The sequence below is a fragment of the Ranitomeya imitator genome, chromosome 7 (assembly GCF_032444005.1).
Source record: "Ranitomeya imitator isolate aRanImi1 chromosome 7, aRanImi1.pri, whole genome shotgun sequence".
Classification (NCBI taxonomy): domain Eukaryota; kingdom Metazoa; phylum Chordata; class Amphibia; order Anura; family Dendrobatidae; genus Ranitomeya; species Ranitomeya imitator.
The window spans coordinates 175397966-175542144 of record NC_091288.1 but is presented as its reverse complement, the minus strand read 5'-3'; the positions used below and the strand labels follow the sequence as shown (position 1 = coordinate 175542144).

The 144179-nt window shown below is 44.1% G+C and overlaps 1 protein-coding gene across 1 annotated transcript; it reads right to left on the bottom strand.

Annotated features, from left to right (window-relative positions):
• Window positions 1-29839: 29839 nt before the first annotated feature.
• Window positions 29840-142139, bottom strand: CPPED1 (calcineurin like phosphoesterase domain containing 1). The gene is made up of 4 exons (XM_069734081.1): window positions 141960-142139; window positions 139393-139611; window positions 98338-98760; window positions 29840-34288 (listed from the first exon to the last, which is right to left on the bottom strand). Exons 1-4 carry the CDS (start codon window positions 142021-142023, stop codon window positions 34059-34061), a joined length of 936 nt encoding a protein of 311 aa, XP_069590182.1. The 5' UTR covers window positions 142024-142139; the 3' UTR covers window positions 29840-34058.
• Between the last annotated feature and the right edge of the window lie 2040 nt (window positions 142140-144179).

Sequence of the window (144179 nt, the reverse complement as noted above, 5' to 3'; positions counted from 1 at the left end):
AAGCCAAAACCAGGAGTAATGTACCGACTAAATACTGAGGTAATATACTGACCAATACTGAGGTAATATACTGACCAATACTGAGGTAAAACACTGACCAAATACTGAGATAAAATACGGACCAAATACTGAGGTAAAATACTGACCAAATACTGAGGTAATATACTGAACAAATACTGAGGTAATATACTGAACAAATACTGAGGTAATATACTGACCAAATACTGAGGTAATATACTGACCAAATACTGAGGTAATATACTGACCAAATACTGAGGTAATATACTAACCAAATACTGAGGTAATATACTGACCAAATACTGAGGTAATATACTGAGTACTGACCAAATACTGAGGTAAAATAGTGACCAAATACTGGAGGTAATAAACTGACCAAATACTGAGGTAAAGTACTGACCAAATACTGAGGTAAAATACTGACCAAATACTGAGGTCAGTAGCGTAGCTACTGGGGGGCAGAGGGGGCCATTGCCCCAGGCTCAGTCTCATGAAGTGACCCTCTGGGAGCCATGGCCGCGTTTGAGGTGTCAGGGACAGAGCAGTACACTGCCGGCTCCCCTGTCTGGTAGACTCTGCACAGTGGCAGGTTGCAGAGCCTCAGTACCTGCAGCGTGCCATGCGGTCTCACTGAGGAGCTTCTTCAGGGCTGGCTGCAGCTGCAGTTAGCTTCTGGCTGTGCAGGCTCTAATTGTCTCAGGCACTCTGGGTCCTAGTGCCTTCCTTGCATTTAGCCGGACACTTCCTGGTCCTGTCTCACTGCCTGCAAACTTCATCGGTAAGTGGGGATGGAATTTATTAGATTAATTTGATTTAGGCATGTCATGGTCACTGTGGGGTGAATGAGAGAGGGTGGGGGTATTGTGGGGGCTGAAGTTGGGGAGGGGGACATGACACTGGGGGAAAGAATGTGAGAGAATGGAGGCTATTATGGGTGCTAGGGTGTGCGAGAGAGGACAGGGCACTGTGGGGGTGAACGAGAGGATGGTGGTATCTGTCTTGAGGGCTGGAGATGGGGAGGTCGGGGCTTTTTATACTTGTGAGCTGGGTCTTTTATAAGTATTAGTATAACAAGCATAACAATGCAGGTGAATAGCGTTAATACGATAATAATAGGTTAATATTTAAGTACCGTATATACTCGAGTATAAGCTGAGATTTTCAGCCCATTTTTTTAGGCTTATACTCGAATCAAACTGACCCTAAGAGATAGGGAGAGAAAAAAGGGGAACAAACGCCGCGCGTGATCTAAGTGTAGTAAAAACTGTTGCTTAATTGCACGCTATAATAGTTGCACTCACCAGAAACCGGCGAATTGAGGCATAAACAGGATCCCACAGGAATTCCGAGGAGGCGGACTGCAGCTTGACCAGCTGGGCTCACGGGAGGCTTCAGGCAACCGTGGTGAAAGCAATCAATAGACAGAGAACTACCAAGGTAGCTGTCGGCGCTTCCGTCACAAAATTCTCGTGGGAATGAAATAGAATCGTTTATTTAGGAGTTACAGGATAAAACAACGCGTTTCAACTCCAAACATCCAGGAGTCTTCTTCAGGTTGTTTAGAAAATCTGTATATCATATATATAAAAAAAAGTATACCACATTCGCTTTATAAACACCTTGCTTCGCAAGAAACTAAAGGAGCAGAATGTTGAGGGAGCTCTATAGCCACACCCAACCAGATGAAAGGGAGGCTAGCCCTCCATAAAAATAAATAAAAAAAAAAATCCCCCAAAATTAAAATCCTTTTTTTTTTCTTCATTTTCTTCTTTTCCCTTTTCTCCTCTAAAATTCAACAACAATGCATGATTCAGTCGGCATTATTGATCAAACTTTTTCAACCACATCATTCAGACCATTGGAAAATAAAGTCTGGAGTTGGTAAATCCAAAAGGATTCTTTCCTATTCAGCACATTTTCAGGGATGGATTCTACAGGAATGACAGTGATATTAAATTATTTTTGATGCTTAATTAATAAATGTCTAAACTGTGTTGGATAAAACCAATTTTAGTATTATGGCGATGACCATTCATTCGAGCTCTTAGCGTTTGGGTCGTACGGCTGACATATTGCAGGCCACATGAACAGATGACTACATAAATTACTAAAGTGCTTTCGCAGGTTAAATGTTGTTTTATCATGAATTTTTCACCTGTGCTATGAGATGTTATCGATTCTGCTCCATGTTGAATGATAGCACAGGTGCAACAGTTCCCTGATCTGCACTTATATGCTCCTGTGTTTTTTGTTTGTCCCTTAGGCACACGATGCGGATTTAGTGCGGATCCGCAGCGGATTTTTCCTCGCAGAAACGCTGCAGATCCGCACTGTGATCTACAGTACAGTGTAAATCAATGAAAAAAAAAAAAAAGTTGTGCAGATGGTGCGGAAAAATCCGCGCGGAAACGCTGCAGATTTAAAAGAAGTGCATCTAACTTCTATTGTGCGGATCTGCAGCGTTTCTGCACCCTTCCATTATAGAAAGTGGTAAAAACCGCAGAAAATCCGCATCAATTCCGCATAAAAACCGCACAAAATCAGCAGCAAATCTGCACCTGCGGTTTCTGCCAGGAGATGCGGATTTTGTGCAGAAAATTCTGCTTCCCATTCCGCATCGAGTGCTCATAGCCATAAGGTAAAAACCTTCTTTTTTTCTGAGAATCTTAGTGGGTGCTATTAAGTTTTTAATTGTCCGGCCCCTCTTAAAAGTTATACCAGGTTGATTAGGTAGAATGTTTTTTTAAAAAAGAATCTTTTAGTAACAAATGCCAGTGTTCATTTAAAACACTCCTTATTATATGTATTTCCTTTATTATAATCTATAATAAAATTAAACTTAAAACGACACTGGTTATTTTCAGTGTTTTTTTTTTAAAAGTTTTAAATTTTTTTGTACTTTGACTCCGCTCCTTAGATTTTTGTTCAGTATTCTGCAAATATTCCCATTGTGTTTTATTTAAGTTTTTTCAAAGGCCAAATTTATCAATTTTTATGGGTATTTTTTCTCCAAAAATCTCTTTTTTAAAATTTCCGATTGTTCAATGTAATCAGAAAATTTGCTACAATTTTTTCGTATTCGCCGGAATTGACTATGTGGAATGTTCTTCCACTTTGTGTAGTGAGCACTTCTAAAATCTAAGTAGCCATTGCTGTCTACTTTTTTTTTTTAAGTTTTAGTAACAATCCTATTCTCTTCATGAAACAAATCTAAATCTAAATATGTGATTTTATCTTTATTCACAGTTCCCACAAAAGAAATACCCCAATCATTACAATTGAGACTGTCGATCAATTTCCATGATTTTTCTGGGGTGCCTCGCCAAAATATAACTAAATCATCTATGTACCTTTTATATAACAAGATATTTTCCTTAAAAATAGGATCTGATAAAGCTGATGAGGACTCGAATCGCCCCATGAACAGATTAGCTACACTTGGTGCGACCCGAGTCCCCATCGCAACACCGAGCTTCTGGAGGTAGAATGAATCCAGAAAAGAACAAACATTATGCGTAGTATATAGCAATGTGGACATCATATCCCTGTTAAAAAAAAAAAGAATTAAAATAAAAAATAGTTATATACTCACCTTCCATTGGCCCCCGGATCTGGAAGCATTTACCGACGCTCCTCGCGCTCTCCGGTCCCAAGAGTGCATTGCGGTCTCGCGAGATGATGATGTAGCGGTCTCGCGAGACCAATACGTCATCATTTCGCGAGATCGCAATGCATGGAGCGGTTACCGGAGCGTCGCGAGTAGCGGGAAAGGCCTGTTCTGGATCCGAGGGGCCGATGGACGGTGAGTATAAAACAATTTTTTATTTTTTTAAATTATTTTTAACATTAGATCTTTTTACTATTGATGCTGCATAGGCAGCATCAATAGTAAAAAGTTGGTCACACAGGGTTAATAGCAGCGTTAATGGAGTGCGTTACACCGCGGCATAACGCGGTCTGTTATCGCTGCCATTAACTGGAGAGGAGTATGGAGCGGCACTGACTGCGGGGAGGAAGGAGCGGCCATGTTGCCGCCGGACTGTGCCCGTCGTCGATTGGTCATGGCAGTGGTCGTTTTGCCACGACCAATTAGCGACTTGGATTTCCATGAGACAGAGGCCGCGACCAATGAATATCCGTGACAGACAGACAGACAGATGGAAGTGACCCGCAGACAATTATATAGTAGATGGATAAATCTATATATCTATAGAATGATAACTATGGCTATATCTATCTATAGATATATTTATAGATAGATATAGCTATAGATACATAGATATATCTATCCATATATCTATCGGGCTACACATTAGGTTTTTTGCCATCAGGCTCAATCCGGCGAGTTTTGAAAAAAAACGGATCCGTTTTTTTCTCATAGAGTTGTATTAGCGCCGGATTGCGCTTGATGGCCTCACGTTTCATCCGTTCTTTTTGCCGGATCCGTCAGAAAAGCTGTTTCTGGCAGATGGAGAAAACGTACAGAAGAGCGTTTTTTCTGTCCGGCGATAAAACGCACAGTGACGGATCCGGCGAAAAAATGTATGAAACTGAGATGTGAAATGATGAATCCGGCCTCCGAATCCGGTTTTTCATGCATGTTTCCATTCAAATCATGCACATTTTCCGTTCTCTCTCTCAAAAAAACGGATCAGTTGCATCAGTTTTTCACTATTTGCAACAAATCCATTTTTTTTCCTTTGTGCTGCTCTAATTTTCTTTCTCTTAACCTATCCATAGATCGATCTATCTACATCTATCTATCTCATTCTATCTATCTATCTATCTATCTATCTATCTATGTGTGAAATGGAGTGTGGGTTGGACAAATGTAAAAGAGGAGGTTGGACAAGACATGACAAATCTTTTTTTTTGTTCAATAATACATCCTTATTTAGCTTTCAAAAACGCATCAAACAGGCGCAAAAAATGCATCAAAAACAAACCTGCGTTTTCTGCCAAGAGCTGCGGATTTAGTGCAGAAAAATCCACAGGCAAATCTTCAACATGTTCACATACCCTTACTGTACATAGGGGGACTCATTGTTAAATATTGAGTTGGCACTTATGAAGCATTATTATTTGTAGGGTAGCTACTGGGTGGCAGACGGTGCTGAACCGGCTATCAGTCTGTCCCAGTTACAGCCGCCACTCTCTATACACAGAGCGGTAACTGAAAACGCGCCACCCCTATGACTGGAAGAGCAAGGCTGCTGGGAGGAATAAAGTTAATTTCCTGCTGGCAGTGGGGCTCTCAGTGCAGGCGCCACACTGTGTCAAAACACTATTAACCTGCAGATTAACCCCATATCTGCAGGTTAATAGCATTACTTTACATGACAAGGTCCCTTTAAGCTCTGCCGTAGAGCAGGGTGACACAATCTCACTGCACTACTGCTCTCCATTTTGTAGACCACAGGTCGCTTTAAGCCCGTCGTCTACAGAATGGCCGGGTGATGCACTGGCTGAGTAACCAGCCCATGCCCATAATGTCAGAGTGTGAGCTGTGCATGGCCCTCATAATGTGTGGGGACTACTGTGGCAGCTATTATGAAGTGTGAGGCTACTGTATACAGTATGGGGGCTAATGTGAGGACCAATAAATTGTCGAGGCTACTGTGGGGGTGAATATACTGTGTGGGGGACATCATAAAGTGTAAGGACTACTGTGGGAGTCATTCTACTGTGTTTTGGGACAGCAGTGGGGACATAAATCTATGTATAGCGGAACTCTGGGGGACAACATACTATATGTAGGGAAGCTGTGGGCCCATCATGCTGTGTATAAGGAAGCCGTGGGGGAATTATACTGTGTATAGTTGAGCTCTGTCAGCATTATACTGTGTATAGGGGAGCTGTGGGGGCATTATACTGTGTATAGGGAAGCTTTGGGGGAATTATACTGTGTATAGTGGAGCCTGTCAGCATTATATTGTGTATAGGGGAGCTGTGGGAGCATTATACTCTGCATAAGGAAGCTGTGGGGGCATTATACTGTGTATAGGAGAGCTGTGAGGGCATCATACGGTGTATGGGGGAGCTGTGGAATCATCATGCGGTGTATGGGGGAGCTGTGGGAGCATTGTACTGTGCATAAGGAAGCTCTGGGGGCATTGTACTGTGTATAGGGGAGCTGTGGGCCCATCATACTGTGTATAGGGGAGCTGTGGGGGGCATCATATGGTGTATGGGGGAGCTGTGGGAGCATTATACTGTGCATAAGGGAGCTGTGGGGCATTATACTGTGTATAGGGGAGCTGTGGGCCCACCATACTGTGTATGAGATAGCTGTGGGAGCATTATACTGTTTATTGGGCAGTTGTAAGCCTATAATGCTGTGTATAGGAGAGCTGTGAGCCCACTACACTGTGTATAGAGGAGCTGTACATGGGGAACTCAGGGAACATTATTAAATGTTAAGTGGGCACTTAAACATTATTATAAAGAGAGGCACTCAGTAATATGACCATTAAAGTTGTACATGGTGTATTATTACTTTCTAGGGACAAAGTGTGGAGGGCACATGCACAGGAAATTAATATTTTCTAGGGTGCAATTTTACCATCTAGAGAGCACAGAACCTGCATTACTACTATGTGAAGACACAGTGGTGGCATTACTATGTGGGGCACTAAGATGAGCCATTATTGTACCACATAGTAGGTGCAGAAATAAGGACATATACCCCACTATTGAGCTTCTGCCTCCGTTTCAGCAGGATGAGGAGTTTGTGCAGGTTGGAAATAGATGGGGACAGAGCTGGAAATGTGTGAAGTCAGATGTGTCTTTGTTGTATTCTCTGCAGATGAGTACTAGCTGGAGAAGTCAACATGTCGGTCTGGGCCAGATGGAAAAGACGGGAAAGTGAATGACTCCACCAGAAAGACCATCATCTGTAAGTCACCATCTGTAACTGTACTGTGACATCTATATGTCCTGCAGGACTGGTATCTACCACTATATACGGTATGTCACCATATGGCGGTAATATCAGTGCTGGTCTTTGTATAGACATTTATTTTTAATAACAGTGTGGTCATCTCCTGAGGTTTCCTTATACCCACCATAGTTATAATCATGGTTACCTGGTTAGGGGCCACAGGCAGGCACAGACAGAAAAGAGCCCATGTGCAGGAACAATATACAAGCCCTTTGCAGCCCAAGAGCTCCTAAAAATGCAAAATTGCATCTTCTTTAGAGGTAGAAATGGGCCCACTTATCTCTTGGGCCCATGTGCTGCCGCATAGGTTGCACTAATGATATGTCTGCCTGTTAGGGGCCCACACTTACATGTTTCGCCCCCCCTGAGCTGAACCCCTAGTTACACCTCTGACTGAGGTAATATACTGACCAAATACTGGAGGTAAAATACTCACCAAATACTAAACGTGTGAACGCGGCCTAACAGAGGCTGTAAAACCAGAACGGTTTCACATATTTTAATGGAACCCGATTGCAAAAAATAGAATTAGTCTTACCGGTAATTCGGTTTCTATGAACCTTCCACGACAGTCACCTTGGAGGAGGTCTCCCCGCCCTAATGGGGGACAGGAAACACAAAGAGGTTAAATAACCCTCCCCTTCCTGCTAACTCCAGTGATTTTTCTGGACACACAAGCATGAATAGTTACCACAAAATTACAGGAATCATCCAATACGAGTATTAGATAGGGAGGGAAATTTGTGCTGCCGTGGAAGGTTCCTAGAAACTGAATTACCGGTAAGACTAATTCTATTTTCTCCAGTCACCTTCCACGACAGTCACCTTGGAGTAATACCAACACTGATTTCTTTAGGGACGGACCACAGCTTGCAGAACTCTTCTGCCGAATGTTAGATCCCTGTCGAAACTCAGTCTATTATGTCTGATGAAGGTATGCACCGAAGACCATGCAGCGGCTCTGCATATCTGCTCAGATAAAGCATTCCCTCTTGCTGCCCATGATGTAGAGACCGACCGGGTAGAGTAAGCTTTTAGTGAAGCAGGAGGAGGAAGATTTTTTATCGAATATGCTAGACAAATGGCTTGTTTGATCCAGTTTGCAATTGTGCTTTTAGCTGCCTTTTTTCCTTTATTTTGGCCTGAAAACTGGATAAAAAGATTCTGGTCAATCCTCCAAGCCTTGGATTGTTCCAGGTAATGGAGGACCACTCTGCGGACATCCAGAGTGTGGAAATTTTCTTCCTTCGCATTAGAAGGATTTAGGCAAAATGAGGGTAACACAATATCTTGACCCCTATGGAAGTCTGAGGCAACCTTGGGCATAAAGGAGGGGTCCAAATGCAAAACTATACTATCAGAGTTTATAGATAGGTAGGGTTCTTGTATTGACAGGGCTTGCAATTCTCCTATGCATCTAGCCGTGGTAATTGCCACCAGAAAAACCATCTTGAGTGTTAGGGTTTTGAAAGATATTGAGCACAAGGGTTTGAAGGGAACCTGGGTTAGACTGTTGAGTACTAAATTTAGATCCCAGGGGGGAACCCGGCTAGGGAGTCTAGGATGTATTCTGCTTGCGGAGGTCATAAATCGTTTGATCCAGCGGTGCCCGGCCAGGTCTTGGTCAAAAAAGGAACTAAGGGCAGAAATCTGAACCTTTAGAGTGCTTGGGGAAAGACCTAGCTCCAACCTTTTCTGGAGGAAGTCCAGGACCTGAGCTATGTTGGGGTGGAAGGGATCAGGGACATTAGGAAGACACTAGGAAGAAAATTTTTTCCACACTTTGCCATAGATGGCATTCGTCACTGGTTTCCTGCTCTTTTGAAGAGTCTGGATTACCCTGTCCAAGAGACCTCTGTCTTTTAGGATGCTGGCTTCAGTAGCCAAGCTGCTAGGTTCAGTCTGTTTAGGTCTGGGTAATGTAGGGGACCCTGACAAAGGAGGTCGGTCGTCTGGGGTAGAAATAAGGGACCTTCTAATGGCATGTCCCTCAACGTGCTGTGTTGTGAATTCTGTGGCAGAGCTCCCTCTTGTGGTCACAAGTGGTACTTCGGCTGATTCTCTCTGTGAGCTTCCGTTGGTGGAGGAAAGTGGTACTGCGGCTTCTGAGTTTCCTTCCTCAGGTGATATGGTGAAGTCGTTAGGTGCTGCTCTATTTGACTCCACCTAGTGCTTTGATCCTGGCCTCCAGTTAATGTTCTAGTATTGGACCTGTCTCCTCCTGGATCGTTCCTGTGGCCTGCTGCTCTGCATAGCTAAGTTATTCTTTGCTATTTGTTTGCTGTTTTTTTCTGTCCAGCTTGTCTATTTGTTTTTTCCTGCTTGCTGGAAGCTCTGGGACGCAGAGGGTGTACCTCCGTGCCGTTAGTTCGGTACGGAGGGTCTTTTTGTCCCCTTTGCGTGGTTTTTGTAGGGTTTTGTGTTGACCGCAAAGTTACCTTTCCTATCCTCGCTCTGTTCAGAAAGTTGGGCCTCGCTTTGCTAAATCTATTTCATCTCTACGTTTGTCTTTTCATCTTAACTCACAGTCATTATATGTGGGGGGCTGCCTTTTCCTTTGGGGAAATTTCTCTGAGGCAAGGTAGGCTTATTTTCTATCTTCAGGCTAGCTAGTTTCTCAGGCCGTGCCGAGTTGCATAGGAGCGTTGCGAGGAGCGTTAGGCGCAATCCACGGCTGCCTTTAGTGTGGTTGGAGAGGATTAGGGATTGCGGTCAACAGAGTTCCCACGTCTCAGAGCTCGTTCTTGTTTTTTGGGTTATTGCCAGGTCACTGTATGTGCGCTGACCTCTATGTCCATTGTGGTACTGAATTACCTTTCATAACAATACTGGAGGCCATAAGTACTAATGATTCTCAATAGAGGGAAAAAAGAAGTTCTGAGACCATTTTTTTTTCTTTGCACTGTGTTTTGCCTTTTTTTTACCCTAGACATTTGGGTAGTTCAGGACACAGGTGTGGACATGGATATTCAGGGTCTGTGCTCTTCATTGGATAATCTCGTTATAAATGTACAAAAGATTCAAGATTTGGTGGTTCAGAAGCCTATGTTAGAACCAAGAATTCCTATTCCTGATTTGTTTTATGGTGATAGAGCCAAGTTTGTGAATTTCAAAAATAATTGCAAACTGTTTCTGGCCTTGAAACCTCGCTCCTCTTGTGATCCAGTTCAACAAGTGAGAATTGTTATTTCTTTTTTGTGTGGTGATCCTCAGGACTGGGCATTTTCCCTTGCGCCAGGGGATCCTGCATTAAGTAATATTGATGCGTTTTTCCTGGCGCTCGGATTGCTGTACGATGAGCCTAATTCAGTGGATCAGGCAGAGAAGAATTTGCTGGCTCTGTGTCAGGGTCAGGATGAGATAGAGGTATATTGTCAGAAATTTAGAAAGTGGTCTGTACTCACTCAGTGGAATGAAGGTGCGCTCGCGGCTATTTTCAGAAGAGGTCTCTCTGAAGCCCTTAAGGATGTCATGGTGGGATTTCCTATGCCTGCTGGTCTGAATGAGTCTATGTCTTTGGCCATTCAGATCGGTCGACGCTTGCGCGAGCGTAAATCTGTGCACCATTTGGCGGTATTACCGGAGCTTAAACCTGAGCCTATGCAGTGCGATAGGACTTTGACCAGAGTTGAACGGCAAGAACACAGACGTCTGAATGGGCTGTGTTTCTACTGTGGTGATTCCACTCATGCTATCTCTGTTTGTCCTAAGCGCACTAAGCGGTTCGCTAGGTCTGCCACCATTGGTACGGTACAGTCAAAATTTCTTCTGTCCGTTACCTTGATCTGCTCTTTGTCATCGTATTCTGTCATGGCATTTGTGGACTCAGGCGCTGCTCTGAATTTGATGGACTTGGAGTATGCTAGGCGTTGTGGGTTTTTCTTGGAGCCCTTGCAGTGTCCTATTCCATTGAGAGGAATTGATGCTACGCCTTTGGCCAAGAATAAGCCTCAGTACTGGACCCAGCTGACCATGTGCATGGCTCCTGCACATCAGGAGGTTATTCGCTTTCTGGTGTTGCATAATCTGCATGATGTGGTCGTGTTGGGGTTGCCATGGCTACAAGTCCATAATCCAGTATTAGATTGGAAATCCATGTCTGTGTCCAGCTGGGGTTGTCAGGGGGTACATGGTGATGTCCCATTTCTGACTATTTCGTCATCCACCCCTTCTGAGGTTCCTGAGTTCTTGTCTGATTACCGGGATTTATTTGATGAGCCCAAGTCCGATACCCTACCTCCGCATAGGGATTGTGATTGTGCTATCGATTTGATTCCTGGTAGTAAATTCCCAAAAGGTCGACTGTTTAATTTATCTGTGCCTGAGCACGCCGCTATGCGGAGTTATGTGAAGGAGTCTTTGGAGAAGGGGCATATTCGCCCGTCATCGTCGCCATTAGGAGCAGGGTTCTTTTTTGTAGCCAAGAAGGATGGTTCACTGAGACCTTGTATAGATTACCGCCTTCTAAATAAGATCACGGTTAACCCCTTAGCGACCGCCGATACGCCTTTTAACGGCGGCCGCTAAGGGTACTTAAACCACAGCGCCGTTAATTAACGGCGCTGTGGAAAAAGTCCATAGCGCCCCCCAGAGGCCGATTTTCTCCGGGGTCTCGGCTGCCGAGGGTAGCCGAGACCCCAGAGAACATGATTCGGGGGGTTTTTAACCCACCCCGCATTTGCGATCGCCGATAATTAACCGTTTACCGGTGATCGCAAAAAAAAAAAAAAAAAAAACGATCTTTTTAATTTCTCTGTCCTCCGATGTGATCGCACATCGGAGGACAGAGAAAAGGGGTCCCAGGTGGCCCCCCAATACTCACCTAGCTCCCCCGATGCTCCTCGTGTCTCCCGGTGGGCGCCGCCATCTTCAAAATGGCGGGCGCATTGCGCCCACCGGCCGGCACCGGGAGAATCTTTGGGGTCTCGGCTGCCGGGGGTAGCCGAGACCCCAAAGAGCACGATCGGGGTCGGTATTACCGACCCCTGTTTTGCGATCGCCGGTAATCAACTGTTTACCGGCGACCGCAAAAAAAAAAAAAAAAAAAAGTAAAGTGTAATTCTCTGTCCTCTGATGTGATCGCACATCAGAGGACAGAGAAATAGGGGGATTCGGGGACCCTAGCATACTCACCTAGGTCCCTGGATCCTCTTGCTGCTCCTCCTGGCCGCCGGCAGCAGAACATGGCGGACGCATGCCCAGTGCGCCTGCCATCTGTCTCCATCTGCCGGCCGGCAGGAGAACAGCAGTTGGGGCTAAAATTAGGGTTAGGGGTAGGGTTAGGGGTAGGGTTAGGGGTAGGGTTAGGGGTTAGGTTAGGTTAGGGTTAAGGGTAGGGTTAGGGGTAGGGTTAGGGGTAGGGTTAGGGGTAGGGTTAGGGTTAGGGGTAGGTTAGGGTTAGGTTAGGGGTAGGGTTAGGTTAGGGTTAGGTTAGGGGTAGGGCTAGGGTTAGGGCTAGGGTTGGGGCTAAATTTAGGGTTAGGGTTGGGGCTAAATTTAGGGTTAGGGTTGGGGCTAAATTTAGGCTTAGGGTTGGGGCTAAACTTAGGGTTAGGCTTCTTTCACACTTACGTCGGTACGGGGCCGTCGCAATGCGTCGGCCCGACATACCGACGCACGTTGTGAAAATTGTGCACAACGTGGGCAGCAGCTGTAGTTTTTCAACACATCCGCTGCCCAATCTATGTCCTGGGGAGGAGGGGGCGGAGTTACGGCCACGCATGCGCGGTCAGAAATGGCGGATGCGACGTACAAAAAAAGTTTCATTGAACTTTTTTTGTGCCGACGCTCCGCCAAAACACAACTGATCCAGTGCACGACGGACGCGACGTGTGGCCATCCGTCACGATCCGTCGGCAATACAAGTCTATGGGCAAAAAACGCATCCTGCGGGCACATTTGCAGGATCCGTTTCTTGTCCAAAACGACGGATTGCGACGGAATGCCAAACGACGCAAGTGTGAAAGTAGCCCTAGGGCTAGGGTTAGGGTTGAGGCTAAAGTTAGGGCTAGGGTTGGGGCTAAAGTTAGGGTTAGAGCTGGGATTAGGGTTAGGGTTTGGATTAGGGCTCGTATTAGGGTTAGGGTTTGGATTAGGGTTGGCATTAGGGTTACGCTTGGGATTAGGGTTAGGTTTGGGATTAGGGTTAAGGTTAGGGTTGTGATTAGGGGTGTATTGGGATTAGGGTTAGGTTTGAGGTTAGGGTTGAGATTAGGATTAGGGGTGTGTTGGATTTAGGGTTTTGATGAGGGTTATGGTTAGGGTTGACATTAGGGTTGTTTTGGGGTAAGGGTTGTGATTATGGTTAGGGTTAGTGATTAGGATTATGGATGAGGTTGGGATTAGGGTTAGGGGTGTGTTGGGGTTAGGGTTGGAGCTAGAATTGGGGGGTTTCCACTGTTTAGGTACATCAGGGGGTCTCCAAATACGACAGCCAATTTTGCGCTCAAAAAGTCAAATGGTGCTCCCTCCCTTCTGAGCTCTGCCGTGCGCCCAAACAGTGGGTTACCCCCACATGTGGGGCATCAGCGTACTCGGGATAAATTGGACAACAACTTCTGGGGTCCAATTTCTCTTGTTACCCTTGTGAAAATAAAAACTTGGGGGCTACAAAATCTTTTTTGTGAAAAAAATAATATTTTTTATTTTCACGACTCTGCATTCTAAACTTCTGTGAAGCACTTAGGCATTCAAAGTTCTCACCACACATCTAGATAAGTTCCTTGGGGGGTCTAGTTTCCAAAATGGGGTCACTTGTGGGGGGTTACTACAGTTTAGGTACATCAGGGGCTCTGCAATCGCAACATAATGCCCACAGACCATTCTATCAAAGTCTGCATTCCAAAAAGGCGCTCCTTCCCTTCCGAGCTCTGCCGTGCGCCCAAACAGTGGTTTACCCCCACATATGGCGCATCAGCGTACTCGGGATAAATTGGACAACAACTATTGCAGTCCAATTTCTCCTGTTACCTGTTATGGCTGGCAATCAGGCAACACAGCGTGCAGTAATCAGCGCACATACAGAGATCTGGCAATAACCAAAAACAATAGGACGAGCTCTGAGACGTGGAATCTCTGTAGACTGCAGTACCTGATCTATCCTCACACAACTATAAGCAGCAGTGGATTGCGCCTATCACTACCTATGCAACTCGGCACCGCCTGAGGAGCTGACTAGCCTGAAGATAGAAATACAAGCCTGACTTACCTCAGAGAAATACCCCAAAGGAACAGGCAGCCCCCCACACATAATGACTGTTAGCAAGATGAAAAGACAAACGTAGGAATGAAATAGATTCAGCAAAGTGAGGCCCGATATTCTAGACAGAGCGAGGATAGCAAAGAGAACTATGCAGTCTACAAAAAACCCTAAAACGAAAACCACGCAAAGGGGCAAAAAGACCCACCGTGCCGAACTAACAGCACGGCGGAGCACCCCTTTGCTTCTCAGAGCTTCCAGCAAAAGTTAATAGCAAGCTGGACAGAAAAAACAGAAAACAAACTAGAAGCACTTATCTAGCAGAGCAGCAGGCCCAAGGAAAGATGCAGTAGCTCAGATCCAACACTGGAACATTGACAAGGAGCAAGGAAGACAGACTCAGGTGGAGCTAAATAGCAAGGCAGCCAACGAGCTCACCAAAACACCTGAGGGAGGAAGCCCAGAGACTGCAATACCACTTGTGACCACAGAAGTGAATTCAGCCACAGAATTCACAACAGTACCCCCCCCTTGAGGAGGGGTCACCGAACCCTCACCAGAACCCCCAGGCCGACCAGGATGAGCCACATGAAAGGCACGAACAAGATCTGGGGCATGGACATCAGAGGCAAAAACCCAGGAATTATCTTCCTGAGCATAACCCTTCCATTTGACCAGATACTGGAGTTTCCGTCTAGAGACACGAGAATCCAAAATCTTCTCCACAATATACTCCAATTCCCCCTCCACCAAAACAGGGGCAGGAGGCTCCACAGATGGAACCATAGGTGCCACGTATCTCCTCAACAACGACCTATGGAATACATTATGTATGGAAAAGGAGTCTGGGAGGATCAGACGAAAAGACACCGGATTGAGAATCTCAGAAATCCTATACGGACCAATAAAACGAGGTTTAAATTTAGGAGAGGGAACCTTCATAGGAATATGACGAGAAGATAACCAAACCAGATCCCCAACACGAAGTCGGGGTCCCACACGGCGTCTGCGATTAGCGAAAAGCTGAGCCTTCTCCTGGGACAAGGTCAAATTGTCCACTACCTGAGTCCAGATCTGCTGCAACCTGTCCACCACAGAATCCACACCAGGACAGTCCGAAGACTCAACCTGTCCTGAAGAGAAACGAGGATGGAACCCAGAATTGCAGAAAAATGGAGAGACCAAGGTAGCCGAGCTGGCCCGATTATTAAGGGCGAACTCAGCCAACGGCAAAAATGACACCCAATCATCCTGGTCAGCGGAAACAAAACATCTCAGATATGTTTCCAAGGTCTGATTGGTTCGTTCGGTCTGGCCATTAGTCTGAGGATGGAAGGCCGAGGAGAAAGATAGGTCAATGCCCATCCTACCACAAAAAGCTCGCCAGAACCTCGAGACAAACTGGGAACCTCTGTCAGAAACAATATTCTCAGGAATGCCATGTAAACGAACCACATGCTGGAAGAACAAAGGCACCAAATCAGAGGAGGAAGGCAATTTAACCAAGGGCACCAGATGGACCATTTTAGAAAAGCGATCACAGACCACCCAAATGACCGACATTTTTTGAGAAACGGGAAGGTCAGAAATGAAATCCATCGAAATATGTGTCCAAGGCCTCTTCGGGACCGGCAAGGGCAAAAGCAACCCACTGGCACGTGAACAGCAGGGCTTAGCCCTAGCACAAATTCCACAGGACTGCACAAAAGTACGCACATCCCGCGACAGAGATGGCCACCAGAAGGATCTAGCAACCAACTCCCTGGTACCAAAGATTCCTGGATGACCGGCCAGCACCGAACAATGAAGTTCAGAGATAACTTTACTAGTCCACCTATCAGGGACGAACAGTTTCTCGGCCGGACAACGATCAGGTTTATTAGCCTGAAATTTCTGCAACACTCTCCGCAAATCAGGGGAGATGGCAGACACAATGACTCCTTCCTTGAGGATACTCGCCGGCTCAGATAACCCCGGAGAGTCGGGCACAAAACTCCTAGACAGAGCATCCGCCTTCACATTTTTAGAGCCCGGAAGGTATGAAATCACAAAATCAAAACGAGCAAAAAATAACGACCAACGGGCCTGTCTAGGATTCAAGCGCTTGGCAGACTCAAGATAAGTAAGGTTCTTATGATCAGTCAAAATCACCACGCGATGCTTAGCACCCTCAAGCCAATGACGCCACTCCTCGAATGCCCACTTCATGGCCAGCAACTCTCGGTTGCCCACATCATAATTACGCTCAGCTGCAGAAAATTTCCTGGAAAAGAAAGCACATGGTTTGAACACTGAGCAACCAGAACCTCTCTGTGACAAAACCGCCCCTGCACCAATCTCAGAAGCATCAACCTCGACCTGGAACGGAAGAGAAACATCAGGTTGACACAACACAGGGGCACAGCAAAAACGACGCTTCAACTCCTGAAAAGCTTCCACGGCAGCAGAAGACCAATTAACCAAATCAGCACCCTTCTTGGTCAAATCGGTCAATGGTCTGGCAATGCTAGAAAAATTACAGATGAAGCGACGATAAAAATTAGCAAAGCCCAGGAATTTCTGCAGACTTTTTAGAGATGTCGGCTGAGTCCAATCCTGGATGGCCTGAACCTTAACCGGATCCATCTCGATAGTAGATGGGGAAAAGATGAACCCCAAAAATGAAACTTTCTGCACACCGAAGAGACACTTTGATCCCTTCACGAACAAGGAATTAGCACGCAGTACCTGGAAAACTATTCTGACTTGCTTCACATGAGACTCCCAATCATCTGAGAAGATCAAAATGTCATCCAAGTAAACAATCAAGAATTTATCCAGATACTCACGGAAAATGTCATGCATAAAAGACTGAAAAACAGATGGAGCATTGGCAAGTCCGAACGGCATCACCAGATACTCAAAATGACCCTCGGGCGTATTAAATGCCGTTTTCCATTCATCTCCCTGCCTGATTCTCACCAGATTATACGCACCACGAAGATCAATCTTAGTAAACCAACTAGCCCCCTTAATCCGAGCAAACAAGTCAGATATCAATGGCAAGGGATACTGAAACTTAACAGTGATCTTATTAAGAAGGCGGTAATCAATACACGGTCTTAGCGAACCATCCTTCTTGGCTACAAAAAAGAACCCTGCTCCCAATGGTGACGACGATGAGCGAATATGTCCCTTCTCCAGGGACTCTGTTATGGCTGGCAATCAGGCAACACAGCGTGCAGTAATCAGCGCACATACAGAGATCTGGCAATAACCCAAAACAATAGGACGAGCTCTGAGACGTGGAATCTCTGTAGACTGCAGTACCTGATCTATCCTCACACAACTGGAAGCAGCAGTGGATTGCGCCTATCAACTACCTATGCAACTCGGCACTGCCTGAGGAGCTGACTAGCCTGAAGATAGAAATACAAGCCTGACTTACCTCAGAGAAATACCCCAAAGGAATAGGCAGCCCCCACATATAATGACTGTTAGCAAGATGAAAAGACAAACGTAGGAATGAAATAGATTCAGCAAAGTGAGGCCCGATATTCTAGACAGAGCGAGGATAGCAAAGAGAACTATGCAGTCTACAAAAAACCCTAAAACGAAAACCACGCAAAGGGGCAAAAAGACCCACCGTGCCGAACTAACAGCACGGCGGTGCACCCCTTTGCTTCTCAGAGCTTCCAGCAAAAGATAATAACAAGCTGGACAGAAAAAACAGAAAACAAACTAGAAGCACTTATCTAGCAGAGCAGCAGGCCCAAGGAAAGATGCAGTAGCTCAGATCCAACACTGGAACATTGACAAGGAGCAAGGAAGACAGACTCAGGTGGAGCTAAATAGCAAGGCAGCCAACGAGCTCACCAAAACACCTGAGGGAGGAAGCCCAGAGACTGCAATACCACTTGTGACCACAGAAGTGAACTCAGCCACAGAATTCACAACAGGACTCCTTCACATAACTGCGCATAGCGGTGTGTTCAGGTACGGACAAATTAAATAAACGACCCTTAGGGAATTTACTACCAGGAATCAAATCGATAGCACAATCACAATTCCTATGCGGAGGTAGGGCATCAGACTTGGACTCTTCAAATACATCCTGAAAGTCCGACAAGAACTCTGGGATGTCAGAAGGAATGGATGACGAAATAGACAAAAATGGAACATCACCATGTTCTCCCTGACAACCCCAGCTGGTTACCGACAGAGTTCCAATCCAATACTGGATTATGGGTTTGTAGCCATGGCAACCCCAACACGACCACATCATGCAAATTATGCAGTACCAGAAAGCGAATAACTTCCTGATGTGCAGGAGCAATGCACATGGTCAGCTGGGCCCAGTACTGAGGCTTATTCTTGGCCAAAGGTGTAGCATCAATTCCTCTCAACGGAATAGGACACCGCAAAGGCTCCAAGAAAAATCCACAACGTTTAGCATAATCCAAATCCATCAGATTCAGGGCAGCGCCTGAATCCACAAACGCCATGACAGAATACGATGACAAAGAGCACATTAAGGTAATGGACAAAAGGAATTTGGACTGTACAGTACCAATAACGGCAGAGCTATCGAACCGCCTAGTGCGTTTAGGACAATTAGAAATAGCATGAGTAGAATCACCACAATAGAAACACAGTCTGTTCAGACGTCTGTGTTCTTGCCGTTCTACTTTAGTCATAGTCCTGTCGCACTGCATAGGCTCAGGTTTACTCTCAGACAATACCGCCAGATGGTGCACAGATTTACGCTCGCGCAAGCGACGACCGATCTGAATGGCCAAGGACATAGACTCATTCAAACCAGCAGGCATAGGAAATCCCACCATTACATCCTTAAGAGCTTCAGAGAGACCCTTTCTAAACAAAGCCGCTAGTGCAGATTCATTCCACAGAGTGAGTACTGACCATTTCCTAAATTTCTGACAATATACTTCTACATCATCCTGACCCTGGCATAAAGCCAGCAGATTTTTCTCAGCCTGATCCACTGAATTAGGCTCATCGTAAAGCAATCCCAGCGCCTGGAAAAACGCATCAACATTACTCAATGCAGAATCTCCTGGTGCAAGAGAAAACGCCCAGTCCTGTGGGTCGCCGCGCAAAAAAGAAATAATAATCAAAACCTGTTGAATAGGATTACCAGAAGAATGAGGTTTCAAGGCCAAAAATAGCTTACAATTATTTCTGAAGCTCAGGAACTTAGTTCTGTCACCAAAAAACAAATCAGGAATCGGAATTCTTGGTTCTAGCATCGATTTCTGATCAATAGTATCTTGAATCTTTTGTACATTTACAACGAGATTATCCATTGAGGAGCACAGAGCCTGAATATCCATGTCCACAGCTGTGTCCTGAAGCACTCTAATGTCTAGGGGAAAAAAAAGACTGAAGACAGAGCTAAGAAAAAAAAATGCTGTCAGGATTTCTTTTTTCCCTCTATTGGGAATCATTGGTTTGGCTCCTTGTACTGTTATGGCTGGCAATCAGGCAACACAGCGTGCAGTAATCAGCGCACATACAGAGATCTGGCAATAACCAAAAACAATAGGACGAGCTCTGAGACGTGGAATCTCTGTAGACTGCAGTACCTGATCTATCCTCACACAACTATAAGCAGCAGTGGATTGCGCCTATCACTACCTATGCAACTCGGCACCGCCTGAGGAGCTGACTAGCCTGAAGATAGAAATACAAGCCTGACTTACCTCAGAGAAATACCCCAAAGGAACAGGCAGCCCCCCACACATAATGACTGTTAGCAAGATGAAAAGACAAACGTAGGAATGAAATAGATTCAGCAAAGTGAGGCCCGATATTCTAGACAGAGCGAGGATAGCAAAGAGAACTATGCAGTCTACAAAAAACCCTAAAACGAAAACCACGCAAAGGGGCAAAAAGACCCACCGTGCCGAACTAACAGCACGGCGGAGCACCCCTTTGCTTCTCAGAGCTTCCAGCAAAAGTTAATAGCAAGCTGGACAGAAAAACAGAAAACAAACTAGAAGCACTTATCTAGCAGAGCAGCAGGCCCAAGGAAAGATGCAGTAGCTCAGATCCAACACTGGAACATTGACAAGGAGCAAGGAAGACAGACTCAGGTGGAGCTAAATAGCAAGGCAGCCAACGAGCTCACCAAAACACCTGAGGGAGGAAGCCCAGAGACTGCAATACCACTTGTGACCACAGAAGTGAATTCAGCCACAGAATTCACAACAGTTACCCTTGTGAAAATAAAAATTTGGTGGCTAAAAAATCTTTTTTGTGGAAAAAAAAAATATTTTTTATTTTCACGGCTCTGCATTATAAACTTCTGTGAAGCACTTGGGCATTCAAGGTTCTCACCACACATCTAGATAAGTTCCATGGGGGGTCTAGTTTCCAAAATGGGGTCACTTGTGGGGGATTTCTACTGTTTAGGCACATCAGGGGCTCTCCAAACACGACATGGCGTCCGATCTCAATTCCAGCCAATTCTACATTGAAAAAGTAAAACGGCACTCTTTCTCTTCCAAGCTCTGCGGTGCGCCCAAACAGTGGTTTACCCCCACATATTGGGTATCGACGTACTCAGGAGAAATTGCACAACAACTTTAGTGGTCTAATTTCTCCTGTTACCCTTGTGAAAATAAAAATTTGTGGGCAAAAAGATCATTTTTGTAGAAAAAATGCTATTTTTTTTTTTCACGGCTCTACGTTATAAACTTCTGTGAAGCACATGGGGGTTCAAAGTGCTCGCCACACATCTAGATAAGTTCCTTAAGGGGTCTAGTTTCCAAAATGGTGTCACTTGTGGGGGGTTTCCACCTGTTTAGGCACATCAGGGGCTCTCCAAACGCGACATGGCGTCCAATCTCAATTCCAGCCAATTCTACATTGAAAAAGTAAAACGGCGCTCCTTCACTTCTAAGTTCTGCGGTGCGCCCTAACAGTTGTTTACCCCCACATATTGGGTATCAGCGTACTCAGGAGAAATTGCTCAACAACTTTTGTGGTCTAATTTCTCCTGTTACCCTTGTGAAAATAAGAATTTGTGGGCGAAAAGATCATTATTGTGTAAACAAAAGCGATTTTTTATTTTCACGGCTCTACGTTATAAACTTCTGTGAAGCACTTGGGGGTTCAAAGTACTCACCACACATCTAGATAAGTTCCTTAAGGGGTCTAGTTTCCAAAATGGTGTCACTTGTGGGGAGTTTCCACTGTTTAGGTACATCAGGGGCTCTCTAAATGTGACATGGTGTCCGATCTCAATTCCAGCCAATTCTGCATTGAAAAAGTCAAACGGCGCTCCTTCACTTCTAAGTTCTGCGGTGCGCCCTAACAGTGGTTTACCCCCACATATGGGGTATTGGCGTATTCAGGAGAAATTGCATAACAAAATTTATGGTTACATTTCTGTTTTTACACTTGTGAAAATAAAAAAAATGGTTCTGAATTAAGATGTTTGCAAAAAAAAGTTAAATGTTCATTTTTTCCTTCCACATTGTTTCAGTTCCTGTGAAGCACGTAAAGGGTTAATAAACTTCTTGAATGTGGTTTTGAGAACCTTGAGGGGTGTAGTTTTTAGAATGGTGTCACACTTCATTATTTTCTATCATATAGACCCCTCAAAATGACTTCAAATGTGATGTGGTCCCTAAAAAAAATGGTGTTGTAAAAATGAGAAATTGCTGGTCAACTTTTAACCCTTATAACTCCCTAACAAAAAAATTTTTTATTTCCAAAATTGTGCTGATGTAAAGTAGACATGTGGGAAATGTTATTTATTAACTATTTTTGATGACATATCTCTCTGATTTAAGGGCATAAAAATACAAAGTTTGAAAATTGCAAAATTTTAAAAATTTTCGCCATATTTCCGTTTTTTTCATAAATAATCGCAAGTAATATCGAAGAAATGTTACCACTAACATGAAGTACAATATGTCACGAAAAAACAATCTCAGAATCAGCGGGATCCGTTGAAGCGTTCCAGAGTTATAACCTCATAAAGTGACAGTGGTCAGAATTGCAAAAATTGGCTCGGTCATTAAGTACCAAATTGGCTCTGTCACTAAGGGGTTAAATTTCAGTACCCTTTGCCATTATTATCTGATTTGTTTGCTCGCATTAAGGGGGCTAGTTGGTTCACCAAGATAGATCTTCGTGGTGCGTATAATCTTGTGCGTATTAAGCGAGGCGATGAGTGGAAAACTGCATTTAATACGCCCGAGGGCCATTTTGAGTATCTAGTAATGCCATTCGGACTTGCCAATGCTCCATCAGTGTTTCAGTCCTTTATGCATGACATATTCCGAGAGTACCTGGATAAATTCCTGATTGTGTACTTGGATGACATTTTGATCTTCTCGGATGATTGGGAGTCTCATGTGAAGCAGGTCAGAACGGTGTTTCAGGTCCTGCGTGCTAATTCTTTGTTTGTGAAGGGATCAAAGTGTCTCTTTGGTGTCCAGAAGGTTTCATTTTTGGGGTTCATCTTTTCCCCTTCTACTATTGAGATGGACCCTGTTAAGGTCCAAGCCATCCATAATTGGACTCAGCCGACATCTCTGAAAAGTCTGCAAAAGTTCCTGGGCTTTGCTAATTTTTATCGTCGCTTCATCTGCAATTTTTCTAGTATTGCTAAACCATTGACCGATTTGACCAAGAAAGGTGCTGATGTGGTCAATTGATCTTCTGCTGCTGTGGAAGCTTTTCAAGAGTTGAAGCATCATTTTTCTTCTGCCCCTGTGTTGTGTCAACCAGATGTTTCGCTTCCGTTCCAGGTCGAGGTTGATGCTTCTGAGATTGGAGCAGGGGCTGTTTTGTCGCAGAGAAGTTCTGATTGCTCGGTGATGAAACCATGCGCCTTCTTTTCCAGGAAGTTTTTGCCTGCTGAGCGAAATTATGATGTGGGCAATCGAGAGTTGCTGGCCATGAAGTGGGCATTCGAGGAGTGGCGTCATTGGCATGAAGGAGCTAAGCATCGCGTGGTTGTCTTGACTGATCATAAGAACTTGACTTATCTCGAGTCCGCCAAGCGGTTGAATCCTAGACAAGCTCGTTGGTCGTTGTTTTTTGCCCATTTTGACTTTGCGATTTCATATCTTCCGGGCTCTAAAAATGTGAAGGCGGATGCTCTGTCTAGGAGTTTTGTGCCCGACTCTCCGGGTGTATCTGAGCCGGCGGGTATCCTCAAAGAGGGAGTAATTGTGTCTGCCATCTCCCCTGATTTGCGGCGGGTGCTGCAAAAATTTCAGGCTGATAAAACTGATCGTTGCCCAGCGGAGAAACTGTTTGTCCCTGATAGGTGGACGAATAGAGTTATCTCTGAGGTTCATTGTTCGGTGTTGGCTGGTCATCCTGGAATCTTTGGTACAAGAGAGGTAGTGGCTAGATGCTTTTGGTGGCCATCTCTGTCGCGGGATGTGCGTACTTTTGTGCAGTCCTGTGGGATTTGTGCTCGGGCTAAGCCCTGCTGTTCTCGTGCCAGTGGGTTGCTTTTGCCCTTGCCGGTCCCGAAGAGGCCTTGGACACATATCTCTATGGATTTTATTTCAGATCTTCCTGTCTCTCAAAAGATGTCAGTCATTTGGGTGGTCTGTGATCGCTTCTCTAAGATGGTCCATTTGGTACCCTTGTCTAAATTGCCTTCTTCCTCTGATTTGGTGCCATTGTTTTTCCAGCATGTGGTTCGTTTACATGGCATTCCAGAGAATATCGTTTCTGACAGAGGTTCCCAGTTTGTTTCGAGGTTTTGGCGAGCCTTTTGTGGTAGGATGGGCATTGACTTGTCTTTTTCCTCGGCTTTCCATCCTCAGACTAATGGCCAGACCGAACGAACCAATCAGACCTTGGAAACATATCTGAGATGCTTTGTTTCTGCTGATCAGGATGACTGGGTGTCCTTTTTGCCTTTGGCTGAGTTCGCCCTTAATAATCGGGCCAGCTCGGCTACCTTGGTTTCACCGTTTTTCTGCAACTCTGGGTTCCATCCTCGTTTCTCTTCAGGGCAGGTTGAGTCTTCGGACTGTCCTGGTGTGGATACTGTGGTGGACAGGTTGCAGCAGATTTGGACTCATGTAGTGGACAATTTGACCTTGTCCCAGGAGAAGGCTCAACGTTTCGCTAATCGCAGACGCTGTGTGGGTCCCCGACTTCGGGTTGGGGACTTGGTTTGGTTATCTTCTCGTCATATTCCTATGAAGGTTTCCTCTCCTAAGTTTAAACCTCGTTTTATTGGTCCGTATAGGATTTCTGAGGTTCTTAATCCTGTGTCTTTTCGTCTGACCCTTCCAGATTCTTTTTCCATACATAACGTATTCTATAGGTCATTGTTGCGGAGATACGTGGCACCCGTGGTTCCATCTGTTGATCCTCCTGCCCAGGTTTTGGTGGAGGGGGAGTTGGAGTATATTGTGGAGAAGATTTTGGATTCTCGTGTTTCTAGACGGAAACTCCAGTATCTGGTTAAGTGGAAGGGTTATGCTCAGGAAGATAATTCCTGGGTTTTTGCCTCTGATGTCCATGCTCCCGATCTTGTTCGTGCCTTTCATATGGCTCATCCTGGTCATCCTGGGAGCTCTGGTGAGGGTTCGGTGACCCCTCCTCAAGGGGGGGTACTGTTGTGAATTCTGTGGCAGAGCTCCCTCTTGTGGTCACAAGTGGTACTTCGGCTGATTCTCTCTGTGAGCTTCCGTTGGTGGAGGAAAGTGGTACTGCGGCTTCTGAGTTTCCTTCCTCAGGTGATGTGGTGAAGTCGTTAGGTGCTGCTCTATTTAACTCCACCTAGTGCTTTGATCCTGGCCTCCAGTCAATGTTCTAGTATTGGACCTGTCTCCTCCTGGATCGTTCCTGTGGCCTGCTGCTCTGCATAGCTAAGTTATTCTTTGCTATTTGTTTGCTGTTTTTTTCTGTCCAGCTTGTCTATTTGTTTTTTCCTGCTTGCTGGAAGCTCTGGGACGCAGAGGGTGTACCTCCGTGCCGTTAGTTCGGTACGGAGGGTCTTTTTGCCCCCTTTGCGTGGTTTTTGTAGGGTTTTGTGTTGACCGCAAAGTTATCTTTCCTATCCTCGCTCTGTTCAGAAAGTTGGGCCTCGGTTTGCTAAATCTATTTCATCTCTACGTTTGTCTTTTCATCTTAACTCACAGTCATTATATGTGGGGGGCTGCCTTTTCCTTTGGGGATATTTCTCTGAGGCAAGGTAGGCTTATTTTCTATCTTCAGGCTAGCTAGTTTCTCAGGCCGTGCCGAGTTGCATAGGGAGCGTTAGGCGCAATCCACGGCTGCCTTTAGTGTGGTTGGAAAGGATTAGGGATTGCGGTCAACAGAGTTCCCACGTCTCAGAGCTCGTTCTTGTTTTTTGGGGTTATTGCCAGGTCACTGTATGTGCGCTGACCTCTATGTCCATTGTGGTACTGAATTACCTTTCATAACAGTGCTGCACCAGCTGCGCCCTGGCCACATTCGAGTAATTAGGATCGTTGTAACCTGGTCCAACCGGATTTTCTGCAGTGTTTTCACCAACATAGGGATAGGTGGGAAGGCGTAGGCCAAATTCCATGGATGGGCGAAAGCATCTACCCCCGAGCTCCATAAGCAGGACTGAGGGAGAAAAAGGTTTTTGTTTTTGCATTCTGAGCATTTGCAAACAAATCGACCTATGGGCACCCCCATCTCGCGGTCAGGGATAAGAAGACCGCTTGGTTCAGGCAACATTCTCCTGGATGGACATCCCTTCTGCTTAGGAAGTCCACCTGAGCATTGTCTGAACCCTTGAGATGTATTGCCGAGATGGACAACAGGCATTTCTCTGCCCAGAAAAATATCCTTTCCGCAATTAGTTTTAAGCTGGCATACTTCGTGGCCCCTTGGTGTCGAAGGTAGGCTACCATTGTTACATTGTTGGAGTAGACCCGAAAATTATGTTTTTGGATTAGAGGTAAAGCGGCTATCAGAGCTTCCTCTACTGCCTATAGTTCTCTCCGGTTCGAAGATCTGGACCTTATATCCGGGGACCATAGTCCCTGAAAATATGTTTCCTCCACCACAGCTCCCCAACCTCTTCGGCTGGCATCTGTGCAAAGTATTTTTAGGGGGAGCTGATCCCAGCTCACCCCCGCTGTAGGTTTTGGCAATTCAACCACCAGGAGAGCAGACTTCACATGTCCGGGAAGCTGAATTTTCCTGGACAGAACATTGTGATACCTTCGCGAGTATAGAAGGACGTGGGATTGGAGGGTTCGAGTGTGCACCTGAGCCTAGGATACTGCCTGAATACATGATGTCAGGGACATGGACTCTCTCAAGGTTGGTGACCTCAGTTGTTTGAATTTGGAGATCTTCTGGCGAAGGTCGTGCTGACGATCCTTGGGAAGGAAGGATGTCCTTTTTTCCCGAGTCTAGGAGAATCCCCAGAAATTTCTTCCTTGGGGAAGGGTGGAGGTCTGATTTCTGAAGATTTGGGATCCAGCCTGGGGATTCGAGGATCTCCAGAGTTTTTGACACGTCCTGATTCAGCCGAAATGTCGATATATGTCCAAATATGGAATGACACATATTCCCTAGAGACAGATAAAGAATACTGCTTCCCTCATGATCTTTGAAAACACTCTCGGTGCTCAGGAGACGCCGAATGGAAGTGTGTTGAATTGCAATGGGTGATCCCTTGGTTGTGGGAGACTGCGAACCTGAGGAACTTCCTGTGATCCGGATGGATCGGAACATGGTAGTAAGCGTCCCTCAGGTCTATCGTAGCCATCACCCAGTTTTGTCCAATCAGAGGAATTACCGTCTTGATCGACTGCATCTTGAACCTCTGGTATTTGATGAATTGGTTTAGGGGTTTTAAATTTATGATGACCCTGCATTTTCTGGAGGGTTTTCTTATGAGGAATAGGCGAGAGTAATGGCCTCTGCCTATCTCCTGATGGGGTACCTGAGAAATTACTTTTTCTCGCAAGATATCTTGTATTTATAGGAGGAAGGAATTTTGGACGTCTGGAGTCTGTAACGGGGTAATCCTCAGAAATTGGGGGGGACTCTGGAACTCCAACTTTAGCCCCAATTTTTTGGTGTGAAGGATCTACTGGTTTGTGGATATGGACTGCCATTGGGCAAGGAAATCCGAGAGTCGGCCCCCCACCGGAGAGTCACTGTTTGTCTGGGGTCTGTTGTTGAGGGACAAGAATGTTCCTGCTTCTACCCCCCTTCGAGTAGCTCCACCGTCCGGTTTTACCCTTTCCCCTGAATTCCTTCTGGGAGGACTGTTCACGAGGGGGACGAAAAAATGCTTCCTAGTAAATTTCTGCTCTGGAAGCAATTTCTTCTTATCCAAAGCTTTTTCAAGGATATCATCCAAGACTGGACCAAACACGTGGTGTCCCTGGAAAGGAATGCCACAGAGTTTAGTCTTAGAGGTGATGCCCCCCCCCCAAGATTTTAGCCAAAGGGCAGGCCTAGCAGAATTAGAGAGAGGTCTGCCACCCAGACAGACTCTCCTGAGGCATCAGCTAAGAAGCCCGTCACCTTTTGGAGAAGGGGAAGGGAGTGAAGGATCTCTTCTCTAGAGGTCCCTTGAGAGAGTGTTCTTCCAATTTGCGAAGCCAGAGATAAAAGGGATCTGGCAACGCAAGTAGAAGCTATATATATTTTGATCAGGTTCGCAGAGGACTCCCAGGATTTTTTCAGGTGGCTTTCTATTTTGCGATCCATAGGATCTTTTAATTGGGAAGAATCCTCAAAGGGGAGGGACGTTTTCTTGGTTATTTTAGAGACCTGGATGTCCACTCTAGGGATTTCCCAAATAGAATTATCGCCTTCAAGGGGAAAGCGATTTCTTAATTCCTAGGGTACGCTAAGTCCCTTCCCTGGGGAAGACTATTCATGAAATATAAGGTTCTGGACATTTTCATGAACCGGAAAACCCTTTTTTACCCCTTGGTTTCAGCCCCCCAAACATTTCATCCTGAATTGAGTGTTTCACCTCTACTTCCTCCACCCCCATGGTGTTTCTCACTATGGAAACCGGCCCTTCCATATCCTCAGAAGAGAAATAGTATTTCTTATTATCAGACGTAGGGGTGAATGTGGAGCCCTTATTTTCCCAAATATCTTCTGACCCTGAGGTATGAATTTCACCCGAGTCAGAGTCAGTCTCAGCCGGTGCCAATTTCCTCTTTTTAGGGGGAGGGGGATGCGGCACTGGGGGCAGGGAAAGGGCTGCCATGGAGGTTTGCACCTCCTGCTTGATGAGAGTTTTAATACTGTCCAGGAGAGAGGGCTGCTCGGCACGTAAAATGTCATCTGTGCAGGGTTGGCATAAGGTCTTCTTGTAAGCTGACGGGAGCCTGGAACCACAAACACCACATTTGCGGCTGGGTTTGTTCTTTGGGGCAGGGACCTTTTCTCCCTAAAAGAGAGAAGGTATACTAAATGACCCATAGGTATCAAGCCCGGACAGTGAAGGACCAGCCCTGCTACTCACAGGAGGGTGAACGCTGGGATCTGCAGATGCAGCTGTAGGTTTGTCGCCATCCATGGTCAGTGTGTCACCAGTCACACAAGGCAGAGACTCTGTGTCTTACCTGGAGGCTCCCGACCAGGATATGAAGATATCGAGGTCCAGCGTCAGTTGTGTGCTCCTCCTCCCAAGGTCCACAGGGAGGATCCCAGGAATGACCCTAGTTGTGGTGAAGGTATCTGGGCCCTGGCCGCAAGCAGCACATGCGTTTCAGTATGGGCGCCACCGAGATGCGAAACTGGAAGTGTACGCCGCCATCACTTCTGGTGCGCGCACTGACGTCACTTCCGGTGTGTGCGGGCTCCGGCCCCACCACACGAGAGAATGCCGGGGGGCTCAGGGAGGACCCCTGCCGCACATCAACGCCCTGCTTTACCTCCCGAAGAGGCGCGGGAGAGGTGGGAAGGGGGTCCCGAGTCACATGAACATGGAGACGCGAGCAGCCACCTGGAAGAGAGGAGCAAACCCCCCGACCTCGGACTGCCTGGCTTCTAAGGTAACGCTCTTCTAGGGCTCTGCTCACCAGCCGCGGCTGCACCTGAGACGGACCTCTTCATGCCAGTGGGACAGGAAAAACACTGGAGTTAGCAGGAAGGGGAGGGTTATTTAACCTCTTTGTGTTTCCTGTCCCCCATTAGGGCGGGGGAGACAACCTCCAAGGTGACTGTCGTGGAAGGTGACTGGAGAAATTAATTATTAATACATGCTTTTAAGTAAAAATAAATGCTCCCAAAAGTATCCATATCCCCTAACAATTATCCTCTTCACGACATGCACAGTCTATAAAAGGAGGATGTCGGAGGCGGGTGTATGGAGTGGCCTCACGCAGCGAGCTCGCCCAATACCCGGTAGGCGATGTGGACATGTTTGGTATCGCCATAATCGTATTGATGAGGAGAATTATACTGCATGGTCATTTTCACCACAAAATGCATACTGTAAATCAGTTCCCAAAAAGCAATGTCAGAATTGCATTTTTCTCACAATTTCAGTTTCTCTCTTGGAATTTTTGCCCCTGTTTTCCAGTACACTATGTAGTAAAAAAAAAAAAGGTGTCATTCAAAAGTACAACTTATCCCACAAAAAAACAAGCCCTCATATGTCTATGTGGACAGAAAACAAAAATATGGGTTTAACAAAAGAATATGGAATAACAAAAGAAATAAAGAGAAACACGACTCAAAAATATAATTAAATTCTTTATTTTGTAGATTGTAATTCATTGAAATTATTTTTTGAATAATGTGATAAAGGAAGAATACAGCAGACACAAGTGGGATAATGTAGGTAGTAACAGCAGACAGATGCTCACTCCAGGAATCATGAAAAGCGTGGACAGGAGGCATAAAAAGTTATTTAGTTCTATTGTAAGCAGACATTTGACTTACAAAAAGTCTAAAAAAAAAAAAAAAAATATCGGCACAAAACTCCAGTTCTGCATTTGTTTCTACAAAAACGGAGCGCTCACCTTCAATCTCTGTGATGGTGACTTATATGGAGGGGGTTGGCTATCAGCCTCAGTTCGTTAGCAAAGTCAGCGCCGTACTTTATTTCTGTATTAGGCTACGTTCAGATTAGCGTTGCGCGCCGCTGCGTCGGCGACACAACGCACGACGCACGAAAAAACGCGTGCAAACGCACGCAAAAACGCTGCATTTGCGACGCGTGCGTCGTTTTTTGACGAAAATCGGACGCAAGAAAAATGCAACTTGTTGCGTTTTCTTGCGTCCGACACTAGCGTCAAAAACGACGCACGTGTCGGAAAACGCAACAAGAAAAACGCATGCGTCCCCCATGTTAAACATAGGGGCGCATGACGCGTGCGTCGCCGCTGCGTCTCCCGACGCAGCGTCGGGAAACGCTAATCTGAACGTAGCCTTAGCTGTGATGAAGAAGGGGGCTGGTTTAGCTAAGAACCTGAGACAATCAAACAGTCAGTCCCATTTAGCACATACTGACAACCAGTGAAAGAACTGACTATAATGAAAAAAAGAGGAGTTGCTGGGACTACAAACAGGGGTCAGAAATAAGTACACCTGTGCCAATTTCATAACTGCAAATTGGTTCTTCACTGAGGAAGACGACTTGAACTCTACTGCCACCTACTGGAAGTAGCCATCCTAAAAGTTGATACTGACCCTTTAATGAGCCGTGCCATGACTTTTGGATTTTATCCTAAGTCATGTGACAAGGCTCGTTAAACGGTCAGTGTTGACTTTTAGGATGGCTACTTTTACAGTTCTAGTCTAGTATTGTGTGGCCTATAAGTCTCCTTACACTGGCATGTCACTCTCCATAATAGGAATTGCTACCCCTTTTATATCCGAATTTCATAACTAAAGTAAATTTTTTGTATTTTTATGTCCCCGGAGAAACTCTTTAAAGGGGTGTTAAACAAAAAAATAAAAACTTAGATTAATCAGTGATGATTCTATGATGTGCATGAAATGAGGGCGTCATCTGCCTGTACCAGGTTGAGCCCAGTTTATGACTGGTATCACAGCCTTTATATGTAATTTCTTACATGATGATATCTTGTATAAAAGACATAATCAATTCTTTTTTAGCAAGAATGAGTCATGGCCTTTCTCTACTCTACTGAATAACAGCATCTACCCCTTATGTATCACAGCTTGTATAGCATGTATTAAACTGAATCTAGTCATACACAATGCACATACAGCAAAAACCAAGATCATTGCAAAAATAATGTGAAAATAATCATCTGTTATAATAGTCATCACACATAGAAGCGAGAAGAACTTTAGTAAATCAAAATGTCTGATACAAGAACTTGCATAACAATGGCAATAAAGTTTACTTTGAATTTACTAGTCATTTACCTTTTATACCCCCCTCACTGTTGTACCTAAAAGCTGCAGATTTGAAGGTGGACGATAACCTATATGGTTCCGATTACAGCTTCCATAGAGATTATCCCGAGTATATGACTCAGTTATCTCCATAGTCCCAACAGTTGGTTGGCCACCGATCAATTAACAGATGAAGACTTTTTTATTTATTAGACCTTTAAAGAAAGGCACCTTGGGGTGGGGCCATCTCCTTGAGGCCTTGGAGGTAACTTCCAGAGGTGGGGAAATGTAGTGTTACAGGTGAGATGAATGGTTTTTCTTCTAATACATAGGCAGGCTAGGTAAGTCCAGGTTCTGCTCATAGTTTCCCGTTCTAGGTTCTGGCTGGTTGGTCCTAAGTGGTGTACCCTTCTAAAACACCCATATACCATATAAGAAGGCATACGTATAGTGGTCACCGTTCTACAAATCTAGAGTATCTAACCACTAGTGATGAGTGAACGTGCTCAGATAAGGCGTTATCCAACCAAGCTCGGGTACTAACAGTGTCTTCAACGTGCTCGAATACTATGTTCGAGTCCCCGTGGCTGCATGGCTCTCCGGGATTTCCTAACCATGTATATAATAATTTGAATTATTATCAAGACCCACAGACTAATATGAGTAATGCAAAGTCAGAATTATTAGAGGCAGAGGCTAAGACATGCCATTACTTCTTACAGGATGAACCAACACGTCGCGGTTTAATGAGTCTGTGAAGTCATTACTACCCAGTACAACTCTAATTTAGAGTTTAACAAAATATGAAATCAATTTGCATTTTTAAAGCATAATTATGGCCATAATCATGTGCATTAGAGAATGGAAACTGTGACCTGTGCAAAACAAGATTTACTTAGCAAGTTAGAGGAATCTGCTACATCGGTAAAATTAACGTAGAGTCCAAGACAGATGACAACTAGGATTGAGCGAAATTATTCTTGTGTTTCAAAATCTATCGAAATAACTAACCAGCTACAGACTACATATACAAATGGAATAGGATAGAAAGGAACCTTGTATATCCTATATAAACCTTTGTATATGTCCTTAAACCTTTGTATATGTCCATTCTACCAATGACCCAAGTCTAACATCTTCCATAATCCGACCCTTGTTCCAGTCTTCAAATGTTGCCTTGCCCTGCACCAGTTATCTGGAATCCGTAACCTCAATCAGATTTATTTCCGACATCCACAATTCACGAATGTCACACAAAAAACCCCCAATAGTTTTAGGCGGACCTATCTTAATCACTAGTCTAACTTCTCAATTTACCCTTTTCGACATTCACAGTATTCCCCACTCAATAGCACATACTACCTGTGCTTACCCAGGTACCGGCTGATGAATAGTTTGTGCTGGATTATGTGTTACTACCTTTTTTCCCCAATATTTTTATGATGGCTGGGCTATTATTCACTTTTTGCGTAATCCCTCATAGATTGTAAGGCCCTCATTCCAATTGTTAGGACTATTACAGTAATATGTTATTCTGTAATGTCTGATTTTTCATATGCGTTGAGGGGGAGAAGCTAAAAAGAAATGTTAACGATTAACAGTCACTTTAATTTTTTTTTTTTCAGAAATCAATAGTACAACTTAAAATAAGAAACACTGTAATATATCCCATTAGGGAAATCTGCTTATTTCTCTTACTGGACTGATTATGTAATTCTCAAAATTCCCACATCATGGATAAAATCTGTCTTCAGTGACTAGAGATTTTCCTCTTACTAAGATAATACAGATTTTACCCATACCGAGATAGGGAGATGACATTTGGTGCTCATAAAAAGTCTATGGAAAATTGTAGGGGAACTTGCAGCTGGATGTCTAGGCCGGACTCTAGCTCCTCCCCTTTGTGCTTTTAAAATAATATGTAGAGTAAGGGGGAGGAGCTAGAGGCCGGCCTAGACATCCAGCTGCATGTTCCCCTACAATTTTCCATAGACCTTTTATGAGCACCAACTGCCATCTCCTGTCTGGAGAAATCAGTCTTCACTGAATACAGATTTTACCTAAGAAATGAGAGTGAAACATCAGTCCAAGAGGAGAAAGATTCATCAAATAAGATACATAACATTTTTTTTCTGTGTATTACTGATTTATGAAAAAAATTAAAATCACTGTTACTCATTAAGCATGTAGTAGAAATCTGTATGATAAGGACTGGTGGGGGAAGGAGGAGAGAGCAGAGCCACACACCGAAAAGAGGGTGGATCCTAAAACTACTGCCTTGGACACCAATTCATTATCCTGCCCATGGGCCTTCAGGATCTGTTAGGATCTATACACTAAATATATAGGGAATCCATCTCTACACTAACCGTCACCGAGCTTTGCCTGAAAAGCATAAAAAGCTAAACCGATAATTAATTTAACTTCACAGAAGCAGAATTTTTTAATATTTCAGAATGAAAATTTTCTAGTGTCATTTTCTAAAGCGTTAAAGTACCAGCAGATAAAATTGTAACAAGATCAAAGTGTAATCATCAAATCAATCAAATAAGCAGACATTTTGGAATACATGGAATATCGCCATTTCTCACTCTATTCCTTCCTCATTAAGTCCATGAGGTCTTCATCGAGACCTTGGTTTTTGAGTTGGTCTAGGCTATAATATCTATGCACAATCTGATCTTCAGTGACCACCACCACACGAAAGCCATGTTGGTCTTCGCCAAGCTGGCACCCGATGGCCGATGTCACTACCATGTCAATATCTTTGTACGTTCCTCCAGCATTCCTATGGTAGTGTCCCGAGAATATGGCTTTTACTCCTGCGGGAGGAAAAAAAACAAAAACACAAAATGTCAATTCTGCGTCAGATTCACCACGGCTCAGGAGAGAAGTGATGCTAGTTTGATAAAGCAGAAATGTCTACGAATTATTGTGTTACATTTTTCCAACAAGTATTTGTAACCACTAGTGATGAGTGAACGTGCTTGGATATGGTGTTATCTGAGCATGCTTGGGTGCTATTAGTGTCTTCGGTGTGCTCAAAAAATATATTTGAGTCCCCGCGGCTACATGTCTGGCAGCTGTTAGCCACAACACATGCAGGGATTGACAGACAATATCTGCATGTGTTGCGCCTGTCGAACAGCCGCAAGAGATGCAGCCGTGGGGACTCAAACATATTATGCGAGCATGCCGAGGACACTCTGTTAGCCCCTGAGCATGCTCAGATAACACCTTATCCGAACACGTTCACTCATCACTAGTAACCACCTTCTTATAATCTGTATTTCATGCACTAAGAGGATCAAACTCGTCTCCATAAATCACATATGTACTGCTGCGGAAACCTGGAGCTACATAAGACGCTAATACTACCTTTGAAGAACTGAAATGCTTTGATTTGTCATCGATAATGACATACAGGAGTCAAGCTGATTTTACTTGCTCATCAATAAGATTTCAGTAGTGAACAGTGCTGAAAGATACATAGCAATAGCAACTGGCTGCCTGGATTTGATATTTGATGAGATTGTAAATCAGCTTAGAAGACAGTTCAAAAAAAGAAAGATAAGGCTTATAGACCCTGTGGTCAGATTGAGCTCACTGAAACATTCACAGCCAACTCATTTTGCAGTCCGCATGTACTGTTATATGTACTGCTATGTAAGAATCTAAACAGATAAACGTTTTAATTGCAACCTTAATGCAAAATTTATTTTTAGCTGAAAAAAATTCATTCATTTAACCCCACAAACAAAGTTATTTTTTATCAACAGATCTTGGAATAATAAGAACTTCCACAATTGGATGTGTTTAAAAAAAAAACGTTCCTGTGCCGAGATAATCTTAGAAATGTGTCCCTGCTGTGTGCTGTGTAATGTCTGTGTCTGACCGTACAGGAACATGGTCAGATCACACCACAGCTCCTGGCAAATTACTAGAAGGAAAGGTCCATGGCTACTTTGACTTTGTCCTTCCCTTATCGAACATAATATAATCCCAATGGGCGTGGGTGGTAGATGGACCCACCTTGGCATACATGCGATATTTTAGAATTAAAAAAAGAAATGTCTAAATTCCCCAGTTGCTTTTTCTTATTGGTCCTCCCCTGATAAGCAGATTGGCCACTCGTATCGATCACTTCTACAATTAAGTATTTGCAAAATACCTAGCCGAGATATACATTTAAGGCTATGTTCACACGTTGCGTTTTTTTGCTGCGTTTTTTTAATGCAAATTTTAAGCTGCGTTTTACAGTACCAGCAAAAGCTATGGCATTTCAGAAATCTCATGCACGCACAAAATTTTTTTTTTCCAGACCGATTTGGAAAACTGTTGCATTTTTTTGCAAACTGCAGCGTGTCACTTCTTTGAGCGTTTTTTTCACCCATAGAAAGCAGTGAGTAAGTGCAAAAACGCAGAAAAAAAGTGCAGATATCAGGTTTTGCTGCCAAAACCTTAAGGAAGTTGCATAATCTTTCTTTTGGGGGGGGAGGGGGGGGGAGCATTAAACTTTATCAGCATGCACAAGAGACGATAAAAAGCACAGCAAAATCTGCTTTGTTGCAGCAAAAACACAAAAAATGCAGCAAAAATGCAACATGTGAACACAGCCTAACCATCTGCCAGCAGATCTATGTGTTAATAAGTTACTGCTATCCTATGGATTTACAGCTCTTAAAAATAGTTTGGGGAATTTTCCTCTTTACAACAAAGTAAACAATGTCATTCTTCTTGACGTTAATATAAGCCTTGTTGAAGTCTACGGTGAACAGACATTTTCACTTACAACCAGCAGTTTAGCACATAAACTACTACTCCATCATGGTGAACACTTGGGCTTTAATACACGGTGAAGGAATGAGCAATGAAAGTCGAAAGTTTGTTTAATTTCAAGGAAACGGCTACAGTCGCCTCGTCTGAGAAATCCGTGGTGTAATACAATGCGTAAAATATAGACTTGATCGGTTCAAAAAGCAATTCCTCCGTCAGTTGGATGTTATACACTACTTTTATTTGCTGATCAAGTTTTCTTTATTCTGTACAAGGCATGAATATCCACCTAGGGTACCAGTTTCATCTATAATTCAGTGCATTAAACTTCAAAAGTCTTTTTTCTTTTCTGGCACAGCTGTAGCCTTGCAACAAAGTAATTGAATAAAAAAAAAAAAAAAAAATTAAAATAAAGTCTCCGTAAAACTTTTTCATGTTGCCAGAACGAAAGAAACTGAGCTGAGAAAGGTGATGGCCATAGTATATAGAAAGCGTGAAGATAGCATTAGTATTCTCCTATCAGCACCTGATGGGCTTGAGAAAAGGAGAATGTGTATTCATAGGTTATGATATGTAATTCTAATTATTATGACACCCTTCATAAATATGACAAAGTGGAAGATGCAATGGATACGGACGCACTTTCGCACACAGGGAATGTCAAATAAGATTTCAAATACACACTGTCGAAAAGCATCTTTATTGAACTAAACCCAGACCTGGCCAGATATTAATTTTAAGTATACCTGCAAGTACCTGGTATTCTGCCATTCAGACCAAATGGGCTCTGTAGGTGTCATGATCCGTTCTAGGTTTTGTCCTGTCTGCCCTTTTTCTGGGTGGATCATGTCAAGAGTTAACTTTGCTCTGCCTCATTCTGGGTTCCGGTTTGCTATTTAGCTCCGATGCATCCTGCTGGCGGTGTCAGCTATAGTTCTGCCTTTGGCGTGTGAACCCGACTCTGGTAGATCTTGATTTGTCCTGCTGTGATCCCTGACTTGCCCCATGTCTGTTGACTCCCTCTGTCTGCCCTTTCCCAGTGTTTCCCTGTAAGTTGGTTTGATTGCCTGGTTTTGACTTTGGCTTGTATTTGGACTCGCTTCTGCCTTCTGTCTTTGTCTTATCCGCTTCCGACCGTTGTTGAACCCCCTGGCTTGTTCCTGACCACCTGTACTGCTGCTCCCTCTGGTACTTCTGCTTCTGACTGTTTTTTGACTCTGCTTGCCTGACCACTCTTTCGCCACTTGGTGGCGCCTGTGCTGCTGCTCTGTGGTGCTACTCTGTGTGTGCAGCCTCACTTTCCTCACAAGCTCCCCCTGATGGAGGTTGCACTGCAGCAGCATAACAGTAGGCTTCATAAATCACCAGTACAAGCAAAGGTAACACATTTTTTTTTATATATATATTAGCCAAAATTTGCCTCTTTCTCTGCGTCTAAGTCACTTGTATACTGCACGAATCTCAAAGACTGCTCAAATCTGTCTACAGATCTGTCTTCAGTGAGAAATCAAATTACACCTTTTGGCTATAGAAGTTTAAAGGGAAGAAGCTGGAGTGTAAGGCCATGTTCGCATGTTGCATTTTGCTATGTTTTTCTGCAAAACATGCTCTCTTGATAGTAAAGCAGCTGCTTATGCGCAGGTTTTGCTCTTTTTGGGTCCAGATTATATATGTCAATTGCCTACAATACATGTTTAATAAAGTGTGTTTTATTATTAACATCAAAAAAGCTTGGTTGCATTTTTACAGAGTTTTTACACTCAACACATGCAGGGATTGCCCAACAAACAGCCAATCCCTACATGTGTTGTGGCTGTCTAACATGCAGCCGCGGGGACTCGAACATATTATTCGAGAATGCCGAATGTGTATGCAAAAGTGCGCAGCTCTTAATCCTTACTGTTATTTGTCCAGTGTTGTTGTATTATACCCAGTGTGTTCGCCTACTCCAGAATACAATGTGCATTACGCCATTTCCTATTCTGCAGGATGTATTCTATTTACATTGAAAGGTCTCCGGTGAGTAGAAATGCAGATAATAGGAAACACCGTCGCCACCAGACGAAAATCAATTTGTGGATAAATCTTTCAGTAATGATTTCTTTAAATGCTTTTGCAGCCAACACAGATTATTACACTGGAACACAGCAATGTTTTCACAACATTTAGTATTTACTTTTTTCATATTAAGCTTTTATTTTTAAATAATAGTTTTGTGATAGATCGATAGATACACACACTGTGTGCAGAATTATTAAGCAATTTGTATTCTTGATGATTCATTTTATTATTGAACAATTGCTGTGCTGTCCATGAATCCAAAAGGTTAACAAACCTGAATATTTAAGAAAGTAAAACTGAAGGTTTGTCTTTTTTAGGTGAATATCTGTGTTCAGAATTATTGGGCAATAGTGAGGAGCACATTCACTCACCACTATTGGGCAGCAATTAGTGTGCAAAATTATTACGCAACTAAATGCGAAAAGCATACATTTTCCCGTCTCAATTGTTTATTTTCCTCTTTTAAGTGAGAATAACAAAAAACTGAAAATGTACAAAAAATACATTTTCTGATAATTCCAAAAACCTATCAGTGACCAATATTGCTGCTCCTCTTTACAGTAACAGTCATAAACTCCATTCATGGAGTCTGTCAGTGCCTTAATCTGTTGGCGATCACCTCTTTGGGCAGCACCAACCACAGCCCAAGACACTGATCAGAGAGGCGACTGTTCTTCACCGTAAATCTTCTGTTTATAAAGGGCCTAGAAGTTCTCTGTAGGGTTTATGTCAGGTGATGAAAGGACCATGTCATTATTCTTCCATCTTTAAGGCTTTAAAAAGCCAAGCAGTGGAGACCTCCATGCAGCGATGGAGCAATGTCCTGCATTAAAATCATGCTTAATTACTTCCTGGTTGCTACACATTTGATTATTTTCAAATCTTTGGCAGATTGCAACTCTGTTGGCTATTTGCAAAACGTTTGATGGTTCAGTGATCACGTTCCAATATCGCTGTTATCAGCAGCCATTTTCCTGAAGCCCACCACTGAGAGATAAATGGCTCCTGCCTCGCACCGACGGACACCCCCTCCTCCCAGCCCAGGGCTCAAACCATCGCACCACTCCTGCCGAGGCAGTGGTGAGTGGTGACCCTTTCTCCTATGACCCCGCTCCACTGCCCCTCTCCTGCTAAGCTACATTTGAACTATAAGACGCACCCCCATTTTCCTTCCATATTTGACAAGAAAAAAAGTGCGCCTTACAGTCTGATAAATACGGTATATATTACACACACTCAAATAAATAGCTATATATACACTGCTCAAAAAAATAAAGGGAACACAAATACTACATCTTAGGTATCTCTGCATATTCCAGTTGCAAATCTTTATTCAATACACAGTGGAATGCATTGAGAACATTAAAATTATCAATGTGAATAAAAATTAATATCCCATATAGGTCTGGATTTGGAATGATACTCAAAATAAAAGAGGAAAATCAAATTACAGTCTGAATCAACGTCAGTGGAAATGCCTCAAGACAAGGAAATGATGCTCAGTAGTGAGTATGGCCTCTACGTGACTGTATGACCTCCCTACAATGCCTGGGCATGCTACTGATGAGGCGGCGGATGTTCTCCTGAGGGATCTCCTCCCAGACCTGGACTAAAGCATCAGTCAACTCCTGGACAGCCTGTGGTGCAACGTAGTGTTGGTGGATGGAACGAGACATGATGTCCCAGATGTGCTCGATTGGATTACGGTCTGGGGATCGGGCCGGCCAGTCCATAGCGTCAATGCCTTCATTAAGTTGGAACTGCTGACACACTCAAGCCACATGATGCCTAGCATTGTCATGCATCAAAAGGAACCCAGGGCCAGTGCACCTGCATACGGTCTCACAATACGTCTGACAATTTCATCTCTGTACCTAATGGCAGTCAGGGTACCTATGGCTAACACATGGAGGGCTGTGCAGCCCTCCAAAGTCATGCCTTCCCACACCACTACTGACCCACTGCCAAACCGGTCATGCTGGAGGATGTTGGTTGTAGGCAGCAGAACGTTCTCCATGGCATCTCCAGACCCTGTCATGTCTATCACTTGTTCAGGTTGAACCGGCTCTCATGTGTGAAGAACACAGGGTGCCAATATCGAATGTGCCAATCTTGGTGTTCTCTGGCAAATGCCATTCACCCTGCACGGTGTTGGGCTGTAAGCTCAACATGCACTTGTGGACGTCGGGCCCTCATACCACTCTAATGGAGTGTTTCTGACAGTTTGAGCAGACATGGATGTTAGTGGCATGCTGGAGGTCATTTTGCAGGGCTCTGGCACTGATCCTCCTAGCACAAAAGAGGAAGTAGTGGTCCTGCTGCTGTGTTGTTGCCATCCTATAGCCTCCTTCATGTCTCCTGGTGTACTGGCCTGTCTACTGGATGAGTTCTACTACCTGAGCAACTTCTGTGGGTTGTAGACACCACTTCATGCTACTGTTCCTTTAAGGTTGAGACGCAATGACAAAATGCAAGTGTGACCAAAAGAACAACCAAAAAGGATGAGAACAGAGAAATGGTTTGTGGTCACCCCCTGCAGAACCACACCTTTATAGGGGTTGTCTTGCTAATTGCTGATCATTTCTACCCGTTGTCTGTTCCATTTGCACAACAGCAGGTGAAATTAATTCACAATCAGTGTTGCTTCATAATTGGACAGGTTGATTTCACAGAACTGTGATGGACTTGGAGTTACAATGTGTTTTAGTGTTCCAGATTTTTTTTTTTAGCAGTGTATACACGTATGTATATATATATATATATATATACATATATATATACATACACATATACACATACATATACACATATATACATACATACATATATACATATACACACATACACACATATATATATATATATATATATATATATATACATACACATATATACATACATACACATATATACATACATACACATACATATACATACACATACATATACATACACATACATATATACACACATATATATACACATATATATACACACATATATATATATATATATATATACACACACACACATATATATACATACATATATATATACCTATATATATATATATATATATATATATATACACACACACATACACACATACTATGTACACATACACACAGAGGGTGAAATAAGAATTAAACACATCACCAATTGTCAAAGCAAATATAAAAGGTGCTATTGACATGAAATTCTCACCAGATATCGGTAACAACCCATCCAATCCACATAAGACAAATAAATCAAACCATAGATGTCCATAAATTGTGTAATAATGGTAATGAGAGGATTTATTGGGTTGTTACTGACATCTGGTAAGAAATATACGCATATATACACACACAATCTTTTGTGACATCCTTTTCAAAATTCATATGCATTAATATGGGGTTGGTCCGTTGCAGTTATAACAGCTTCCACTCTTTTACGAGGGCTTCTAATTCAAAAGGACGGTCATTGTACTCTGGTAACAAGAACCATACATAATTAATCCACATAACTAGCTAACTATCGGCTTGCATTACTGATACATCCCGGCACATGAGCATGTTACTTATAGCGTGCACGAGAGACAGTTAGCAAGCGCATGCTCAGTGTATCGAGAGGAACGAGGAGCTTTACCATGTGCAGGATCCTGGTGTGGTGAGGCATAATCATGTTCATAATAATGCAGTTAGAGAAATGGAATCTAAATTACTATTATACTGCAAGATCGCATCATAAAGTGCCTAATTGTTACCACCGTACATACAATACGGACATGATAGTTCCCTAAAATACATACATAATATAACCAAAGAATGTGAAACATAGCTGTACTATACATTGTGTGAATAGTAATGTTATAGATTTCCTAAATATGACTACAGCAGCCATTACAAGTCAAAAATAAGGTAGAGACAGGGCAGTAGAGGCCTGAACTCTAGCTAAATTTTGATTTATTATGCTTTGCTTATATAGCGCTATCATATTCTGCAGTGCTTTGCTAAATGCAGCCCAACAGTGTGTGCTATTTTGATTAAAGAGTTATTTCCACAATCATTTTATTTTTCACAAAGCAGAGTAAATGCATGCCTACTGTTAACATACATACTCAGCCAAAGTTTCTGTTTAGTACCTTTATATCTTGTTTTAATCTCCATTTGCCCCTCCATGTAGCTGAATGGGCGATCCTACTCTTACACTGCTAGTATTACGTTTCCAAGGAGCACCTTGCTTTTCTTCAGTTCTACAGACCCCACGCTCCCTCTTCTGCGTGCTCTTTATAAGCCCTACCTGTATGAGTTAACATCAAGATACTCTAGACAGCAGAATTCACCTTATACTACTTTCTCCAGTAGTACCCTGCCTCAACAATGTTATATTCTGCTATCTACACCAATATAGCTGCCCGTGTGATTTTACATAAATGTTGACTGGTTTGGTCTCTATCAGAGCTCAACACTCCTGCACGTTTCCACAAAGGTGCAACTGAGCAGTGTTTGTTGCCTCCTGTTAACAGATCAATGACCTGAAACTACAAATGCTGCACTGTAGATGCAAATGGAAAATGATTATCTTCTGCCAGATGCATCATCAACAGAGCAGCATTTGCATTTTTACATAACTGATTTACAGCAGCAGCCAACAAACACAGCTCAGCTTCTGTCAGGTTAGCACTGCTTAGTTATTGCAAGCTTTGTAATAGGGGAGTTGATCTCTGATAGAAATCATCTAACAATGATAGAAAACCGCAGAAGCCAGCAGTTTGCAAATTTTTGTTACTTGCTGCTACAAATCACCGAAGGTTTTTAGGTACAATGAGCTTTTTATACACTGCAATTTCCTAAACTTGTCTGTCCTACTTAACAAAACCTGAATAAGATGGAGCTGCAGGACCAGGGACAGCTACATACACAAAACACTGCTAGAAGAACTAACACTCAAGCGTAGTGATGAGTGAATGTGCTGGGATACGGTGTTGTGTGACCATACTCGGGTGCTAACCGAGTAGCTCCGGCGTGCTAAAAAAAAAAAATGTTCGAATCATGTGGTTTCATGTCTCACGGATGTTAAACAGCCGCAACACATGTCGGGATTGCCTGTTTGTTAGGTAATCCCTGCATGTGTTGCCGCAAGACATGCAGCTGCGGGGACTCGAACATACAGTATTTTTCGAGCACTCCGAAGTCACTCGGTCAGCACCCGAGCATGGTCAGATAACACCTTATTCCAGCACATCACTACTGAAGTGTTAACATTACTTTTAGAGACCCCCCATCAGATCACACACTGATGGTCTATACTAACATCACAATTTATTGTGAATTGCTGAGACTTTCCTTTGTGGTTTTATACCTGAATATATTCTATGGCATTGTGTAAATTCAATTACTTGTCTACCAGAAATCAAGAGATGAGAACTTCGCAATTTTTAATAAAAAACTGAACAAAGCTTAATGAATTGCTTCATCAGTCTGCTAGTAAATACTTATAAAACCCGTATCTTGATCTACTCCCTTGATGTTCATAACGACGGGGAAGAATCTTCATGGATTGTTGCATTTTTCATTAAATAGCTTATGAATTTGTATTCAGATCTGGTGGAGCCTGAAAGAAGTAAACAGTTCAGCAAAGTAAAAAGCGACATCACTGTTCATGTGTACTAAAAAAACCCATTCCTGCTCCAGAGGAAGATCAGGGAAAATGGAGCTCCAGACAGAGCAAGACTTTCAGACCTGTCCTCCAGTAAAACCATAGGCAAACTCCCAAAATACCTTCAGTTTGCATAATTGTCAGTGATGACGTTACAGTAAAATTATATCTCAGGAACCTACATGTAAAAAATGCTATAACCAACCCATGTCTCTTAGACACAAAAAAAAGTATTGGTGTGAGCAGGGTCCTGGATGGACCAGGGATAGGTTTTGTCAGTGGTACCATTGAGGCTTGTCCCACCACCGGGATACAGCACAGAGATTCATTAGGCTAGATAGCATGAAGACACTTACTCGCTGTCAGGTTATGGTTAACTCACAGAATTTCTGCAATCTCAGAATTTCCCTATGACAAAAATGGTGGCAAAAGACCCATCGCAAAAAAAAAAAAATCAGTCTTGGTTGGATTTTTTGTATCATATGTTTTGCAAGGTGGCATCAAATTTTAATTTCCCATAGGGGAGTATAAATGTCATTATAATGCTACAATTGTAGCTTTTGACCACATCACCAAGCCGCAAATTCATACTGAGTGAAGACTTAAGCACCGGTTCCCACTGCATGAACTGTAATGTCATCCTGACCCTGAGGACCATCCCTCTTCTGTCCATGTATAGGCCTCTGATACCTAACTAGATGGTGGCCTGATTCTAACGCATCGGGTATTCTAGAATATGTATGTATGTATATAGCAGCCACATAGTATATAGCACAGGCCACGTAGTATATAGGAGCCATGTAGTATATAGGAGCCATGTAGTATATAGCAGACAAATACTACGTGGCCTGTGCTATATACTATGTGGCTGCTATATACATACATACATATTGTAGAATAGCCGATCCGTTAATACAGGCCACGCAATATATAACAGTGGCTACGCAGTATATAACACAGCCCACGTACTATATAACACAGCCCACGTACTATATAACACAGCCCACGTACTATATAACACAGCCCACGTACTATATAACACAGCCCACGTACTATATAACACAGCCCCCGTACTATATAACACAGCCCACGTACTATATAACACAGCCCACGTACTATATAACACAGCCCACGTACTATATAACACAGCCCCCGTACTATATAACACAGCCCCCGTACTATATAACACAGCCCACGTACTATATAACACAGCCCACGTACTATATAACACAGCCTACGCACTATATAACACAGCCCACGCAGTATATAGCAGCCACGCAGTATATAACACAGGCGACTTAGTATATAGCACAGGCCACGCAGTATATAGCACAGCCCACGCAGTATATAGCACAGCCCATGCAGTATATAACACAGCCCATGTAGTATATAGCAGCCACGGAGTATATAACACTGCCCACGTAGTATATAGCAACCACGCGGTATATAACACAGCCCACGTAGTATTTAGCAGTGTGGGCACCATATCCCTGTTAAAAAAAAAAAAAAAAAATTAAAATAAAAAATAGTTCTATACTCACCGGCCCGGGATCCAGCGAAGCTCTGGCGATGCGCGCGTGGCTGCCGCCATCTTCCGTTCCCAGAGATTGCATTGCGACACACAGGGTTAATAGCAGCGGTAACGGAGTGCGTTACCCGCGGCATAACGCGGTCCGTTACCGCTGGCATTAACCCTGGGTGAGCGGTGACCGGAGGTGAGTATGGAGCGTGTGCCGGGCACTGACTGCAGGGGAGTAGGGGAGGGACTAATTGGACTGTGCCCGTCGCTGATTGGTCGCGGCAGCCATGACAGGCAGCTGGCGAGACCAATCAGCGATGTGGGATTTCCATGACGGAAGTTGCCGACAGAAAGACAGACGGAAGTACCCCTTAGACAATTATATAGTAGATGGGATATCTGGCACTAGGGACAAGAATGCTACACTGTGTCTTTAGGTAAGTGAGGGAAAGCAGTAACAGATCTAGCACTTGAAGTGAACCTGGCAGCCAATACAAACATATCAGGTGTAACACCTGATGAAGGCTCTTTGTGAGCAGAAACGCGTTGTGTACCCACACTACATGTTCTCCCTCTTTATGACACTTGTTTTTAGCAATCCTTTTTAATGGACATGTATTTTTTTTTCCACTTCTAACCTATGTGAATAAAGCACATCTTTTGGAATAGCAAAGTGTTCCCACCAGTTTGGTTATTCACTCGGAGACCAGATTGGACCACACACTGGGATTAAACCTTCAAAAGGAAGCTCCTCCGGAATTTTTATCCAAGTGAAACAGTGTGAGAAAAACCCAAAGAGAAGATCTTTAGGACTCAGGTGAAGGTGCAGTGAGATGAGCTTATATAGGACACGAATGCAATAAATTTTGGCCTGAGATGGGGGCTTTGTGCACTGAACGGTGCTGTAAGGAGTGGTGAAAAATGACGAGATTTTGCATTTAGAGAGGAAGTCATTTTATTAAATGGAAATTTTAAGAGTAGAAAGATGGAAGGGCAAAAAAATGAACTACGCAGTAAGGTTGGTGTATTCTTGTGACTCGGGATGGGAGAATTATATGAGGAAAATTTAAGCTTCTAACTTTTCCAACGAATAAATGATGGGAAGGTATAGTGAGGCTGATGGTTGAAAAATAACCAAAAAAGAACGAAAAAATTCTCAGAGAGAATTTCTTTTTTGCCAATGGGTGATATATAGTAGGGAGAGGTGGTCTATTTTGCATAGGTATATACATTTGAAACAAAAAAAAGGGGATAAAAAAATGGGGATTATAATTTACATAAATACGAGAGGTGTAGTGTCTGGGTGGTCCTGCCTACGCACTGCAGGCCACATTGGCATTCTATGAGGTATATAATGAAGCAAAATTGAAAGTTCATATTTGAATTGATAGAAGAAACTTCACTTCCATAGTTACCGTAGATTTAAAAGTTTGGGTGTTATGTTTAATGCTTCTGCCACAAAGGCATTTTCTTGCAAAGCATCTAAAACTCGTATTTTTTAGTGAAAGTTTATTGATGCGTGTACCACTGGGGGTAGTGTGTTTCAAGCAGCTGGGGGCTAGGCTGTTTCTCAATGTAGGGGCTCGCCTGAAGGTAACTTTAGGCTGTTCAGGAATGACAGAACAAAGAATCGGATATTTTAGAAGAATGTGCCAATGTCTATGCAGCGAGTCACGAATGGACTGATGTGCTGAATTAAAAGTTGTGATAAAATTACAATTTAAATCATCCCCTGCATTAGCCTGTGGGGCAGTTTTGGGCTGGATGCATTGTTTTTGTGATATGTTCTTAGTTTTCTGATAATAGCGCTTGATAAGCCCTTTGGGGTAACTGCCTATGAAAACGCTGACGCAGAATATTGGCTTATGATTCAAAATCAACCCCACGGCTGGAGTTCAGTTGTATCTGTTGAAACTGGCTAAAAAGGGGCATTTTGAAGTAACTTTTTATAAAGACCACTGGTAAAAATGGATGTAACCATTAGCGTCCACGTCTTTTAAAAAAACGTTTTAGCAATTACATGGTGTCCCTGATGAGAGAAAGTAATATCAAAAAACTAAATAATATCATTCCCTATTGTGGAAGTAAAAGTAATCCCCCCAATCATTGGAATGAAGATAAGATAAAACTTATGAAACAGTTTGTGGGTCCCCTTTCCAAATAATAAAAAGATCTATAACCCTCATGTACAGAACAATGTTGGTATTATATCAGGAATTGTATGTACATGTTTCTTCAAAAACTCCCATAAATAAGTTTGCATAGCTTGAGGCTCCAATCACATTGTTAGCAATTAGTCCTTTATTTGTGTATGATCATTTATAGGTCTAGTTCCTTCCTTTCCTTTGTCCCCTTTCCCTCATCTGCCTGGGTGGCTCTTCGGTTAAATGTTCCTCCTCTGGCTGCCATTCACTGGCCCATCCTAGGTTCTTATTCCACTTATCCTACATTCCAATCGTTTGTCCTCTATTCATCCATTTACATTTCATCATCAATAAGTATGGTCTTTCCCCACATCTCTTTAACTTTGTACAATTTGCAATAGCCAGCTGAACCTCCCCATCCTAATTTTCCCTATTGGTTAGTTGTTCCTGTGGGTGTGCCCACGGGCAGTTCACGTAGAGCTGGGATGAAGAACTGTGGTGACTTCAATGAGATCACCGCTAGCACAGTGAGAAAATTCTCCTCTATTAATCTGTTTACATTTTATCAATAAGTACAGTTCTTTTTCCACTCTAACTTTATACAATTTGAAATTGCCAGCTGAACTACCCTCTCCTTCCTAATTTCCCTACTGGTTTAAGTGTTCCTGTTGTTGTGTCCACGGGCAGTTCACTGTGTGCTGGGATGATGAACTTCGGTGACCTCAAGGAGATCACCGCTAGCACCGTGAGAAAATTCTCCTCCATTAATCTGTTTCCATTTTATTTAAGTAGTCTTTTTTTTCACTCTAACTTTATACAATTTGAAATTGTCAGTTGAACTTCCCTCCCCTTCCTAATTTCCGTAATAGTTTAAGTGCTCCTATGGGTGTTCCCTATGTGATTGGCATCAATTTTGGGCCCTTAAAACTCATATTTAGCGTTTTCACTTGACAAAGACACCAGTATGGTGTTGAAACATTTTGTGAATAAAAAGCCTTTTTCTTATAATCTTTTCTGAAGAATTGATTTACTCCAGCAGCGCAGCCCTCCTACGTATTCATCCAACTGGATGCATAAGGTGACAGATTAGCTTGTTGGCATGGAAGAAGGGTAGCATTGGACCATGCATTCACTTCAACTTACTTGCGATATCGGAGTCCTCTGTTGTGAATTCTGCTCTTGGGCTCCCTCCGGTGGTTGTTGATGGTAATGCAGTTATTCCTGAGCAGCAGTCTTGGACAGGTGTTTCTGCTAATTGCAATTCGGACTGGGGTATTTAGCTATGCAGGACTCATTAGTCCTTGCCAGTAGTCAATGTTCCTTTGGAAGTGTTGGTCCTCTGCCTGGCCCCTCCTGCTTGCTGCCAATTCAGCTAACATAAGTGTTTTCTTCATTTTTTTAGACACACTGCTGTGTGTTTATTTTCTGTGCTTATCTTGTTTCTATTTTGTTCCTGCTAGACTGTGCCTGTTGTTTTTCTCAGTCTAGTTGGACTCGCTGGAGTCGCAGATATACTCTCCACATCTTTAGTTAGGTGGTGGAGTTTTTGTATTTTTCTGCTGTGGATATTTTGTAGTGTTTTATGCTGACCGCATAGTATCCTGTACTATCCTTTCCTATCTAGGTAGAAGTGGCCTCCTTTGCTTATCCCTGTTTTCTGTCTGCGTTTGTCTTTTCCTCTCCTACTCAAAGTCATTATTTGTGGGGGGCTACCTATCCTTTGGGGGTCTACTCTGAGGCAAGAGAGTTTTCCTATTTCCATCTTTAGGGATATTTAGTCCTTAGGCTGTGTCGAGGTGTCTAGGTCTGGTTAGGCACACCCCGCGGCTACTTCTAGTTGTGGTGATAGGATCAGGTGTTGTGGTCAGTAAAATTACCACTGCTCCAGCGAAGGTCATTTCATGCTGCTCCAAGGCCACCTGCTCATAACAGTACTACTGGCCAACAATGAGTTAATTGCATCTCAGAAGAAGGGAGGAAAGATCTTGAGCCTTTTTTTTTTCTTCAGTCTGTTTTGTCTTATCCTCCCTCTTTATCTCTGGGTGGCTGAAGAGCCTTGTGCTAGCATGAGTGTTCAGGAATTAGCTGCTCATGTAGACCAGCTTGCTGTTAGAGTACAGGGTATTTCTGATTACATTGTTCAGACTCCTGCTTTAGAATCGAAGATAACTACTCCTGATTTGTTTTTTGGTGACAGGTCCAAATTTTTGAGTTTTAAAAACAACTGTAAACTGTTTTTTGCATTGAAAACTCGATCCTCCGGGGATTCCATTCAACAAGTTAAGATCATAATTTCCCTGCTGCGTGGTGATCCACAGGATTGGGCATTTTCCCTGGAATCTGGGGATCCTGCTTTGCTTAATGTAGACTCCTTCTTTCAGGCGTTAGGATTACTGTATGATGAACCTAATTCAGTGGATCAAGCTGAGAAGACCTTGTTGGCCCTGTCCCAGGGTCAAGAGGCGGCAGAATTGTATTGTCAGAAATTCAGAAAATGGTCTGTATTGACCAAATGGAATAATGATGCTTTGGCGGCAATTTTCAGAAAGGGTCTTTCTGAATCCGTTAAAGATGTTATGGTGGGGTTTCCCACACCCTCCAATCTGAGTGATTCTATGTCTCTGGCCATTCAGATTGATTGGCGCTTGCGGGAGCGCAGAACTGTGCGCGCTATGGCGTTATCCTCAGAGCAAATTCCTGAGCCAATGCAGTGTGATAGGATTGTCTAGAACGGAACGACAAGGTTTCAGACGTCAGAATAGGTTGTGTTATTATTGTGGCGACACTTCCCATGTCATTTCTGTCTGCCCTAAGCGGACCAAGAGGATCGCCAGTTCATTTACCATCAGTACTGTACAACCTATATTTCTGTTATCTGTGTCCTTGATCTGTTCATTGTCATCATTTTCTGTCATGGCGTTTGTGGATTCAGGTGCCGCCTTGAACTTAATGGACTGAGTTTGCCAGGCGTTGTGGTTTTCCCTTGCAGCCTTTGCAGAAACCTATTCCTTTAAGGGGCATTGATGCTACACCCTTGGCTAAAAATAAGCCCCAGTTTTGGACACAGGTGACCATGCGCATGGCGCCAGCCCATCAGGAAGATTGTCGATTTCTGGTGTTGCATAATTTGCATGATGCTATCGTGCTGGGTTTTCCATGGTTGCAAGTACATAATCCTGTTTTGGATTGGAAGTCCATGTCTGTGACTAGTTGGGGTTGTCAGGGGGTTCATAATGATATTCCTCTGATGTCTATCGCCCCTTCTCCCTCTTCTGAAATTCCGGAGTTTTTGTCTGATTTTCAGGATGTATTCGATGAGCCCAAGTCCAGTTTCCTTCCACCACACAGGGACTGCGATTGTGCTATTGACTTGATAACAGGCTGTAAGTTTCCTAAGGGCCGACTTTTCAACCTGTCTGTACCTGAACATACCGCCATGCGGAGCTATATTAAGGAGTCTTTGGAGAAAGGGCATATTCGGCCATCTTCTTCACCGTTGGGAGCGGGGTTCTTTTTTGTTGCTAAAAAAGATGGTTCCTTAAGACCCTGTATTGATTATCGCCTCTTAAATAAGATCACGGTCAAGTTTCAATATCCTTTACCTTTGCTTTCCGATTTGTTTGCTAGGATTAAGGGAGCTAGTTGGTTTACTAAGATTGACCTTCGGGGGGCTTATAATCTTGTTCGTATTAAGCAGGGTGATGAATGGAAAACTGCGTTTAACACGCCCGAGGGCCATTTTGAATACCTTGTGATGCCATTCGGACTCTCTAATGCTCCATCTGTTTTTCAGTCCTTCATGCATGATATCTTCCGGGATTATCTTGATAAATTCCTGATTGTATATTTGGACGATATTTTGATTTTTTCCGATGATTGGGAGTCTCATGTGCAGCAGGTCAGGATGGTATTTCAGATCCTTCGTGACAATGCCTTGTTTGTGAAAGGGTCTAAGTGTCTTTTTGTGGTGCAGAACGTTTCCTTTTTGGGCTTTATTTTTTCTCCCTCGTCTATAGAGATGGATCCGGCCATTCATGATTGGATTCAGCCCACATCCGTGAAGAGCCTTCAGAAATTTTTGGGTTTTGCTAATTTTTATCGCCGTTTCATTGCTAATTTTTCCAGCGTGGTTAAACCCTTGACTGATTTGACGAAGAAGGGCGCTGATGTGGCGAATTGGTCCCCTGCGGCTGTCTCTGCCTTTCAGGAACTTAAGCATCGTTTTACTTCTGCTCCTGTGTTGCATCAACCGGATGTTTCTCTTCCATTTCAGGTTGAGTTTGAAGCTTCTGAGATTGGGGCAGGGGCTGTTTTGTCTCAGAGGGATCCTGTTGGTTCCTTAATGAAACCGTGTGCCTTCTTTTCCCGTAAGTTTTCGCCTGCTGAATGCAATTATGATGTCGGCAATCGGGAGTTGTTGGCTATGAAGTGGGCTTTTGAGGAGTGGCGACATTGGCTTGAGGGAGCTAAGCACCGTATTGTGGTCTTGACCGATCATAAGAATCTGATTTACCTCGAGTCTGCCAAACTGTTGAATCCTAGACAGGCTCGATAGTCCTTGTTTTTTTCTCGTTTTGATTTCGTGGTCTCGTACCTTCCGGGTTCTAAGAATATTAAGGCTAATGCCCTCTCTAGGAGTTTTTTGCCTGATTCTCCTGAGGTCTTGGAACCAGTCGGTATTTTGAAGGAAGGGGTGGTACTTTCTGCCGTTTCTCCTGATTTACGACAGGTTCTTCAGAAATTTCAGGTTGACAAACCTGATCGTTGTCCTGTGGGGAAGCTGTTTGTTCCTGACAGATGGACTAGTAGAGTGATTTCTGAGGTTCACTGTTCTGTGTTGGCTGGTCATCCTGGCATTTTTGGTACCAGAGACTTGGTTGGTAGGTCATTTTGGTGGCCTTCTTTATCGCGTGATGTGCGGTCTTTTGTGCAGTCCTGTGGGACTTGTGCGCGGGCCAAGCCTTGTTGCTCCCGTGCTAGTGGGTTGCTTTTGCCATTGCCGGACCCTGAGAGGCCCTGGACGCATATTTCTATGGATTTTATTTCCGATCTTCCTGTTTCCCAGAGGATGTCGGTTATCTGGGTTGTTTGTGACCGATTCTCTAAGATGGTTCATTTGGTGCCTTTGCCTAAATTGCCTTCTTCTGATTTGGTTCCGTTGTTTTTTCAGCATGTGGTCTGTTTGCATGGTATTCCTGAGAATATTGTGTCCGACAGAGGTTCCCAGTTTGTTTCTATGTTTTGGCGGGCCTTTTGTGCTAGGCTGGGCATTGATTTGTCTTTTTCTTCTGAATTTCATCCTCAGACAAATGGCCAGACCGAACGTACTAATCAGACTTTGGAGACTTATTTGAGATGCTTTGTCTGCTGATCAGGATGATTGGGTGGCTTTTTTGCCATTGGCCGAGTTTGCCCTTAATAATCGGGCTAGTTCGGCTACTTTGGTTTCGCCTTTTTTTTGTAATTTTGGTTTTCATCCTCGTTTTTCTTCTGGGCGGGTTGAGTCTTCTGACTTTCCTGGTGTGGATTCTGTGGTTGACAGGTTGCAGCAGATTTGAGCTCAGGTGGTGGACAATTTGGTCTTGTCTCAGGAGGAGGCTCAACGTTTTGCTAACCGACGTCGCTGTGTTGGTTCCCGGCTTCAGGTTGGGGATCTGGTTTGGTTATCTTCCCGTCATGTTCCTATGAAGGTTTCTTCTCCTAAGTTTAAGCCTCGGTTTATTGGTCCTTATAGGATTTCTGAGATTATTAATCCGGTGTCTTTTCGTCTGGCGCTTCCGGCCTCTTTTGCTATCCATAATGTCTTCAATAGATCTTTGTTGCGGAAATATGTGGAGCCCGTTGTTCCCTCTGTTGATCATCCGGCCCCTGTGTTGGTCGATGAGGAGTTGGAATATGGGGTTGAGAAGATTTTGGATTCTCGTTTTTCGAGGCGGAAGCTTCAGTACCTTGTCAAATGGAAGGGTTATGGCCAGGAGGATAATTCTTGGGTTTCGGCCTCTGATGTCCATACCGCTGATTTGGTTCATGCCTTTCATCTTGCTCGTCCTGACCGGCCTGGGGGCTCTGGTGAGGGTTCGGTGACCCCTCCTCAAGGGGGGTACTGTTGTGAATTCTGCTCTTGGGCTCCCTCCGGTGGTTGTTGATGGTAATGCAGTTATTCCTGAGCAGCAGTCTTGGACAGGTGTTTCTGCTATTTGCAATTCGGACTGGGGTATTTAGCTGTGCAGGACTCATTAGTCCTTGCCAGTAGTCAATGTTCCTTTGGAAGTGTTGGTCCTCTGCCTGGCCCCTCCTGCTTGCTGCCAATTCAGCTAACATAAGTGTTTTCTTCATTTTTTTAGACACACTGCTGTGTGTTTATTTTCTGTGCTTATCTTGTTTCTATTTTGTTCCTGCTAGACTGTGCCTGTTGTTTTTCTCAGTCTAGTTGGACTCGCTGGAGTCGCAGATATACTCTCCACATCTTTAGTTATGTGGTGGAGTTTTTGTATTTTTCGGCTGTGGATATTTTGTAGTGTTTTATGTTGACCGCATAGTATCTTGTACTATCCTTTTTTTATCTAGGTAGAAGTGGCCTCCTTTGCTTATCCCTGTTTTCTGTCTGCGTGTGTCTTTTCCTCTCCTACTCACAGTCATTATTTGTGGGGGGCTACCTATCCTTTGGGGGTCTACTCTGAGGCAAGAGAGTTTTCCTATTTCCATCTTTAGGGATATTTAGTCCTTAGGCTGTGTCAAGGTGTCTAGGTCTGGTTAGGCACACCCCACGGCTACTTCTAGTAGCGGTGATAGGATCAGGGGTTGCGGTCAGTAAAGTTACCACTGCTCCAGCGAAGGTCATTTCATGCTGCTCCAAGGCCACCTGATCATAACAGTCCTCTAAAGAAAGGGACTCAAAATTCCTCTACTGGGGCTGCACTGATATGAAGCTCCGGGGTGGCCTGTGGTCAGGTCTTTCCTTGGTTATATTAGGTAAAAAATACTTATGATTAGCAAAGACAATCGGAATGTTCAGTTTAATAATATTCATCATAAAAAAACATTATTTTCTGTTCAATTAACTAAAATGTTAAATGCACCTCAAACTTGAGAAATGTGTTTCATTACTGAACACCAGCTGTAGTTTCTGCAGTCGGCCTTTCATCTTGGTTAATGATGAATGCCATCGCATTAGTAAAGCAGTAGGCTAAGGAAAAATGGCTTTTATTGTGAGGTAGCGCCAACAGATTTAATTTTTTTTTTTTCAAGTTTGCAAAAATAGATATTTTATCTTTGCATCATTAGGCTGATTAAAAAGAGCAGGGTAAGTTCTCTGAATACAAGTGGTACTAATCATATCAAACTCTATTTAGATAGTGCCGTTTCAGCACGGCGGGAGGAGAAAAGGATTAAATTGCACCCAGAAATTTCAGCAGAAGAATTAGAAATGCAAAAGTTAACTGGTGATTTCGTCACGGCAAATTTTATTCAGATGACCACATGTAAAGAAAGTGTGGACTTCTCAAATCGACAGGAAACCATGGTTAAGACTAATCCTGCAACAGTTTTCTGTGCCTTAAAAGGAATCTGTCACCAGGTCTTTGCCACCTAGTGTGAGAAAAGCATAATGTAGAGACAGAAACCCTGATTCCAGTGATGAATCACTTACAGGGCTACTTGTTGTTTTGATTAAATCAATCTTATCAGCAGGAGATTATCACTAGAGGACTAGTAAATCTGCTGCCATGTAGTCCTCCATATTCATGAGGTCTGCATAGCCCCACCCCCAGCACCGATTGGCAGCTGTGTGCACTCTCCATGGGCAGAAAGCAGCCAGTGGTGTGGGTGGGGCTATAAAAAGCTCAACATTCAGAGAACTGCTAGATCTGCAGCAGAGAAAACAGCTAATCAGCAGTGTGGGCAGGTTTGGACTAGGAGACATGTGACACCTAGTCCTGTAGTGATAATCTCCTGCTGATAGAACACCGATTGTATTGAAACAAAAACAGCCTAGTACATGACAACAGAATCAGGATCTCTTGCCCTACATCATGCTGCTCTCAGAATACATAGCAAACCCTGCTGAAAAATTCCATTTAACGAGCAGGACATGTTAAACACAACCACTCGTGAGCTGACACTTTGCAATGAATCTTCTCCATACTCTTCGCTCTCGGGACCAATTATGCTCGAAAGGCGCAGCAAATGACTTCAGCGGGCAGCCAGGAACATAATTACTGAATTGCCAATTGCTTCTGATAAAGCAGGTCACAGGTAGGGAAGTTTTGGTGCCTTTGGGCATTTCTTAGACACCATGGAAACCAGGATTTTAAAGTTAGGATTCTAAGACTTTTTTAAACTCTTTTCTTCATTGTAGAGGAAAACATTAAGTTACAATCCTCAAACGGGTTTTCCAAGTTTTTAAAAAATTTGTTAACATTGTGTCTCCAACTAAAATGATTCTGATCCCGCTCGTGTGACGCTGCTCGATTCCACTCCTGCCTCAGATCATGCGTCATTAATTTCCCATGTCATCTGTTTCTGCTAATTTTTTCATTAGTGAATAAAATGATAATTTCCTCCATTCCTAACTGTGCCCCCGTGTTGTCCTCGTTTTTTAATTGTTTTGGTGTGGCCAAGGCTTCAGGAAGGAGGTGGCATGTTACATCATTTCAAAAAATCTACTTTAGATGCAATTTGTGAAAAGCTTTGTCTGGTACTTAAAGGGGACCTGACCGCTAATATACGATGCCCTATCCACGGGCAGCATGTATCAGACGCTTGCTGCATGATATCAGATATATGAAAAATACTGTGTAACAGCTGCCGGGGAGCGAGGAATGTTGTGAATTCTGTGGCAGAGCTCCCTCCTGTGGTCACAAGTGGTACTTCGGCTGGTTCTCTCTGTGAGCTTCCGTTGGTGGAGGAAAGTGGTACTGCGGCTTCTGAGTTTCCTTCCTCAGGTGAGTGGTGAAGTCGTTAGGTGCTGCTCTATTTAACTCCACCTAGTGCTTTGATCCTGGCCTCCAGTCAATGTTCTCGTATTGGACCTGTTTCCTCCTGGATCGTTCCTGTGGCCTGCTGCTCTGCATAGCTAAGTTCCTCTTTGCTATTTGTTTGCTGTTTTTTTCTGTCCAGCTTGTCAATTTGTTTTTACTGCTTGCTGGAAGCTCTGGGACGCAGAGGGTGTACCTCCGTGCCGTTAGTTCGGTACGGAGGGTCTTTTTGCCCCCTTTGCGTGGTTTTGTAGGGTTTTGTGTTGACCGCAAAGTTACTTTCCTATCCTCGCTCTGTTCAGAAAGTTGGGCCTCACTTTGCTAAATCTATTTCATCTCTACGTTTGTCTTTTCATCTTTACTCACAGTCATTATATGTGGGGGCTGCCTTTTCCTTTGGGGTATTTCTCTGAGGCAAGGTAGGCTTATTTTCTATCTTCAGGCTAGCTAGTTTCTCAGGCCGTGCCGAGTTGCATAGGGAGCGTTAGGCGCAATCCACGGCTGCCTTTAGTGTGGTTGGAGAGGATTAGGGATTGCGGTCAACAGAGTTCCCATGTCTCAGAGCTCGTTCTTGTTTTTTGGGTTATTGCCAGGTCACTGTATGTGCGCTGACCTCTATGTCCATTGTGGTACTGAATTACCTTTCATAAACAGTACTGGAGGCCCAAAGTACTAATGATTCTCAATAGAGGGAAAAAAGAAGTTCTGAGACCATTTTTTTTTCTCTGCACTGTGTTTTGCCTTTTTTTTCCCCTAGACATTTGGGTGGTTCAGGACACAGGTGTAGCAATGGACATTAAAGGTCTGTCTTCATGTGTGCATCAGCTCACGGCAAGAGTACAAAGTATTCAAGACTTTGTGGTTCAGAATTCTATGTTAGAACCGAGAATTCCTATTCCCGATTTGTTTTTTGGAGATAGAACTAAATTTCTGAGTTTCAAAAATAATTGTAAACTATTTCTGGCTTTGAAACCTCGCTCCTCTGGTGACCCAGTTCAACAAGTTAGGATCGTTATTTCTTTTTTGCGTGGCGACCCTCAGGACTGGGCATTTTCTCTTGCATCAGGAGATCCTGCATTAAGTAATATCGATGCATTTTTCCTGGCACTCGGATTGCTGTACGATGAGCCTAATTCTGTGGATCAGGCAGAGAAGAATTTGCTGGCTCTGTGTCAGGGTCAGGATGAAATAGAGGTATATTGTCAGAAATTTAGAAAGTGGTCCGTACTCACTCAGTGGAATGAAGGTGCGCTCGCAGCTATTTTCAGAAAAGGTCTCTCTGAAGCCCTTAAGGATGTCATGGTGGGATTTCCTATGCCTGCTGGTCTGAATGAGTCTATGTCTTTGGCCATTCAGATCGGTCGACGCTTGCGCGAGCGTAAATCTGTGCAACATTTGGCGGTATTACCTGAGCTTAAACCTGAGCCTATGCAGTGCGATAGGACTTTGACCAGAGTTGAATGGCAAGAACACAGACGTCTGAATGGGCTGTGTTTCTACTGTGGTGATTCCACTCATGCTATCTCTGATTGTCCTAAGCGCACTAAGCGGTTCGCTAGGTCTGCCACCATTGGTATGGTACAGTCAAAATTTCTTCTGTCTGTTACCTTGATCTGCTCTTTGTCATCGTATTCTGTCATGGCATTTGTGGACTCAGGCGCTGCTCTGAATTTGATGGACTTGGAGTATGCTAGGCGTTGTGGGTTTTTCTTGGAGCCCTTGCAGTGTCCTATTCCATTGAGAGGAATTGATGCTACGCCTTTGGCCAAGAATAAGCCTCAGTACTGGACCCAGCTGACCATGTGCATGGCTCCTGCACATCAGGAGGTTATTCGCTTTCTGGTGTTGCATAATCTGCATGATGTGGTCGTGTTGGGGTTGCCATGGCTACAAGTCCATAATCCAGTATTAGATTGGAAATCCATGTCTGTGTCCAGCTGGGGTTGTCAGGGGGTACATGGTGATGTCCCATTTCTGACTATTTCGTCATCCACCCCTTCTGAGGTTCCTGAGTTCTTGTCTGATTACCGGGATTTATTTGATGAGCCCAAGTCCGATACCCTACCTCCGCATAGGGATTGTGATTGTGCTATCGATTTGATTCCTGGTAGTAAATTCCCAAAAGGTCGACTGTTTAATTTATCTGTGCCTGAGCACGCCGCTATGCGGAGTTATGTGAAGGAGTCTTTGGAGAAGGGGCATATTCGCCCGTCATCGTCGCCATTAGGAGCAGGGTTCTTTTTTGTAGCCAAGAAGGATGGTTCACTGAGACCTTGTATAGATTACCGCCTTCTAAATAAGATAAAATTTCAGTACCCCTTGCAATTGTTACCTGATTTGTTTGCTCGGATTAAGGGGGCTAGTTGGTTCACCAAGATAGATCTTCGTGGTGCGTATAATCTTGTGCGTATTAAGCGAGGCGATGAGTGGAAAACTGCATTTAATACACCCGAGGGCCATTTTGAGTATCTAGTAATGCCATTCGGACTTGCCAGTGCTCCATCTGTGTTTCAGTCCTTTATGCATGACATCTTCCGAGAGTACCTGGATAAATTCCTGATTGTGTACTTAGATGACATTTTGATCTTCTCGGATGATTGGGAGTCTCATGTGAAGCAGGTCAGAACGGTGTTTCAGGTCCTGCGTGCTAATTCTTTGTTTGTGAAGGGATCAAAGTGTCTCTTTGGTGTTCAGAAGGTTTCATTTTTGGGGTTCATCTTTTCCCCTTCTACTATCGAGATGGACCCTGTTAAGGTCCAAGCCATCCATAATTGGACTCAGCCGACATCTCTGAAAAGTCTGCAAAAGTTCCTGGGCTTTGCTAATTTTTATCGTCGCTTCATCTGCAATTTTTCTAGTATTGCTAAACCATTGACCGATTTGACCAAGAAAGGTGCTGATTTGGTCAATTGGTCTTCTGCTGCGGTGGAAGCTTTTCAAGAGTTGAAGCGTCGTTTTTCTTCTGCCCCTGTGTTGTGTCAACCAGATGTTTCGCTTCCGTTCCAGGTCGAGGTTGATGCTTCTGAGATTGGAGCAGGGGCTGTTTTGTCGCAGAGAAGTTCTGATTGCTCGGTGATGAAACCATGCGCCTTCTTTTCCAGGAAGTTTTCACCTGCTGAGCGAAATTATGATGTGGACAATCGAGAGTTGCTGGCCATGAAGTGGGCATTCGAGGAGTGGCGTCATTGGCTTGAAGGAGCTAAGCATCGCGTGGTGGTCTTGACTGATCATAAGAACTTGACTTATCTCGAGTCCGCCAAGCGGTTGAATCCTAGACAAGCTCGTTGGTCGTTGTTTTTTGCCCGTTTTGACTTTGTGATTTCATACCTTCCGGGCTCTAAAAATGTGAAGGCGGATGCTCTGTCTAGGAGTTTTGTGCCCGACTCTCCGGGTGTATCTGAGCCGGCGGGTATCCTCAAAGAGGGAGTAATTGTGTCTGCCATCTCCCCTGATTTGCGGCGGGTGCTGCAAAAATTTCAGGCTAATAAACCTGATCGTTGCCCAGCGGAGAAACTGTTTGTCCCTGATAGGTGGACGAATAAAGTTATCTCTGAGGTTCATTGTTCGGTGTTGGCTGGTCATCCTGGAATCTTTGGTACCAGAGAGTTAGTGGCTAGATCCTTTTGGTGGCCATCTCTGTCGCGGGATGTGCGTACTTTTGTGCAGTCCTGTGGGATTTGTGCTCAGGCTAAGCCCTGCTGTTCTCGTGCCAGTGGGTTGCTTTTGCCCTTGCCGGTCCCGAAGAGGCCTTGGACACATCTCTATGGATTTTATTTCAGATCTTCCTGTCTCTCAAAAGATGTCAGTCATTTGGGTGGTCTGTGATCGCTTCTCTAAGATGGTCCATTTGGTACCCTTGTCTAAATAGCCTTCCTCCTCTGATGTGGTGCCATTGTTTTTCCAGCATGTGGTTCGTTTACATGGCATTCCAGAGAATATCGTTTCTGACAGAGGTTCCCAGTTTGTTTCGAGGTTTTGGCGAGCCTTTTGTGGTAGGATGGGCATTGACTTGTCTTTTTCCTCGGCTTTCCATCCTCAGACTAATGGCCAGACCGAACGAACCAATCAGACCTTGGAAACCTATCTGAGATGCTTTGTTTCTGCTGATCAGGATGACTGTGTTTCCTTTTTTGCCTTTGGCTGAGTTCGCCCTTAATAATCGGGCCAGCTCGGCTACCTTGGTTTCACCGTTTTTCTGCAACTCTGGGTTCCATCCTCGTTTCTCTTCAGGGCAGGTTGAGTCTTCGGACTGTCCTGGTGTGGATACTGTGGTGGACAGGTTGCAGCAGATTTGGACTCATGTAGTGGACAATTTGACTTTGTCCCAGGAGAAGGCTCAACGTTTCGCTAATCGCAGACGCTGTGTGGGTCCCCGACTTCGGGTTGGGGACTTGGTTTGGTTATCTTCTCATCATATTCCTATGAAGGTTTCCTCTCCTAAGTTTAAACCTCGTTTTATTGGTCCGTATAGGATTTCTGAGGTTCTTAATCCTGTGTCTTTTCATCTGACCTTTCCAGATTCTTTTTCCTTACATAACGTATTCCATAGGTCATTGTTGCGGAGATACGTGGCACTTATGGTTCCATCTGTTGATCCTCCTGCCCCGGTTTTGGTGGAGGGGGAGTTGGAGTATATTGTGGAGAAGATTTTGGATTCTCGTGTTTCAAGGCGGAAACTCCAGTATCTGGTTAAGTGGAAGGGTTATGCTCAGGAAGATAATTCCTGGGTCTTTGCCTCTGATGTCCATGCTCCCGATCTTGTTCGTGCCTTTCATATGGCTCATCCTGGTCGTCCTGGGAGCTCTGGTGAGGGTTCGGTGACCCCTCCTCAAGGGGGGGGTACTGTTGTGAATTCTGTGGCAGAGCTCCCTCCTGTGGTCACAAGTGGTACTTCGGCTGGTTCTCTCTGTGAGCTTCCGTTGGTGGAGGAAAGTGGTACTGCGGCTTCTGAGTTTCCTTCTTCAGGTGAGTGGTGAAGTCGTTAGGTGCTGCTCTATTTAACTCCACCTAGTTCTTTGATCCTGGCCTCCAGTCAATGTTCTAGTATTGGACCTGTTTCCTCCTGGATCGTTCCTGTGGCCTGCTGCTCTGCATAGCTAAGTTCCTCTTTGCTATTTGTTTGCTGTTTTTTTCTGTCCAGCTTGTCAATTTGTTTTTACTGCTTGCTGGAAGCTCTGGGACGCAGAGGGTGTACCTCCGTGCCGTTAGTTCGGTACGGAGGGTCTTTTTGCCCCCTTTGCGTGGTTTTTGTAGGGTTTTGTGTTGACCGCAAAGTTACCTTTCCTATCCTCGCTCTGTTCAGAAAGTTGGGCCTCACTTTGCTAAATCTATTTCATCTCTACGTTTGTCTTTTCATCTTTACTCACAGTCATTATATGTGGGGGCTGCCTTTTCCTTTGGGGTATTTCTCTGAGGCAAGGTAGGCTTATTTTCTATCTTCAGGCTAGCTAGTTTCTCAGGCCGTGCCGAGTTGCATAGGGAGCGTTAGGCGCAATCCACGGCTGCCTTTAGTGTGGTTGGAGAGGATTAGGGATTGTGGTCAACAGAGTTCCCACGTCTCAGAGCTCGTTCTTGTTTTTTGGGTTATTGCCAGGTCACTGTATGTGCGCTGACCTCTATGTCCATTGTGGTACTGAATTACCTTTCATAACAGAGGAACATGGGAGATTAGTTGGACAGGTAGAGCCCGGACAGATTCCCCCCCACCTACTCCCCTGGAGTGACAGTTCTCTCCCTATACTAGCTCGCAAGAAGAGACCTGTTAGTCAAGGGTAGAGGGAGGGGAGAAGCCACAGAGGACTTGCCTGTCTGACTAGTATCCAGTGGGTCTCACTCCCTGGTGGCTTTTAAGCCATGGTTTTTTTTTTTTAAATGCCGTAGAGTTTCAGAGTTAAACATATATTGCAGAAACCACACAACCAGTGCATGATACATGCTGCCCGTAGATCGGGCATCATGTATACACTATCAGGTTCCATTTAAGGCACCTAAACACAATTGATAAGACTTGGCCAAACCCAACAACTTTGGCTCTCTACTAACAGATGATGTTGGTGAATTACAGATTAGGCAGTTGGCATTTCACAGGTCGATCCTTTTGTTTGGCAGGGACATAAGACACTTCCAGAAGAAATAAGCCCCTGCCAGTCGAGCATTCCTGTGTATGGGGGAGTTAGGACAGATAATTGTTGGCTGATAATTTGACAGCTTTAGGATGAGATCTCAATGTATGACTGGCAATCCAACCTTTGGGGCTACCAATCACCAGGACCATTGACTATTTGCTCCAATGATTAATAGAGGAACAAATGATGGGATCTTGACAATCATACACTGTGTGACGCAGTGACTGGTGTTACATGTGAAGGTCGCTGTGTGTTCCTCCCAGTATGCACACGGAGACGTACTGAGGCCATGGGAATGTATTGCAGTCACAGGTGTAGCTGTGGTTGCAATGCAGAATAAAAGTAAGTGTTAGTCTTGGGCAAGCTATTTGTCCAGAGCAGATTTGGGAAAACCTGCTGGGCTTTTGTTTTTGAAACGGACTACAGGATGGTTAGTGGGGCAGTCCGTTTCCTACCTGGCTGGATTTTCCATGTGGCTGAAGGCCACAGGTTGCTTGTAAAAACCCCTGAATCAGATGGTTGGGTGTGTCAGGTTCAGGGTCAGTCTGATGTTTGCAGGAGTACAGAGCAGGAGGCTCTGCTGAGCTCCACCTGGGTGAGGCAACACAGGCAAGCCAAGCCAAACAGCCAAAGCAGCTGAAAGGCCTGGCACCCACAGCGTAGACAGCGGTGCAGTGTTTAACGGCTGAAAACTGGAGGATATGGTTCCCGGCTGTGATCTGGAGGATATCGTGTACTGTGTATTACTGTGAGTTGAACATTAATGAGAAGTTTTGTTTTTGAATGTTGCTGGGTCACTGCCTCATCACTGCACAGGTTGCTACCGCTGCACTACAACTGATAGTCTTATCCAAGGGATTGCTCATTTATTGACAATTAACTTCATGCTATCTTCTTTAAATCCTTCAGAAAATACAATTTTTTAGATATATTTATAAATCTATAAGCAATATTTTGGCTAAAAGCGCCTTTTTAAATGTAATCTGATTCCACTACAGTATATATAACCTAGGCTACATATTAGTGGAAATAAGATGCTAATATATAATCCCAACCAAGTGCTGATAGAAGTACAAGAAGTACTTTTAAATAGAAATGAGCAACCCGTGGATGTTCAGGTTCACACAAAATACAGTAAAAGGCTTGGTTCAGGTCTGAAAACTTCACCCACAGAGCATGGGGCAGAGTAGCCCTATATTAGGAGCTTACAAATTTCACCCACAGAGCCAAACCTTTAACTTTAGTAGCGTACAGTAGAGCAGCTACAGATAAAAAAAAAAAATAATCGCAGTAGGATTCTGCCTAGAGGCTTGCTACTGCCAATCCCAACCACTTTGCCTTGGGACGCACAGAGGCTTTTGGGCACAGTACCCCCACAGAAGCTAATAACAAATTTCACCAACAGAGCATGTTTTCCACATTCATCCCACAGAACCTGGTAACAAATTTCGCTCACAAAGCATGGGGCACAGTACTCCCACAGTTACAAAACGTCTGCTCCATTAGCGTATGTTCCAAATGCCGCCGATGATACGCTTATAGCATGATCTTGAATCGAGCTGGCAGTCTGCAGCGAGGCTTGCTACCGGCGGTCCAGGTAAAAATTTCAGCCACAGAGCAGGTTTCCACATTTCCCCCACAGAAGTTGATTACAAATTCCAAAATACCCCTAGAGGCAGGGTTGCAGAGTACACACAGGGGCTTTTGGCACAGTACTATCACAGACATGGTTGCCTAAGAGTAGAAAACACCTAGGTTACTTACTGGTAGCCGGTTTTTCCGGAACCCATGATGGCACACCTGAGAGGGGATCCGCCCAGTCAGGACAGGAAACCCTACTGAAAATAAAAGGGCGGTACCTCTCTGTCGCTTCAGATGATTTTCAGAGCATGAGAGGCCCCCTGGTTAGTACACATGGCAATCCATCACCACATCATATTAACTAAAAAGCACCCAAAACAATAGTGCACACCGAAGGGGTGATAAAGAAGGGAATACACGGGTGCCGTCATGGGTTCCGGAAAAACCAGCTACCGGTAAGTAACCTTGGTGTTTTCCCTTCCCCAATGACAGCACACCTGAGAGACTTTTGTAGAATGAAACCTTAGGGAGGGAACACCGCTTGTAGCAACCTTCTACCAAAGGTTAGGACAGCAGAGGATAGATCTAGCCGGTAGTGTTTGAAGAAAGTTGAGGGTGAGGACCAGATAGCGGCCTTGCAAATTTGATCAATTAATACCTCAGCCTTTTCTGCCCATGAGGTAGCCACGGCTCTGGTGGAGTGAGCCTTGATGCCTTCAGGAACCGGAGTGCCACCCGCAGAGTAGGAAAAACTAATGGCCTCCCTGATCCATCTAGCAATAGTACTTTTAGCTACCCCGCACCCTCTTTTGCTACCCTGAAAGGCTACAAATAGGGTTTGGTCTTTCCTCCACTGACTAGTCATAGATATGTACTGTAACATAGATCTTCTTACATCCAGCATGTGGAACTTTTGTTCCCCTGGATTTCTAGGATTACTACAGAATGATGGTAAAGTCATCTCTTGACTCCTATGGAACTTTTGAACCACTTTGGGGAGATACGCTGGATCTGGTCTTAGAACGATCCCGTCATCAAAAACCTGAGTATAAGGAGGGCATATTGACAGGGCCTGTAAATCACTTACACTACGTGCTGATGTTAAGGCTACCAGTAGAACTGTATTAAGGGCAAGTAACTTAGGTGATAACTCCTGTAAAGGCTCAAAAGGGTCTTTAGTTAGGGCTTCTAAGACTAAATTTAGATCCCAAGCAGGGATTTTTGGGATAATGACCGGTCAAGATCTGCTACAAGATTTTATGAACCGTGAAACCCATCTATAAGATTACAGTTATATAGAGCCCCCAAGGCTGAAACCTGAACCTTAAGCGTGCTAACCCAAGATGTAATCCTGCTTGCAGAAATTCTAGGATGGGACCAACTGGAGTCACCTCCCCCAATGGTTCACCCAGGAAGTTAATTTTTTTCCATGTCCTACCATAGATCCTAGAGGTTACAGGCTTTCTGCTTTTCAATAGGGTGGAGATTAACCCTGGTGAGAATCCTTGCCGACTTAGTAACACCCTGTCAAATTCCAGGCTGCTAGATGGAAGCCCTTCACCTGAGAGTGGGTCACTGGGCCCTGAGTTAGCAGGTCAGGAACTTCCGGCAGAATCCATGGGTCTGTTAACATCTGCCTTAGAAGGGAGAACCATGGTCTCCTTGGCCAAAATGGAGCTACGAGGATTATTTTCGCTCGATCCTCTCTGATCTTCCGGACCACAGCTGGAATCATCACTATCGGGGGAAATGCGTAGGCCAGAGAGAACTTCCAGGGTATCAGTAGGGCATCTACTGCAAAAGAATGTTCTCTTGGATTTAAGGAGCATAACCTTTTGACATTTTTGCTTTGCGAGTTGGCAAACAAGTCTATTTCTGGTGTGCCCCAGGCTTGAACTATTTGTTGGAATACCTGGGGGTTTAGGGACCATTCTCCCTGTTTCAGGCCTCTGCGACTCAGGAAGTCTGCTTGTGTGTTTTCTATGTCCCTGATGTGTAGTGCCATCAGGGATGACAGGTGTTGTTCTGCCAACTGAAAGAGTAGATTTGATACTTCCATGAGGCCTCTGGACCTCGTCCCCGCTGATTGATATATGCCACCACTGCTCGATTGTCCGTCATGATTCGAGTATGACGGCCCCGGAGCAAAGGGAGAAAATGTCTTAGGGCTTTTTCCACTGCCCATAGTTCTTTTTCGTTTCAAGCATGGTTCCTTTCTAGCAAGGACCAGGTTCCATCTACTGAGTGAGACCTTAGGTGAGCCCCCCAACCTGTACCGCTTGCGTCGGTCGTGATGATGTCTTCGACCGGTTTTTGCCACTGGACCCCCATTGTCAGATGGTCTTCCACCGTCCACCAAACAATGGAATCCCTTACGCCCAGGGAGAGACATAGATTTCCTTCTAGATGCCCTCTTAACAGTCTTTGAGCTGAGAGAACCTCCCACTGCAGTTGTCTTAGATGGAATTGTGCCCATCCTACTGCCGGAAAACACGATGTTAACGAGCCTAGTAGGGACATCGCCTTTCTTAGAGTCATTGCTGGTTGATGTATTGCTGTACCAGCCAGGTTTATTATCTTGGCTACTTTGTTTTCTGGAAGGAGGCAGAGCTGACGCTCGGAGTCCAGCATTAACCCCAGGAAGGACTGTAGTTTTACTGGTAGCAATCTTGATTTGGGGATATTATCCAACCCAGCTCCTTTAGAGTTGATGTTACCTGATGGTTGCAGTGGGACTCTGATCTCCCTATTACAAGGAAATCTTCCAGGTATGGGACAGTTACTACATCCTGGGACTGGAGGTCTGACATTACTTCCACCATCACTTTGGTGAAGACCCTGGGAGCTGTAGACAGGCCGAATGGAAGGGCTGTATATTGGTAATGCTTTATCTGATTTTGAATATAGAGAGCTACTCAAGTATTTCTGATATTCCTGATGTATTGGGATATGGTTATACGCATCTCTTAAATCTATTACTACCATGAAGCAGTGTTGGAAGAGAAGTTTTGTGGTCATGTTGATAGACTCCATCTTGAAGGAGTTGTTCTCTACCGATTGGTTGAGCTTCCTTAGGTTGACTATAGTTCTCCAAAAGCCATCCGGTTTCTGGATTAAAAAGAGGGGGGAGTAAAATCTGTCTCTCTCTTCCCGAGCCGGAACTACCTGAAGAACATTTTTTTTTTAATGTGTCCCAAGACTTCCGTCTCCAGGGCCGATTGCTCCTGCAGAGACGTTCTTCGGGGTGTTATTATGAAGTTTTGCCTGGGTGGACGAATTAATTTTATTTTTAGGCCGTCTTTGATAATATTTAAAGGGAACCTGTCACGTGAATTTGGCGGGTCCTTTTTTGGGTCATATGGGCGGTGTTTTTAGGTTTTTTATTAACCCCTTTTTTCCCACCGGGCCGCACGCTGGTCCCGAAATTGACTTGCTGTTGATTCGCTTTCCTCCCTAGTTAACGCGTGCGCAAAGCAATCTTGCCTTGCGCATGCACAGTATGCTTTGCCCAACTGCGGGCAAAGCCGAAAACCATTATTGCGCATGCGCCGGCGCACTATGTCCCAGAAGTATTTTGCTGTGTTCCGGGATATAGTGTGCCGGCGCATGCGCACTAATGGTTTTCGGCTTTGCGCGCAGTTGGGCAAAGCATACTGCGCGTGCGCAAGGCAAGATTGCTTTTCGCACGCGTTAACTAGGGAGGAAAGCGAATCAACAGCAAGTCAATTTCAGGACCAGCATGCGGCCAGCGGAAAAAAAAAAAAAAAGGGGTTAATAAAAGACCCGAAAACACCGCCCATGTGACCCAAAAAAGGACCCGCCAAATTCAGGTGAAAGGTTCCCTTTAAGACCCAGGCACAGGGGGAGATGTTTATCCAGGCCGGGAAGAATAGGGAGAGCCTTCCTCCCACCTCTGGCGTAATGTCATTGGGGGGATTTTTTTGCTGATGTAAAGGGCCCTTTAAACATGTAGCCTGATTATCTTTTATCCTTAAAGTCCCAATTCTTCTTCTCCCCTGGAGGCGACCTCTGTTAAACCTTCTCCGAAAGAAAGGTTTTTTGGAATCTTTAGGGATATTAGGAAAGACTTTCATTTTATCCCCTGCATGTTCCAGGATTTCTTCTAGTTTTTTGCCAAAGAGGAGTTGGCCGTCACATGGAATGGAGCACAGCTTATGTTTAGATGGCAAATCCCCTGGACAACCCTTGAGCCAAAGGGCTCTTCGTGCCGTGTTGGACAAGCTTGCTGCTCTGGCTGTTAGTCTTGCGGAATCTGCGGAAGAGTCTGCCCAAAAAGCTGCTGCTCCTTGCACTAAGGATATGTTTGCAAGGATGTCGTCTCTGGGTACCTTGTCCCTTAGCTGATCCTCTATCTGCTGTAGCCACACCATAAGAGCAGGGGCCATACATGTTCCAGCAATCGCTGGCTTTAGGCCCCCTGCTGAGGCTTCCCAGATGTGTCTCAGAAAACTATGTGCTTTTTTATCAAGCGGGTCTTTTAGAACACCCGAGTCTTCTAACGGAAGGGACGATCTTTTTAAACATTTGGCCACTGCACCGTCGATTTTAGGGATCTTCTCCCAGGATTCAGAGTCTTTTCCCTCAAAAGGATACCTCCTTTTGGATGAAGGCAAGGTACCCGTTTTTTCAGGTTTTTTCCATTCTTTCTCAATTAATGCTTTGATTTTCGCATTGACCGGAAACATGCGTTTCCTTTTCTCTTCTAAGCCACCAAACATGACATCTTCTAGTGACCTAGGTGTCTTCTCCTCCTTAAGACCCATTGCAGATCTAACTGCTTTAACTAATTTGTCTACGTCCTCAGTTGGAAAACATGGACGACCTCCTGAATCACTGTCTGAGGAGGAATCTGAAGACTGGATAGAGGTAGAGGAGTAGAGGGAGACCAGGATGATTTATGACTCTCCTGTTTCTGAGAGGTATCCGACTCAGTAGACGCCTTGTGGCTTTTCCTCCTCGGTTTATTAAGGGCCATTTTTAAGGAGTCTTTTATTTCAGCCTGTATTATGGCTTTAAGGCTAGTGGCGAAATTAGGGGTTTCTTCCTGAATGGTCTTATTAATGCAGTCAGCACAGAGATCTTTCTGCCACTGAACTGCAAGCGGGACTTTACAAAGGGCACACTCTCGGTTCTTTGTTTTACCGCTAGACTTCCTCGACCCCTAGTGATCAAAACAGAAAAAAATGGACCCTGTTACAAAAGGGTGACATTCACGTAGATCACTCACCACCGCCGACAATCAAGGGTACTGGTTTTGGAAGCTGGACAGATGCACGTGCAGTGTCCCTTCTGGACGCCAAAGAGTCTTGCCGGACAGGACGACTGCTGCTCCTACCACTTGAGCGGCTGCTCCTGGTATGCTGGTGGCTCGGCAAGACATCTGGCGAGAGCTCCTGAGGCTGCGGTGATGGCGGCTGCTGCTCTTGCTGCCCCACTTCCATAACAAAGTTTCTGGGCACGAGTGCATCTTCTGTGGTTATCACCCCTTTTATGGGGGATCCACTGCACTCCCCGCCTCCTCCGGTGCCCAATAGTGGCCCCTCCCCTCCTCTGCCGCGCCGCCAGAGTCCTTTTCCACTGGCCGGCGCTATCTTCATGGGCGCCGCCATCTTGGATTCGGCGCCTAGCTCCAATGTTACACGGACACGCCCATTCCTAGCGTGCCTTGCGCGTGACGTCAGACGGGCGACCCGGAAGCGGCCGCTGCACCTGGACGCCGGCAGAGAGAGGAGGGCGGCGTGGCAGCCATGGAAGGAACCTGGCCATCCGACCATGCTGCACAGATGCCCGCACGGACGCAGAGACCCGGAGGACCTGCGGACGGCGCATCCAGGACCTGAACTCCGACGCACAGGCGCTACCTGTTCTTCCACGCCGGGACGGGAGCTGGGTAAGTGGAACTTCAACGCCGTGTTCAGCACGAGGGTTCCTGTCAGGACAGGAAACCCAACTGAAGCGAGAGAGAGGTACCACCCTTTTATTTTCAGTAGGGTTTCCTGTCCTAACTGGGCGGATCCCCTCTCAGGTGTGTAGTCATGGGGGAAGGGAAAAAAGTTTCCACACAGGCTCAGTTGAAGATTATAAAAATGTTTGGTACACAAGATACTATCACAGATACGGGTGCAGAGTACACATAGAGTGCTTTTTTGTAAAACTGCGCACACGCAAAACCTAATACTGTCCCTCACTACAACTGAGTCCTATCCCTATTCTAAGCGGAGTAGGAATAAAAAATAAGAATATTGAACCAGGAGGAACAGGTCCAAGTGGAAGAGGAGGCGGAAGTGGCGGTATAAGTGGTAGAGGCGGAGGAGGAAGTAGCCAACACTATTTTTTTTCTTTATATTTGGGGAGGAGACCCCGTAATGAAACAAATGGCAAATAGATTTGAAGTCTGGCTGGGTTTTTCTGTTATAGTTGTCTAGTCATCTAAAAGGTATGTTATAGTGCTGTGGCATCCACGCTTTGGAGACCCAGAAGTTAAATGGGGCAGACCCATCTGTTAGTACGTGAAGATGTGTGGACACTTACTCTTCCACAATGTTGTTGTAACCCTGCCTCCTGGTAATACGGACCGTATCAGATGATGGTGCCGGATGTTGTGGTGTGCTCATAACATTATGCCACACTTCAGCCATGCCAAACCTGCCTTCTGAGGTGCTGATGGTGCCCCAGCTGCGTTGGCAACTTCCTCCTCCGCCTTATTGTTCCACTCAGTCCCCGCTGTCAGGTGAGAAAGCCATTAGTAGTTTTTCTACCAGCGTTTGCTTGTATGCACACATTTTGCGATCCCTCTCCAGTGACAGAAGTAATGATAGCAAGTTGCCTTTGTAGCGGGGATCCATCAGGGTGGCCACCCAGTCATCTGCACTGGTAACAATACAGGCAGCTCGGCGGTCATGTAGTGGCTCCGGAATTGCCCATAGTTTAAAAGCTTGTTGATTGGCAGCGCTTCAGCCTTTCAACAAGCTTTATTAGACTGGGGAACCTGAACAGGACACTGGACATACTGTAAAAAGTCTGTTCAGTACGGTCCGGTAGGAACTTTCCAGTTCGGGTTCGCCCATCCCTACTTATAAACCTTTGGCTATACTTACTGTATCCGTTACAAACTTTTGCAAAACTTCTTTAAGTGGTTTGACAAAATCTACTGAAATATAATGTAATCCCCATATCCTTAGTGGATAAGACGGGAAATTAAAACATGAAAGCCTCCTTGAATTCCTCGTGTCGTGTAAACAGATACTTGAATCAGGAAGGCATCTTTCAGAACTGTCCTCCTTCCATTTCTGGAACACCGTCTACTAATGTAATCGTTTCTACTTTTCAGGTTCCATAATTACCAGTTGACCTAGTTACTTATCTAACACATTTCCAATAAGTATATGGATAGTCAGGGGAGCAACCGATCGTAGAAAGGCAAGAATAACTTTCATCAAAGCGACAGAATTATTTTGCACTAAATTCATTAGGTTCTGAAAATTGGAATACATATTAAACGTTCAGGAGGTTAAGCTTCTTAAATGTATAAAAAAAAAAGTAAAAAAAAAAAATACAAAGTGAAAAAAAAAAAAAAAAGAAACAGAATGAGATGGATTTCATTATCTACTGTCTGTCTCTTCGTCCCCAAGTATGAACGAGTCCATTTAAGGAAAAAGGCAATTTCATAAGCAAGGATGTGTTAAAAATTGATTATCATTGGGCAAGACACTAAAAGAGAAAATAAGTGGTGTCAGTGCACATCTGCCTATCTGTCCTGCCGTAATAACTGCTTATTAGTACATTTTCACAATATTTTTTTTCCATGCAAATAAAAAAAAAAAATACATTCATAAAAGGGCCAAAATAAAGTAAACTAGACGGTATGTGTTTCTATGGCAACCTGTAATAATATGGAGAATAAACAAAAAAAGATGATTTCGCTTTTAGACTTACTAGAACGGTTGAAAATAAGTTTTTTTTGCTCTAAGGGTGAAAATAGATCTAGTCACATTATGAAGGCTCACCCACGGCGAGTCTTCATATGTGTTTGAATATTTTTGTAATCCGATTTGTGTGTGGTGCATCAGCACTAAATAGTCTAAGTTGGTAAAGTGAAGGGAAAAAGGAGACATAAAATACATTTATGGAATCAAATAACTAAAAATTGGCATATGCATATGTATTCACCCCTTTTGTGATGACACCCCTAAAAGTTTCTGGTGCAAGAATTTACCTTCATAAGTCCCATGCTTAGTGAAAGGAAGTCCGTCTGTGTGCAATCTAAGTGTCACATGTCGGTCAGTATATACACTTTACCTTCTCTGAAAGGCCACAGGGGCTGCAACACCATTAACAAGAGGCGCCACTAACCAAACACCAAATATCCCAATCTCTGATCCCCCAGAGCACCATCAAATCCATTATCACCAAATGGAAAGAACATGATACCACAACAAGCCTGCCAACAGAGGGCCGCCCAGCAAAACTTGCAGCCCGGGCAAGGAGGGCATTAATCAGAGAGGTAGTACAGAGACTAAAAGTAAGCCTGGAGGAGCTGAAGAATTCTCAAGGAGAGACTGGAGTATCTGTCCATACTACCACATCAAGCTGTACACTCCTTAGAGGTAGACTTTACTTACACCCAAAAATTGAAAAGCTCATTTTGAGCTTGCCAATAGACCTATGGGAGACTCCCCAAATGTATGGAAGAAGGTGCTGTGGTCAGAGGAGATCAAAATTTAACCTTCTGGCCACCAAGGTAAACGCTATGTCCGGAGCCAAACCAACATAGCTCATTGCGCCAAGAACACCATTCCCACAGTGAAATATGGTGGTGGCAGCATCATGGCTGTGGGGAGGTTTTTTGGCAGCCGGGACAAGGAGAATGGTCCGAGTCAAAAGGGAAGAAGGATTGTGCGATATATAGGGAAATTCTTGAGCAAAACCTGTATCAGTATGTAAGTGATTTGAAACTGGGACGGTGGTTCACCTTCCAACAGGTCAATGACCCAAAACGTACTGCTAAAGCAACACAAGTGGTTTAACCCTGCTGTGGAACCATGGGGTCATAGACCCCAGTGCTGAATAAATGGAAAAATTCCTAAAACTGGTCAATCTCAGATATTGACCTTATGTATTTTCAAGTAACATATTTCTGCTTATGTTGATGATATTTTGAATTTGTTTTTCAATTTTGTTTCAAAGTTATTTTCAATTTTCCGTGTTTGGGACTCTCCTGACCCCATAGTACCTTTATTGTCTGACTTTTTTTTTTCCGACTATTTTCTGTTTATTTCCAGGTTTTGTAATATAATTTTAAATAAACAATGGCTAGTCACTTCCAAGTGACACCAGCAGTGTTACAGGACAGCGCAAACGGTGCTATGTTTGTCTTCGATTGAAAGACAAAAAGACGAGATTTGTTTGCAATGACTGCAAGAAGTACATTTGTGAAGAAGATGGCACTATGACGTGCAGTGAATGCAAGGGCTAAATTTATTGCCAGATCATTCGTTGTCATTATGTTTCAGCAAAAGGATGCGCTACAAAGAACTGACTATAGGGGTGTGAATACTTATGCAAACTGAAGTTTTCAGTTATTGTGTCCTATTTGTTGATTGCTTCACAATAAAAAAAACAAGAGTTCACAGTTGTAGTCATGTTCTTTAACCCCTTAGCGACCGCCGATACGCCTTTTAACGGCGGCCGCTAAGGGTACTTAAACCACAGCGCCGTTAATTAACGGCGCTGTGGAAAAAGTGAATAGCGCCCCCCAGAGTCGGATTTTCTCCGGGGTCTCGGCTGCCTGGGGTAGCCGAGACCCCAGAGAACATTATTCGGGGGGTTTTTAACCCACCCCGCATTTGCGATCGCCGGTAATTAACCGTTTACCGGCGATCGCAAAAAAAAAACAAAAAAAAGCGATCTCTTTTTAATTTCTCTGTCCTCCGATGTGATCGCACATCGGAGGACAGAGAAAAGGGGTCCCAGGTAGCCCCCCAATACTCACCTATCTCCCCCGATGCTCCTCGTGTCTCCCGGTGGGCGCCGCCATCTTCAAAATGGCGGGCGCATGCGCAGTGCGCCCGCCGGCCGGCCCCGCGAGAATCTTTGGGGTCTCGCCTGCCGGGGGTAGCCGAGACCCCAAAGAGGATGATCGGGGTCGGTTTTACCGACCCCTGTTTTGCGATCGCCGGTAATTAACTGTTTACCGGCGACCGCAAAAAAAAAAAAAAAAAAAAAGTAAAGTGTAATTCTCTGTCCTCTGATGTGATCGCACATCAGAGGACAGAGAAATAGGGGGATTCAGGGACCCTACAATACTCACCTGTGTCCCTGGATCCTCTTGCTGCTCCTCCTGGCCGCCGGCAGAAGAAAATGGCAGGCGCATGCGCAGTGCGCCCGCCATCTGTCTCCATCTGCCGGCCGGCAGGAGAACAGCAGATGGGGCTAAAATTAGGGTTAGGGGTAGGGTTAGGGCTAGGGTTAGGGCTAGGGTTGGGGCTAAATTTAGGGTTAGGGTTGGGGCTAAATTTAGGGTTAGGGTTGGGGCTAAATTTAGGGTTAGGCTTCTTTCACACTTACGTCGGTACGGGGCCGTCGCAATGCGTCGGCCCGACATACCGACGCACGTTGTGAAAATTGTGCACAACGTGGGCAGCAGCTGTAGTTTTTCAACGCATCCGCTGCCCAATCTATGTCCTGGGGAGGAGGGGGCGGAGTTACGGCCACGCATGCGCGGTCAGAAATGGCGGATGCGACGTACAAAAAAACGTTTCATTGAACGTTTTTTTGTGCCGACGGTCCGCCAAAACACAACTGATCCAGTGCATGACGGACGCGACGTGTGGCCATCCGTCACGATCCGTCGGCAATACAAGTCTATGGGCAAAAAACGCATCCTGCGGGCACATTTGCAGGATCCGATTCTTGTCCAAAACGACGGATTGCGACGGAATGCCAAACGACGCAAGTGTGAAAGTAGCCTTAGGGCTAGGGTTAGGGTTGGGGCTAAAGTTAGGGTTAGAGCTGGGATTAGGGTTAGGGTTTGGATTAGGGTTGGTATTAGGGTTAGGGTTGGCATTAGGGTTACGCTTGGGATTAGGGTTAGGTTTGGGATTAGGGTTAAGGTTAGGGTTGTGATTAGGGGTGTATTGGGATTAGGGTTGAGATTAGGATTAGGGGTGTGTTGGATTTAGGGTTTTGATTAGGGTTATGGTTAGGGTTGACATTAGGGTTGTTTTGGGGTAAGGGTTGTGATTATGGTTAGTGATTAGGATTATGGATCAGGTTGGGATTAGGGTTAGGGGTGTGTTGGGGTTAGGGTTGGAGCTAGAATTGGGGGGTTTCCACTGTTTAGGTACATCAGGGGGTCTCCAAACACGACAGCCAATTTTGCGCTCAAAAAGTCAAATGGTGCTCCCTCCCTTCTGAGCTCTGCCGTGCGCCCAAACAGTGGGTTACCCCCACATATGGGGCATCAGCGTACTCGGGATAAATTGGACAACAACTTCTGGGGTCCAATTTCTCTTGTTACCCTTGTGAAAATAAAAACTTGGGGGCTACAATATCTTTTTTGTGAAAAAAAAATATTTTTTATTTTCACGACTCTGCATTCTAAACTTCTGTGAAGCACTTGGGCATTCAAAGTTCTCACCACACATCTAGATAAGTTCCTTGGGGGGTATAGTTTCCAAAATGGGGTCACTTGTGGGGGGTTACTACAGTTTAGGTACATCAGGGGCTCTGCAATCGCAACATAATGCCCACAGACCATTCTATCAAAGTCTGCATTCCAAAAAGGCGCTCCTTCCCTTCCGAGCTCTGCCGTGCGCCCAAACAGTGGTTTACCCCCACATATGGCGCATCAGCGTACTCGGGATAAATTGGACAACAACTTTTGGGGTCCAATTTCTCTTGTTACCCTTGTGAAAATAAAAAATTGGGGGCTAAAAAAATCTTTTTTGTGGAAAAAAATAATATTTTTTATTTTCACGGCTCTGCATTATAAACTTCTGTGAAGCACATGGGGGTTCAAAGTGCTCACCACACATCTAGATAAGTTCCTTAAGGGGTCTAGTTTCCAAAATGGTGTCACTTGTGGGGAGTTTCCACTGTTTAGGCACATCAGGGGCTCTCCAAACGCGACATGGCGTCCGATCTCAATTCCAGCCAATTCTGCATTGAAAAAGTCAAACGGCGCTCCTTCACTTCTAAGTTCTGCGGTGCGCCCAAAAAGTGGTTTACCCCCACATATGGGGGATTGGCGTATTCAGGAGAAATTGCATAACAAAATTTATGGTTACATTTCTGTTTTTACACTTGTGAAAATAAAAAAAATGGTTCTGAATTAAGATGTTTGCAAAAAAAAGTTAAATGTTCATTTTTTCCTTCCACATTGTTTCAGTTCCTGTGAAGCACGTAAAGGGTTAATAAACTTCTTGAATGTGGTTTTGAGAACCTTGAGGGGTGTAGTTTTTAGAATGGTGTCACACTTCATTATTTTCTATCATATAGACCCCTCAAAATGACTTCAAATGTGATGTGGTCCCTAAAAAAAAATGGTGTTGTAAAAATGAGAAATTGCTGGTCAACTTTTAACCCTTATAACTCCCTAACAAAAAAAAATTTTGTTTCCAAAATTGTGCTGATGTAAAGTAGACATGTGGGAAATGTTATTTATTAACTATTTTTCGTGACATATCTCTCTGATTTAAGGGCATAAAAATACAAAGTTTGAAAATTGCAAAATTTTAAAAATGTTCGCCATATTTCCGTTTCTTTCATAAATAATCGCAAGTAATATCGAAGAAATGTTACCACTAACATGAAGTACAATATGTCACGAAAAAACAGTCTCAGAATCAGCGGGATCTGTTGAAGCGTTCCAGAGTTATAACCTCATAAAGTGACAGTGGTCAGAATTGCAAAAATTGGCCTGGTCATTAAGTACCAAATTGGCTCTGTCACTAAGGGGTTAAATAAACTGATCAAAACTATATATAAAAAAAAAGTGACATTCCAGGTTGTGAGATAGCAAAACACGAAAAAAAGCCAAGGGGGGTGAATAATTTCTCAAGCCACTGTACATCAAAAAGGAGCTTCAATATTTATAATTTAAGATATTAAAACTTTATGAGCAACACAAAACTGACAAGAGGACACCAATGGGTCCTATGTATGAAATATCAGCAAAACACTACAGCATGACAAGATCCCCCAGCACCAACAGCTCGAACGTAATGAAGATATAGCGCATTCACACAGTGTATGCTTACATATAAAGCCAATGCCATGTCTAATGGTATGTGAAAAGGGAGAAAAATCGATTATAGAAACAAGCTAATATGGTGTTCACCATGATGTACGGTTCAGCAGACAGAAAATCATGGCCCTAATTTAACAGGGAGTTATTGTCAGAATTCTGGTGCAAAACTCTGATGTAAAACTTGATTGCATAGACAACACCCTGTACTACTTGTGTTGTGCAGTGTATCATCTAATGGGTCAGTGTTTGACAGGTGGCCTATTAGACCACACTCCTGGCAGGATCTGATAGGTTGCAGTAATGGCAGACATGGAGGCCATTGTTAGAGCTCTGGCATCTGTAACTGTGCTTCGCTCTCTATCAAAGTCTTTAGACGAGTTAAATAGCGAGGATAGCACATAGCTGTGATCCTGGTTGTTGTAGTGGGATCTCAGCAGTATGTAACAGCTAGCCCTAACTGCAGATGGCAGAGGCAGAACCCTTCTGCCTGCTCCATCTCAATGCCTTATATGTACAGCATGGTGCGATAAATAACACTTCACCAAAGTATCACTAGTCAAGCAACAGTCAAGCACAATCTCACTCCCCCCCCCCCTCCAAAAAAAAAAAAATGGTGCCGGTTGAGTTCAAAGGAGAAGTCCAACACTTCCATCAAAGAGAAATAAGTTGAATGCACTTTACCACAATCACAAAATATAAAGAATATCCTAGAACACAGTAAAACAGGAAAACCACACACGCAGCACTCAGATTCTTGCCCAACATTGTGTTTCACCTATGGCTTCTTCATGGGGCGAATTGGCCTGCTTTCTAAAACGTAGTTTTCATGTGAATATAATAAAATCCTTTCTTGGATATAATTATTCGACTGAGCTGCCCTAAATTCAGATTTATTTCTTTGAGGTCATCCATACAGAATATTGGAATATTAGGATAGAAGGAGTTTTGGTGTGCCTAATTATGCCGGTATTGCCGTTTTCCATAAATATGCCAATGCTGCAAATGTGGCGATAGTGGGGAATCCTGGAGGATATTCTTATGTGCGCTAGATATCGTAATTGCAATAAAGTGCATTCTACTTAAGCAACACTTCACCATGAGATAAATGTTTGAGAAAAAAAATTGCGATGGGCACAACTGTAAACTTGTAGAGTGCCAGCTGAACATAGAAAATCAACCAATGAAAAACAAAAAGCATATGAAAAGGGAAGATGCACATCCAAAACAAATGGGACTTTATAATGAAAAAAAACACCAACAAATACAACACAGCGATTATACGTAGTCGTAACGTGTGTGTGTGCGCATGTATGTATGTATGTATGTATGTATCTATATATAGATTTTTTCATTTCATAATAAAGTGTCATATTTTTCGATGTTCAGACTTGCTTCTGTGAAGCACTTGGGCATTCAAAGTTCTCACCACACATCTAGATAAGTTCCATGGGGGGTCTAGTTTCCAAAATGGGGTCACTTGTGGGGGGGTTTCTACTGTTTAGGCACATCAGGGGCTCTCCAAACGCGACATGGTTTACCCCCACATATGGGGTATCGACGTACTCAGGAGAAATTGCACAACAACTTTTGTGGTCTAATTTCTCCTGTTACCCTTGTGAAAATAAGAATTTGTGGGCGAAAAGATCATTTCTGTGTAAACAAATGCGATTTTTTATTTTCACGGCTCTACGTTATAAAATTCTGTGAAGCACTTGGGGGATCAAAGAGATCACCACACATCTAGATACGTTCCTTAAGGGGTCTAGTTTCCAAAATGGTGTCACTTGTGGGGAGTTTCCACTGTTTAGGCACATCAGGGGCTCTCTAAACGTGACATGGCGTCCGATCTTAATTCTTAATTCCAAGCTCTGCGGTGCGCCCAAACAGTGGTTTACCCCCACATATGGGGTATCGGCGTATTCAGGAGAAATTGCACAAAAAAAATTATGGTATATTTCTGTTTTTACACTTGTGAAAATAAAAAAATGGTTCTGAAGTAAAATGTTTGCAAAAAAAAAAGTTAAATGTTCATTTTTTCCTTCCACATTGTTTCAGTTCCTGTGAAGCACGTAAACGGTTAATAAACTTTTTGAATGTGGTTTTGAGAACCTTGAGGGGTACAGTTTTTAGAATGGTGTCACACTTGGTTATTTTCTACCATATAGACCCCTCAAAATGACTTCAAATGTGATGTGGTCCCTAAAAAAAAAAATGGTGTTGTAAAAATGAGAAATTGCTGGTCAACTTTTAACCCTTATAACTCCCTAATAAAAAAAAATGTTATTAACTATTTTGTGTGACATCTCTCTCTGATTTAAGGGCATAAAAAAAGCAAAATTTTAAAAATTTTCGCCATATTTCCGTTTTTTCATAAATAATCGCAAGTAATATCGAAGAAATGTTACCACTAACATGAAGTACAATATGTCATGAAAAAAGAATCTCTGAATCAGCGGGATCTGTTAAAGCGTTCCAGAGTTATAACCTCATAAAGTGACCGTGGTTGGAATTGTAAAAATTGGCCCGGTCATTAAGTACCAAATTGGCTCTGTCACTAAGGGGTTAATCCTTCGCTTGTTGATATTGAATTTGTTGCCGATGTTTTCCGTCTTCTTTTAATTAAGGTATGTATGTATGTATGTATGTATGTATGTATGTATGTATGTATGTATATATAAAGATAGACAAATATATATATCTATAATATAACGCTGGGAGCGTCACTCTGTCCGAAGCCTTTATAGACTGCGCAGGCGCAAGCGCCGGCGCAGTCTGGGCCACACAGAGTGACGCTCCCGGGAGATCGCGGTATGCGTTCACACTGAACGCACACCGCGATCTCCAACAGAGAAGCAGGGACCGCCAGGAGGGTGAGTATCGGCCATATTCACCTGTTCTGCGTTCCAGCGCTGCGCGCCGCCATCTTCCCGGTCTTCGGCCTGTGACCTTCAGTTCAGAGGGCGCGATGACGCGCTTAAGGTGCGCCGGTGCCGCCCTCTGACTGAACAGTCACAGCCAGGAGACCGGGAAGATGGCGGCGCGCAGCGCTGGAATGGGACAGACAGGTGAGTATAGTAAGTGCTGGGGGGCCTGAGCTGGCGGCGATACCAGCGCGCCGGTGTCCCCGCCTGCTCAGGCCCCCGGATGGGTGCAGCACATGACAAGATGGGGATGCAGGATGGTTGCAGCACATACCAGGATGGGGACGCAGGATGGGGACATAGGATGGTTGCAGCACATACCAGGATGGGGACGCAGGATGGGTGCAGCACATACCAGGATGGGGACGCAGGATGGGTGCAGCACATGACAGGATGGGGACGCAGGATGGTTGCAGCACATACCAGGATGGGGACGCAGGATGGGTGCAGCACATACCAGGATGGGGACGCAGGATGGGTGCAGCACATGACAGGATGGGGACGCAGGATGGGTGCAGCACATGACAGGATGGGGACGCAGGATGGGTGCAGCACATGACAGGATGGGGACACAGGATGGGTGCAGCACATGACAGGATGGGGACGCAGGATGGGTGCAGCACATGACAGGATGGGGACGCAGGATGGGTGCAGCACATGACAGGATGGGGACGCAGGATGGGTGCAGCACATACCAGGATGGGGACGCAGGATGGGTGCAGCACATGACAGGATGGGGACGCAGGATGGGTGCAGCACATGACAGGATGGGGACACAGGATGGGTGCAGCACATGACAGGATGGGTGCAGCACATGACAGGATGGGGACGCAGGATGGGTGCAGCACATGACAGGACGGGGATGCAGGATGGGGACGCAGGATGGGTGCAGCACATACCAGGATGGAGACGCAGGATGGGTGCAGCACATGACAGGATGGGGACGCAGGATGGGTGCAGCACATGACAGGATGGGGGCGCAGGATGGGTGCAGCACATGACAGGATGGGGGCGCAGGATGGGTGCAGCATATGACAGGATGGGGACGCAGGTGTTGTGAATTCTGTTGTCGAGCTCCCTCCTGTGGTCGTGAATGGTACTTCGGCGAGTTTTGTCTATGGGCTCCCTCTGGTGGCTATGAGTGAAGCTGCTGCTTCTGAGGTTCCTTACACAGGTGACGTGGTTTATCCTTTGGTTGGCTGCTCAATTTAACTTCCCTCAGATCGTTACTCCATGCCAGCTGTCAATGTTTTTGCATTGCTTCAGTTAGCTTCTGCAGGAGAAGGCAGGTCACCAGAGAGATCCAGGAGCGAAGTTCCTGATTGTCATTATTTGTTCACGGTTTTCTTGTCCAGCTGGTTATCATGATTTTGTCTTGCTAGCTGGAAGCTCTGGGATGCAGAGTGGCCCCTCCGCACCGTGAGTCGGTGCGGAGGTCCTTTTTGCACACTCTGCGTGGTCTTTTGTAGGTTTTTGTGCTGATCGCAAAGTTACCTTTCCTATCCTCTGTCTATTTAGTAAGTCTGGCCTCCCTTTGCTGAAACCTGTTTCATTTCTGCGTTTGTGACTTTCATCTTTACTCACAGTCAATATATGTGGGGGGCTTCCTTTACCTTTGGGGAATTTCTCTGAGGCAAGGTAGGCTTTATTTTCTATCTCTAGGGCTAGATAGTTCTTAGGCTGTGACGAGGCGCCTAGGTCTGGTCGGGAGCGCTCCACGGCTATTTTTAGTGTGTGTGATAGGATTAGGGCTTGCGGTCAGCAGAGCTCCCACATCCCAGAGCTAGTCCTGTATGAGGTTTAACTATCAGGTCATTCCGGGTGTTCCTAACCACCAGGTCATAACACGCAGGATGGGTGCAGCACATGACAGGATGGGGACGCAGGATGGGTGCAGCACATGACAGGATGGGGGCGCAGGATGGGTGCAGCACATACCAGGATGGGGACGCAGGATGGGTGCAGCACATGACAGGATGGGGGCGCAGGATGGGTGCAGCACATGACAGGATGGGGACGCAGGATGGAGCAGCAAATGACAGGATGGGGACGCAGGATGGGTGCAGCACATGACAGGATGGGGACTGTTGTGAATTCTGTTGTTAAGCTCCCTCCTGTGGTCATGAATGGTACTTCGGCTGGTTCTGTCCATGGGCTTCCTCTGGTGGTTGTGAGTGGGGCTGCGGCTTCTGAGGTTCCTTCCACAGGTGACGAGGTTAATTCGTTAGCTGGCTGCTCTATTTAACTCCACCTAGATCATTGCTCCATGCCACCTGTCAATGTTCCAGTATTGGTCTAGTTCGCTCCTGGATCGTTCTTGTGACCTGTCTTCCCAGCAGAAGCTAAGTTCCTGCTTGTTTTTCTCTGTTTGCTATTTTTTCTGTCCAGCTTGCTATTTTGATTTTTGTCTTGCTTGCTGGAAGCTCTGGGACGCAGAGGGAGCGCCTCCGCACCGTGAGTCGGTGCGGAGGGTCTTTTGCACCCTCTGCGTGGTCTTTTTGTAGTTTTTTTGTGCTGACCGCAAAGTTACCTTTCCTATCCTCTGTCTGTTCAGTAAGTCGGGCCTCACTTTGCTAAATCTATTTCATCTCTGTGTTTGTAATTCTCATCTTAACTCACAGTCATTATATGTGGGGGGCTGCCTGTTCCTTTGGGGAATTTCTCTGAGGCAAGGTAGGCTTTATTTTTCTATCTTTAGGGCTAGCTAGTTCCTTAGGCTGTGACGAGTTGCATAGGGAGCGTTAGGAGCAATCCACGGCTATTTCTAGTGTGTGTGATAGGATTAGGGATTGCGGTCAGCAGAGTTCCCACGTCTCAGAGCTTGTCCTGTATTAGTAACTATCAGGTCTTTCCGTGTGCTCTTAACCACCAGGTCCATTATTGTCCTCACCACCAGGTCATAACAGAGGACGCAGGATGGGTGCAGCACATGACAGGATGGGGACGCAGGATGGGTGCAGCACATGACAGGATGGGGACGCAGGATGGGTGCAGCACATGACAGGATGGAGAAGCACAGTATATATGTATATATATATACATACAATATATATATATATATATATATATATATATATATATATATGTCACTTCAGTCTTTCTGTCTGTCTTTCTGTCACGGATATTCATTGGTCGCAGCCTGTCTGTCATGGAATCCAAGTCGCTGATTGGTCTTGGCAAAACACCCACGACCAATCAGCGACGGGCGCAGTCCAGCGGCAACATGGCCGCTCCTTCCTCCCTGCAGTCAGTGCCCGCTCCGTACTCCCCTCCAGTCAGCGCTCACACAGGGTTAATGGCAGCGCTAATGAACCGCGGTGTAACGCACTCCATTAACGCTACTACTAACCATGTGTGACCAACTTTTTTACTATTGAGGCTGCCTATGCAGCCTCAATAGTAAAAAGATCTAATGTTAGAAATAATTAAAAAAATAAAAAATCATCATATACTCACATTCCGGCACCTTTCCCGTTCCTCGTGACGCTCCGGTGACCGATCCATGCAAGCGGCAGGTTCCGGTGGCAAGAATGGTATGCGACAAGGACCTGCCATGACGTCACGGTCATGTGACCGCGACGTCATCACAGGTCCTGCGCCCATACCAAACCTGGGACTGAAGCTGCAGCGTGCACCGCACACAGGGCCATGACTTCAACGGAGGGTGAGTATATGTTTATTTTTTATTTTAAGTCTGTATACTACATGGCTCTGTGCTGTATACTCCGTGGCTGTGCAATATACTACGTGGTTGGGCAATATACTACGTGGCTGGGCAATATACTACGTGACTGGGCAATATACTACGTGACTGGGCAATATACCCAGCCGAGTTCGCAGATTTAGATCTCGACTTCAGGAAAATGGCCGCCGCGATCTCCATCTGCGCATGCGTGGCCTCCCTCGGCCATTTTCCTGAAGCCCTGGGAAGCAGAGCACTCCATCTGCGCACGTGCGGCCTCAGGAAGATGGCCGCCACCACCGATAAAGCCATGATTCACCCGGCTCTGCTGCTTACCTTGAATACCGGGCAGCTGCGTCACCTGTGGAAGGGACCCTGCTCACGCCATACCGCTCACTGCGCCTCATCATCCCCGCATCTGCCGCCACCACACCACTGCCGGTAAGCCTGCATTCCAACTATAAGACGCACCCCCATTTTCCTCACATTTTTGGGGGGGAAAAAGTGAGTCTTATAGTCCGAAAAATACGGTATAATAAATATATATATGCAATATTAAATTTAACACACATTATACTGTATATAAAAACGATTCTCAGGGATTGTTTGTATACATTTTCCTTTCATCTGCTTCTATATTTGTTTCTATTTTTTTTTATCAATATATTTATTCATTAACAGGGGCACCCAGATGACGAGAGTTCATTTCTGAGGGATTTGAAAGGTATATATTATTTGGGAATTGTCATGTAGTATACCTATGACTAAGGACCCCACGGTAGTCTGAAATGCATAACGCATTTTCACCTTTTTGAATTCCATCTGAATTTTGAATTTTTTATTCAGGTTTTTTTTTTTTTTTTTTTTAATGAAGATAAAAGTTTAAGGTATGTACAATGAAACCGTAATCTTCAGGGTGATGGATTGCAACTTTTCTTCTAGGTTTAACTTTCAAGTCGAAGATACCGGCCTAGAGGACTCTCTGTAACAATCCCAGAGAGACTTCTATGTTTAGCCCGGTGGTGGTGAGCTGGTATATTCTTCTTTTTTTGGTATTTTACTGAATGATAGACCTCTCTGCAGAGCCCCATCTGAATGTATTGAAGGTTGAGTATGCGCAGCTCTTTTCCAATCATGGTCTATGTGAATGCCACAGATAGAGAGTGGAAATACAAGCAAAGCTAACGTTACTCAGAAACGTACTTGGAGAATAGATACTTGTCTCCATGGTTACAGACTACAAACAAATCCTTTGTTGTCGGACTATGCAGACAAACTCAAGAGTTTTGCCTTTTCTTTCATAGACCGTTATGGAGAATATACAGACATCTCATTGTCGGCTGCTTTTTTGGACCATTCTCAACAATACAATAAAAGCAGCAGAGCATACATGATGCCTGCCAAAACCATGCATAAAAATCTTGGGGAAAAAAAACAAAAACAAAAACGCAGGGTCAACATATCCATCCAGGTAACAAAAAAAAATATTTCCAAGTGCAGCTATATGACACTGGCCCTGATCTACATGCAAGACAAAACCTTTATCCCTGTTGCAAAAACACTTAAATGAGAGATTGCAAAATGTCCACCATCTTGGTCTATAATAAATCAGTATAAAGATCTAAAGTAGGTTTTCTCCGTAAAAATGTTCTGGAAGGTGCGATGGCTTAAAGACCTTCCAACAGAAAAGATCAAAACAGGCAGTAAATCAAAGGCAGTTAACAAAAAGTAGACTTTCCCCGTCAGGAAGCTGCATGTTCTAACAAGTGAAAAGGACAGCGACAGCTCATACCAGGGCAATCACGCCAGACACGTACAATCAATGAAGCTCCGTGCTATATGAAAACTCCATCTAACATCGGATTTAAATGATGCCCCTTCATTTCTTCCATAAGGTTTCAAAAGGCCGCACCACCTGGGAATACTTAAATGGTCAATGTCACTTCTACAAACTGCATAAATCAATAGTACAAAGCAAAAAAAAAAAGATACTATGTCAAATATTTTGTTCTTTCTACACTTCGACATTTTTTCCCCACTTCTTCCCTGACTCCTGAACTAGTTGTCCAATCTGAAACCTCCCCTCCCACCCATCATGGCCAAAACTGTGAGGCGTCATGTTACACCTTGTATTATAATCTATGGAGTGGTTGGTGGAAAGAAGTGAGTAGCACTCAGGAAAGTGAGATGCTGGAAAACTTATTTCACTTAAAGGGACTGTCAGCACTGAAAAACTGTTCAAACTAAGTACAGTCGCTCGGTGCTTCACAGCGAGGCCAATTTATATACACCTTCCCACCGGCTTATTTTCCCTCCATCTCCACCCGCTCTTCTTTGATTCACAGCTCTAATTTCATAAAGCCAAAAGAAGGGAGGGGATAGATGGAAACCAGGCAGGTGGGACGGTGTATATAAATGATTGGCCCAGTCGTGAAGAACCGAGCGCTTGAGCTTTGCCGGAACAGCCATTCAGTGCTGAAAGAGTCCATTTAAGTGATGGATTCACAGCTACACAGATCAGTGATGCTGTACAGTGTTTTCTATCCTATTGCTGCTGCTACTTCTGTATGTGTGATACAGAGAAAGTACAGTAGGAAAACCTTATGTCTGTGTAGGCTGTGAATGGGGAACACCCACCCACTAGCTCAGAGAGACCTGAAAATTGGAAGCAGAACTTGAATATGAAAAAACGAATGATCAATGAATGATACGAGTCATATAATGGTCAAAAATAGTGTTATTCCTCATGTACACACACAATAGTTTATTCTGAAGTTACCTGAAATGATCGGTGGCAACAATTGGACAAGTATCAGAAAAAATTATCCAATTACCATAAAAGTTGTTAAACTTGATATTGCATACTATGACAATAATGCTAATAAGTAGACTCCATGAGTACTTTAAAGTATAACCCACCATTTATATTTTTATCATAGTAGTTATTAAAAGAAACAAAAAAGTGTTAAAATATCCAGGATATTCCCTCCTTCATCTTCTCCTTGTGTTTGATATAGTTTTGTCACATATTATAATTAAGGCTAGGGCTATACGACAATTTGGCTGTGATTCAGATTGCTTGCCCAAAAATGGCTAAGTGTCACTGTCACGTCAGCAGAATAATAAAAGTGAATGGGGTGGTACTGCGACCACTATTACGCTGCAATGTAACAGCTGCACATAGTAATCTGACTGTACAAACTGTGTCGTTTTGACAAGTGCCATGTAGCGCCAGCTTAAAACTGACAATATACAATGAAATCTGAGTGTTTTGGGAGCTTATCTATGTCCCCAGCCCTCCTCTTTGCTGTCCTGTGCGCTGCAGTGAGATAACTAGCTGCAGCTGAAGTCTCCCTACTGTGCCCAGTCTTCAGTTAGTCAACTGGCTGCAGCAGAAGCCTTCCTTCAGTTAGACAACTGGCTGCAGCAGAAGCCTTTATTCTGTGCCCAGTCTGCAGTACAATAACTGGCTGCAGCAGAAGCCTTCCTTCAGTTAGACAACTGGCTGCAGCAGAAGCCTTTATTCTGTGCCCAGTCTGCAATACAACAACTGGCTGCAGCAGAAGCCTTCCTTCAGTTAGACAACTGGCTGCAGTAGAAGCCTTTATTCTGTGCCCAGTTTGCAGTACAACAACTGGCTGCAGCAGAAACCTTCCTGCTTTGCCCAGTCTGCTACTGGAAAAAAAAAACGGCACAGGAGATGACAGTGTCCGTGTGTGTAATAATTGTACAACAAGTGTGGCAACAGTGTGCTGTATCAGTACCACACGGATGGACATCAGGGAAGAAGCGGTACAGTAAGCGCTGTTTCCCGTCACCAGGTGCTGTAGACAGCTCATCATTCTCTCTTGCTCTGCCGGCGATGAGCGCGAGCAGGGGAGAATGATGAGAGTTGTATTCAGCATCCAAAGCTGGGGAACAGCGCTTATAGTACTGCTGCTTCTCAGGGGCTGGGTCATGTCACATGGATGACATACCAGTGTGTTATCCCTGTACGGGACGTTTTGCGGCCCTTACTGCCGGTAAAAAAACGGATATGTCTAAGTGTGGGTCACATGAACACATGTCCACAAGGATATGTGAACAGCAAAGTAGATGTCAATGTGTCTATGTGTGTCAGCCTCTCCGGTACGTGTGAAAATGGTCGTCACCATACGTATTGGAGACACTGACATGTGAAAGAGGCCTAAAGGAGATCACTCAGTCATTCCCAAGCTAAAACCTCAGTGGAGAATATCTTCTGTTCTCTCTGCAGAATTTTTAGAACACGGTTTCAGGATTGCCCATAAAATGCTGCCGACCAACAAACATGACCAATGCACAACAGTACCAGCTCAATCAGAAGATTCTGCTCTCTCTACTGACACATTTGTAATGGCACGTCTGAAGATGTTGGTAATTGGGTCTGGAAGTTCAGATCCTCCTCTGATACCCTAAATGAAGAGCTTAGGACACCATTTCTTAGTCTGATGCACAACTGAATGTAAAATTTCATCCTAACTAGTTGGCTCGTGCAAAATTTTCGCACATTGGTTGTCGAGGGCGCAGGCAATTTCAGGAAAATCAAGCTGGTCAAATGTAAATGCATTTAATGAGGAGGTGAACACAGAGAGGTATGTGTCTCACTGTATATATATATATATATATATATATATATATATATATATATATATATATATATATATATATATATATATATATATATATATATATATATATATATATATATATATACCGTATGTTATTTTACATTTTTGTGGAAATTCGAAAACTGAAAAGTGAGGCGTGCAATATTATTCGGCCCCTTTACTTTCAGTGCAGCAAACTCACTCCAGAAGTTCATTGTGGTTCTCTGAATGATCCAATGTTGTCCTAAATACCTAATGATGATAAATATAATCCACCTGTGTGTAATCAATGTAAATGCACCTGCTCTGTGATAGTCTCAGGGTTCTGTTTGAAGCACAGGGAGCATCATGAAAACCAAGGAACACAACAGGCAGGTCTGTGATACTGTTGTGGAGAAGTTTAAAGCCGGATTTGGATACAAAATGATTTCCAAAACTTTAAACATCCCACTGTGCAAGCGATCATATTGAAATGGAAGGAGTATTATACCACTGCAAATCTACCAAGACCCGGCCGTCCCTCTAAACTTTCATCTCAAACAAAGAGAAGACTGATTAGAGATGCAGCCAAGAGGCCCATGATCACTCTGGATGAACTGCAGAGATCTACAGCTGAGGTGGGACAGTCTGTCCATAGGACAACAATCAGTCGTACACTGCACAAATCTGGCCTTTATGGAAGAGTGGCAAGAAGAAACACATTTCTCAAAGATATCCATAGAAAGTGTTGTTTAAAGTTGGCAACAAGCCACCTGTGAGACACACCAAACATGTGGAAGAAGGTGCTCTGGTCAGATTAAATCAAAATCGAACTTTTTGGCAACAATTCCAAACGAGGTTTGGCGTAAAGGCAACACAGCTAATCACCCTGAACACACCATTCCCACTGTCAAACATGGTGGTGGCAGCATCATGGTTTGGGCCTACTTTTCTTCAGCAGGGAGAGGGAAGATGGTTAAAATTGATGGGAAGATGGATGGAGCCAAATACAGGACCATTCTGGAAGAAAACCTGTTGGAGCCTGCAAAAGACCTGAGACTGGAATAGAGATTTGTCTTCCAACAAGTCAATGATCCCAAACATAAAGCAAAATCTACAATGGAATGGTTCACAAATAAATGTATCCAGGTGTTAGAATGGCCAAGTCAGAGTCCAGACCTCAATCCAATCGAGAATCTGTGGAAAGAGCTGAAAACTGCTGTTCAGAAACGATCTCCATCAAACCTCACGGAGCTCAAGCTGTTTGCCAAGAAAGAATGGGCAAGAATTTCAGTCTCTCGATGTATAAAACTGATAGAGACATACCCCAAGCGACTTGTAACCACAGCAAAAGGTGGCGCAACAATGTATTAAGTTAAAGGGGCCGAATAATATTGCACGCCTCACTTTTCAGTTTTTGACTTTCCACAAAAATGTAAAATAACCAATAAATTTTGTTCAACTTCACAATTGTGTTCCACTTGTTGATTCTTCACCAAAAATTTACATTTGGTATCTTTATGTTTGAAGCAAGATATGTGGGAAAAGGTTGAAAAGTTCCAGGGAGCCGAATACTTTCAAAAGGCACTGTGTGTGTGTGTACGTGTACATATATATATACACACATCGTATATATGTTTTCAAGAAAATGTGAGCCCATGAATCCATTATATGTTTATTTTGCAAGCCGGCGAGAAAATCTCGCCATACGGATGCTTACATGCGAGAAAATCGCATACTCGCACTGCACACGGATGACATACGGATCACCGTTCAGAGAACATTTCTGCGATTCTCGTCCGTGTAAAACGGACAGATTTTTTATACATTGTGTGTGACTCAAGCCTAAAGGAGATCCCCCAACATTAAACATAATGGTATTTTACTTACTGATGAGAAGGGGTCTGATTGTTAGGACCTTGCAAACGAACAGGGGCGGCAGCATTTTTTCCCCTCCACAGCAGTACTGCCAGCTATCTGCAGTGTAGGGAAGTGCAACACAGCCCTATGTATATGAACGGAGCAGCTCCCTGTACAGCAGTGCCACTTTGACAGTAAAAATTATGAAGGAGAATTGACCCCATAACTGAACGTATTTACACCATTGTATAATAACTGGGAATATCCCTTTAAAAAAAAGTAATATCTGCAGATTATTTTACCTTTTTTTTCCCCTACGGTTGGATTTTTATTTTTTAAATTTTTGCAAGGTTGTTTCCGCCAATCTCTCCCATCGGGAAACAATCTACAGTCTGAGTTATGTCAACGCTGCAGTTTTTTACTTGGAACCAGAGGTGACTCCAGGTCACTAATAAGCTGCAACCTTAGAAGGAGACAGACTTTTCAATGACTGTCCAATAATACGGAAAATCTGATGGTTCAGAACCTGTCCAATCTCTTTTAGGCTGCATTCATTATATCTTCGGCTTTAAAACTGATGTCTTAAACAGGTAAAGTTTTACTTTTATTGTACGTCCACATATGTAGCAAATATTTTATATGTACCTGCCTGAAATCGGCTGGGCAAGGAGTTCGGCAAGCTGGAAAGTCCCCAAGGCTAATCTTAGGATTTGTTTCAGCTTTGTGGTATTGTGCTTTGGAGTAGTGTGGTGCCACCTGCAGGTCATTTTTCCTTACTGCAGTTTTATGAAAATTAATGTTTAAAATGTATTTTATGATCACATCATGGATTGTTTGGCTATTTTCTTGCTGAAGGGGGCAAGTTTACCTTTGAAATGGTGTATTTGTGTGTGTGTGGGTGCAGTATGATACAAAGAATCACCGAAAAAGAGTGTTGAAATAATACAGAAGGATTCTCGTAATACCGCACACCTCTGAGAGTACATTCTTTTTTTTTTTTGTTTAAATAGTTTTTTATTGAAAGCAAATGTGAACAATACAATTTATGCATTTTCCAGTATTTTGCAAAATTTTTAACATTTTCCAAGCCCCCAACAATCCCAACAAAACCCAACCCCCCCCCTCCCCTGACAGCTCATACCCAGTTATACTTTTGTTACCAGTATTGATGGTTCTTTGAGCCATTTGACTCACTTATGTCCGCTTGTTCCTCTAGCACTCTCTTCCTTTCAGAGGCCCTCATCCTCCCATTTCCCATAACTACTCATCCCAGCTCGAGCCACGGAGACCACATTTTGTCAAATGTTTCTATTTTCCCACGTCTTTTATAGACCCCCTTTTCCAAATTGAGACCATATTTAACATAATTCAGGAATTCACCCCTTGTAGGCGGTTCCTCTTTGATCCAGTTCCTTGCTATTACCTTCCTTGCCATATATAATAGCCTAGCTATTGCTATCTTCCAGGTGTTATCCACTCTGATTTCCTCTACATGTCCCAGTATACACACTATCGGATCCCTCGGCACTCTGCATTTATACGCCCCTTCCACACGGCTCATTACCACCAACCAGAAAGCAACCAGTCTTGGACATGTCCACATCATGTGGTATATTCCTGCATTCTCAGTCCCACATCTCGGGCATTCGGAGTCAGCACGCAACCCCGCTCTGTGCAACACTTCCGGTGATTTATAGACTCTGTGTAAGATGTACAGCTGCGATAGTCTGTACGGCTCACTCAGTGACACTCGTGGAACCCACTCCAACACCGACTTCCAGGTTTCATCCTCCATTGGGCCTAAATCTCTTTCCCATTTCGCTCTCGCTTTTAAAGGGAAGTCTAGCAAATGTGCATGTAGAAGGTCCTTATAAAGGGTGGTAATGACTCCCCTTGTGGACCCTTCCCCACACACGTATTCCAGAACTATGTCCTCCTGGATCTCAATACCACCACCCTTGTTCTGAGCTTTAAAAGCATGTTTCATCTGAGCATATTGATATTCCCCAGTCGGTCTCAGTCCAAACTCCCCTTGCAGCTGCGAAAAGGACTTTAATCCTTGTTGTTGAATTATCTGAGCCACCAAGTGGATTCCTTTAGCCTGCCACTCCGCCAGCACTCCAAGGGCCGCAAACTCAACCAAATTATTATTAAACCATATCGGTGTAAATTTAGTCAGCCCCGTGACCCCCCGAATCTGTCGCAGTCTGGTCCATAATTTATATATCAAAAACATAGTTGGGTATAATTTCCCCAATGCATCCAAGGAACCATCCTCCAGACACTGCGCTACCGGTCGTCGGTCCGTCATCCCCTCCATCAAGTGCTGTACCGCACTGGAAGACGCCTCCCGCGCCCAGCCCTTCAAATGTTGGCTCTGGGCTGCAAGAAAATATAACTCAGGATTAGGTAAAGCCAATCCTCCATCTTCCTTGGGTCGCTGAAGCGTCTCCAGGCGAATACGTGGGCACCGCCTCCCCCATATCAGACTTCTAAATAGAGCATTAATCTGCCGGAATTTCCCACGTGGAATCCAAACTGGCGCATTATGTAGGACGTAGAGTAATTTGGGCATCACAACCATTTTAATGAGATTAACCCTACCTACCACCGATAAGTGTAATTTATTCCACGCATCCACTTTTGCTTTAAGAGCGCCCATGAGAGGTGTCAAATTCCTATATAAAAACTCTGTAACTGGCATCGAGATCCATATTCCCAGGTATTTGAAAAGGGATACTACCTTAAGCCGCCCCTCTCCCAATGGCTCACTTCTACTCTCCTCCACCTCATCCACCTCAAAGAGGACCGATTTATCCCAGTTTATCCTCAATCCCGATAAGTCTCCAAATTTCCCAACGATCTCGATAGCCCCCTTCAAGGCTTCATCCGGGTCCGCCAGGAACAGTAAGATGTCATCTGCATATAATGCAATCTTCTCCTCCACACTCCCATATCTGAACCCAGGGACCTCATCCGATTGCCGGATCTTGGCGGCCAGTGGCTCCACAGCTAAGGCAAACAGAAGGGGCGACAGTGGGCAACCCTGCCTCGTACCTCTGGCCAGCTTTATAGGCTGAGAAAGCTCCCCATTCACTCTAATTCTAGCTGTTGGTAGTGAGTATAACAGTTGAGTCCACGCCACAAATTGCGGGCCAATACCCATACATTTCAACACCCGCCAGAGATATCCCCACTCCACACTGTCAAACGCCTTATGGGCATCCAAGGATGCAATAACCCTTCGGCCACAATTGTCAGACTTCAGCTGCAGGTTCATATGCAGCCTCCGCAGATTAACCGCTGTAGATCTGTCAGGCATAAAACCAGATTGATCCGGATGTACAAGGTTAGCAATGACGCTGGACAAACGGGTAGCTAACACCTTGGCCAAGAGCTTGACATCGATGGTTAACAGAGAGATTGGCCGATATGACTCAGGCTTCCCCAGATCCTTATCCTCCTTCGGAATAACCACTATATTAGCCTCCCTCATAGATGCTGGGAGAAACCCTTGGCATCCAGCCTCCTCCAGTACTAACTTTAATCTGGGAATCAGCACTTCCTCCAAACTTTTATAGATTTCGGCTGGTAACCCATCAACCCCAGGTGCCTTCCCATTGGCCATAGACTTCAGCGCCCGACTCAGTTCCTCCTCGGTGATAGGGGCATCGAGGCTCACCCTATCCTCCTCACTCAATTTCGGAAGACCCAGACTCTCAAGGAAAGTCTCCGTTTCTCCGGCTGACTCATTGACCTTGGAGGAATATAAGTCCGCGTAAAAGTCCGCAAAGACCTTTATAATATCCGGTGTTTCAGATACCCTGCTCCCCCCATCCGAAACCAACGAGTGTACATACGAGGTACTACGCTGAGCCGCGGCTACCACCGATAGCATGTGTCCAACTGTCTCTCCCTCCTGAAAATAAGCCACCCTCTGAAACTCCCGCTTCCTTTCAGCTTTCCCCATCAGAATCTTTTCCATACAATTTTGCGCTGTTCTCAATCTTTTCTCTGCCTCGGAAGTCCCCAGCACAACCATCTCGTCCTCCGCGGCTTTCAGCTCCTCCAACGCCACTCTCTCCGCTTCCCTCGTCTTCCTCTTACACCTACTAATGTCTCTAAATAGTAACCCTCTCAGGTACGCTTTCATTGCATCCCAAACGGTTAGAGCATCTGTACTCCCATCATTTAACGCAAAGAATTCCGTCACCTCCTTCCCTATACCGTCCAAGTCAATGCTCTGTAACCAGTTAGGATGGATCTTCCATTCTCTCCCGCTTGCGGTCCGTGTCCCCAACAACCTAACCTCTACCTCAATTGGACTATGATCCGAAAGGGCCCTCGGCAGATAACGCACCTCCCCCACCATTGTGTCCAACAGGCGATTACCCAGTGCCATATCAATTCTGGATAGCGTAGCATGAGCCGGTGAATAGCACGAGTATCCTCTCTCCCCAACATGTCTGACTCTCCATAGATCAATCATGCCTAATTCACGCACATAGGTTCCAAATGTTGTAGTGTGCCCCTCCGACCTATTCTGGGTGTTCTTATTTTTATCCCAAAAGTCATCACATATATTGTTCAAATCCCCAATAATTAAGATTGGCAGTGGTTCCCATCGTCCCACCCTCTCCAATACCTCCCTGATCTTCTTACTTGAATATGGAGGTGGAATATACATTGCCGCAACACACAATCTCACTCCATACAATATACATTGTATCACTACATACTGACCCTCAGCATCCACGCATACTTTCACCTCTTCATATTGCACTCCCACCGGCACCAACACTGACACCTCTTGAGTACGTCGAAAAGGTAGAATGATACCCCTTCTGTATCCAACGTCTATTCAGTACGTCCACTTTCTCCTGTATCAAGTGCGTCTCTAGCAAGCATATCATAGAAGCCCGTTGATCCTTCGCATACTGCAAGCTCGCAGCTCTCCTAGACTTATCCGCCAGGCCTCTCACATTCCAGCTCAATATCTTAAAGCGGTCCCCTATTATGTGACTCATCATCTTTAGTTGTGTCGTTACTCCCGGTTCTGAGCTGTCTGACTTCCCTTCCCACCCTCACCCCACTCCCCCCTCCCCCACACCCCCCAATACTATACATTCTGCCTCTTATCAAGAGTGGGGCACCATCACCCATTGCGAACACTCTTGTTAACGTAACCTTCTCCTTCCGCCTCCCGCTACCGTTTATAACAGAATTCGGCGCAATTCTTAGAAGAACAATATAATTGAACCTGTATTGTATTACAACTGCAAGAAACTAAATAAACTTTTAGTACGCTGCACACCCTTCCTCCCTCGTACTTCTCCGCCGCATCAGCACTCCCAGTGCTTTCCCTGAGTAATATCCAACTCCACCCTCCAACCTTCACATTTCAATTACCAGTGTACTGTCAATCAATCTCTTTTTTTCCCCCCTTTTTGAAAGATTTAAGATATCTCCCGACCAACCCGCCTCACATTTTCAATCTCCTTTCCCTTTAAGTTTTTTAGCGTTAAGATCTATCCACTGGGTAGCGTCCTCCGGCGTCTGGAAAAAATGAATCTTATCCAACGCTACCACTCTCAGTCGTGCCGGAAACATCATGGAGTATTGCACTCCCAGTTCTCTCAGCCGTCTCTTGATACCCGTGAACATCATCCGTTGTTTCTGTACCAGGGCGGAATAGTCAGGGTAAATAGCAATTCTTTGACCTCCAATTGTCAGATCCGTCATGTCTCTAGCCTTCCTCAGGATAATGTCTCTGTCTCTGTAGTTTAGGATTTTGGCAAGCACGGTACGGGGACTTGCTCCAGGGACAGGTGGTTTCGGTGGGACCCTGTGGGCTCTCTCTACCGCAAATACTTTTGTCAGTGCTGCATCACCAAAAGTCTCAAGGAGCCAGCTTTCAATATACTCCGTGGGATTCCTCCCCTCAGTTTTTTCAGGGACACCCACTATACGAATGTTATTTCTTCTGGACCTATTCTCCAGATCCTCATTTTTTGCAGCCAGCTCCGATATTGTTTGAGCAAACTTCCTCTCCGCTTTCTGCAGCTGCACTATATGGTCTTCTGCAGTGCTCACTCTTTCCTCCACAGCCCCCACACGTTTGTCAATCTTTTGCAGGGCTGCATTTATCTGGGCTGTATCCCCTTTAACCTCCTGTAGCTGCTGGGTCAGGGATTGTTTGCAGGATGATACCAGTGCAAAGACATCTCTAAGGGTGGGCTCTGCTCCTGACTCCTTATCTTCAGGTCCCCCCGCTACCACCGCCATGTCACCATCCCTGCTCCCCTGTTGTACCTCCTGCTCCTCTGCTGGGCTTTCCTCCTCTCCTTCTGTGTCTGTGTCCCCTCCGGCGTCCTCCTCTGCTTTTCCTGTGTTCCCTGCGGCTTCCACTCTAGCAAACTGCTGGAGCTTTGCCGCCACCGCCATTCTTTTCTGGCATGCCGCGTTGTCCTTCTCCGCCTTCTCCCTGGCGTCGGCGCCATCTTGGCTGGTCCCTGCCTCGCCGGCTCCGGCGTCTCTTTGTCTCCTCCTGGTCATGTTTGCCGATCTCGGGGCCGCCGCTATTCACCGCCGCACTCCCGGGACTCTCCTGCAGCCGGTAAGCGCTTTGAATCGCCGCTCAGCTGCGGCTTATCAGGATAAACTCAGCGTTAGCAGCGGGAGCGCTCTGTCACGCGTCCGCTTACATGGACGTTCAGGCCACGCCCCTCTGAGAGTACATTCTTGAAGCATAAAAGACCTGCAATTAGAGAATCAGTAGGGGGTTCAAGCTGGAGAGATTGTCATATCTTGTTGGTAGACGTTATGTCCCTGTGAAGAAACAGTAAGTAAACATAGCATTCGGCATGGATACCGTATAAAAAACACATTTAGCATTTAAATGATTTTAATGCCCATCATGCTACACTTCCCTTTGAAGCAGTTGCCTTGCAGAGATTGCTTTTTTTTTTTTTAATTACACAAAAAGACAGAAAACCCGCTAAGAGCAACTAAAGAATACAGATCTCGTTACACAGGTAAAGTGGTTAACTATGCAAATGGAAGGGCTTGGTTTTTTGAGGACTAGCCCTTTGTTATCTACAATAAAAGTTTAATAAACTTTGCAAATTGTCTTATTTAAAAATAAATTCTATATTCTCACTACCTTTTTGGCTCCCAATCCAAACACTGTGTTCTTAATTTCTCTAAACTTACCCACTACTATGTCTTTGTGTTGTTTTGTATTGATTTAACTTATATTTGATATAAAAAAAATCTAATTATTCTCTCAACTGCCTTGATTTTTTTCTAGTATGAGCAATAAACACATACCCTGGAAGTTATACTATTTGTATGCAGGTCTTATATCCATCCTTTGAATTTATATTTTAAAATATAAATGCGAATAGCATTGAAGGGTCTATTTCAACCAGGAGTCAATGCGACTGACAGTATCAAGCCATATACTCTATCTCGCAAGCAGTGATATATTATGCCTTTTGGCAGATTCAATAAATAGGGATTAAGGCCACATCAAAACTCTTCAGGCAAAACGTGTTTTTCCGCACTGAAGGGCAGATCAGATACCAGTAATATGTTTCTGTAAATCTTATACCAAACATACTGGGGATATGAGAGTGTAGTATTTCTTCTATAACAAAGCAGACAAGGACACATCAACATGAATTATTTATCGATATTAAAGCACAGTACCTGCTTTATGGAACATCTCTAATAGCTCCTGTCGAAGTGATTTTTCCAAGTTGAAATAGTTATTATCTTCATCAGGATTCTGGAGGAATAGAGGGATGTGCTGAAAAATGATAACTCGCTGGCACGGACGTTGTTTGGCTATGGCCAGCTGCTCAGCAAGCCACTTGTCTTGATTCTCCTTCTGGTCAGGGCACTTCGATGCATCGAAGAACAACTGTGTATTTAAGACAAGAAAGAAAACTCCACCAACCCAGAAAGAGAAGTAGTCATCTCCCCAGTTGTTGCAGTAGGTCTGTATGGTCTCAGGGGTTGGTGCGTTGCCTATGTCATGGTTTCCACTGACAAACACCATTGGGATGTCAGGGTTGGTCTTCAGGAGGACGGTTTTCAGATCACTTTCTTGAGCTTCTTTCCACTCAATTCCTAAGAAAAGAAAACAAAATTAGAATCATCATCTAAAAGGTTGCGTGACGTACACCGATGAAGCAATTTACTTTACCATAAGAAGATCAAACAATTTAAGGTTATTCACAAATAAGGCAACCTTGGTATTTCAGAAAAAAAAAAAACAGAAACAGTCGGAATTCACATCTCAAGACATTTATAGCATATCCACAGAACAGGTCATAAAACTCTACAGGTTTGGTCACCCCTGGTCAAAATTACTATTATTGTGAACAGTTAAGCAAGTTGAAGATGTAATGATCTCTAGAAAGCCTGAAGTTAAAGATGATAAATTTCCTTTGTATTTTAATAAAAAAAAATACATTTCCTTCTTTAACATTTTAAAAATTACAAAAAGGAAAATGGGCCGATGCAACAGTTTTGGTATCCTTGGAGATTCATGTTCTCAGGTAACTTTGACCAAGGTTTCAGACCTCAATTAGCATGTTAGGGTTATGAGGCCAGGTGATGCAAATTTCCTAGCTTTATAAAAACTCAGTCTCCTCTAACCTTGTGATGCACAACATGAGATACTCTCAAATCAAAAAGAGAAGTCTCAGACCTAGATACTTAGATAAAACAAAAAGCTTTATTGATACAATAAAAACACAATACAAAAAAAGGATGCTGGAATATACCACAAAAGAGGGACCCAAAGTCATAGGAATCCACAAACTAATCCCGATTGTCCCATAACCCTATGCCAGAATATTAACAACAATACAGGGAGACAATGTCCCAATCAGCTGTACTGCTGGGTTCAATAAACCAGTGTGCTGGATGTCTGCTGCTATACGCAATACATACATACTAGTGTGCACATAACATTACCCGATAAGTGTAACATAGAAGTAAACTGGCAGGTACATACCACTATGTGGATCAGCGTGGAGTCCCGGACGTCCCTCTGCCCCTACGCGCGTTTCGCACTGCTTCAACGGGAGGCGTGTCAGGGCAGGGGAGAGACCGGTTTATATATCATGCTAAGGAGCCCCAATAGGTGAAGGATTAATAACAACAGGCCTCTAACCTTGTGTCAGAAAACAGCAGCCATGGGTCCTTCTAAGCAGCTGACTAGCACTCTGAAAATGGCGGAGGCCCACAAAGCAGGAGAAGGCTATAAGAAGATAGCAAAGCATTTTCAAGTTGCCCTTTCCTCAGTCTGAAATGTAACTGAGAAGTGGTAGTTAACAGGAACACTAGAAGTATAGATAAGGTCTGGAAGACCAAGCAAAATTTCAGTGAGCTGCTTGTAGGATTGATAAAGACAAATCAGAACCCCCACTTTACTGCAAAAGACCTTCACAAAGAGTTGTGGTACACTGTTTTATTGTTCAGATATACCTGAACAAATATGGCCTTCATGGAAGAGCCATCAGAAGAAAACCTCTCAGGAGTCCTCACCATAAAATTCAGCATCAGAAGTATGCAAAAGAACATCTAAACATGCAGTTTGCAAACAAGTCCTGTGGATCGATGAGGTTAAAATAAAACTCTTTGGCCACAATGATCAAAGGTGTGTTAGGAGAAAAAAGGGCACAGAATTTCAGGAAAAGAACATCTTGCCAACCAGCAATAAGCATAGGGCTGCATCAATCATGCTTTACGATTGTGCTGCAGTCAATGGCATGGGGAACATTTCCTAGGTAGATGGAAGAATGGATTCATTGAAATTTTAACAAATTCTTGATGCAAACATAACACCATCTGTAAAAAAGCTGAAGTTGAAAAGAGGATGGTTTCTACAAATGGATGATGATCCTAAACGCACGTCAAAATCTACTATAGACTACCTCAAAAAGGCACAAGCTGAAGGTTTATAGTGGCCCTCACACTCCCCTGAGCTAAACATAATTGAAAATCTGTGGCTAGACCTCAAAATATCAGTGAATGCAAGACGAAACAGGAATCTCACAGAACTGGAAACATTTTCCAAGGAAGAATGAAGGAAAATCCCTCAAACAAGAATTGAAATACTCCTTTCTGGCTACAAAAAGCATTTACAAGCTGATACACTTGCAGGGTGTCCGAACTTTTGTATAGGACCATTTTCTGTTTGTAAAATTTAAAATGTAGAAGATGAACATTATATAAAGGCCTAAAGTTAAACATTACACAATTCCTTTGTAACAATTGTATATAATATATAATATATATATAATATATATATATATGTCTATTACAAAGGAAGCGTGTCACTATATGTCTATTACAAAGGAAGCGTGTCACGTTTAACCTTAGGCCTTTTAGAGATCATTTGATCTTCAAATTACTTAAAATGTTCAAGATAACAGTAATTTTGACCAGGGGTGCCCAAGCCACTGTAATTAAGGGAAGCACAGTGGCTCAATGGTTAGCATTGTAACTTTTCAGCGATGGGGTCCTGGGTTCAAATCTCATCATGGACAACTCTGTAAGGAGTTTGTGCGAGTTTCCGTGCTGGCGTGGGCTTCCTCCAGCACTCCAAAGACATAAGTAGATAATGACCCCCAAAGGTGGACAGTGATAATAATGTCTGTAAAGCGCTATAGAATTAATGGTGCTATATAAGTGAAAAAAATGAATCAACGTGGTTCTCAAGAAAAGGCCTCATCTTGCAGACCGTGAGGAGAAAAAAAAAAAGAAGGGTAGCCATGAATTCATAGCTATTTCATTTCACTTCAATTGGGGTTCCAAAAATGCTTCCTTGGTTATTTTCCGAATTCCCATAAGAGCGAATGGAGAAAGGCATGCATTCTTGATCACCTCTTTGTTCACAGTGGTGTGAGATGAGGATCGCTGTAACTCTATAATATACATTTATGGCACAATCTGTAAATGTGCTATAGTCTAAAGGTACCGTTACACTAAACGACTTACCAACTATCAGGAACAGCGATACGACCTGGCCGTGATCGTTGGTAAGTCGTTGTGTGGTCGCTGGGGAGCTGTCACACAGACAGCTCTCTCCAGCGACCAATGATCAGGGGAAAGACTTCGGCATCGTTGAAACTGTCTTCAACGATGCCGAAGTCCCCGGGTAACCAGGGTAAATATCGGGTTACTAAGCGCAGGGCCGCGCTTAGTAACCCGATATTTACCCTGGTTACCATTGTAAAAGTAAAAAAAAAAAAAAAAACAGTACATACTCACATTCCGGTGTCTGTCACGTCCCCCGGCGTCAGCTTCCCGCACTGACTGTCAGCGCCGGCCGTAAAGCAGAGCACAGCGGTGACCGTGGGTGGCGGTCACACACGCCGATCCAGCGATGACAGCGGGTGATCAGCGACCAAAAAAAGGTCCTGATCATTCCCCAGCGACCAACGATCTCCCAGCACGGGCCTGATCGTTGGTCGCTGTCACACATAACGAGATCATTAGCGGGATCGTTGCTACGTCACAAAAAGCGTGACGTTGCAACGATATTGTTAACGAAATCGTTATGAGTGAAGGTACCTTAAGGTTTTAAAACCCTTTCAATTAAATCCATTGAAGAAAGAAAATGGATAGCACTCACCGATCCTTAAAAAGTTCCATATTTTATTCCAAAACGGTTAAAACATCATGGCCAGGAGAGTGAGGATAGGAGTGTGCAATAGCAGGTGCTGACGACGGCCGTTTCACACTGGAGCAGCGCTTCTACGGGTCTGCTATCGTACACTCCTATCCTCACTCTCCTGGCCATGAGGTTTTAACCATTTTGGAATAAAACATTTTTAAGGATCGGTGTGTGCTATCCAATTTCTTTCTTCAATGGAGATCACCAACATGTTTTTTCTGGAGGAGTACCCGGAATCTTAAGGTATAGCTTGCAACTGTTCACCACACCTGTGACACAGACTCAGCAGTATTAGCGGTGCCGTGTTCTTTTTTTCCTTTGGAATCGTGGATGCCTTTCAATTAAATGTTCTGTTCTTTTTGGGCAACTTCCTATACGGATGATAGTTTGCCAATTACACCACCAAGTACTCATGGACATTAAAGGGAACCTGTCACCCCCCCCAGGCGTTTGTAACTAAAAGCCACCCTGTGCTGCACTAATGCTGCATTCTGACAAGGTGGCTCTTTTAGTTCGAGTTTTAAAATTTGTCCCTCATACCTCGAAATCTCCATGGGGGCAGGTCTTTCTCCCCTAATCCAGACGCCCCACAGCCGTTACTCATGGCCTCTGCGCGCCGTCTCCTCTTCCTTCATTAGCGTCCCCGGCGCCTGCGCTGTAAGTTTGAATGGCAGCGTAACTGCGCATGCCCGAAAAAAAACAACAACAGCGCAGGCGCCTGGATTGGGGGGGGGGGGGGGGGAAAGACCTGCCCCCCTGGCGATTTTGAGGTATAAGGGAGAAATTTCAAAACCGACTTTTTCAGCAGTGGCAGGGACCCGAACTAAAAGAGCCACCTTGTCAGAATGCAGCATTACTGCTGCACAAGGTGGCTCTTTCAAGTTAGAAACGCCTGGGGGGGGGGGGGGGTGACAGGTTCCCTTTAAATGAATGAATAAATCTACAGACCCAGTGATTTCAGATATTCCATGTGTGTGGGGTTTTCCTGACTTTTCTCCGAAGCTATTCATGGAATTCACTGTGCCCCATGCTTGATTTTACGGAAGATGAGCTGCACCAGACATGTATGGAAGCAGCTTATGACTCTCCTCATTCAGAACACACTCATGCTCATCTGAATTGGCATGAATATGGCATGGTCAGGAGCAATAGCAGATGGCAAGCACTATTAGAGTGCATGTTGTAGGGGCTGAGATCCTTGTTCCAGTAATGTATCACCTACTTTATTTGTTGATGCAGTCTTTCTGCTGCAGATCTACTGGTTCTCTGAAATCTGAGCTATGTATAACTCCGCCCCCACACCACTAATTGGCTGCTTTCTGTATCCACTGTGCTAAGGAAGAAAGCTGCCAATCAGTGGTGAAGGTGGAGATAGACTACCTGGCAGCAGGCCAAGTAGTCCTCTAGTGATCATCTCCTGCTGATAAAATAGTGATTGTGTAACGACTACACAAAGGGGCACAGTATATGACACATTGCTGAAATTAGGGTCTCTTTATCTACATTATGCTGCTCACAGATTAAGTAGCACAAACCTGTTGACTGATTCACATTAAAGGGTCTTTATGTGACAAGAAAATTAAGTCCTTTCCGCTCTCCTGACAGTGCCATTTTTCTCCAGTATCACTGGTATTGCAGCTGCAATATCAGACAATTTTAATATTCTTTTTAGTGAAAAACAGAGTCGGTGCAGCCAGTTCTCATTGTGATCAGGGCTGTGGAGTTGGTAAGTCAAACCTCCGACTCCTCAATTTCCATGACACTGACTCCACCAAAATGGGCTCAGACTCCGAATCCACAGCCCTGATTGTGATGGTCTGATCAAACATCTGCTTGAAAATCCGCTGCATGAAACCAATAGGAGTGTAAAAAAATAGATAAATAGTTTGTGGTTTACTGTATTTTTACTTTTATAAAAGTGTTGAAAAAAGTTTGTCTAAAGTTTAAACAGCTTAAAAACTGAAAAAAAAAAAATTAGAATCTTGCGAGAAAAAATGAAAAAAAATCAAAATGATGAAAAAGGGCATTTCCAAGCACGATTCCCTTTACTTGACAATAAAAGAAGACAGAGCGTTAACAAGGCATAAAAGAACTGGCACCGAAACCAAGAAAATCGCTATTTGCCTGCCGTGCGACGTCTCGAGTTTGTGCGTTATTAAACTAGCTTTCTGGAAGCATTTTTCTACATTCTGAAATACTCTGGTGTCCAGTTAGCTGCCTGAATGTGCACATTATTGGTTCACCTTGTGCTGTGAAAATAACCTCCATGCTTCATCTCAGCAGATCCTCGCCACAGACGCCACACATGCTCTTCAAAAAAGTATTGCTTCATTTATCACTCCCACCATCACGTAACGCTTTTATATTAACTGTGGATGATAGAGGGAAGATGACAAAAAAGTTTGGAGGAACTTTAGACGCCTGCAGTCTACGCAGAGTTGGAGATATGCTACAGGAAAGGTCAATTTACTTAGAAAACAAGGAGAAAAATAAACTTGATTGGTAAAACATCACTACCGCTTCATCAGCTGGATTTCCAAAACATTAACTCATTTAGAAGTTCTCCCTATAAAACTAAAAACGTAATGCAAAAGGCCAAAATGTCCTACTAAAGAACCTGACATGTGGCTAAGAACTTTGGTGCTAACTTCCTGCCTATTCTGTCCAGTGATGATGTATTCCGCGGCACGGTGGTCACAGACCACTCCTGCCAGTGATTTTCCTGCTTGTGATGAGGTCACATCGATACAGCAGCTCATTGCCTTCCACTTTGCTCTGTTGATGGAGTGTCTCGGCCGATGCGATTCTGATTGAAAGACAACTCCCTGCTTCCTACCTGCGGGGAGCCGGTTGTCAATTAGCATGACGTCAGCTGTGACGCCCTCATAACAGAGGAAACTAGAATAAAAAGAGCTGCTCTGCTGATGTGTGGTCAAATGAAGCCAGAGACTCGCTGCCTGAGCTGGGGGAGATCATCGCAAGGCAGAACAGGCAGGTAGTTTGCATCTACCTGTCAAAATGTTCTTATCCTGATAGCCAAGAAGACCTAGTCTAAGATAACCTCATTAACTATGGCCATGGCCTCTTATGGCACAAGTTTGCCAATTTTTTTAGACCTATGTTGCCCTACTAAAAGCATTACAAATCAGTGATGAGCCTCTCATAAAGGTATCTATTCTCCTTGTGGAGATCCAATTACTAAAGATTGTTTATGAGGGTTGTCAAAAAAATAAAGTGCATTTTAGGCTATGTTCACATTTTCTTTGTGCGGTGCTGCGTCGGCGACGCAACGCACAACGCAAACGAAAACGCATGCAAAACGCATTGTTTTGTGATGCATGCGTCCTTTTTTGGCATGATTTTGGACGCAAAAAAAATGCTACTTGCTGCGTCCTCTGCGCTCTGACGCGTGCGCCAAAAAAGACGCATGCGTCACAAAACGCAATGCAACGCATGTCCATGCGCCCCCATGTTAAATATAGGGGCGCATGACGCATGCGTCGCCGCGGCTGCGCCCGACGCAGCCCGGCAGAACGCAAATGTGAACGTAGCCTTAATAAATAGATCTTGGAATAATAATACATTGACACAATTGGCTGCTTAAAAAAATGTTCCTGTGCTGAGATAATCTTATAAATGTGCCCCTGCTGTGTACTGTGTAATGGCTGTGTCTGACCATACAGGAACATGGACTGATCATACCACAGCTCCTGGGCAGGAGGGAAAGCAAAAGAGAGTTTACAGATAGGACAGAATGGGATCTTAGATGCTGTTTTCTGTGAGGTAAAACATTGTTTAAAAACAAACAGTGGAAGGTTCCACCTCACAAAAAGTGACAACTGCTGCACCCAGTACACTAAGTGACATATCAGTGGAATCTGTATCTCAGTCCCTACCTCATGATGCTGTTAGATTATATATAGCAAAAACCTGCTAACAGATTCCCTTTAAAGATTCTCTCCAAATTAAAAAATTATAAAATAACAGTAGTAATACCCATCTTACCAATGCTCTACTGCTAACACACAGGTTGTGGCCCTCACCAGCTCTGGTCTAGCAATATTGTGTTGAAACCACTAAGGCTACAGTTACAGCCAGTGATTGACTGTAGAAGTCACGGGTCATGTCAACATGATTGCCGAGCCAGGAAGAACAAACACTGGCTTGGATCAGTGGGAGATGTGTAGGAGGAACATTGCTTTAATTATTTTACAGTATTCAGAATGTTTTTAAATAGTTGGGAGGAAGACCCCTTTCAAGGGAATAACAGCACCATGAGTTAGGGACAAAGACCCCAATTCCAGTGATGTATCACTTGGATTACTGGTGACAGCAGTTATGATAGAGTCACAGATTCCTCAGCTGCAGATGTAGCTGCCCACGCCACAGCTTTCTGTGTACAATGTACAGTGACAGGGAGCTGATAATCGGTGCTGGGGGTGTGGTTGGACTAGGAGGTACGAGGCCAGTGGTCTTGTAGTAATAATCTCCTTCTGATAAAACACTGATAGTATTATAACAGCAAAACACAGCCTAGTAAGTGGTACATTGCTGTAATCAGTGTTTCTGCTCCTACATTATGGTGCTCTCAGATTACATAGCAAAAACCGGCTGACAGATTTCCCTTAGTCTACTAATATTGGACATCTGGAAGAAAACAACAAATATATTTTCGAAGTGTGCTGAATGTAAATGTTCAGTCCAATAAAGTAACGGGAAACTATCCGGTCACTTGGATTAAAATTGTGTTAAAGTTTGTTGGATCCTTCCCTTTTTGAAATGCTATAGCCACGGTCAAATACGAATAAAGCGGAAGGTCAATTGACCGTCAGTTGCCGAACAGTTTCTACAACCGCTGCCTGACAAAATCGGCATTGGCCAAAGACTCCGGAATAATTGAGTATTATTTTAGCCAAGTACACATTCTATGGACGGACGACATGTCATGCTTTATAGAAGACCTGCAGAGACAACACACATCCCTTCCAAGTTTACCATTTGTGCATTACGTCTACCCAAGGAATTCTTTACTATTCACCCATCATGCAACTTAGTCATGCAATAAATTGAAAGACGGCATAAGCCAAGAAAGGGATGTGAGCATTTGGTTTAGCAGATAATGTGAAAGCCCCTCTGAGGGCAGGCATGTTTTCCGCATGCTGCAGGAAGTCAGGCAGAAAGAGCACTTGTGGCCAATATGATAAAGAGCCACTTGAAACACCATAGGGATGGGAGCGTTATCAGTAATCGCTGATTACTAGGCACACAGCCTTATGTACGCACGGTCTGGCGTCCATGAACCGATAATAATGTGAAATATAAAGGGCGATTCCATGATTTCTTATTAAAAAAAAACAAAAAACGAGATTTGGGGTCCCAAGCATCACAAATGACCCACGAGGCCTCCAGAGATACCAACCCGTGATAAGAAAACGGCAAAAAATACAATTCCCTGTTTGTTGAGAGATTGTACGTAATAGGGAAACAAGTACGGTAGTTGCATTTCCCTAATAGCGATTTAGTTGAGCTAGTCTTTGACCTTATTGTGAAAGGTGGTTTCTGGTTTACGAAAATGCTTGTTCCAAAAGAAGAAGAGAACCGATCAGCAGGATTTTGCTAAGTAAAGTGCAGACGTGGCCATATTGGTGCGTATATACTGATTAAAATTATATCTATTATCTATATTATAGGCTGAACTGGATGGACAAATGTCTTTTTTCGGCCTTACTAACTATGTTACCATCTGTTCCAAAGAAATCTGTTTTGTGGATTTGGTTTTGTCTGCATTTTAATTTTCTTGTAATCATATCTTCGTGTTTCGGGAAGAGACTGGGGGGTAGGGGTCTTCAGCTCTTGCTCCGGCCCCTCCGCTGCCTCTGGTGTCTTTATATTTTTCCTGTTTTACATTTCGCACCATCCTAGTTGGGTGCAGATCCATTTCATTGTGGCTTTGGTAAACTGGAGATTAATCTGACAGATTCAATGCTGGATCCGGAGAGGGCAAGTAAAGAATTATTTTTATCCATGTTAATTATATTTAAAAAGGAGAAACATTGGAGTTTTTGGCAAAATTTCCCTAACAACCTTTATTGAAACAGACTATCAAACCTAAAGTAACAAACAAGATTTAAAAGATGTGATTAAAAAGGACACCAACACTGGCCGCACTCAGTACTAAATGTAATACTAAAAGGCTTCAATCAACATGATATTTTAAGGACCCATCACCTACAATGTCCATCCACCTGCTCCCAAAGGTTAATGGAGGGAGGACATTAATCAATATAGCCCAGTGGCTGTTGAAGAATCTTCTCTGGGGATTCCTCTCCCATACCTCCCATTCCTCTCACCTCCATTAACCTTCGGGAGCAGGTGGATGGACATTGTAGGTGATGGGGCCCTCAAAATATCATGTTGATTGAAGCCTTTTAGTATTACATTTAGTACTGAGTGCGGCCAGTGTTGGTGTCCTTTTTTAATCACATCTTTTAAATCTTGTTTGTTAATATATGTTTGATGGTCTGTTTCAATAAAGGTTATTATAGAAATTTTGACAAAAACTCCAATGTTTCTCCTTTTTAAAAACAAACTGTAGCCAGTAGATGGGTTTTCAAAAACCGGAACACCCATTTAATGGCTTGTGCAGTCGGCGTCCTTCAGGAAAATGCTGGTGGTTTTTACCCTGAAGGGTCTTCTTTGGTGACTCTCCGGTGGTTTTTTCTTTGTTCGCCACAGTATTTTTTTTTTTTTTTCATTAAACCATTCCCTGAAAGATGGTCAGGCCTCTTATTTTAGCTGCTTTGAAGTGATTAAAAGAAGCTCAATAAGAAGGAACATAGTCGTCGTGACATTGTATTGCCCACATTCTTTCTTGTCTGCATTCATTTAGTGATTTTTCAGCCGGGTTCCAGGTGGAATTCGCCTGAAAAAGACCTTGTGTGGAAATATCCCAAATGCACTAAATAGTTAAAAGGATAGGTCATTAGTTTCAGATTAGGAAAGAATTGACACACGGAAAACCCCGCGACCGGGGTTGTAAACCGTTAGCAGCCAATCATCTGTCTACAAGCTAAAAATACAATAGTAACGGAAAACTCATTAAAATCCTATATAGCACAACAATATAGGACTTGTCCGTGTTCGCAATCTGGGAGAACAAACAGATGAAATGAAAAAAAAGACATTCACAAGGTTTTTTTATATTAGCAATGCAGTATTAAATCCTAACCGCAATTTAACCCTTTAAGGACCCGAGGGGTCCAAAATAAAAGAACCAACATGCCCCGCAATGCCCTAGGCATTTAACAAATTAATATTGCCATTGATTATGAGATGTGAAGTGTGTTAGTTACATCACAAAGATGCCTGTGTATATGAACAATTGTGAAAGGAAGTCATTTTAGAAGCAGAAGTCAAATGTTTAGAGGTTTGTAGAAAATTACAACATGTGCACGGTTTGTGACCACACACCGTATGTGCACTAGGTGACTTTTTCAGACGGGTTTCCAGGTGAATACAAAAAAGCACTGGATAAATATTAAAAATAACGAAGATATGTCAAAAAGACTTGAGCGCATGTTCCATCTCTTAACTTCTTTTAAAAAAGCGTTGTCCGCTAACTTGGACATCCTCTCCTAAATTACTATATTCCCACCATGCAAAATAAAAACAACCTGTACTCGCCTCCGGTACCTTCGTCGCTCCAGTGATGCTGGCACAGGGTCTCTCGTGACATTATAATCCTGCTAATTTTGCTGCATTTCACTTTGTTCTGACTTTCTCCAGATTTCAGTTTTGCCCGAAGTGAGTGAGAGTGAAAGGGCTCTTTAGCAGCCGCTGATTGGCTGCAGGGCTCATGTGACATAACGTCATGTGAGCCCCGGGAGACGTGGTGCCGACATTGCTGGAACGGCGCAGGTGAGAACAGGCTGTGTTTATTATATATGGAGGAATATAGTAATCGAGAAAAGGATTTCTACTACTTGGACAACCCTATCACTAACCACTTCAGACTTCGCAAGCTGTGAAACGAAGAAGTGTGCTCACCATTGTCAGGCGATAACCAATAGGCGCTTTTCATTTCCTCATGTAGAAAACCTGCGCAGTATCACGATACGAGACTGGAATGTATTTTTCACAATGGAACAGATAGCAATAAACCTGTTGAACATCTAGTTGAAAAAATATAATCAAATTGAGATTTATTTTCCCTGCATAACGATAATTTATGGAGTTTTCCATTTACAACCATGCTTTAGTCGTCGCGAGGACCAGTTTTTAGAACCCCTATTAGCCAACCTTGACACTTAAATTAAGTTTTTAGTTCATATTAATTTTTTGTGGAGTTCAACCCACAACAGCTGCTGTATCGGATCAGATTTGCTGGTATGAGGCAGACGATAAAATGTGCCGAAGATGGTTGTGTTATCCGTGGGTGATTTTGAAAGATTTCAGTTTCCACATTTTGAGTGACTACGTTAACTCGAATGCAACATAAGTCCCAAAATTGGATTTCTTTTATAGCTCAATCATATTAAACCATCAACTGTAAATTCATGGCATTGTTATTATTTAGAAAAGATTTGGTACGGTCACGAAAGGGCTACTCCAAATGAGGCCTTAATCATCAATGCAACCGATCATCTTTCAACTGCTGTGCACCATTGACATAAATTTCCACCAGTGTCTATTTCTTTTGTGATGTACACCATTTTTGTGGAGTAAGATGATGGCATCAGGCGGACTCTAGAAAGTAGAATTCATAATCTTGTATTGTAGGATCCAATAAAGTAAGCCATTTAGAGACTACCAAATTTTTAATGTTAGTCTGGGCAGACGATGTGATAGTGGCTGCAGAGCAGAATAAAACATTTTTGTTCTATTTTGCCCTTCCGTTGTGGAGATCAAAGTTTTGGCACCTAATGAGTTAACATTACTTAAGTCCATGTGGGTGTTTTCAGACAGGGAGAGGTACAGCCCCAATGAAGACTGAGTTCCTATCTGATAGCACCGAATTGGACTTATAAAAAACAACAAAAAAAACTAGTTATGTGACAATTAGGGTTGAACGACTTTTCATTTTTTGAGAACGAGTCGGGTTTCACGAAACCCGACTTTCTCAAAAGTCGGGTCGAGTGAAATCGGCCGATCTTATTGAAAAGTCGGGGTCGGAGATCGGCCGAAACACGAAACCCAATGCAAAGTCAATGGGAAATTTTCTTTTTTTATATTTGTTTCAGCGCAATATATCAGAAAAGCCGGTAATTCAATTGCCGGCTTTTCATTTCTCCTGCCTAAACCCGACATGATATGAGACATGGTTTACATACAGTAAACCATGTCATATCCCCCTTTTTTTTGCATATTACACACTACTAATGTTAGAAGTGTGTATGTGCAAAATTTCGGCGCTCTATTAAATTTAATGGTTAAATCGCGGAAAAAATTGGCGTGAGCTCCCGCGCAATTTTCTCCGCCAGAGTAGTAAAGCCAGTGACTGAGGGCAGATATTAATAGCCTGGAGAGGGTCCACGGTTATTGGCCCCCCTGCTAAAAACATCTGCCCCCAGCCACCCCAGAAAAGCCACATCTGGAAGATGTGCCTATTCTGGCACTTGGCCACTCTCTTCCCACTCCTGTGTAGCGGTGGGATATGGGGTAATGAAGGGTTAATGCCACCTTGCTATTGTAAGGTGACATTAAGCCAGATTAATAATGGAGAGGCGTCAATTCTGACACCTATCCATTATTAATCCAATTGTATGAAAGGGTTAAAATAAACCACACACATTATTAAAAAGTATTTTAATGAAATAAACACACAGGTTGTTTTAATATTTTATTGTACGCTCAATCCACCTGAGGACCCTTGTTCTGTAACAAATTAAAAATAATAAACCAACAATATACATACCTTCCGTTGATCTGTAATGTCCCACGCTGTAAATCCATCTGAAGGGGTTAAAATATTTTACAGGCAGGAGCTCTGCTATAATGCAGCTGTGCTCGTGCCTGTAAAACCCTGGGAATGAAGGTAATGTAGGTCAATGACCTATAGTTACCTTCAGTCCCGGTGATGCGCCCTCTGCTGGATGTCCTCAAATGACCTCGAGCGTGGGAACTTTCCGAAAACGAAACCCGACTTTGGAGTACAGATCGCCGACCCGATCCCAGAGTGGGATCGGGTCGGGTTTCACGAAACCCGACTTTGCTAATAGTCGGCGACTTTTGAAAAGTGCCGATCTGTTTCACTCAACCCTAGTGACAATACTTTGATTGCTAATATCTCTGCAACAGAGGCATGAAATGTAAAAAAAAAATATATAGTTCTTACCGATAACGGTATTTCTCTGAGCCCATGACGGCACCACGGAGAGAGGGGATCCGCCCACCAAGGACAGGAAACCTACGGATAAAAAGGCGGTACCACTCTCCTCCATCAGTTGTTTTACATAGAGAACGATGGGAGACTACTAAACATTTGTTAAATTTTAACTGTTTATCATAACTAGATACCGCGTGACTTTTAACACTATGAGTAGACTATGGCACTATTTTGATGTGAGCACCCACAAGTGAAGGGAGGGAATGTACGGGTGCCGTCATGGGCTCAGAGAAATACCGTTATCGGTAAGAACTATATTTTTCTCTGATCGCCCATGACGGCACCACGGAGAGAATTGCATAGATAGTACATTCAGGGAGGGACCACCGCCTCCAGAACCCTTTTACCGAAAGTAAGGTCTGAAGAGGAGATTAGGTCCAATCTATAGTGCCTATAGAATGTGGATGGTGAAGACCAGGTAGCAGCTCTACATATCTGGTCAATGGAAGCTCCGGCCTTCTCCGCCCAGGAAGTCGCTACTGCCCTTGTTGATTGAGCCTTAACCTCCCTGGGAACGGACATCCCACTTGCCGAGTATGAGAGACTGATGGCGTCCGTGATCCATCTTGCTATGGTGGCTTTAGATGCTTTTTTCCCCTTCCGGGGACCCTGGAAACACACAAACAGAGAGGAATCCTCCCTACTCTCTCTAGTGACTTCTAGGTAATGTAAGAGACATCTTCTTACATCTAGTGTATGTAGTGTTTGTTCCTCCTTATTTTTAGGATTAGGACAGAAGGAGGGGAGAGATATCTCTTGGGACCTGTGAAATTTTGAAGCCACTTTCGGGAGATATGTTGGGTCTGTTTTTAAAATGACCCTATCCTCTAGGAATTGTATGTAGGGAGGGTTAGCTGAGAGAGCCTGTAAATCGCTAACCCTACGGGCAGAAGTAAGGGCGACTAATAGAGCTGTTTTGAGAGATAGATTTTTTATTGTAGATTCGTGTAATGGTTCAAATGGAGAACTAGTCAGGGCTTTAAGGACCAAGTTTAAGTCCCATTGAGGAACAACTTTTACTGGAAGAGGCCTTGATCTTCCTGCCGCCCTGATGAATCTAGAGACCCACCTATTTGAGGCTAAATCAAAATTGAATAGGGCTCCCAAAGCCGCCACGTGAACTTTTAGGGTGTTCGTGGCTAAACCCATCTCCAACCCGTTTTGTAGGAACTCTAATATGGAATTAAGGGGAATTTCTTTCCCTATTTTTGCACCTGATGATGACAGAAACTTTTTCCATATCTTTCCATATTGTTTTGTTGTAACAGGCTTCCTACTTTGTAACAGAGTTGAGATTAAGCCCGGAGAGAACCCCCTGCTTTCTAGTAATTTCCTTTCAAGAGCCAAGCTGTCAAGTGCAAGTTCTTGACCTGCGGATGACAGACTGGGCCCTGTGACAACAGATCTTGGAGGTCTGGTAATACCCAAGGGTCGGATATTGATAACTTCCTCATCCATGAGAACCAAGGTCTCTTCGGCCAGAACGGGGCAATTAAGATGACCAGCGCCCCGTCCTCCCGAATCTTCCTCAGCACTGCTGGAATCAGAATAAGAGGAGGGAAGGCATAGACCAGATGGTGACCCCAAGATATCAGGAAGGCGTCCACAGCTACTGGGTTCCCCAGGGGAGATAGGGAGCAAAAGGAGGTTACTTTTTTGTTTAGATGACTCGCAAAGAGATCTATTTTGGGAACACCCCATCTTTCTGTGATCTGGGTGAATACCGCCTGATTTAGTTCCCATTCCCCCTGTTTTAGACTGGACCGGCTGAGGAAGTCTGCTTTGTAGTTGTCTACTCCCCTTATGTGTAGGCTTGTTAGGGATAAGAGGTTGCTCTCGGCTATTTGCAGGATTGATTTGGTCACTTCCATTAGATTTTTGGAACGGGTACCCCCCTGGTGATTTAGGTAAGATACTACCACCCGATTGTCCGACATTACTCTTACATGGTGAGAGTGAAGGACCCCCATGAATTCCTGAAGGGCAAATTTTACTGTAAGGAGCTCCTTCATGTTGGAGGATTTGTTCACTGTAGACGGAGACCAAGTGCCCTGGGTTACTAGGTCGCCCAGATGAGCCCCCCACCCTGAAGGGCTTGCGTCCGTAGTCAGGACTTTCGAGATCTGAATTACCCACGGGACTCCCTGGGAAAGATTTTCCTGCGATTTCCACCATGTCAGAGAGTGATTGGTGCAAGGAGATAGAGTTAACTGCCCGTCTAAATGCCCTCCTAGATGGATTTGCTCCGACAATATCTGCCATTGAAGTTCTCTTGAATGTAATTGGGCCCACTGGACTGCGGGGATGCAAGAGGTCATAGAGCCTAAGAGGGACATGGCCTGACGGAGTGTTATGGAGGGGAGAGATTGGGTTCTCGATACTAAACTTCTTAGTTTTTGTATCTTGTTCTCCGGGAGCCGACATTCCATCTTTTTGGAGTCTAGAATGAGACCCAGGTACTCCTGGACCTGAGAAGGCATTAGTCTGGATTTTCCTATGTTTATTAGCCAGCCCAATTCCTTCAAAGAATGCATCACTATTGCCAGTTGATCCTCGCAATGTTGCGGGGAGGAGCCTATCACCAAGAAATCGTCCAGATATGGAACGATTAGGGTATTTTCTTCCCTGAGGTGAGCCATTACCTCTGCTATCAGTTTTGTGAAAACCCTCGGGGCTATGGCAAGACCAAATGGTAGGGCTGAAAATTGGAAGTGTTTTAGGACTCCCCTGATGTGAACTGCCATCCTGAGGAATCTCTGGTGATCCTTGTGTATTAGGACGTGATAATATGCGTCCTTTAGGTCCAGGACCACCATGAAGCATTGGGGAAACAACATCTTGATAGATGATTTTATCGTTTCCATCTTGAATGCTTGAACCTCCAGGTAATCGTTTAGTTTCTTTAGATTTATAATAGTCCTGAAGGAACCGTCTGGTTTCTTCCTCAGGAATAGAGGGGAATAGTACCCTTGCCCTCTTTCTTGTGGGGGAACCTCCAGGAGTACAACCTTTTTTACTAACTCGATGACCTCGTTTTCCAGTGCCAGCTGTTCTTCTGCCGAAGATCTTATAGATGTCATCGTAAAAGAGGGACGGGGGCATCTTTTGAATGTCAGCCTCAGGCCTGATTCTATAATGTTCAGAATCCATTGACTGGAGGTAATCTTTTTCCAGGCTGGAAGAAAGAGAGATAACCTCCCTCCCACCTGGGGTGAACCTTCATTGAGAAGGTTTCTTGTTATCGCTGGGGTTTTTGTTAAAGATGAACCCCTTGTTTTTGTTCCTCTTATCCTCCCACTTTCCCTGGCCTCTCCCAGGGTTCTTGCGGAAAAACCTCTTGTTCCGAAAGGGCTTCCGGTAAGAGGGGAGACCTAGAGAGGGAAAGGACTTTTTTTTGTCCCCGGCTTTTTCCAAGATGTCGTCTAATGTGGAACCGAACAAAAACTCTCCTTCGCAGGGGATAGTACACAGTTTTGTTTTTGTTTGCAGATCGCCAGGCCAATTCTTAAGCCAGAGGGCACGCCTGGCCGCATTAGCAAACACTGCTGACCTGGCAGCTAATCTGATAGTCTGCCGAGGCGTCAGCCAGAAAAGCCGCCGCTCCCCTTATTACAGGTAATGTCTTCAGCATCGAGTCTCGGGAAGTTTTCCCCTTTAATTGACCCTCTAGTTGATTTAACCAGATCATTAGGGAGCGGGATGTGCAAGCTGCTGCCACTGCCGGTTTCAGGCCTCCTCCCGCTGACTCCCAAGATCCCTTGAGGAAGGCGTCCGCCTTCTTGTCCATAGGGTCTTTTAGGACCCCCATGTCTTCAAACGGGAGAGCGAATTTTTTTGATGCTTTAGCTATTGCTACATCTAATTTGGGGGCTTTTTCCCAAAAGGAGCAGGATTCATCCTCGAAGGGGTATTTCCTTTTTGGGGTTAGGAGAGTCTTTTTCATGGGTTTTTTCCATTCCTTTTTAATTAACGCTGCAATTGCTTCATTAAGCGGGAAAGCTCTTCTCTTTTTTTGTTCTAAGCCCCCAAACATGATGTCTTGTGCTGACTTTTTAGGGTGGGAGTCTACTAATCCCATAGTACTCCTCACTGCCTTTATGAGGCCATCGGTGTCCTCTAGCAGGAAACAATTGTGACCTCCTGAGGAAGAAGTGGATGATGAGGATGAGGAGTCGGAGGATGCTGAACTCGCACTATCGCTGTCAGATTTAGAGACTGGGGACGGGGACCTGTGTCTGGTCCTTCTCCGTTTTTTTCCCCTTTTAAGGGATCTAAAGGTGTCTTCCACCTGCTCTTTAATCAGGTTTTTAAGATCTATTGCAAACCCGGGCAGGCTTTCAGATACCGTCTGCTGTATGCAGGAATTACATAGCTGCTTCTCCCATGCGGGTGGAAGATCCTCTTTACAGATGGCACAGGCTTTGTGCTTTGTTTTACCTACGCTTTTCCTCCCCTAAAAGAGACAAATAATCTTACTGTCTCTAACTTTCACGAAGATCAACTTACCACCTCCAGGACCCATAAATACCAGTTGGGGATTCTCTGCCTCTGGCTTTTTCCCCGACGCCGTGCTGGACTCCTTGCTGTGTTGAGACCTTTGGCGTTCTTTGCTGGTGTCCTGGTGACCTTTCTGCTGTCGCCTTTTTTGCTGCTGCTGCTGAGGCGATGCTATAGGTGGAGGTGATTCAGGCAAGGGAGATGCCGGGTCGCTCATACTGCTGCTGGTCTGCTGTCACTGCCAATAACGCGTGCTGCGCTTGATGCTGCGACAACTAGAAGCTCCTAAGGCTCTTGCCGATATACTGCAGAGCCACTGGGAGGAAGTAAATCTTCCCTTTTAAAGCTCCCGCCGCTTTTTTTTTTTTTTTTTTCTTTCCGGCGCCTGCGCAGTAGCGCTCAGCCGACGGCGAGGAGCGTTGAACGCCGGCGCCTGCGCAGACGCTTCTGCAGCGCCTTTGAAACGCCCAAGCGTCAGATCGGCGTCGCCTGCGCAGTGGCGTCCAGACGACGGCGAGGAGCACCGAACGCCGACGCCTGCGCAGTCGGATTCCAGCGGCGCCTGCGCAGATCAAGCCCCAGCGTCTCGCGAGACCAGCGCAACTCCGGGCAAGCGCCGTACTCTCAAGATGGCCGCCCGGAGTGCAGATATGGCGCTGCTGACCGGCACCCCCGGTCCTATGCAGACCCTACCGCGCGGCTCTGCATGCCCGATGGCGTGCAGTGTGCAGGCTGACGCGCGCTAGGGGAGGGCCGCGCCGCACCTCCCGCAACCACAGAGGGACCCCCCTGGATGTTGCCGCTGCTGCATCTTACCTGGGGAGGTGACCGCGAACTCCTTATCACCTCCCCCACTCACCCTAGAGGCCCACTAGCCCCCAGCGGTGGTGCTTCGGGTCACCACCCCAGCCGAGGCAGAGGGACCCCAGCTGCCTGAGTTGGACTGGTTGGCCCCGGAATTCCAACGTTGAACCGGTAAGTCCGTAGGTCTCCCATCAAGGACAGGAAACCAACTGATGCAGGAGAGTGGTACCGCCTTTTTATCCGTAGGTTTCCTGTCCTTGGTGGGCGGATCCCCTCTCTCCGTGGTGCCGTCATGGGCGATCAGAGAAAAAAAAGTTTTATTCCGCTCTGCAAGCCAACATTATCTACGAGTAAGTGTAAAACATTCAGGCCTGGATTAAGAGTGGTCAGCTCAAAATGCGTAGACCTGTGTCCCCCCTCCCTTTTTTTTATCCACGCTTGCTTTTGTTGATATGTTTTGTTCTTATATATTTTAGTATCATAATTAAAAGTCCTGTTTTAATACTTCATACCATGTTGGAAAGTTTTTTTTCACGTTTGCCATCGTCTATTTTGAGGTCTGCTGACACACAAGAGAGGCGAGCTACAAGAGTTAAGGTCCATCCTGATTATTGCACTGGGATGGCTTTTATGCTCTTTTGATCAAAATAGTGTCAATTACGGTAATTATCCTATGTTATTTACATATCCTATAGCTATTTACTTACTACAGGGTATTTTCTCATTGCATATCTTGTCTGTTAATGGACACAGTGTGAATGCGCACCTAAACATTGTACTTTTACCAACAGGTGTGGCGGCTCATTTCTTTGGTTTTGCTTTATTTTTTTTGTACTTTGTACATACAGGGCTGTGCATCCTGTCAATATAGCTTTCTACGGGCAAAACAGTCAGATCTGGGCCCTGCTCTTCCCCCGTCTATTTTGAGGTCTGCTGACACATAGCGAGATGAACTACAAGAGTTAGGGTCCAATTCTAATGGAGTACACCTGGAACATGGAATATATGTCGAACAAGGAAAGTAACACTTTAGAACATGTTTTTGATTTGCCCTTTTCATTTTACATGAGGAAATGTGACATTTCACCATATCAGCCATTCCCGGAAACGTTGCCTCTTCCTTATCAAGCTATAATGCAGATGTTTCCCTCACCATTGAGCATTTTAATACCATGTAATCCACTTCTGAAACAAAAATGTCCTGTATCCGGAGCCTGGGAAAATGCGTTTGTTGATCCGTTCTATAGACGTACATCCCTCAGTATCCAAGTTGTCACACAATATCCGATTAAAGCGTAACACGTCAACCACCCAAGGCCATGCAGGGATTTTAATGAGATGTCATGCTTGATAACAATCCCTCATACTTCTTATTACTATGCCGTGCAAGGGAGAAAGGTTTGCCTTTAAATGTGACAACTTCACCTTAATTCATCCCTCCTGGCTTTTACATCATGCACAGGAACAAAAAAAAAATAAAAAATCTTTGCTGCTTTGTCTTAAAGGACATTGCCACTTGTCAGGAATGATACAAATGTTTATAGGATAAAGGGTCAAAAATAATTGCAAAAGTGTCATCTCTGCCAAACTTAGGCTACGTTCACATTAGCGTTGCGCCGCCGTGCGTCGGCGACGCAACGCGCGACGCACGCTAAAACGCGCGCAAACGCGCGCGTTTTGCGACGCGTGCGTCGTTTTCCGACGAAAATCGGACGCACAGAAAATGCTACATGTAGCGTTTTCTTGCGTCCGACGCTAGCGTCGGAAACAACGCACGTGGCGAAAAACGCCACCAAAACGACGCACGCGTCCCCTATGTTAAACATAGGGGCGCGTCGCCGCTGCGTCGCCGCTGCGTCGCCGGCGCAACAGCGACGCACATTGGCGGAACGCCAATGTGAACGTAGCCTTAACTGGCTTATCGAGAACTTATTGAGAAGAAGGGAGGTCATCTTTACAAAAGATGCCCACAGACAGATGTCCCTTTATTGTAACGAAGATTCAGGTTTGACCTTTACTCTGTCAGGTTGCAAGGCTCATAAAGAAATCAGTCATTAAAAAGGGTTGTCTGGGAGACTGATAGCCTATCCTTTGGCTAGGTCATAAATACCTGATACCTCAGGATGTGACACCCGCCACCCCCACCGATCAGCCGTTCCAGGTGTCGAAACTGGGTACTGCATATTCGCCCTTACTAATTTGAAAAAGGGGCAGATATGCACCCCCATCGATTAGATATTGATGACCTATCCTAGGGATAGGTCAATGTAAAAGTCCCGGACAACTCCTTTAGCTTAGATAGTAGCTATTACAATAGGAAGGCTGCTTTAATTCTTTTTGGAGGGAGCTACTGCATACTTCTATGCCAAGAGAACATTACCTGACCTACAAGTCTCCCTGCACAATGAAAAACTGTACCCTCTCACCAAGCCAACCCAAAGCCTGCACTGTAGTAATGAGGGCAAAACCTCCGAAATAACTGTGGAACTGTGGATCACATCAATGACACTTCTAGTAGAGAGGGGTAAAGTGAGAACATTTCTGCCCTTCTAAGAGGTTTACTAAACATTTTATACCCTAATCATCAGGGCTGTGGTGTCGGATTTCTGGAGTCGGTATCGGTATAAAATGGACCGACTCCTAAAATCTATAATACATTGGGTACAGCAGTACAATGCAGGATATGCTAAACATGCTTTCATAAGAATTTGGGAAAGTAATGGAATGTCCTATAAAGGTCTGTTCTGTTCCTCATTTAAGGATCTCAGCTTTTACATGAGATGAATCTGTGCTGCACTTTACGTACACGCTCAGTAGTGACCAGTGCTGTGGAGTCGTAGTTGAGATGAATCTGTGCTGCACTTTATGTACATGCTCAGTAGTGACCAGTGCTGTGGGGTCGGAGTCATGTAGAAGAATCTGCACTGCACTTAATTTATATGCTCAGTAGTGATCGATGCTTTAGAGTCACAGTCAGGAAAATTGAGGAGTCGGAGGTTTGGCTTACCGCTTCCACAGCCGTCAATCACTGATCTCAACGGTCTTGTCTAACCACCAGAAAATGCTACACCTGTATGTGATCTATACCTGAGCATTATATTACACTCACTGGCCCTGATTCATCAAGGATGTCATTTTCACGCCGATCTTGATAAAGCTGCAGGTTGCAGCGCAAGTCTTACACCAGTCATGGACAAATTTATTGAGGGGTCGCCATGTCCCGGCAGGCCCGCTGACTTAGTTGGAGCTAGGCGAAAATGGGTTGAAAACTCCAAAAGTTGCAAAATCTATTTCACAGTTTTTTTATGACATAATTCTAGCATAAAAGCTTTATAAATAGGGCAAATTACTGTACTTTCTAGACTTTAATGTGGTAGTCCTTTCCTTCACATTCCACATTGATGGGTACTGCTTTAAGAGTAAGACAGCCTCCCAAAGATATGGCCACAGACTACCACAAGCATCACTTTAAAGTTTCTACTGAAGTTCAAGGGCAGGAAAAGGAAATTTAATGAGGCTTTCTATGAATTTATATTGCTTCATGGAAAGTAGGGCACTGAAATCTTAAAGGGTCCTTCTCATAGTACCGCTTCCACAGGTTGCTGACTTCCTGGTTAATTGACACACTTAGGCTACTTTCACACATCAGGTTTATTGTTTCAGGCTAAATCCGGCGAACGTTGGAAAAACTGGATCTGGCGCAGATTGTGAAAAACTGATGCGACGGATCCATTTTTTTTTACGGATCCGGCTAGCCTATCTAGATTATTGGTTAAAAAAAAAATTGGAGCATGCTCAGTTTAAAAAAACGGATCAGGCCACCGGATCCTGCGCTTCAGGCTTTTTCTCCGGAGACAAAAAACGTTACAATAGACTTTTTTCCAGACGCCGGAATCGAGTGTACGCCGGATCCGGCATCAAACCGGAAGGAACGCTGGGCCATCCGGCGCAATCCAGCGCTAATACAAGTCAATGGGGGAAAAACCGGATCCGGTTATTATTTTTTCCGGTTCCGGTTTTTCTCCTGAGAGCCGGATTTAGCCTGAAACAAAAAACCTGATGTGTGAAAGCAGCCTTAATGTCAACAGCCTGACTGGGATGATGCGCTCCCGATGGGCCTATATAAAGTAGCGTTGCCTCTGCAGCAATGGAAGTGCTGTGGGGCTGAAGTTGGGCAGGATTAGGCGCTAACAGCGCTCTCCAGTGATCCAGCCAGCTTCAGTGCAGTGCATACAAGCTCAATAGGAAAGAGCTTGTGAGCACTGCAGATGTTCCATCACCACTGCACCGCCCTTTACCAAGAAACAAATAAAAAGCGCTAAGTAGAGAGAGAGGAAGTAAATGGAGGCAGATCGAAATAGCAAGTACATATATAGCAGCTGACGAGTGCCAAAAGACCAGATCTGTCCATTAGCCTATTTCCCATGCAGAGTGCTTTTCAACTGGAGACTAATCGACACAAAATGATGTCCCAATGCATTTGATAAAAACATAGTGTCTAACTCCTATAATGAGCAATCGAATATGTGTCAAAATGGAACTTTTTCATATACTGTACTCCTGCTTGTTTATATGGATGTCGATGTGGCATACTACACACTATGCTTTACGGCTCTATAGATGGTTAATGGTTTAACGAAAAGATATCGCCATTGAATCGAGGCTATTAATGTGTAAAATCCCAATCAAGTAAAATCAAAAGTACGGTAATTCTTATGTACAGGCTGCAGCTGACAACTTAAATCATTGAATGCAGTATTGTGTCTGCGTAAAAAGGCAGATACTGCCAAAAACGAGGTCAAACAGAGTCCAAAGCTTCATGTTTTGTATTGGCTATGACTCACTGAAGTCAATGGAACAGTCAGAGGTATTTTCGGGGATTCGGATGGACGCTCCCAACAAAGTCAAGGATAAATAGTGAAACCTGATATGAACTCAGCCTGATGCAGCTCAAAGCCAAAAAGCAAGAACTGTTTGTGAATCAAATATTCAACCTTAGAGACACCAAAAGCCATAGAAAAAAAATAAATATAAAAAGTGTACTCCACGAGCAATAAGCCAAAACCAAGAAGCAGCAGCTGCTCTCACTCTGTGGACAGCCATAAATTTAGAAGGTTACATGTGATTCCACATGAGATATGCTTAGTGTAGAACATGAGGAGAAGCTGCATCAGCATGGAACAGAACAATGACTACCGAGCATTGTAGCTGTGAATCCAACACTGGGGTTAGGTAAACAGTTGCTAGAAAGTAACAGCACTGTATGTTTGTCTCTCACTATGCTCCTCTCCTCGTTTCCTTGCCCCAGAGAATTTAATAGGCATCTGTAATCTGATAATTCATCAGGCTTGTCTTAAAGTTTAATTTTACCAATTTTTAGAGTGCATTTTGAGTACAAAAGACCGGTATAGTGGGAGTGGAATATAAGTGGAGAAAGAAGCATACTTCTTAAAGATATATTGCTTATTGCTTGTACTACTGTTTTATGCAAAGATGTTCTAAGTCCACACTGGTATTTTGAGGGGACCTATACTTTCAAGTCACTTTTCTTAATAAGCCGTCCTGTATGTGTTCATGAGGAAGAACACTTTCTGATCATGATATAACTTGTATCCACTGTTTTACAGACGCTCCCTCTCTAATTTGCAATCAATTCTGAGCTGGTGGAAGACGACTAGCTGCAATGTAGTCTCCTACACACCAAACATACAGAAAAAGGAATTGCTCTATTTTCCTTTGATAGTACAAACACAGCAGAGTCATGGATGAGTTTATACAGCAGTACTGAGCAGAGTAGCTGTGAATTCAGGACATGGGATAAGCTAGTTTCTAACTCTGCTCATTCCCCTTCCAATCTCCATATAGATTAGTCTGCTGTGTAATCTTAAACCTCATTCTGACGACAGTACATCTTGCCCTGAGCAAGATGGATTTGAGCTGCCTGAATTCAGGACGCTGGGGAGGAAATAACTAATGAGTGGAGAAAGTATATCTATCTGATATATTATATAGTTTCTTAAATTCACTTGTATGACTAATTTATGTACAGTTTATTGAAGGTACAGTACAGTTCCCATTTAAGCATTGTATTTGATATTAGACTTCTGATTTCATAGACATAGCTTAAAATTGTTGTCCCACAAAGTTAATTTTAATTAATAGATCTTTAATATTTAAAAAGTTCCTGTGCCAAGATAAAAGTTTCATGATATGTACTGTCTTGTTTGCCCTGTGTCCGACCAAGCAGCACTGCTCCAGTTTATAGTTGGCACATACCACAGCTACTGGCCAGGGGAGAAAACATAAGTCACTTATGATAAGCGAGTATATAAATCGCACAGTTGGAGCTCACAATTCACTGCATGTTTGATCATAGGAGCAAGCATTTCTGCCATGCCTCATGCCCCATGAGCTCTTCATATATGATGGCAGCGACTGACGAGTCCCAGTGGCCACTGAGCTGATATATCACCGATTTCATTTATGATGAGCACAGTGGGCTGGAGAGGAGGCAGAAACACAAGCTCCTGTGATAAAACAGGCAGTTAAATGTGTTACTTCAAAGAAAGGAGCACCTGCGAGCCCCCATTGTGTCATGTGTATACTCTCTTAAAGGGAACCCGTCTCCCCCAAAATCGAAGATGAGCTAAGCCCAGCAGCATCAGGGGCTTATCTACAGCATTCTGTAATGCTGTAGATAAGCCCCCGATGTATCCTGAAAGATAAGAAAAAGTGGTTAGATTATACTCACCTGGGCGGTCCCGTCCGATGGGCGTCGCAGTCCGGTACGGGGCCTCCCATCTTCTTACGATGACGTCCTCTCCTTGTAGTCATGCTGCGGCTCCGGCGCAGGCGTACTGTGTCTGCCCTGTTGAGGGCAGAGAAAAGTACTGCAGTGCGCAGGCGCTGGGAAAGGTCAGAAAGGCCCAGCGCCTGCGCACTGCAGTACTTTGCTCTGCCCTCAACAGGGCAGACAAAGTATGCCTGCGCCGGAGCGTGACAACAAGAAGAGGACGTCATCGTAAGAAGATGGAAGGCCCCGGACCGCGACGCCCATCGTACCGGGACCGCCCCTGGGTGAGTATAATCTAACCTCTTTTTCTCATCTTTCAGAATACATCGGTGGCTTATCTACAGCATTACAAAATGCTGTAGATAAGCCCCTGATGCTGGGGGGCTTAGCTCACCTTTGATTTTTGGGGTGACAGGTTCCCTTTAAGCTTCCTCACCTTAACAGCTATTGTGGTATCTGCCAAACATGAACTGGAGCAGCTCTACATGATCAGACACCGCTAATAAGAGGGTACATAGCACATTTATATGATCTCAGCAACAGGAGCATTTCTTTTTAACATATTACTTATTATTCTTCCAAGATCTATTCATTAAAATTATACTTTCATCATGAGACAACCCTTTTAAAAAGAGACATAGTTTCAGGGCTGTGGAGTTGATAAGCCAAACCTCCGACTCAGACTCCCGACTCGACAGCACTGGCTCATTTCTGATCAGGAACAGAACAGACATTTATAGGACATTTCATAACTCTCCCAAATTCTTCCAAAATTTTTTTTTACAGCACATCCTGCATTATACTACTGTACCCAATGTATTATATATTTTAGGAGTCAGAGTCGGTCCATTTTATAACAACTCCACCAAAATGAATACTGACTCCACAGTCCTGCAACGTACTGATCCAATACAAATTATGGTACGTGATGGTGCAGTTACTTTATCAGTACATATCAATGGCATTGCTTCGAAATTCTAGTTATAAGAAAGCTCCATTGCCTAAGCAATGAGAATCCTCATATTAGGTAACTTGCAAAGCATTTTGTGTGTACGGTATACGCTAATGTGCAACAGTCCTCAATGTGACAATAAATAGATAATGAAGACATTAAGTATTCCGCATTAATTTAGGTTACTTCTGCAGCCATTGTGAGGAGATTACCATATTGTGCCCAACTAATGTGCACGTTGTCAACACTGGCCCTTGCAATAGGTCTTATGATCCAGCTTAAATAATGCAGAAGACTTTTCATTCCGGAGAGCTTCTTACACAAGACTCTGCCATACAGATCTCCTGCATTATTGAAATACAGATGTTTAGATTCACTGCTGTTTGGTTACTAAATTTAAATATTAAATATCTCATAGCCCCCCCAAAAAAATCTGCATCAACGTATAGCTTAAGGGAAAAAGACAATGTATACTACACAGGAATGGGTGGAGAAAACCTGCCTGAAGCTCTAGGGTCCCCAGACAAATTACATTCATTAATAGAGTAATAAAAACAAAGTTTAAATGTCTTTCTTTCCATAAATTAATTTGCCATCACTGAGAAAAATGTAAATGTTTATGTAAATGAGGTATCAAGGATGTGCCGATCTCCAGCACATGCAACAAAAGATGGCCAACGTTTTGGCAGCTCTGAGCCACATTGTAAGAGTTAACTTGGGCCGCACAAGGACCTTTAGTCAAGTGACCATGCTGTCATCAAAGATCCTTCTACCCTTAGAAACTACACCCATTATGGAGAACTATCACGGCATTATCAGTGCAGTTTCTTTTTCTAAGACGGGAGGGCCCAGTGGCCTCTTTCGAGATGGGAACTTTTAGCAACTAAATAGTTAACCCCAACCCCTCACCTCTAACACAGGCCTGTTTTGGGTCCACCAGAAGAGTGAGCCAGTCCAACACGGAACAGTGTGGATAGGGCAGCCTAGGAGTGAGGTCATTGCCAAGGGGGTGATGGGGGAATTTGGTTATTAATGGCCTCTCCTGAAATATTGGCTTTGGCTTTCTTTTGCAATGCCGACCGCCAGGCAGCTTATAACCTATGAATCCTCTTTCCTGCCTCTTTCAGATTACTTCCCCTCTGGTTTCTCCGTGACTTCCTTCATTCGTTTTCAGCCTGTCTTCTTTCTCCAAGTTTTATGCCCACTTCCTCCTTCTTGCCTCCTCAGCTGCTCTTGCAGGGTCAGGAAGAAAGCCAATAGTAAAGTGTAGTGGGCAATTTGTGATGAGCTGCCGAGATGTGAAGTATTCTTAATAATCAAATCAGAACGCTTCTAAATAACGTTGCAATGGCATGTTGAAATATTGAGAATTGACGCTTTGCCAAGTTCACCACGAGCAGACAATGTCTGACGGTGTCAATTTTATGGTCAGCACTTGGAAGAGAACACACTGGAAACCTCATATCCCCACATGTGTACAAATTGTGACAAGTAGTCACAGAAATAATCTCATAATACTTTAGGCATACAAATTTGTGTTGGTCCGCAATCATAGATATCCTGGTGGTTCGTGGGCGACAGGTTGGATCCCTAAGCTAGAGCTTCGAACGTCTGAATTATTCACCAAGTAGCGTCTTTCCAATGGGATCGATTGATACCTCACTGGTAATAGTCAAGCAATCTCATACAGTAATCTTTTTGTTAACAGAAGGGAGAGTGCTGTGCACATTAACAAGATTTTCCCATATTGGGAAACCTCCTAAGCGGGAACAGCGAGCTAGATGGGAACAGCGAGGTAGATGGGAACAGCGAGCTAGATGGGAACAGCGAGCTAGACGGGAACAGCGAGCTAGACGGGAACAGCGTGCTAGACGGGAACAGCGTGCTAGACGGGAACAGCGAGCTAGACGGGAACAGCGTGCTAGACGGGGACAGCGTGCTAGACGGGGACAGCGTGCTAGACGGGGACAGCGTGCTAGACGGGGACAGCGTGCTAGACGGGGACAGCGTGCTAGACGGGGACAGCGTGCTAGACGGGGACAGCGTGCTAGACGGGGACAGCGTGCTAGACGGGGACAGCGTGCTAGACGGGGACAGCGTGCTAGACGGGGACAGCGTGCTAGACGGGGACAGCGTGCTAGACGGGGACAGCGTGCTAGACGGGGACAGCACTGGCCGGGAGGCACTTCTAGACTCCATCTATCTATATATATAATTGTCTAAGGGTTTTTCAGTCTGTCTGTCTGTCTGTCCTGGAAATCCCGCGTCTCTGATTGGTCGAGGCCGCCAGGCCTCGACCAATCAGAGACCGGCACAGCATCGACGTAGAAATCCCGCGTCTCTGATTGGTCGAGGCCGCCAGGCCTCGACCAATCAGCAACGGGCACAGCGACGATGATGTCAAAGGACGTAGAAATCCCACGTTTCTGATTCAGCGACGGGCACAGTATCGACGTAGATGTCATAATGGTTGCCATGGCGACGATGATGTCATAAAGGTTGCCTCGACCAATCATCGACGGGCACAGTCTGCCGCGAATTCTGGAATCATCATTGTCCATATACTACGGGAACATGCATATTCTAGAATACCCGATGCGTTAGAATCGGGCCACAATCTAGTTTATAATAAAGATTCAAAGTTAATTTTCTCACTGATTAACTATTCTTTTGCAGCCAGGAAGGAAGAATTGAATTCGTTTTTTCTCATAAACCACACAGCAATGTAATTAGTTTGGTACACCTAAAACTCCAGACCGGTTCTCTTTAAGAGCGCAGTCAGACGGCCGTATAAGGCGGACAGAGATTGGAACGCAGTGCACGGACTGGCCGGCGGCTCTCCCAACCAGAGAGCGACAGCTGCACAGAAATACATGAAGCTGGCCCGCTTGTGTCGGGAGAGCCGCCGGACAGTCCGTGCATCAAGTTCCGATCTCGGTCCGATTTATATGGCCATCTAACTGCGCCCTAAGGGTATGTGCACACGTCAGGATTTCTGGCAGAAATTTTCCTGACAAAAAAAAACGGACATTTCTGCCAGAAATCCGTATGCGTTTTTTTTTGCGTTTTTTGCGCGGTTATGCATTTTTTTTTTGCGTTTTTTCGCGAAAAACCCGCAAAATTAATGAACATGCTGCTTTTTTACCGCGATGCATTTTTTTCACAGAAAAAAACACGTGCACAAAAATTGCAGAATGCATTCTAAATGATAGGATGCATAAGTCTGTGGTTTCTAATGTGGTTTTGTCGCGTTTATCGCGGAAAAAAAAAAACGCGAAAAAACCTGAACGTGTACACATACCCTCAAAGTAACTGTAACTGGACAATCGTTCTGGACTTTCCACAGGACAATAAAGAAAAAAATTAAACCATTCATTTACACTGAGCCAATATCTAAGTCTGGGTTCTCCTTTAGATACCGGAGCTCCACTAAGGATTTAGCTATGATGTGCTTCAGCACAATATATTAACAAGCGTTTATCAGTGTCAACATGTATTGCGGAACGACAGCTGACGATCTCAGGACGCTTGGCACTGTGGCGGAACAAGATGTACATGACGGCATGCAGAGCAACAAGATGCAATTACTGTCTTGAGAAAGATACAGAAGATCCAAAGCGCATGAATACAATATAGATACACAGCAGCCATCATGTACAGATCACAGTGTGGGCATATCTTGACCCATTAGGGATCTATCAGCGGGTTCCCTAACTGATCACTAGAATGACGGGGCTGCAGCCACTCGGATTAGCAGGAACATTTGCAGATCTGTAAATTATACAGGACAGATATATCTATCGTAGTCCTGTTGAATTCAATGGCAGTGGGGTCAGCTTAACCTGGAGATCTGGGAATCTTGGACCCTTACATTTCATTAAAGATGACATGCTCAGAAATGACTCAATCACGTACTATACATGTGTAACCACACACAGCCCATCTGTCTGATTGCAATGCACAAAGACATTCAGGACACCGACTACATGGCGATAAACGAGAATCTCTCCAACTAGGATAGGAACGGGCATCTGTGCGGTACAGACAAGAGGCCAAGCCTTTAGGATCAATGGAGGATTCCCAGAATTCAGACCAGTTCTAGTCATACAATTAGGACAACTGTTCCACTCCCACCAACGAGACCCCATATAACCTACTAAATCAGTGGCTAGACTTTTAAGCATCAACTACGTTTGGACACTACTGCAATTTTTTGCATGCCCATATATACAGTAGGTCATTGTAGACACTGCCCAGTGATCTCATTTAAAGGGAATAGGTCACCAGGTTTTGCCACCTAATCCGAGAGACGCATAATAGAGAGACAGAGACCCCGACTCCAGCAATGTATAACTTACTCGTCTGCTTGCTGTCATTTTTATAAAATTGCTGCTTTATCTGCTGCAGATCTAGCAGTTCTCTGAATGCGGAGCTCTGTATAACCCTGCCCCCACACCACTGATTGGCAGCATTCCGCCCATGCACAGTGTGTGCAAAACCCGCCAATCTGGTGGTGGTGGGGGATTTCAGAGCTCATGAGGAGGACTACCTAACAGCAGGCTTATTGGTCCTCTAGTGATAATCTCCTGCTAATACAAATGATTTTATAACTAGAGGACTAATAAGCCTGCTGCCAGGTAGTCCTCCATATTCATGAGCTCTGTAAACCTCACCACCACACCAAATTGGCAGGTTTTACGTCTATCGTCCACTCCATTCTATCGTGGTCATGTTTTAAGGACATAGAAAAAAAGACTTTTTAAAGGGATGGTGAGTGTCACCTTTTCTTTATTTTCGCAGGATTATGGTTTATTGAATGTTTTTCTGGTGAGTACCTGAGATCCCATCAAACCGGGGGTGTTATGTTCTATGGGGCAAGCTTGGTGGCAATGGAGAGAGATTTTAGTGCCTTTTTTTTATATATCTTTCTTGGCAATTTTAGATATCGTCACTATCGATCAATGAAACTTGCTAAATATATGTTCAAATTGCGCAGTTTTCCTTTTTATCCCCGTTCCCACTTCCTTGGAAAGAAACATCCAAATTGATAAGTAAGTGTTTAGTTTTGGAACATGAGAGAAAACTGGATTAATCAGAAAAAACCCACATGAATATTAAAAACCCATACAAAATTCACGTCTGGTTGTTTGACGCAAGGCCACTTTCTTAAAGCAAAACGAAAGACATGAGCAGGAGCATAAGTAGGTATACATGCAATGAGCAAGAACACGTTCACACTGTGGCCATCTCACAGACAAAACCCACGAAAAAAAAAAATATATATATGATTATATACCCTGTATTATTTTGATTAACAAAAAAAAAAGTGTAAAAGCCATCCCACCACGACAAGGTGTACCCAATCGGGGCAGTCCTATTAGAGAAAGGATAGGTCACTCACGATTGGGTACACCTTGTCGTGGTGGAATGGCTTTTATGCTTTTTTGATCAAAATAGCGTTAACTAAGCAAACCGAGTGATTTACATGTACTATTACTATTTACTTACTACAGGGTATGTGCTCATTTTGTTTTTTTCTTGGATTAAGGCCACCACGTTAGTAGCTTTATGCCTTCTTTTTTTATTCCTTCTAAACAACTGCTCATTTACAAGAACGAGTTTAGAGATGAAGAAGCTTCGGCTCGTGTCGGGATTCACAATCACGCAGTTACTGTTATCATATCGACCTCAATCAGTTCAGATCTAGTTCGCGGGTGAAAGCAAACATGAGCTTAATTTTTAAACAAGTTCTTCAAGAAAGGCTGAGATCTGTGTGCTAATGAGCTGTGAAATCTTGAGAGAACGAAGACACGGATAAATGTGGCATCAACATTTTACTGGTGAGGCACGAATACAAACATATCAGCATCGTAACTCCAAGGACGCATTATAAACAGGGCGGTAGAGTCGTAAGCCAAACTTCCGACTCCAGCTCCTTCAGAAATAGGTCATGCCTAATTATTAGTAATGGCAAATTTACCGTTGTAATATGGGAACTGAAACTATATTTCGTGTACTCCTATGAAAAATAATTGTACAACAACCTGTACATCTAATAAATTAATAGCACATAGTATAATAGTTTTTTATATATAATTAGTTAAGTTTTAAAGTCAAAGTTGTAGTTGATAGAGGTCTACCGATTTCACCAAAAACTGACTTAGACACAATTTTCCCTCTGGCCACAATGGACAACTGTTAAGATTCAGATGTTCTGTTATATAGGTTTTGTTAAACTTTTGCTCCACTACTTTTATATTTAGGACGTATCCTGGGGATAGATCAGCAACATCAGATGAGTGGGGGTCCAGCATCCAGCTCCCCCACCGATAAGCTATTTTCGGTCTTAGATTGATGAAAACAGCTATGTAGCTCAACAGCACAGCTCCGTCAACTGTGTATTGGCCGCGGCCGGGAAACGCACATCCGCCTTCTATTCAAATTATTAGGAGTGGACTTGCAGTACCCGACTCTGGCGAATACACGGTTTTGGACCAATCCTTTAAAGAGGTTATTCAGACTTAAGCTACAAGTCTGCAGTAACTGACTGCAGACTTGTGAATCCTCATATCACATGCACGGTGAGGATTCTACAGCACTGGGAGTGGAAAAGAATTTGACCACAAATTATAACATTTTCATACTTGACACATTCAGAAAAAACTGTATCCGGCCTCACTCTATACACTTGAATTGAGCGAGGCCGTGCCCATCTAGTCGGCACGTGACCGCATGTATGAAAATCGCATACTTGTGGTCACACGCCAGCTGCTTCCGCTGCAACATAATCCTCACAGCATGCGTACTTTGAGGATTCACAAGGATGCAGTCGCAGAGTGACTGCAGACTTGTAGCCTAAGGCCAGACAACCTCTTTAACTATTATTTAGCTGTACAAGACTATAATTCATACTCTTCTCTGACATCACTTCCTGCTCTGCAGCTATTGGCTAAAGATTTCCTCACTGACTTCCTATTTTTCCCGCGCACTACCGATGCGCTATACAGAATAGTGGGAATACTGATATGTTTCTGCTTCCTTCAAGATAATTTTCGATGTTTACTGGTCTAAAATCAGGAGGGATCGGCTAAACCAAAGTAGAGAATGCTCAGTATTTCTAGTATTATTAAACTGTAAGTGAAGGTAAAACCAACAAGATTGGAGGCTAGAAGAGAGATCTGTGCTGCTCCAGTGCTTGGCTCAAGGAGGATGGCTTAGACTAGATTTTGGTAAGAATTAATTGACTTGTCATCGGTAACGATCGTTTTATAGCTGCACTGCATGCTGGGGGTGAATGTAAATAATCTACATAAGCTGTATAAAGAATAACAACAAGGATAAGCCAATACATATATACAAACTATAGAGTTATACATATTCTAAACCATATTATTCTGCATTTAAAAAAAAACTCAGTCTTTTCTCTTATTTTCACTTCTTCCCTATTTTTATAGATGCTCATCACTAAGCTTCATATCAGATAAGAAGAGAAACCAGGTAGCCTCAGGACAGATGGGACATAAGATCAGACATGTTGTCAACACGAGTATTACGTTCTGACTCTAAAACCGACAACTCAACTGCTAAGCTTACTTAGCACAAAGCGGATCATCAGTTAACTCCTTAAGAACGGAGATAAGTGCCTCTTGTTCAAAGTGGGGTCAAAACAAGAGTTCATGGTGCTATTACTGATCACCTGGGGCTTCCGTCAACAGAAGAAACTGAAAATAATTGGTCACAGGACAGTCTTTTAAGCTGGCCAAAGAAAATGTAGGTGAGGGAAAGGCTGAAGATCTAGGGTCACTGTAACAATTCTTTATACTAACTTCTGATCTCAATATTTTTTTCATTTAAGTATTACAGGCTTTATTCACAAACTGTTTTGACCAGTATTGAGCGATAAGCTTTTTTGCCATATGTAAAATAGTCAAGTGACAGCTGCTTCCCCTGATTTAGGAGCTCTTTTCAGTTTTGTGCTGTGTCGCTGCATTGCAGAGATATTCACATTTGTTGTTTCTGGAGCACAGTATGTGAAATTTCTGCTTGCATTTCAAACAGAGCTTTTTCAGAGTCTTCCCTGGGGTCATGCTCTTTCACCCCTCGTTCCCAGAAGCTGACTGAGAACATTAGTCTGAAAAGGAGGGGTGAAAGCATACCACCACCAGAAAAAAACTCTAAAAAACGTAAGCAAGTGTGACAGATGTTGCAAAGAAGTGACTGTAGGCCATCTGGTAAGAAACCAGATTATATCCTAATTACCCAGACTACTATGTTTAGCAAACCAAGAAGAATTGACTTTTTATCTGTATGTTGGCTATTGGATTTAAGTGTTGACTGGTGGGTCAAGAAAACAGACTTTTGTTTGTGTAAGCCTGGAACATTGACTTATAATCTGATATTTGATATAACATAGTGTGCTCTTATTCTTGATGAAAAGTGAGTTTTACTGATAAGCTAATTATACATTGTCTAGCCCAGATAGTTTGCTGATTTTTCAAACAGAGAAGGAAAATTTATGCAAATAGATTACATAAACAAGGCAACTTGGTCATCACCATTCTTCCTCTTATCTGTGAGGGTGGACTGAAGGACACTGGGTAAATCTAAAAATAGGTTACATGCCTCTGTATAAAGAGACAGAGTGACTAAGACAGCCGGACATTCTGCAAAACACCCAAAGATCGAGAGACAGGACTGCAGCTAATTTATCATGGAACCATCACGAGGGACACAGATCTACCATTTTATATGAAACAACCTACGGGTTTTCGTCACCGGTTGGAAGGATACTGATCAGCTCCACTGATCATCGCTGATCCATGGATATGTTGGGAGAAAGTGAGGTTGCCTAAGGTCCATGGAGATGGTCGGATAAGCCAGGTTGCGACTCTCGTGTCAACTGGCCTTGTACCTAGTATGGACTCAATGGATGTCATCTTCCTACGCTTGTCGTTACCTCCTCTCTGTGTGTACCCTGGGAGCTCTGCCATTATCCCGACAGGTCAGCGGTAGGGTGAGACTCTATAATGTGCACTATCTGGGGTACTGTGCTGGGACTGTTCTATGTTTTATCTGCCTGTTTTGTGGTTCAATAATGCTTTGCCACACTGTTTTACCCTCAACTTGTGTTGTCTGAGTAGCGTTATGCTTACATTAAAAGGCGGGACGGTGTTCAGCGAGATGATTCCTAGTCCATGCGGTCTACCGACCCCCCGTTTCCCCACACCATCCTTCTGTGATACACAGTTTTAGACTTCCCTCAAATGAAACATAACAGGAAGTAAAGTAAAAAAAAATAACAAAAAAGCGACAGGGATTATATGTATCTGGAGCACAGTAGAGATTTTTATAATATAGAAAATACAAAAGGTGTTAGGGATTAAAGATAGGTATATTTATCTATTGGACAACCCTTTTAAAGGGAACCGTTCATGGAAAAAAACGCTATTAACCTTCAGATATGGGGTTAGTCTGCAGGTTAGTAGTGTCCTGAACCAACATGAATAAGATGTCGCCTTTGTCTGTACATAGTAATTCAAGTACCGTATATACCCGTGTATAAGCAGAGTTTTTCAGCACATTTTGTTGTGCTGAAAACGCCCCCCTTGCCTTATACACAAGTCAATCATCCCAGAGGCAGGAGCCTGTGGCTGTGGCTAAAGCCTGTGCTGCTGCTAAAGAGAAATTAATATTAATTAACACTCACAACCGCCGGCTTCCAGAAGATACATTTCAAAAACCTGACCTGCACATCCAAACATAGACTCAGTGTGAACAGGTGCTGAACCTAGAGTCGCCACCTCATATATACATTTACTTGGCTTCCAGAAGATGTCCTACTCACCCTCCTGCACGCCCACGCAGCATCTCATTGGTCCCGGCGTCTGCAGCTCTTCCTGTGCCAAGCGATCACGTGGCCCCACTCATTAAGGTAATGAATATGCATGCCTCTCCACTCCCATAGGCGTGGAGGGAATATTCATTACCTTAATGAGTGGGGCCACGTGATCGCTTGGCACAGGAAGAGCTGCAGACGCCGGGACCAACGAGATGCTGCGAGGGCGCGCAGGAGGGTGAGTAGGATGGTTTTCATTTTTTTTTTAATGGGAACCATTGATACAAGGATAGGGAATAAGGAGCAATGCATACCAGGACAGCCATGGGGGAGCCATGCATACCAGGACAGCCATGGGGGAGCCATGCATACCAGGACAGCCATGGGGGAGCCATGCATACCAGGACAGCCATGGGGGAGCCATGCATACCAGGACAGCCATGGGGGAGCCATGCATACCAGGACAGCCATGGGGGAGCCATGCATACCAGGACAGCCGTGGGGGAGCCATGCATACCAGGACAGCCATGGGGGAGCCATGCATACCAGGACAGCCATGGGGGAGCCATGCATACCAGGACAGCCATGGGGGAGCCATGCATACCAGGACAGCCATGAGGGAGCCATGCATACCAAAACAGCCATGGGGGAGCCATGCATACCAGGACAGCCATGGGGGAGCCATGCATACCAGGACAGCCATGGGGGAGCCATGCATACCAGGACAGCCATGGGGGAGCCATGCATACCAGGATAGCCATGGGGAGCCATGCATACCAGGACAGCCATGGGAGAGCCATGCATACCAGGACAGCCATGGGGAGCCATGCATACCAGGACAGCCATGGGGGAGCCATGCATACCAGGACAGCCATGGGGGAGCCATGCATACCAGGACAGCCATGGGGGAGCCATGCATACCAGGACAGCCATGGGAGAGCCATGCATACCAGGACAGCCATGGGGAGCCATGCATACCAGGACAGCCATGGGGGAGCCATGCATACCAGGACAGCCATGGGGGAGCCATGCATACCAGGACAGCCATGGGGATGAGGGGACAATGCATACCCGGCTTATACTCGAGTCAATAAGCTTACCCAGTTTTCCATGGCAAAATGAGGTGCCCCCGCTTATACTCTAGTATATACGATATATTGGGCCAAGTACTGCTCATATAAGAGGATGATGTCTTACTCCTGCACAGGGGCGCACCATAAGATTCTCCTGCTCTTCTGTATGCCAGTCCAAGCCTGTGTGTGAATAACTGCACAGTCATGTAACTCACACAAAAAGTGTTCTTCCTGAGTAGCTGGCTGTTCTGGCTCATAAAAGGGGTCTTGTACTGGGGACCCTCTTTTGGTATTCAATATCCTATTAAAACATATAAACGAAGGACAGTTTTTCTGAGAAAATTCCTGCTATTAAGATGCTTAGGAATAATTCTCTACTATTAAAAACCTTGCTGCCAGCTGGGTTCTCTGACATTACATATTATAGTAATTATAAATATTAATTGTGTCAAATGGCGAGAAAAAAACATTGTAATTAATATTCAAATGAGGGTTCTCAATTAGAATGGAAAAAAAAGTTTATTTTAAGCCATACGACTGTCTACCTATCAATATTCTAAAAGTCTGATTACACCGCTAGCCCGGATTCCTGGTGTGCTGTAATTACCTGCGCCTTAATTAGCTGCTGTAAATTCTCCAGTAAGACAGGGCTCCATTAAGACAGGGCTACAGTGTGCAGTGTCATAGGTAAGAAGAGAACCTATATATATGCAGCTGTCACAAACTAACAGACAATAATTGAAGGGGTGCTCTGGTGTTAAACTTTTGAGAAGTCGCCATGGTGGTCTTAAAATAATAATAAAATTGCTATACATACATACACACTGTGTATATGTATTATATATAGTGTGTGTGTGCGTGTGTGTTTTTCTTCTCTTCCAGGTCGGGTTGGGGGCAGATATACAGTATTATAGAATGCTATAGATCAGCCCTGAAAGGTGATGCCGGTAACTTATATCGGCCAAAATGTTACATAGGCATTTATTTGAAGCTGAATTTGTCACACATGAACTGCGGCGGGAAACTAACCCATTCCCTTCTATAGCAGCTGGTGGCTTGGGATTCCAGAAGCTACATCTGCATCAATTGCCTGAAAGTTGGAGGTTGACTGCTTTTAGATACGTTGTCTTCCTGAGACACCCAATTATTAGTATTCTTCCTTATATGACTTATAGGGTTGGATTCAGTATTGCAGTGGTACCTTTTTTTGTCCAGGTTTTGGTGTTTTCCATTCTTTTAATTTGCACCTTTATTAAAAGTCTATTTTATATGTGCCCTCCACCATTGTTGGCGATTTCCAGATGTTTTAATTACATTCAATAATTGTGACTTTTTTTTTAAAAAAAAAAGAAAGAAAAGAAAAGCTGCAACATTTGCGCATAAATGTACTTGAGACTTCCCCCACCACACCAGTGATTTTATGGACATCTAGAATTTTTTGCAAACTGCATTACTAAAGCCATACATGTGACTAAATTGGCAAAAATCTGGTACCTAAAATGACCTTTTTAAAAATCTTTCTTTACACTCTAACCACTTCTCTGATTAGATTTATTGTACAATACCCTTCACTTCTTCCTATACTGCTAATGGCTAAATGTGTATTTTTTACTTTACTTCCTGTGATGTCACTTTTGAGACTCCTCTCAAACGCAATGTCACAGGAGGCTGGTGCTGCACTCACTCCTCACAGCTTCCATCGCACCTCATGGAACAGGAAATCACCACAGGGCAGCGTTGCAGTTACATACTACAGTTTCTTGCATCATCGTCCTCTGAAGAAGTCCAGGATCCATTCTGATAGAAGCTGTGGGAAAGTTGAGTGCAGCGTCGGCTCTCTGCTTCTATTTTTCCATCTTCTAACTGAAACAAGATGTCGTCGGGTGGCAGAGATAGAAATATTGAGTGATACCAGCGCTGCCCCACAGCTTCTACCACCGTCATCAAACAAATCATCATCGGGGCAGTGATAGAAGCAGTGAGTGACATTAACTACACTATAATAATGCTTATGGTCGCTTGATTATTGTGCGTCTGATTGATTCTGTGCATGTACTTTAGAACCCTGCATATTTTTTTTTATTGCCTCTTGCCAAATTATGATATACCATTGACCACACTCGCTTTTCTTTTTTTGGGTTTTAATGGGGCATTTAATTTTTTTCTTCATATTTTTGTGCATTTATAATTGTGATTAATACAATTATTTTCGTATATACATTGTTTTTTTTTTTTCTAAAGTGTTATTTTCTTTTAAAAAGTCCATTATTGGTTTATATTGATTTTTGGGAGCCTCTGATTAATAATAAGTTTTGGTTATTTTAGTATGGGTCTTTGGATCCACTATTGGTCATAAATTGTGTGATAGATGCTGAAAGGCAGCGAGTGCAGCCCCAGCCTCCTGTGACATCACATTCGAGACTCTTCTGAAACAAAACATTACAGGAAGTGCATTAAAAAAAAACACATTTAGGGATTAGCTAGATAGGAAGAGGGTGTTGTGTGAAAAAAAGCTAGTTACCAAAGTGGATAGAGGGTAAGGATAGATATTTAGAAAGGATATTTTAGGTAACAAGGAAACACTATAAAGTAATAAATAAAGAACATTTTTGATTTTGTGCAAAATTCGTGAACCAAGTGTGCCATTTTGAAGTATTTTGTGCACAAAATGTCAATGAATACCACGAGACAAAAAAAAGTATGATGAATCAGGGCCCTTAGTGTTTATCGCCTACCTGGCATAGAATGAACTAGGTCTCCGCATAGAGCAAGGAACTTGGGTTTGGGACACATCTTATTAATGGCCTCCACAGCCTCTTCCGTTAATTTGATCTCTTCCTCCCATTCATCCCCTCCAAAGTCACATTGGCCAATCGCCCAAGATTTCATGAGCCCAAACTGCGGGTCTGCTCCTTGGATGAAGAAGAATGGACCTTTCCACTCCTTCTCGTCATCTCGAAAAAAAAAAAAAAAAGTTAGAATATTCTACAGTAAGTGGCGGCTTACAGTAATTACATACTAATAATAGGATTGTGAATATTCATCTCCGGGACCTTTAACAAAAGATCCAATTATGGAAAGCCTACACTTACTAAAAAAAGGAGCTTTGCTCAGAACGGTGCAGATCTGGAAGCTGCTGACCTTTCTATTAAACAAAGTGAAATCATTCCCGGGGCGCTCAATTCTGTGTGTCTTTTCTGCCTCCGAAATAACCCGTTCCCTGAAAGAGGTGCAGTGACATGCTGAGAAACCAATCTAGCTGTGCATTATTGAGGCCTCCGGCGGGGTGAGGTTAGTGCAGAGCAGGAGAAAAAGACGACACCAGCTCCCGAAATCCCACTGCAATGCTTGTTTTCTGCCTCATCCACCTTTTCTCATTGTGTTAATAGAAGCAGATGAAAGTGCAGCTCTTAGATCACATAGACAATATATAGTGAACGCACGTAACATGATTAAAAACAAAACTGCAGAAAAATATTGGACAAGTTGTCACTTGGGCTACTAAGTACACTGACAATCTGGGTGGGGGTCTTCAGCCACGTTCCCGCGAGGATTACGCCTCAAAAGGGAATCTGTGGGCAGGCTTTTGCCATGTAATCTAATGTATGGACAGAGACCCTGATTCCAGTGATGAGGCGCTTCGATTACTGGGTGCAGCAGTTATGAAGGAGTCATAGTTTTCTCTGCTGCAAATTTAGCAGCGCTCAGTTGTTGGCTATGTATAACCCACACCACAGCTTTCTGTGTACAATGTATAGGGACAGAGAGATACTAGTTATTTCTGGGGGTGGGGTTGGACTAAGAAGCACCAGACACCTAGTCCTGTAGTAATCTCCTGCTGATAAAACACTGATTGTATTGAAATAGCAAAACATCACTGGAATCAGGCTGCTATGAGATTACATAGCAAAAATCTGCTGAGATATTCCATTTAAAGGTAAGGGAGGCACTATTGCGACTATGGCACTATGCTGCCATTTGCATACCCAAATCTGTGCCCGTATGCCCTATTAGTCTACAATGATATAAGAATGAAAGGTTGACTTTAACGACGGGTACGGTTAGTGCTCGTAGCAGTTTGTCATCTCGGTGGTACATGGCATATGATTGCTGCCGCTAGTGTCTACATCATCCTCTTTAAAGGTAACCTGTCACCTGAATTTGGCGGGCTCTGTTAACGGTCCGATGGGCAGTGCTTTCTGTTCTTTCATGCACCCCTTCCTTTCCTGCTGGCCACAATATTGTCTTGAATGTGATTCGGTTTCCTCCGTAGTACACGCGTGCGCAATGCAATCTCGCCTTGCGCACGCGCAGTATGCTTTGCCCAACTGCGGGCAAAGCCGAAAAGCATTAGAGCGCATGCGCCGGCGCACTATTTCCTAGAAGTATTTCGCTGTGATCCGGGACATAGTGCGCCGGCGCATGTGCACTAATGCTTTTCGGCTTTGCCCGCAGTTGGGCAAAGCATACTGCGCGTGCGCAAGGCGAGACTGCATTGTGCACATGTGTACTACGGAGGAAACCGAATCAAATTCAAGACAATATTGCGGCCAGCGGGAAAGGAAGGGGTGCATGAAAGGAGAGAAAACACCGCCCATCGGACCGTAAACAGAGCCCGCCAAATTCAGGTGACAGAGTCCCTTTAACACCAGTCATGAAAATTAATGGGATAAAGTAATTATCCTGGTTTATTTAAAGGGGTTATCCCAGAAAGGACAGATCAGCTACCCATAGATTTGAAAATAAAAGGTCTGATTCCCGGGGTAACTCCGCCAATCCCAAGCCCTTTGTAGTGCTTCACGGCACAATGTCTATGGGGCTGGCGGGAGCTGATGAGTACAGCACTCAGCTGATATTGTCAGCCCTGTAAAAATTAAAGGGGGTTTTCCCAGAATCGCAAGTTGCCCCCTAACCACAGGATAGGGGGCTCATTCACTGATCGCTGGGACTCCGAACAATCCTGAGGATAATCAGATCATTTTTTTACGCGTATGTGAACTGCGCCTATAGGAAAGTCAGCAGACTGCTATATCCTATAGTGAGACACTGAAATAATAAACACCGGGGCACATGGGCTTTACACAGTTCCTATAGTGACAGATGTTATATCACCCATCAGGATGCAGTCACTGCGGCTCATATACCTGACAGCAGCCCACAGAGTGGGCACAATCTGCCCCCTATAGCTCTGCAGCATGCCCTGATGCTGGGAGTTGTAGTGCTGCACTGACTGCAGCCCAGAGCCGCTGACCCGCATACACCAGCCCAGCTCCTGCTCTCTGCCGCCGGGGAACGTCACTACCTTCTCGGAAAGAAGTGAACGTCCTGCCCCGAGCTCTTAAGAACACCTCCCGATCCTCCGACATGGCCGAGAAGACGAGCAGCCCCCGACACAGAGACCCCGGCACCCGCACAGCCGCCCGCCGAACAGCCGCCCGCCGCACTGCTGCCTGCTCCGCTTCCTGTCACATCGGCGATCGGCTCGCTCTGCCTGCCAGGAGCCGCGCTGGAGAAGATAGGGCGCTCTCACATCGGTGAATCCATTGATCAGCCTGTTCGGCTGCCGTCTCTGGGAATCGCACGGACATCGGTGCGAGCTCGCAGGTCGCTCTGTGCAGATTCTGGGGGCCGTTGCCGTGCTCTGTTGTATCCTGCTGCTGGAATAATCTTGTAGATTCATGGTGTACAAGTGACTATCCCATAGTGTGTGGCTGAAGGCTCAGAATGAGACCCTCAAGGTGAATTATCTCCCCACGCCTACAAAATCGAATCTAATAAACACATCATGATTTTATTAGAAATGATCAGAAAGTTATATCTGTATAATAACATTGCCGGGGATTTAAAGGGACTGTGTCAGCACAGAATGACTGTTCAAACCAAGCACAGGTGCTTGATGGTGGGGCCAATCATTTAGATACACCTTCCCACCTGCCTGCTGCCCTTCTCTGGCTCTATGAAGCCAGGGCCGTCACTCACAGAAGAGGATGGTGGAGATAGAGGGAAAGGTGAATTTCAATGCTTCACCACCTTGCGATTTTCCTCCCCTTCTTCCCAGAGCCATGACTTTTTTTTTTTTTTCCATCAATATAGCGTGGGACGAGTCGTATTTTTTGAACGACACCATTGATTTTACCATGTCGTGTACTGGAAAACGGACAAAAAAAAAAAAAAAATGGCAAAATTCCCCCAAAATAGTTTTTTGTGTTTTTTATTTTACCATGTTCACTAAATGCTAACGCTTGAGCTGATAATATGATTCTCCAGGTCAGTACGAGGACGCAGATGCCAAATATGTCTAGGTTATTTTAGAAGTGGTGAAAAACAATTGAACATTTGTAAGAAAAATAAAGTCACTATTTTCAGAGACCCGTAGCGTCTCCGTTTTTCACGATCTGGGGCTGGGCCAGGGATTATTTTTTTGCACACCGAGCTGACGTTTTTATTGATATCATTGTGGGGCAGATAAGATCTTTTGATCGCCCGTTATTGCATTTTGTTGCAGTCTTTTGGCCACCAAAAAAAACGTAATATTGGAGTTTCATTTTTTCTCGTTACGCTGTTTACCGATCGGATTAATTTATTTTATATATTGATAGATGGGGCGGTTCTGAACACGGCGATACCAAATATGTGAATTGTTTTATTTCTTTTATTTTGAATGGGGCAAAAGGGGGGTGATTTGAACTTTTATATTTTTTAAATATGTTTTAAAACTTTTAACCCTTTCACGACACGCGCCGTACTATTACTGGGCATGCCGTGTCACCCCCTTTGATGTGGGCTCCGGCAGTGAGCCCACATCAAAGTCGCGACATGTCAGCTGTTTTGTACAGCTGACATGTGCGCGCAATAGCGTCGGATGAAATCGCTATTCACCCGCCGCTATTAACCTGTTAAATGCCGCTGTCAAACACAGACAGCGGCATTTAACCGGCGCTTGCGGCCAGAAATGATGTCATCGCCGACCCCGTCACATGATCGGGGGTCGGCGATGCATCAGGAAGGTAGCTATGGAGGTCCTTGAGACCTCTATGGTTGCTGATGCCGGCCTGCTGTGAGCGCCCCCCTGTGGTCGGCGCTCACAGCACACCTGCATTTCAGCTACATAGCAGCGATCTGATGATTGCTGCTATGCAGCAGAGCCGATCAGGCTATGCCAGCTTCTAGCCTCCCATGGAGGCTATTGAAGCATAGCACAAGTAAAAAAAAATGTTTTTAAAAATATGAAAAAAATATAAAAAATATAAAAGTTTAAATCACCCCCCTTTCGCCCCATCCTAAATAAAACAATAAAAAAACAAACCTACACGTATTTGGTATTGCCGCATTCAGAATCGCCCGATCTATCAATAAAAAAAAAGCATTAACCTGATCGCTAAACAGCGTAGCGAGATAAAAACCCGAAACGCCAGAATTACGTTTTTTGTATCTGCACTGAAATGGTATCATTAAAAACGCCAGCTCGGCACGCAAAAAATAAGCCTTCACCCGACCCCAGATCACGAAAAATGGAGATGCT

Bases quoted from the DNA above. Each gene is read 5' to 3' on its own strand.
- CPPED1 (XM_069734081.1), bottom strand. From the start codon at position 142,023: ATGTCGGAGGATCGGGAGGTGTTCTTAAGAGCTCGGGGCAGGACGTTC. The intron at 98,761-139,392 runs GTAGGCGATAAA...TTCTTTTCTTAG, and splicing joins CCTAGTTCATTCTATGCCAG to GAATTGAGTGGAAAGAAGCT. The intron at 34,289-98,337 runs GTACTGTGCTTT...TTCCTCCCGCAG, and splicing joins AGAGATGTTCCATAAAGCAG to GAGTAAAAGCCATATTCTCG.